Consider the following 144,179-nt stretch of genomic DNA (forward strand, 5'->3'; position numbering starts at 1 on the left):
GCCTACGCTCCTGCTCTTATGTCCCTCACCTCATCACTTGGTCTCTTGTATACACAATATGTCTACCTTTCTCCTCTCCTTCATATCAGCCAGCTTTCTCCCTTTGCCAGTCATACTGCCAACATTCAAAGTCTCGACTTTCACTTCCACCATTCTAGTTTTCCTCTTCTCCCAATGTTTGTGGACACATTTTCCTCCTCTTCTTCACTCAGCAGTAGCCCAACTATGGCCAGAACCATGTTGGGCAACGGCACCGGTGGCGGTCATTGTTATCCAGTGCCTCGACCGATCCAGTATGGAAAATTGATTTTTAGTCTGCATGGTTGGGTTGTCTTGTTTTACGCTGGATGCCCTTCCTGACACAACCCTACTCATTTATCTGGGCTTGGGACTGGCACTCAGAGTGTACTGGCTGCACACCCCATATATCTGAGCTCTTCAAAGGATACAGGTGAGGTGAGTGTTTAAAAATTCCATAAATATCTGGCACATCAACAAATAATGGACCATAAAATTTTAAAACAGACAGCAGTAATAAAGGAAGGCCTCACCTCATCCTTGAGTCAATAGAAACATCAGTGACTTAATGGTGAGAACTTTCACGTGAGAATGAAGGAAGCCTATGACTTTTGGCATGACAACAACAAAACTTATACCCCTGTCAAACATACGATGATTGAGGCCAAATTGTGTCAGAATGTCACATCCGGCCACAGTCGGGAAGTATTGAGATGCGGTCTGAAGATGGATGGATGGCAGTCTCTGAGCAGTCTACATACATTGGTCCCATTTGCTTAGCTGTCCCGAATGTGTTACACAGTTCAAATCACTCTTTGCACTGTCGAGATGAGACGCACATCTGACAGCGATCTACATTTGTGCTTAAATGTTTACATATCCTGGCAGAATTTTTGCTTTTTTGGCCATTTTTAAGAGAATATGAATGACAACACAAAAACTTTTTTTTTTTTCACTCATGGTTAGTGGTTGGGTGAAGCCATTTATTGTCAAACAACTGTGTTTCCTCTTTTTAAATCAAAATGACAAGAGAACTACCCAAATGACCCTGATCAAAATTTACATATCCCTTTTCTTAATACCGTGTGTTGCCCCCTTTGACATCACTGACAGCTTGGAGTCTTTTGTGGTAGTTGTGGACGAGGCTCTCTGATGGTAAAGCTGCCACTGAATATGTCTTGGACTTTATTTACATCAATTACAAAGAAATACAACTGAGTGACTGTGCAAGAAGGAGAAGAGTGAGGGAAGCCACCCAGACAGTGGCGGCTGGCCCATAGGGGGCGCTCGGGCGCTGCCCTCCTAGATGTGGAGGGGAAAAGTCATTTTATATATATATATATATATATAAATATATATATATATATATATATATATATATATATATATATATACACTCAACAAAAATATGAACGCAACACTTTTGGTTTTGCTCCCATTTTGTATGAGATGAACTCAAAGATCTAAAACGTTTTCCACATACACAATATCACCATTTCCCTCAAATATTGTTCACAAACCAGTCTAAATCTGTGATAGTGAGCACTTCTGCTTTGCTGAGATAATCCATCCCACCTCACAGGTGTGCCATATCAAGATGCTGATTAGACACCATGATTAGTGCACAGGTGTGCCTTAGACTGCCCACAATAAAAGGCCACTCTGAAAGGTGCAGTTTTATCACACAGCACAATGCCACAGACGTCGCAAGATTTGAGGGAGCGTGCAATTGGCATGCTGACAGCAGGAATGTCAACCAGAGCTGTTGCTCGTGTATTGAATGTTCATTTCTCTACCATAAGCCGTCTCCAAAGGCGTTTCAGAGAATTTGGCAGTACATCCAACCAGCCTCACAACCGCAGACCATGTGTAACCACACCAATCCAGGACCTCCACATCCAGCATGTTCACCTCCAAGATCGTCTGAGACCAGCCACTCAGACAGCTGCTGAAACAATCGGTTTGCATAACCAAAGAATTTCTGCACAAACTGTCAGAAACCGTCTCAGGGAAGCTCATTTGCATGCTCTGCGTCCTCATCGGGGTCTCGAACTGACTCCAGTTCGTCGTCGCAACTTCGCACAGCCATTGAAGAGGAGTGGACCAACATTCCACAGGCCACAATTGACAACCTGATCAACTCTATGCGAAGGAGATGTGTTGCACTGCATGAGGCAAATGGTGGTCACACCAGATACTGACTGGTATCCCCCCCCAATAAAACAAAACTGCACCTTTCAGAGTGGCCTTTTATTGTGGGCAGTCTAAGGCACACCTGTGCACTAATCATGGTGTCTAATCAGCATCTTGATATGGCACACCTGTGAGGTGGGATGGATTATCTCAGCAAAGGAGAAGTGCTCACTATCACAGATTTAGACTGGTTTGTGAACAATATTTGAGGGAAATGGTGATATTGTGTATGTGGAAAAAGTTTTAGATCTTTGAGTTCATCTCATACAAAATGGGAGCAAAACCAAAACTCATACAAAATGGGAGGAAAACCAAAAGTGTTGCATTTATATTTTTGTTGAGTGTATATATATTTAAAAAGTATTATGTGTCACTTTTACTTAATAGTATGTGCCTACATGTAATATGAATGATTAAAACAACACTTCCTCCAACTAATTCTCATTCAACAGTGCATTTCCACCGACAGAACGTATCATTTCTCTTCTTGGGCGCTCATTCAAAGCGCCCTTGAAGTGCAGCGAAATAACCAATTGTATGTAGTTGCTAGGAAAAATTAATAAATATTTGGCAAATCAGCATTGCCAAAATTAATGGCTTTGGGGCACCAGAATTTTAGCCCCTGCTACAAAAATGCGGGAACGTTAGATTGCTACAGTCAGTGATATACGTGACGCTGCAGCTGCTGCTGTTTTTGGCGGAAACAGAAACCCCACTGACGTTTGGGTTATATTTATTTATTTTGTCTCCGTGTGTTTTGCTGGAGTAAGTTGAAGAACTCCTCCTGCTCGTTATGTCTTCGGAGGTTTTCAGCTGACTCCTCTGGATCCACTTCAGATCAGGTGAGCTGACGAGCTGCTCGGATTTATTCCTGAATGTTGCTCCTGGTGTGGAGACGAGGATGAAAATTTAAGATAAAATGAATGTGTTTTTTGTTTGTTTTAGGGGGTCAAAGCTGTGATCTTTATTGGGACAGCAGACCAGTTATAATGGTAATAGGCAAGGCCAGGGCTGTTTGTAACAGTGTTCAAAGCTGCAACCGTGCTGGTATTTTGATTTCACTTTACACGCTATGAGGATCAGTCTCTCTCTCTCTCTCTCTCTCTCTCTCTCTCTCTCTCTCTCTCTCTCTCTCTGAAGGTGGTCCTTCCCACTGTAGCCAAGTGCTTGCTCACAGGGGGTCGTTTTGACCGTTGGGGTTTTACATAATTATTGTATGGCCTTGCCTTACAATATAAAGCGCTTTGGGGCAACTGTTTGTTGTGATTTGGCGCTATATAAAAAAATTGATTGAAATTGATTGATTGGTGTGAACATTGTAGTATGTACATAATGTTCTTTTGTCAATTGAAGAATTTTTCCATATTTTGAAAGAGTGTAAATTTGGTGATATTTTCTATTTTGTTAAGGGGGTGTCATTGTGAACCCCAGGATCTGTTTGTCTGAAGATAATGGCAGTGCAGTACAGTTTGGTGTACTATGTGTGTAATTGGAGTCAAATGGTGAAATGTTCTTTGCTCAAGAACTTGAGTGTTGTATTGTATTTGATACTGTTCCTTTCCAAAGCAGAAATGGGGCCTAATATAGGTGTAAATGGTTAACTTTATCTGTAAAACTGCTGATTTTGAGGACATGAAATGATTATTGTGGAATTGTAGTAATTTTCCAACTGTTCACTTGAATGCCTGTACTGGACAAGGCAAGGGAATCTATTGGCACAGCAGCCCCACCAAGACTGTTTTTCACCAGCCACCACTGCACCCAGACAACCCAGGAGAAGTTATGGGCTTATGTGGCTGTGATTGGAGAAATTGTGCACAGTGCAAGCTTTGCATTTTGCATCACTACTCTCAGCTTCATAGTTGAGTAGAGCAGAGAAGGATTTTCTTTCACCAAAACAGATCAAATCCAGGCTTGCATCTCAGATGTACCTTCTGGCAATTTGTAGCTAAACTTTCAGGTCTTCTTTTTAAGAAAATCCTCCTCTGTACCACTTCATCATGAAGATGGATAACTGGTGATACAAAATGCAAAGCTTGCACTGTGCATAATTTCTCCAATCACAGCCACGTAAGCCTATAACTTCTGCTGGGTTGTCTGGGTTTCTTGGGGGCTTTCCTCACTCTTCTACTTCTTGCACAGTCACTCAGTTTTTGAGAACTGTCTTCTCCATGCAGATTTACCATAGAGTGACATATTGTTTGTATTTCTTTGTAATTGATGTAAATAAAGTCTGACACATTTTCAGTGGCAGCTTTACCATCAGAGAGCCTCATCCACATCTACCACAAAAGACTCCAAGCTGTCATTGATGTTAAAGGGGGCAATACACAGTATTAAGAACGGGGGTATGTAAACTTTTGATCAGGTTCATTTGGGTAGTTCTCTTGTCATTTCGATTTAAAAAGAGGAACAGTTGTTTGACAATAAATGGCTTCACCCAACCACTAACCATGAGTGAAAAAAAGTTTTTGTGCTGTCATTCATATTCTCTTAAAAATGGCCAAAAAAGCAAAAATTCTGCCAGGGTATGTAAACTTTGAGCACAACTGTATGTGCAGTTTGTGGTCGATGTGATCGCAATCTACATATTCTGATGGCATCATAACAGCATTTGAAAGGATCTGATTGCGGTTGATTGAGCTCTGAGATGGAGTGGCCACGGCAAAGCCTGCCGCCATAACGGCAAAGCCTGCCGTAATAACATGTATGTGGCACGCATTCATCATGTGCAGTAGGTGTGAACAAAGTGCAATCAAACCAAAAGCACCTTGTGTCACTGTAGGTCAATGCATCGCACAGTGCATGCCACCGCAGATCTGAACAGGCTGTTATATCCATAATCAACATTACAGTACAGATATATTTTCATTCCTTCCCATGGGTGACATAAATAATGTGAAATATTGTCCCCATCATATCTGTGCTACCATGGACAGGTGGGAATCTCTGTGGTCTCATGCATAGTTATGTGTAATTGCATTCATCACAGGCTCTATGCTGAATGAATTTCACCACTGTAATATACATATTACTTTATCACCATCTCACTCTGTAGGAGGTATTACGTGGAACTGTATTGCCAGCACATAACAACATTATTAAACATGAATCTCACCTCCGGCACAGAACCAGGAGTGTTTCACAGTGTAGGGCAGACAGGAGCCAGGACCACAGTGTGTGATGAAAAGCCTCTTACCCAGTCAACAACCACTGCATAACTAAATCCCATGCGATAGTCCAACCGGACATCACAGTGTACAGAGTTGCACTGTGCTGAAGTGAGCAAAAAAAAAACTAAAACAAAACAAAATTAAAGTTTGCTGGAGAGGCTGTACCTGACGAATGGTGTGAAAGCTTGGCCCCCTGCCATCAAACTTTCAGCAAAGGTGTCCAGTGGTTGACAGCGGCATGCACGTACGTCTTGCACACTTCAAGAACAAAAACGCATGCATAGCGGCTCATTCGGCTCTTATGAACACATATACACTGAGCGATCATTTCATCATTTCAGCAGCTGTTCTACCCACACACATGCATGTGAGGTCAGTAAGCGCTGGGAAGGGGAGGACAAGCGTAGATGGGTGATTCTTTAACTACGGGCACTATTGGCCTTGTAAATGTAATTTCCACCACACCATTGCCTTACAATATGAAGCGCCTTGTAGCAACTGTTTGTTGTGATTTGGCACTATATACATGTGCTCTGATGTCACTGTTTATCTCCATAGAAACTACCCAAACAATCTTTCATACAAACTGTTTAAAGGGACATTACAGTGTTGTGGTGGAAATTACGGCAATAGTGTGGGACAACTATATTTTGTTTAAAAAAATCAAAACAGTTGTATGACATTGAATACCCCAATTATGTTTTGATTATTTTACTGATATTTTATTCAGCGATATTTTAAAACATTAGAAAAAATGTTTCTTTACCATTCATTTTTATCATTGAAGATCAAAAGTCTGGGTGTGGGACAAGCACAAAACGGCAATATTTGCATATAATGATGCTGAAAAAAGGTGAAAAAGTCATCATAGACTACTAAAACAAATTTCTTAACACACTTTCATTGTAAAGATAACTATAAAAGTGTGAAATTTCCCCTTTTTTCTGTTTTTCTTTCAATATGATCAAAGGACATAATAAGTGCCTGTAGTCTAAGAATCACCCAGATGTGATTGTATGAGTGAGTGAGTGACCGCGCCGTTGCTGGCTTGGACACATATGGTATGAGTCTGGGCCATACGTTGGTTGGATTCTGATGTCCAGTACCGACAGGTCCTGTGCAAAGGGAAGACATGACGCTGCCTTCCACTCTGGTCCCATGTTTGCCATCCAGATGTTTGGACATCGGGCAGTCTTCAGTGCCGTTCAGCAGTCTGTGTCATCTAACTGCTGTCTAAATACGCTTTGTATGCGATCATGCAGGTGTGGATGAGATAGTTTGGACGGGATCTGCCCACAGTCTACATGCCTTTCCCTCCTAACTGCATATAGATTATGGCAATTTTTGCCGTGTCGGCCTGGTTCCTGTACATTCTTGCTATGTGTGATGGGGCTTTAGTGAGAGTGAGGTCTGGTAAAGTCTGGTAAATGTGTTCTTCCCTCTCCACATTTGATGAGCACTGCATGCAATGAACCTGTGGAATAAATATTGTAACCAAATTATGAAAAACTCAAGTCATACAGGGCTTTTCTGAACTGGGTAGTGAATAGTGAACCTTCTTACTTTTGGCGTGCACCCTTTTATACCAAAGTCAAATGAAAACTGTGAACTTAGTCTCTGATACCTCCAGAACATGTACTACAAATCATTTTTCATGTAATTTAGAACAAACACATTAATAAAATGAATATAAAATACTATATTGAAATAATTGGATTATTATTTCAATAAAACTTCTACAAGTTCTGAAAGGTATTTAAAAGGGCTTGTTATAATCTCTGTACATGTTGATTAAATATCATTCATTTGTATCAAGTGGCTTACTAGACCAAAAATTATATTATTTGTGCCTCAAATGTTATAATTAAGTGGTCAGGCCACTGCTCACACATGCATTTTACTTTTCAAAAACAAACAAAAGTTATTCTTTTGCAAAATTAATGTAATGGGTTAGGTTATACTCAAATATCTGGTGATTGCATGTTAATGAAAAATAGGACAGGATAGGAGATAGGACATCCACAGAATTTAGCTTAGGACCCAGAGACGTTAGAGCCAGTTTTGCACATAAATCACTTTATCTCTTCACTCATCTTCAACCATGAATCACTTTATATATTTATTTATTAATGTGCTGATGCAGTACCATAGTGGAGTGTACATGTATTTATTTGTGCAATGCGGTGGTTGTTGATCCTTCATTTAAATCAGTTTTTTCCCCCGTTTGCTCAGAAGTCCTGAGCTGGAGGCTGCGTCTATTGCCAACAGAGCGGTAATGAGATCCAGAGCTCCATTAAAGTAGAAGCAGTTAAACTCTTTTCACTGTTATGCACCTCAGAGCTTATTTCATTCATCTTCCTGCAGAACTACTGTTTGGGCCACGTTTGCATTTGCCCAGGTTTTGACATTCTTTTCAATTTGAAATTCTCTGATTTAAAAGCACTCTCAAACTACCATTCTTCTCCGCTTCTCCCCTCCCCTTCTGCGTCTTCTTTACTGGTTTGTTCTGTGCCACATCTGACAAGCACATGCTCCAGAAACTTTCCTCTCTCCTGTGCCCCTTCAGAAAGCCACACAAAAACTAAGGCAGAGCAAAGCATGTGCCTAACGTCAGAGGGAAGAACAACAGAAAGAAAGGAAGGGCAGTAAAAGACATCGGTTCTGTCAGAAGTAGGTTAATATTTTAAATAATGAAGCAATGTGTTTTGGAGAAAAAACAGGGAGGAGAAAGGCGAGGGATTGATAGATGTCGGAAAAGTGAGGGGAAGGAAGGGAGGGATTAGAGCCAAGCGGCACAGTTTGAGTTATTCTCAAGCTGCCCAGATTCTAAACCGCACAGACCGAGGTCCTCTCTGGACTTTGTAAAACTGCAAGAGATACAGCTTGCTGAAGGACTTGGAGAGGCTGACTCTCTTATAAATGCAGTGTTAATTTCTCGCACTTGGTGCTTCATGGATCCTTTGTAGGATGGAATTTTGTTCATAATATAAACTGCCAGATCTATTGTACAATGGATACACAGAATGGAGAACAGTATTGATTACTATAAACATTTCAGCTGGCTTAGAAAGGTAAGCAAACTTCAATTTACATATCAACTGCTGATATCAACACAACACAGGAAAGCATAATTACACGAATGCTGTGTTTGTTCATTCTATGACTGTGGTTATCACTGTTGAGCAGAGAGGTGTGCTGCAGAAATTTCAGCGTAATAATTCAGTACAACTTCACTTCTTTATTCACTTCTTTATTAGCCAGACAAAAGCAGATCTTTGCAGAAGTATTTTTCAGTTTATTGAACAGTATTGTGGATTTACTTTCTTCAGTTTGCATGTTGTGAGATTTTGAACCATTTTGTCTGTCTATGTCTGTGAGTGGATTCACTTTTCCTTCAACTTTGCAGAACACTGTAAAGTGTGGCATGTACTCTAATCGACAAGCTGTGGTGGACCAGAAAAAGCCGCAGCTAAATATTAAACATTAGGCATGTGAATCTCATCACTGACAACGATTTGATATGCACATCGATACATTACCAGCAATACGATACATGACGATTCAGACAAATGCGGTTTGATATGTGTTTGATGACGATTCAATTCCTCACAATACGATTTGGTGCGATACAATAAGGGATGGGTATTGATAAGATTTTATAGATATCGATGCCATTATCGATTTCCTTTATCAGTCCGATTCTTTATTGATTCCCTTAGCAATACCTCTTTTGAATTTTCTGTGTACTAAAAGTAGCCTTTACAGGTTTTCTGTGTCAACAACATTTTACTGAGTGTTTAAGTAAATATGAAATTGGTCACTGTATCCTTGATCTCTGGACATAAATCAAAATCAGTACTGGCATCCTTGATGTATATGATGGATCCTTGATATCTGGACAGAAATAGAAATATACCAAATTTATGTCAAAAGCATTTCTTTTCTGATATAAATGACACAAATGTAACTCCATAGACTCTGAGCTGAGCTCTTCAGCCAGCACTGCACATCAGGATGTAATTCATAAGAAATGGAGGATGTCTCATTTTGGAAGAAAAAAAAATATTTAGGTTGGTTATAGTTTATTGTTTGTATTATAAGGTTTGAAAAGAGGTGTCATTTGATTTAAAATGGCAATTGGCTCTGAAGTTATTAATTCAGACTGAAATCTGTGCAGCTCAAAACAGAGGATATTATTATTATTATTATTATTATTATTATTATTATTATTATTTCCATTACCTGATGGACAACTTCAGTTTACGCACTGGCTGGTGCTGACGCCAGAGAACCATCGCGTAAAGCTCCGGTGTGGATTGGAGGACGATTCTCCTTTCTTGCCCACAACAAGACAAGAGTCCCAGTTCATGAATTTAATCCACACAACTCATGATTGACATTTTTAAATGGCTTTGAGAGGGGTTAATGAAGAAATTGCGGACCTCCCGCTGGAAGCAAAGCAGAGAGCCAGTGAACAGCGGGTCAAAGCATTGCTTCATTGGTTCAAGCAGACCTGCTGCAGTTTGCGATCAACGTAGAGAAATAATAATTTCCCGCTAAACACCCTGAAAAACAACAGCCGCTCCGGTGTGCTGAACTGAAGGACAGATAAGGGAATTGTTAAGCATAAAATATCATCATTTTTGTTGTGGTTGAAATGTGCTTTCTGGCTTCCGTCTGTGGTGCGTTCAATGTGCACTGGAAAAAAAAAATCGATACAAGCAGGCATCGACTGATCCATCGCAACTTCACCGGACAATAGAATCGAATGCATTGATGCACTCTCTTCGCGCACGTTTGTATCTAGATACCGATTCGTATTGATTAATCTCCACACACACACACACCCACACACATATACATACATACATACATACATACATATATATATATATTACGAGGTCTATTAGAAAACTAACCGGCAGTTTTATAAAAAAAAAAAAAAACTATATGGATTTGAATCACGTGCGATTACACCAGACATGCTTGAACGCTCGTGCGCATGCGTGAGTTTTTTCACGCGTGTCAGTGACGTCATTCGCCTGTGGGCAGGCTTTGAGTGAGCACTGGTCCAGCCCTCTCGGCTGAAATCCTTTGTCTGTGACGCTGCTGGAGACGGCGCGCGTTGCTTTATCAAAATTTTTTCAGGACCTGTGAGGGATATCCGAGTGGACACTATTCGAGAAATTCAGCTGGTTCTCGGTGAAAAGTTTAACGGCTGATGAGAGATTGTGGAGTTTCTTTCGCTTTAAGGACAGCTCACAAAGCGGATCGGCACGGCGCGGTCGGAGGTGGCGTCCGTCTGGCTGTTTCGAGCTGAAAACATCCTAATTTAAGGCTCTGTTCACCCAGGTCATCGTCAGAGAACAGAGAAGTTTCAGAAGAAGTCGGCATGAGGAGTTTATGCAGACATTCCACTGTTAAAGGAGATTTTGTAATGAAAGAACGTGCGGGCAAATTCGCCGAGTCGGTTCCGTGATGACGCCGTAAATCCGTCTGTGCCGTGACAGGAAAAACACCTCCATGTTGAAAACCATTTGTAAAATTCAGGCGGCTTTTGATGGCTTTCAACAAGTGAGTATCTGAGAAATTGTTTAACAGCTTGGGCATGTTTCAACTTGTCCGTTAAGGTTTCCAACGGAGGTGTTTTTCCTGTGGCGACCCCCCGCGGTCGGGTCCGGCCCGACATGCGAATCTGCCCGCACGTTCTTTCATTACAAAATCTCCTTTAACAGTGGAATGTCTGCATAAACTCCTCATGCCAACCTCTTCTGAAACTTCTCTGTTCTCTGACGACGACCTGGGTGAACAGAGCCTGAAATGTGGAAGTTTTCAGCTTGAAACAGCGAGACGACGACGCCTCGGAGCGCAGATCGCCATAAGGCGCCATGGGCCGTCCTTAAAGCGACACTAACAGACCAAAATCTCTCATCAGCCATTAAGATTTTCACCGAAAACCACCTGAATTTATCGAATGGTGTCCACTCAGTTGTGCCTTACAGTTTTTGAAAAAAAATTTATCAAACAAAGCAGCAGTCTCTGAGACATTCCTAAACAATGAAAAAATGACGAGAGGGTGGGCCACTCCTCACTCAAAGACTGCCCACAGGTGAATGACGTAACCGACAGGCATGAAAAAACTCTCGCATGCCCACGAGGGTTCAGGCATGTCTGATGTAATCACACGTGATTCAAATCCACATGGTTTTTGAAAAAAATAATAAGGTCAGATACTTTTCTAACAGACCTCGTGTATATATATATATATATATATATATATATATATATATATATATATATATATATATATATATATATATATATATATATATATATATATATATATATACACACACAGTGGTGGGCACAGCTAATCAAAAAGTTAGCTTCAATAACTGGTAATCAGCTAATTGAAAAGTTATCTTTTATAATGCTAAACCCATAAACTGCCTAAAAACCTATCAGAAGCTACAGCTGATAACTTCCAATTTTGTCTCCTGTACACTCTCAGCTATTAACAAGCCACTTTTCAGTTTAAACACCGCCAAAGCTTCAAATAGAATCAAAACAAACCACAAACCCAAATACACCCAATGAGCCAGTGCTTCTGTCTTTGTGTTCACTGGTGTAAGGAAGCATCATTTATCTTGACAGCATACAGTGGTCCAGCCATGAGGCAGAGGTCTTGAAATGGAAAGCAGGTTTGACTTGTGGTTTTCATTTAAAAATCAAATTAATCTGGATAGAATAACTACATTAATGTAAACTCTTAAAATGTACAAAGAGATATATAACACATATCTGTTAATTTTAAAATATGCACTAATTCTGAAGATTGAACATTAACACACAGATGCCCAAAGGGATTATGGGTAAACTTAGCCTCCACTCACACTGATTGGTTGACTAATTCATTATGTGTAAAAACCAATACAAGTGAATCAATGTAATGTGTGTTTTTTTTACAAATAAATCTGCTTTTGTAAAATATGTCATTTTTGATATAAATTAATTAAAATATAAAAGCCAAGATGATGGGTTGCATAAGTATTCAGTACCTGTAAATAATAATCAGTTTAGCTGGCAGCTTTTTTCAGACAAGTCAGGGGATGGATATATGAACATTTCCAAGTCACTGAATATGTAAATGAAATGCCATGAACTTTATTTACATCGGTTATGAAGAAATACAAACAGTATGGCACTCTATGGTAAATCTGTGTGGAGTAGACAGTTCTCAAAAACTGAGTGACTATGCAAGAAGGAGAAGAGTGAGGAAAGCCACCAAGACACCCAGACAACCCATATTCAGCTGCACAAAATATACATGAATCTGTTGGTTCGTGATATTGTCACATAAAGTGCAAAATGTTTGTACGTGGAGCACAAATTTATTCTAATACATTCCGTGATGGCTGCACAAAATTAAAAGTGATGCAGGTAGTCTGGGAGGTTCTAGTTAGGGTTAGGGGAAGGAGTAGGGTTAGGTTATGGTTAAGGTTAGGGTTAGGTGTGGGGATGGGGTTAGTAATAGTAAGTTTAAAAAAAACCCGTCACAAAACGTTTTTATCATTTCGTGACGGGAACACAAAAAAACTTGAGACTGGGCTGGTCTGAAAATAGTTCCTTGTGAGGGGCTGAAGAAATGGAGCATTTTCAGAGAAGTCTATCTGTGTTTTCAGCCTGAACCAGAGAATGCCAGTGTTTTGTTCCACAACAAGAAAATTAAGAGTCAGAGCAATTCATAAAGTCATGTCAGCATTTATCACAGCCATCAGTTGCCTCTTCCCACAATGACAAAACATCCCATTATACACCAAGACCAAAAAAAAAAAAATCTAAAATATGTTAAATTACTCTGTTTGGCGTCCTTGTAAGAAGTGCAAGAGGTGCCGAGTTTATGGCTTGTCCCACGCAGTTACACCACACATCTTGTTTGAATTGCAACACCTCTAGTGATGAGTTAATTGTAGCGATTTTGTTTAGTGCAATAATTATTACTAGAAAATGCAAATTTTGAAAATAACTGTAAAAATATATTTTATTTAACATTTACAGTGGGTTGCAAAAGTATTCAGTCCCTTGGGATTTCACGCATTTTAATTTGTTTATGGCATTTCAAATACAAAACGTAGATCAGGCTTCTCAATATAAAAAAATTCTAAAATTATCTTCCTTCGACTCAAACTGAAAGTAAATCTCTGAAAATGTATATAAATTAATTAAAAATATAAAAGCCAAGATGATGGGTTGCATAAGTAATCAGTACCTGTAAATAATAATCAGTTTAATTGCCAGTTTTCTTCAGACAAGTCAGGGGATGGTTACATGAACATTTTCAAGTCACTGAATATGTCTTGAACTTTATTTACATCAGTTATGAAGAAATACAATCAGTATGGCACTCTATGATAAATCTGTGTGGAGTAGGCAGTTCTCAAAAACTGAGTGACTGTGCACGAAGGAGAAGAGTGAGGAAAGCCACAAGACACCCAGACAACCCAGAATAAGTTACAGGCTTCTGTGGCTGTGATTGGAGAAATTGTGCATACTGCATGTTTTGCATTTTGTATCTCCAGTTATACTGCTTCCTGATGAAGTGGTACAGAGGAGGGTTTTATTAAAAAGAAGACCTGAAAGTTCAGCTACAATTTGCAAGAAGGTACATATGAGATGCAAGACTATATTTAATGTTTTGGTGAGATTTTAATGTTTTGCAGAGTCACTCAGTCTAGCCACCTCGCGCACGTGTTCAGTCGGCCCTGCACGCGTGTCCACTGAGCGGTGCGCTGAAGGAGATACACCATGTCTTGTGGACCAGAGCTGACATGGTTGATGTGACATTCAGATCGCCAGCTGAGTCTTCACATGATCAAAAGGTCATTTTCTCCTAGCAAAGCCTGCTGCTGTGCGCGCTGTGCGGCTGCTGCAGCCCGTGGCAAAGGCGATATATGTTTTTATGTATTTCCATGTGAGGACAGCAGTCACACCCACACACCTCACGGTGGACAGTTGTAAGGTCATGTCCTTCAAAACACGATATGTATTCTCCAGCTGTGACGTCCAGGTCACAACCAGGGGGGAGCTATACACACACAGGGAGCACGATACACACACATTCCACGTGTGTTGAGGGTGGAGCGGACACACTGGCACGTCACTTGTGTTGGGGGGGTGGGGGAGTTCGCCACAGTCACACCCATGTGTGTTGCTCAGTTACACCACACTCATGGGGCACTTAGACAATTTTCAGACAGCTCAAATGTAGTCGCCTGCTCTCTCTTCTCATGCCAGGAGTGTGATTAGCCCCGCCTTTTCCAAGTGTCCAGCAAGAGGTGTTGGATGTTCATGTGTGACACCTGGAATTTGGCTGACACCTGTTGAGAGGGGGATTGAACGAGCATGTGCAGGGCACTCGCTGTCTTTGCCACTGATGTGCGAAAATGGTTGTGGCGACAGCTGTACGAGGTGTTTGAGCTGGCTCCGATTTTTCACAAGTGGCATGTAATTCCTCTTTCGTGGGCTCGACTGCTTCAATCAAGTTATGTGTGAAGGGGCCCTAATGGAGCTTGAGAGATCCTACAAAGAGAAATGGGCAAAATTGCCCAACGATAGGTGCGCCAAGCTTGTGGCATCATATTCAAGAGGACGTGACGCTGTAATTGCTGCCAAAGGTGCCAAAGTATTGAACAAAGGATGTGAATACATGTGATTTCTTAGTTTTTTATTTTTTATTTTTATTTGTAGTAAATTTGCAGAAGTCTCAAAAATGCTTTTTCACATTGTCATGGTGGGGTATTGTGTGTAGACGTTTCAGGAAAAAATATAATTTCATCCATTTTGGAATAAGGGTGTAACATAACAAAATGTGGAAAAAATTAAGTGCTGTTGATATACTTTCAGGTTGCACCATATACAGTAAATTTTGACAACAACAGCATGATGACTTAGTGGTTAGCACTACTGCCTCACACCAAGAGGGTTGTGGGATTGCTTCCCACCTGTGTCTTTTCTGTGTGGAGTTTGCATGTTCTCCCAGTGTCTGGGTGGGTTCCTTCCGGGTGCTCCAGCTCCATCCCACATCCAAAGGCATGAAGGTTAGGTGGATTGGAAACTTATGAATTGGAATGTGTTTGTCCTTCTGCATATGACCCTGCGGTAGACTGGTGTCCTGTCTAGGGTGTACCCTGCCTAACTCCCCATGACTGCTGCGACAGGCTCCAGCCCCCCGAACTGTAATTAGAGTAAGCAGGTATAGAAAATGAATGAATGCATGAATGTAAGAATTTTATTTGTGGAGATGTTTCAGGAAAACACTGATGAAAAGAAAAATATAAAATCAAACTTTCTGTTTAAAAGCATCACCATTTGCATTAATATTTCTGACACAATTAAAAGCAATTCAGAAATATGTTGTATTATTTGCAGGACTCATTCCACTCATGAATCTACATTTAAATGTTATTTATAAAGCAGTTACTGATCAGGTTCAGCAATAGTGTATTTTATTTTGCTGCAGTGATATTAATAATTTTTTTGCAGTCCATGGTTCAAGCATGTTTTCTCTGCTACTGAGGTAAATAACAGAAAGATTACATGCATGTCTGTGTGTTAAAATATGTTTCTCCTTCAAAAGGGATTGAAAAAAAAAAACAGCTTTCATCAAATAATTAAGCCTCAAGAATTAATGAAACTTTACACAATTTAAAATAAGCCAAGGGCCATTAGCATGAAATACTGAACAAAGTAAGTATCAAGGGACTGGAGAAGGTATTTCAAACAAAGTAAACAAAATGCCACAGAATTCATATTGTGCAATTATCCTTACTAATGGTCTTGTGAACAATGGTGCACTGTTAATACGGTTTGCTGCAGAATGGGGAGACTATTAAAAGCTTAAAGCTTTTAAAAATGATTTCAAACCACCTGAGTTCCTTAGTTCAAGCTGATTAATGTTGGACTGTATAATATTTCCAAGACTGCAGTCTGCACTCTGACGAAGTAAAGTTCATTTCTCCTTCACACTGCTGTAGCTGTGTCAGTTCTCCATTGTAGGCAGCTCTAATTCAATGATATGTATTCATTTTATTTTTAAGGAATCATCCCAGAATAAAATGTTACACAATGTCAGTGCTTTGTTACAACAGAAACAGTTGCATATGTGCCGTAGACTGAGAGTTTTACTGCAGCTGACCTTTACTTTGAAGGTAAACCTCCATTCAGCTGGCAACCCTGAGACCTACCAGGAGCAGTTATCACGACTGGAGCGGGACAAAGAGTCACTAATTGTGCAGGTGAGCTCAGTCACTGTGTATGCATTGTCTTTATCTTATGAAGAAAAAAAAGCCATGTCTCCTTATGTAAGATCATCCATAAGATCTAAAATAGGTGTTGCAGTCATGATTAAGGGCCCTGTCACACATAGCACGAATGGGTAAGAATCACAGCCCAAATGAGCAAACCCTGAAAACATCGAGCCAATGACAGCAGGGAGACAAGGTTAGACAGGTGTGCACGATACACCGGCGACGGTTTTGTGCATGCTCGTGCACGTTCATGAACACAGTGCGAGCAGCTGGAACATGCTGCACTGCATTGTGCCACTACTGTGGAGAAAAAAAAAACACCATAAAAAATCACTGCAGTTTATTTTATCCCTCTTAGCGAGTGGACAATGCAAGTATGAACCTTTTGTTCCTCTGTAGATGACCCATGGTCACAGACGTACAGTCATGAAATGACATGAATGAAGCAGTGCGCACTTATCATGTCCACATCTGCCGGCCACACGTGTGCAGCGAGCGGCACGCCAGAGGAGAGACACCACGACATGTGGACCAGAGCTGATGTGGGTGACGTGACTTTCAGATCACCAGCTGAGTGTTCACATGATCTGTCTGTCCTTTTCAAATGGAGCAGCCTGCCAATGTGCACTCTGAGCAGCCGTACAGCCTGTGGCAAAGGCAATATATATTTTATGTATTTCTACGTGAGGACAGCAAGCACATGCACAGGCCTCACAGTGTCAAGTTTAATGTCATGTCCTTCAAAACATGGTATGTGTTCTCCAGGTATGAGCTCCAGGTTCAGAGATTCCAACAGCAGCGGCTCACGTGGACACACCCAGTTTTTCAATCATCTCACAGAACAATGTGTCACTCTCCTTTTCTTTGCTCTGTGATTGATTTTTTAGTTATTTGTTATGTAATTGTGTATGTAGTTATTGTAGTAATTATTTATATACCTGTCCTGGCTGCCGTCTCTGTGTTTGTAATGTTTTACATCACTTCCACTGAGCCATCATTTCCAGCTGTCAGTGTGTGGCGATCAGCTGAGAGGCACCTTGCTGTTCTGTTTCCGTTCAGACATGGCTGGCCGGCCCCCATGTGATCATGTCTGTATATACATATCAACACATGTGCCCCCTCCCCACACACCACATGTGTTGGGGGAGTGCAAAACACAAGTGTTGTGTTGCGGGGGGAGCAAGAGGGGCACGACACATGCACAAATGTGTGATACACATGCACACCACGTGTTGACGGGGGAGCCGACACTATGGCATCCCACGTGTGTTGCTTGCCGACACCACACTCATGGGGCACTTGGACAAATTTCACAGCCAGCTTGAAAGTAGTCACCTGCTCTCTATTATCGTGCTGACTGCGCGAATGGCACCACGTTTTCTAAATGCTCCGAAAGTGGTATTAGATGTTCATGTACCTGGAATTTGGCTGACACCTGCCGAGAGAGGGAACAAATGGGCTCTCACAGGGCACTCTCTGTCTTTCGGCCGTTGGTGTGTACAAATGGTTGTAGCAACAGATGTACAAGACGTTTGAGGCGGCTCTGATTTTTCACAAATGGCATGCAATTCCTCCTTCGTGCGCTAGTCAGCTTCAATAGTGTTATGTGTGAAGTGGCCCTAAAGGTTAATCTCATTTGTTATGCAATTGTTGTCACAATAAATTAAAACAGGAATGAATGAATCTGCTGTTCTCACTTGTGATGATTTCTTTGTTTGCAACAAATCCTATTTAAGAAGAAGAAGAAAATGAAGAAAATTTGTGCAGCCATCACTGGTGCAAAAAACACCCACTGTAAGCTGACAATAGCAACAAAATTAAAAACAGAAATTTGTTACAGTATATGTTGTCAGTAATCACAAGCAACAGTGGTCTTAGTGGCCATCTGGACCCTGTGATTCACAACAAGGATTTACAAGCAACTCAATATGCCTGTCTTCATTTTATCTTATGGTCATTGTGCATGACATCATGGCCCAAAATAGCCTCTTCACTGGTGTTGACTTGTATCAATCAGAAGTCAGGGATGTGGTGGTCCTGAGGTTAAAGTGAGCTCAAGACAAGAAGATCCTCGGTATGGTTCCCTGTCAGACTGTAAAATTACAGGTACCTTGGGTGAGGTTCTCATTCTCCAATTTATTCCAGGTGTGCAGATAAGGTCCTTGAATGACAGCGCAATGGCATTGGTGTGTTAATGTGAGGCATCATTGTAAAGCATTTTGAGCTTTCCTATTTTCATTCATTCATATGACACAGTTGTCAGAAGTAAGCATTTCACTCTGAGAATTAATTGATAACCATACTTTAATGTGACAAACGTTAACTGTGAACCCTGGTGCCAGACGTCAAGCCCTCATGTGCCTTTACATATATGTCAAAGTTATTCAATAGATACAGTGAGGCAAATAATTATCTAATCCACTGTCATTTTTGCAACTTTTTCCATCTATAAAGAATGGATAGGTCTGTAAGTTTTATCATAGGTACACTTCAACTGTGGCAGACCGAATCTAACAAAATAAATAAATCAGAAAATCACATTGAATTATTTTAAATAATTAATTTGCATTTTATTGCATGAAATATGTATTTGATACAATAGAAAAATAGGCCTTAATATTTGGTACAGAAAACTTTGGTTGCAATTACAGAGGTCAGACATTTCCTGTAGTATTTGACCAAGTTTACACACTGCAGCAGGGATTTTAGTCTCCAGATTTTTCAGGGTTCGAATTTCAGCTCCCTTCAAAGATTTTCTATTGAGTTCAAGTCTGGAGACTGGCAAGGCCACTCCAGGACCTTGAAATGCTTCTTACAGAGCCACTACTTAATTGCCGTGGCTGTGTGTTTGGGGTCATTGTCATGCTGGAAGACCCAGCCATTACCCATCTTCAATGCTCTTACTGAGGGAAGGAGATTGTTTGCCAAAATCTTGCAATACATGACCCCATCCATCCTCCCTTCAATACGGTGCAGTCGTCTTGCCCCCTTTGCAGAAAAGCACTCCCAAAAATGATGTTTCCACCCCCATGGTTTATGGTTAGGATGGTGATCTTGGGGTTGTTCTCATCCACCAAACACTGCGAGTTGAGTTGATACCAAAAAGCTCAATTTTGGTCTCATCTGACCACATGACCTTTTCACATAGCTCCTCTGGATCATCCAGATGGTCATTTGTGAACTTCAAACAGACCTGGACATGTGCTGGCTTGAGCAGGGGGACCTTGCTGCCCTGCAGGATTTTAAACCATGAAAGCATCATGTGTTACAAATGTAATCTTTGCGACTGTGGTCCAAGCTCTCTTCAGGTCATTGACCAGGTCCTCCTGTGTAGGTCTGGGCTTTCTCAGAATCATCCTTCCTCACGAGGTGAGATCTTGCATGGAGCCCCATACCGAAGTAGATTGACAGTCATGTTGTGTTTCTTCCATTTTCTAATAATTACACCAACAGTTGTTTCCTTCTCACCAAGCCGCTTGCCTGTTGTCCTGTAGCTCATTCCAGCCTTGTGCAGGTCTACAATTTTGTCCCTGGTGTCCTTAGACAGCTTTTTGGTCTTGGCTATGGTGGATAGGTTGGAGTATGATTGATTTAGTGTGTGGACAGGTGTCTTTTGTACAGGTAATGAGTTCAAACAGGTGCAATGAATACAGGTAAAGAGTGCAGAATAAGAGGGCTTCTTAAAGAACAATTAACAGGTCTGTGAGAGCCAGAAATCTTGCTGGTTTGTAGGTGATGAAAGATTCTGTCTCTCACAGTTGAAGTGTACCTACAATAAAAAATTACAGACCTCTCCATTCTTTGTTGGTGGGAAAACTTGCAAAATACTTATTTGCCTCACTGTATGACCACACAGTGTAAGTAGGAATTGATTCCAAGAAATGGCCATACAATAACACACAAAAAGGAAGTAAAAACATTGAAGGGCTGAAGTGTGAGCGTTGCTTTCAGTTCTGTCTTTTAGCAGGATGACTGACACAGCAGATATAAGGTAAGCTTGGTGCCGTTACAACACTAGATTGTCCTGTTTTGTGTGTATTATTTTGTGGATTATTAACTACACACCCGTGTGTGTAGGCGTGTGTACACAGCTGAAACTCAAACAGGTTCAGACTGACCCCAGTGCCTGCTGCAGCATGTAGGTGTATTTGACAACAGGTAGCCTGGTTGTTTGTGTTTTTAGGTTTCACAGCTTTGGAAAATCTGATCCACTTGGTTGGTGGGGCCACCTTGTTATCAGGTGCTTAGTGGTTGTGTGCACTTAATAATTTCTCTGTTGGTTTACACTCAACCTTTGTTCCACTAATGTTGTTTTGAGCCAAGAAAGTGGCATAAAAACCTTCAAAGGTACAAAGGATCATTCATGTTATTTTCTGTAGGTTGCGTGTGTGTGTGTGTGAGAGAGAGAGAGAGAGATAGTTTACTCTGGTACAGGCTGAGATTTGTCACTGAAATAAGTACAACAAAAATAAATGAATTATTCAAAGCTTATGTTTTAATAATACAAGTGGCTGTATTACTAAAAGAATGACTATAATCTATGAGAACAGTGTTACATTTTTATTTCAGTGATGTCAGACTGAAATTCACTATTTTGGGTGCAGAAAAAGTTTCTTCATATGGCTGTAAGCCAGACATTAGGGAAGTGCAACAATCTTGTATGTAATGTGCTCGCAACCATAACTCTGGGCCAAGTGTATGCATATTGTGTGGAATAACCTGCATAATCCACCGGTAGGTGTGGAAATATAATCCTGCTGCAGAATGAAAATAAGAACTCTATTTACTTGAACACAGGTGATTGTACACGTCCTGATGGGTGGTTCTGGTACCAGGTGTTTTTTGGACTTTAAATGGCAGTTTGTTGGATTGGTGTTCTGTACTCTTGCCTGGATAAACTTTGTGCAGCCAGGAAACTTCTCAAAGCGTCGTAATGACCTCTTCGAAGGAGGTTATGTTTTTCATTGTCATTTGTCTGTTTATTACTTATGTCATGACATGAACATATTCAATAAAATGAAAGAAGATGTTACAGTTTTGTCAGAGGATTTTCATAAAAAGCTGGATCAAATGGTGGATATTGACTTTTATCTTGAATCTTTGAGTTTTAATTTTGAATACTTTGATCGTAAAGCTGTCTTTGATCTAATTTAATTCACTGATATACAACCAAATAGTGAAATAAGCTGTCTGAAAGCACTAGCTCAGAGACAGCATGATCTCTCTCAGTACAGCAAGGGGTCATTCCAAACATTTGATCATGGTTCCTTTGATCCTGTCATAGGGATTACTGATACTTCAGCAGTCAAGATCAAAGAGCTGGATCCACTTCTTGTGGTACTCAACCTGGAAATGTCTGCTCAGGATACAATGTCTACCTTTGTTGCTCATTGTTATTTTGGCTAGAAACAATTTAATGACATTTCCGCCTGACAGAGTTTGAGAGAGAGGCTCACAATGTATTTTATGTTGTATCCCTGGGATTTTGGTTGTATTTGATGGTTTATTATACTTCAATATGTTATACATCAATATGTTATCTATAAAGTATAAAAAACTGACAGTAGACAACTTGTGAGACTGATAAATGGTTGATATAAAGCAATGTATTATGGTGAAGTCACAATGTCATGGACTGAGTAAACTAATTAGTAATGGATGGAAGTAATTTGTCCAGTGGCAAAAACTGCCTAATCAGTCAGTCTCTGGTGGATTTGGTATGAGTGGACAATCACTGAATGCATGTGTAGAGATCCTCTTGATCCAACCAGAACGTGATCAGAAAATAACCAAAATAAAACAAACGTCTACTACGTAGATGTCCACTGGCAAAGCTACAAACAAGTACAGAACAAAACAGTAAACAAACATGCAACCCTCTCTGCCCCATGTCCATACAAAGTTTTGACCATGCACATCATCTGACAAGGAATGCAATTATTGAATGGGAAAAGTATTTGTACAGCACAAAAATAGACAAACGAGGTCTGTGAGAAAAGTATTGTACCTTTTTATTTTTTTCAAAAACTATATGGATTTGATTCATATGTTTTTACGTCAGCCAAGCTTGAACCTTTGTGCGCATGCGTGAGTTTGGTGACAAGTTGGGACATGCCCAGCTCTCCACAATTTCTCTTATACTCACTGGGCTGGTAAGCATTGAAAGCCAAGATAGGCATGTCCCAACTTGTCCCCTGGCACTCCGAAACGGAGGTGTTCCTTTGTCTCACTCGATCAGCGAATCCGTCCTGACACGCGAAGTGTCCGCGCGTCGTTCCATGACAAAATCTCTTGTTAAAAATGAAATCTGCCGGAAAATGGCTGATGTCCAGCTCTTGTGATAACCAGAGAAATTGCACACGATGGTCCCAGCTCCACACAGCCATCCGTTTAGAAATGATGTGGTGTTTTCTGCCTCTCGATGGCGGCTCGGAGCGCGGCGCGCCGTGCGCCATTGTGGGGCGTCCTTAAAGCTGTAGTAACAGTCCTTATTCTCTGCGAAGCCCGTAAAATTTTCACCGAAAGCCAGATAAATTTTTTGAATGGTTTCCAGCTGCTTGTCTCTAACAGTTTCTGAAAAAATTCTGATGGAAAAAAAGCCCAAATCATTCCGCCATTTCCTGACAATGAAAATCCGACGAGGGGGCTGGACCACTCCTCCCACAAGGCGTGCTCACAGGCGAATGACGCAACCGACAGGCATGGAAAAACTCACGCATGCGCACGAAGGTTCAAGCTTGGCTGACGTAAAAACATATGAATCAAATCTATATATTTTTTGAAAAAAATAAAAAGGTACGATACTTTTCTCACAGACCTCGTAAACAGATAGCCCAGGCTTTGTCCAGGCTGGGTCACATTTCCTCTACCTTGTTTTTTCATGGTGTCTTGTGAACCATTCTGAGTCTGGCCCCTCACCTGAGACCAAATTACCATGGGAAACCCTACCAGGAGCACAAAAGCTCCAGAAAACACAGCGCTCAGGTTTATAGTAGCACACAAACCTCTCCACCACGATAAGGTTGGTTCCCAGAGAGGCTGTGTGTATTTCTGTAGTTTTGTGCATACTGTTTGCATTTCTTCATTATTGATGTAAATAAATAACAAGACATATTCATTGACTTGGAAATGTTCATGTATCCATCCCCTGATTTGTTTGAAGAAAACTGGTAATAAAACTGATAATTTACAGGTATTATACCAAAATGGCCCATTACTTAAGCAACCCATCATCTTGGCGTTTAGATTTTTAAGGAGCGCATTGCCCGTGGGGATCCACGGGCTCTAGATTGGGATACTGTTTATAAAATAATAGCTGACATTTTTCAAGGGTGATATTAAATTATGTAAAAAGTTTCTGTAATGAGTTGGAATGGCATGTGAGTCCAGAATGCTTTTAGAACCGTAGACCTCAACAGTATTTTAGGCAAAGAACTCAGATTTTTTATATCAAGAAGCCTGATTTACTTTTTGTATTTCAAATAGCATATACAAATTAAAATGTGTGAAATATCGAGCAGCCCATTACTTTTGGAGGGCACTGTATGTGTAGGAACCAGTCTTGTCCTACAAATTTCTCCTGAATTGCACATATCTCAGTAGTACATGTATTATATCATCTTATAACAACACCCTTGTGTAACTTTAACACACACAGGTGGGTGTGCTGACAGACCAGGTGGAAGCACAGGGAGCAAAGATCAGAAACCTGCAGAGTTCTTTAGTTGAGCACCAGCACAAACTGAACTACACAGAGGAGATGCTGCAGCAGGTATGGATCAGCTTGTTTCAATACTTCCTCTTGGCACAATGTTATTAACAAATATTTGATGTATTACTCAATAAAAGGTCAGGAATCACCAACAGGCATTTGGAGATTTGATGTTAATATTATTCTTCAATTTAATGAGTTGTGACAAGGCCCCAGAGAGTCCATCTGCTCTTCAAATGTGACTACTCCACTCTAGCTGAAAGCTCACAGTGTGCATCACAGGATGAATTCTCCTTCCAGGGAGGAAATTCCTGACGAGGATTCTAGTTTTTTTTTTTTTTTTTTTTGCTGCAGATTGCCTTGACAACCAAAATATTTAGGACGCTCAGACTCATTCCAGGACAGTGTCTCAGTGTTTGTGCCTGGTCTGTCTGAGCAGGTGATTGCGGGACAGCAGTCACGTCCCAGGTCACGGCTGAGTCAGACACACCCCTGCATGCTCAGGAAGAACAGATGATAGGAGAGGAAAAGTAAGCAGGGGCGGGATACATGACAAGGTGGAGAAATGGGAGGGACAAAGGGTATTGGGTAATGTTCCTTTAAGTATCAGAAGTGTAGAAAACTTGCAGTTCTTTTCTTGAGGCATTAAAACCGCAGTGGAGACAACTACTGGATAACACGTTAAGCTGAGGTTTAAAAATAACTACTACGAAGAAATATTTGTGACTTTACTCAACTGCAGCTAGAGTCTGGAGTGCACTGGAGAAGGTATTACACAGAATATTGTCAGCTAAAAAATATGTGTGCCATACTCATGACATTGAGCTTAATAATTTCCCTGTGGGATAGCGGGAAGCAGAGACAGCAAAGTGTTCTTTTTCCTAGTTTGTGTACAACACAACTAAAAATGGCTAAAAAGGACTTCAAGCAAACCTGGTCAGAATATTACTTGGATTTTGGAGTAGTTTGCTCATAGGTCAATGTCAAGGAAAACATGGTCCAACAAACACCTTTTTATTGTACGTCACAAAAACCAACAAGCTTCGATGAACCAAATTTAGTGGAAAACTTGGTTGGAGTGTTATTGAGCTGTGATTCAGTTTTTGATTAGCTTGTTTAAAGGTCAAGGAAAACATTTGACAACTACATTTGTTGTTTATCTCAACAACCAACAAGCTTAAATGGATCATGGAGCATATATTGATCATCAAAATATTTGTGATTGATTGGGATGAATAATTTCATAATAAAGTGATAGTTAAACAAAAACAGCATGACAGACATTACTTGTACATTAATGTTGTGGTGTGGAAAGCATAGGGTATGCAGCAGCCTTATGATGCTTTTCATGTTCCATTGTAATTATAATACTTCAGCGTATGCTAATTGAGTTCATGTGCAAGAATGTGTCCTTCAGTTTTCAGACAAGCTGCAAACATGTGCTCAATGCTCAAAGTCTAATTCTCTGAGCAGTGTTGCATCAAAGGCCAGCCAATCCTCGTTTCTTGGAGACCTGGTCATTATGAGGCTTTGGCTCTGGACCGTAAATGTCTTCCTGGTGACAAACCTCTAATATTTTCCATGTGGACTCCAGAAGAAAGCCAGAGAGTTTCCAAAACCAAAGTTTTAAATGGACGTGTCCACATGTTGTTTGATGCTCATTTCTGGATTTTAAGTGATTTAGCACATGCTTAACTTCAACAAAATTTGTAATACATGTGTCTGCATAGTCTGGTATTACTCTTAAGGCTTACACATATACTGCAGAAAGCAAGTAGCCAAGGATTAAAGTGGTCACATCGTGCAGAATCATTTTTATCTGTGGGGACAGTTTGTTTCTAGCAATCTGAGGCATGCACCCTGTAAAATGTAGTGAGTAAATGGATAACTTAATGGAGTTCATCCCTTCTACTTTAACAAGGTAACTCCAAAACACTTCAAGGAATCTGAGGAGTGATCCATACACTCTGCATGCAAAGAATACTGCACACTTTGCCTTTTGGGTCACAGGGGGTTTCAACTTCAGACCCCCTTGCCCAAGTGATCTGACCAAGAGTGATCCATTCCTGTCTGTGTCCAAGCCTCATTCATCCACTTCTTGCCCCACATGATCCACAACCATCTTGAGACCTTTTCTGCAGCCTCGGAGGCCTCAATGTTTGCTTTCCTTTTGCATGCACCAGTGATGCCCAGGATGCTGTAGGTCTTGCATAATGATCTTCCCACAAAGCGCCTCCTCTCCACTTCAATGGGCATACATTGTGCACGCCACTCCTGACTGCGGCAGTCCTCCAACAAATCTGCATATTTCTCCATCTTCCTTCCACTAGCCTCCTCCACCCTCTTCCCATTGCACTGTGAGATCAAGCATGACCACTTGTTTGGATGTCTCAGAAAGCAGCACAATGTCTGGTCTGCAACTTGACTTTGTGATGGTTTCTGGAAATTTGAGTTGCTTCCCAAGGTCCACTCTCATCTGCTATTCACGAGCTGTTCCCTGGAGGCCTGCTTGGGCTTTTGCTTTTGAGGTTCTCCTTCTCAGAGATGAATGCTACCCAGTGTCTTGCTAGTTGGAGGTGTTTACTCTGGTCAGTGGTGCTGCAGATGGTTTCAGCAGTCACCTTCAGCACCTGGTCATGGCTCCAACAGTAGTGGCCTACTCCAGGTGCTTTGGGGCAGTCACTGGGTATATGTCCCAGAGCTCCTCTTCCTTGGCACAAGGCACATGCTGGTGTCTTTGTCTTGCCAAAACAGAAGAGATGGGTTTGGCAGCCCTTCATATACCGACTGGATGAGAAATCTAATGTGGTAAGGGTCAGCTTTCCACAACTGAGCCCATGAGATCTTTCCGAGAATCCATCTGCTTCCCGGGACTGATGAAGTTGTTACTGTCAGATTACCCATAAAAAGCTCTAATGGGAGGTTGCCATACTCCAGACTTGGTTTTGGGGTCTCTGCATTCTACTTCAGTTGACTCCACTAGCATATTGATGGCCAGTCGCAACCAGAGTTACTGAAATTGTGCATCCAGTGATTATGCCTTTCCCTGGCTGGTGCAGGTCAGATGTTACTGTCCCAGAAGTGAACCTCAGATTAAAGTTGCTGTAATAATCCATGATGAGATTCTTGATGTTACTCGGAACATTATGGTGTTCCAGTGTGTCTATAAGCTTGTGCGCTATGAAGTCATAAATACTGGCTAGGTCAAGCCATATTACAGGTAGGTCTCCTTTCCCTTCTTGGGCCTCCCAAAGTAGCTAGGTTACCACTCCACTGTGTTCTAGGCAGCCTGAGACCCCTAGGATTCCACCCTTTTGCATTGAGGAGTTGATGCATTTGTTATTTAGGATATAGTCTTCAGAAATGAAATAATCTTGAAGAATATCTTCCCCTCAACATTGAGCAGTAAGATGGTCCTGAACTGCTCAGTACTGATTGCCTTCTCTTCCTTTAGAACCCACACTTCTCCTGTGAGTATCCAATGTTGGGCAACCTTTCCCCTCCTCCAGATCACCCTTAGGATTTTCCACAGACAGTGTGTGAACTTGGGCTGCCTCCTGTACATCAGGTAAGGCACACCATTGGGTCCTGGTGCTGAGTTGGTTCTGGCAGCCTTGATCACAATTTGGATTTCCTCCCAACTAGGTTCCATGATGTTAAAATCTGTGGTAGATACCGGTGGGTTGATCAAGGCTCTACATTGTACTAAGTCTTCCTCCCATGCTGTATCACTGTAAGTGAGATGGAGATGATTGGCCATCTCCTCTCTTGAGCTTGTGAGGTGGCAGCTGTGCTTCAGGCATAGTAGTTGCTTGGTGAACCCAAAGGGGTTGGCTAGGAAGGCAGCACACTTCTTAACTCTTTCCTTGAGTTTCTTGCTCAGGATGGTGCACAGCAGTTCTAGCCCAGGTTTCTCATCCTCTCTTGCCCCCTTGAATTGTTTCCTCCAGAGTCATAGTTTTTGTCACAACTGTGTGATCTTATTTGTCCTGCAGTTCTTGGAGTACTGACTTCTGGTCTGCTTCTTCTCTACCACACCAAACCATGCTGTGGCCATGTTGACAGTCACATTTGGCATTGTTTGGAGTTTCCCATCTGCCCTGCCCTTCATGGTGACTTCCAGGATACTGCCCATATCATTGTCAAATAGGCACCATTCATCCCCTTGGCTGGCTGGAGGGCAATTAACCCACTGTTGATGTTTTGGAATATCTAGTTCTTGTGCCTCCAAAGTTGGGAGATTCGGGGATCAATGGGATGACTCCTGGCCCACCTCCTCCTGCATTTCACCAAGGTTAGTGTACACCACATTATTTGCCTGATCTTAGATTCCAAAAACAGTATAGTTGGGCTCTTACGTTATTCAGTAATAGTATCAAAACAGTATTAGTTGAACTTAAGTGCAAGTTAAAAAAGTTCTACTCTTATGTATGTTGACCTCTATGAGTCATTGTGTCACACCTCTAGCATTTGTTTAAGTGATGGGCAGCTCTGATTGTAATTTAAAGTTTTTCATCCATCAGAGGCCCCCAAGCAGATGTCTACCTTTCCTTTTGGCAAGCAGCGCCTCTGTCAGGGACTGAATGCTATCAGGTTATGGGGTAAAAACACCAACAATGGTGACAAAGGTTAATTTAAGTTTGTAGTAGGTCAAAAGTTGAAGTTGCTGCAATTTTGGTAAAAAAAAAAAATGCAATGCAAATTATTGGCTAAGGCAGTATAGTTTAAAAAAAGAATAGTCTGCACCATGTATTATACTTAGTCACATGACACAGGGGAGTGTCTGTCATGTGTCATAGAACCCATTGGGTGTGGACCTTGTTTGAGCATTACTTTGGAGATCAAACATTCAAACAGTCAAAACTATTCCATTTATTAATCCTATTAAAACTGACATTGAATGTGCATTTTAAAAAGTTTAACTCAAATTTTAAGAAACTTTAAATGAGAAAAGTCTTGTTTTAGATTTCCATAACATAGGTCACAGACAACTATTTACTCTGCAAGATACATCGACTGAGCTCGTGTGTGGTATGCGACACACACATGGTCTGTAGGAGAGACTGCATAGAAATGGTAAATGGACTGCATTTATATAGCGCTTTTCCATCTGCATCAGACGCTCAAAGCGCTTTACAATTATGCCTCACATTCACCCCGATGTCAGGGTGCTGCCATACAGGGCGCTCACTACACACCGGGAGCAATAGGGGATTAAAGGCCTTGCCCAAGGGCCCTTAGTGATTTTCCAGTCAGGCGGGGATTTGAACCCATGATCTTCTGGACTCAAGCCGAACACCCTAAGGGAGGTGATGGTCATAGCTGTCGAAAATGGCATTGCTGATGGTGATGCAACACCTGCTGCTGGAAAAGAAGATATCATAGCACCCACTATCATTTTACAAATATATAATTATAAAATAAACATGTTCAAACATTTAAAAATGTTTTCCCTGTTATTTACACATAAATCTAAATATGATGACGTTCTTGAGAATAATAAGCAATTCTGAGTAACTGTTCTACAATAATGCTGCCTATAACTGAATCTGGTAATGCTAATTGCAAAACTTGGAACACTTTTTCTAGTATCTGTTGATGTGTTGATGCTGATGATGTATGGCCTGTCACACAGTATGTGGTTTAAATGATATAAATTTTGTGTGATTCAAATATTACTTGTAGCCTTTTGGGATGTGTTCTTTTTGTGTTAGATGGACATCCCACTACAACACGCCAAACCAAATCCTCTTCCCAGAGCCATGGGAGAGAGTGATGACCCCTTTTGGCCAACAGCAGCTCCTCTCCATTTAAAAAAAAAACAGACACAGAAACAGATAATCTCTTTGAAACCTGACCATGTTTTCTTTAAGAGTGGACCACTTCACTGTGTGTGGGATACACACACTTGGCTGCAAAGTTTAATATCTGTTTTCGGTCACTTGATGACTTATATTAGCTTGCTGAAATGATGTATATAATATGACCCCTTTAAGCTCCCTAAATAAGCACCAGAAGTTTAAATAAAAACACACCTGTCAAACTTATTTAAATGTCCTTTCTACGGGTCTTTAGCTTTAGCACTCTCTCTCTCTCTCTCTCTCTCTCTCTCTCTCCCTCCCTCCTCTGCTGTGTTCTCTGAATGAGTTGAGAAATGGTCCTTATAAATAGTACTCATGGCTTGTGTATATTTAGCCACTCAAACAGTGCCTGAAACTGGCGCGCTTGTCTGAGGGGACTGTCATTACAGAACTTGTAGGCTGTTGTCTGCGTCCTGGATGTAGCCTTTGTTCAGTAAGTGCTGACTTTTGTTCTCTGTGTGTGTCCGTTTCTCTCGCTGTATGATGACAGGAGCTCCTGCATAGGACGTCCCTAGAGAGCCAGAAGCTGAGTCTTAGGGGGGAAGTGTCCTACCTGAAACTTAAACTCGCAGACATGGACAGTAAACACAGCCACGAGACTGAAAGGCAACACAAAGCTGAGGTAAGCAGACAAATGTGACAGTCAGGGCATTCAAACTGGATTTTCTATTCATTTAATGCAGGAAAAAAGGGTGTGTTAGTCAAAGCTTTGGCTTATCTGTCCAAACACATTCGTGTGGCTTGGTGGTACCTGCTGAACTTGAATTTTTTGACATCACAGTTCAGTTGTGTAATTGCTTGTTTTGCTGAGTGATGTTCACAGAGATTCTGGAGTGCTTTGTTGGAAATACTGCTTGGAATCCTGAACTTAACTTAGCCAGGTTCCCTGGCAAACCCTTAAGGAAACTCAATGTGATGGAGTTCAAACATCTATATTTTACTTTTTTTAACATTACAACCTGAGTCATGTGCTTTCTAAAGGCTGATGTATTACCAGCGCACATGCTGGGCATTGCTGATGGTGTGAAGTGAGAGAAGGCCTCTGTGCAGCGCTCGAAGCAGACAGGATACTGTAATGTATGTAGTTACAGTCAAAACAGTGCTGGTCAAAGAGCTTTTGTGTCCTCAGGTTAAAGCAGTTCAGACTCAGCAGAACTGGTGTGATGGATGGCACGCCAAATACCAGTGTGTGCTGGACTCAACACAGACACTTTAATTCCTTTTTAATTCAAAAAGGATTTCCTGTGCAAATCTGAAAAAAAAGGTCTCCATTTAAAGACACAATACTTTGCAAAAAAATGCAAAGACCAGAGAAATTTGACAAAAATGTGTTGTTTGACTTTTTTTCCTCCTTTTATTAAAAAAAATAAAAATAAAATAAAATATCAGTGTCGACCGCACACCACCACACACACACTTCATCCGAAGCGTCATATTGTAAAACTTTATAGCAGGTTAACTGGTAGTAATTGTCTTAAAACACACACATTAAAGCTCGCTGCCAAAAACAATCAGTGAAGTGACATATTAAAAAAAATATCTATTTGTGGATCAAATGGTACATGCAAAGCAGTTTCTCCTGTCATAGGCAATGAAGCTTGTGGTTCCTTTAGGGTTGTCAGGGGTGTCTTGGTTGCTTCAAGCACTCAGCTCATTTTTGCATGGACGCAATTTTTGAACACAGTCTGATCTAGTTATATTAAATGTACAATACTATAGTTTTTTTCTATTTATTAATATATGATTAAAGTAAACATCAAGAGATTTGTTTCACGTTGGGCAACATTATGCTGATGCATCACTGACCCATGTTGAAGTCTGACATTGAATCAGCATCCTACAAAATACATTGGATTTGAAAAATGGATGAACATAGAAATTGTAACATTGGCTCAATAGGTACAGTGTATCTCAAAAGTATTGACAGCGCTTCAGTTTTTCTACATTTTTTTATTACAGCCTTATTCCAAAATTCATATTTCCATCAAAATTCTACTCACAGCACCCCATAATGACAACATGAAAAAGTTTTTTTGAATTCTTTGCAAATTTATAAAAAAAGAAAAACAAAAACACACGTCGTATTGAGCAAGGTATTCGCACACTTTGCTCAGTACTTTGTTGATGCATCTTTGGCAGCAGTTACAGCCTCACATCTTTGTGAACATGTTGCCACAACCTTGGTGCACCTATCTTTGGGCAGTTTTGTCCATTCCTCCATTCTCAAGCTCCTTTAGGTTGGATGGGGAATGCCAGCCATCTTCAGATCTCTCAAGAGATGTTCAATTGGAATGAGGTCTGGGCTCTGGCTGGGCCACTCAAGGACATTTCCAGAGCTGCCCTGAAGCCACTCCTTTGATATCTTGGCTGTGTACTTAGGGTCATTGTTCTGCTGAAAGATGAACCGTCACCCCAGTCTGAGGTCAAGAGCGCTCTGGAGCAGTTTTTCATCCAGGATGTCACTGTACATTGCTGCATTTATCTTTCCCTCAATCCTGACTTGTCTCCCAGTTCCTATCACTGAAAAACATCTCTACTGCATGATGCTGCCACCATCATGCTTCACTGTAGGGGTGGTGCCTGGTTTCCTCCAAACATGACAACTGGCATTCACGCCAAACAGTTCCATCTTTGTCTCATCAGATCAGAGAATTTTGATTCTCATGGTCTGAGAGTCCTTTGGGTGCCTTTTGTCAAACTCCAGGTGGGCTGCCATGTGCCTTTTACTAAGGAGTGGCTTATGTCTGGCCACTCTACCATATAGGCCTGATTGGTGGAATGCTGTAGAGATAGTTGTCCTTCTAGAAAGTTATTTCCCCACAGAGGAATGCTGGAGATCTAACAAACTGACCATTAGGTTCTTGGTCACCACCGTGACTAAGGCCCTTCCCTCCAAATTGCTCAGTTTAGACGGGTGGCCAGCTCTAAGAAGAGTCCTGATGGATCCAAACTTCTTAAATTTATGGATAATGGAGGGCACTGTGCTCATTTAAACCTTCACAGCAGCAGAAATGTTTCTGCACCTTTCCCCAGATTTGTGCATGGAGACAATCTTGTCTTGGAGGTCTACAGACAATTGCTTTGTAATCCCTGCTATCAGCTGTGGAAGCTTGTTATGGTTTTTGGCAAAGTCTGATTGAACTCAATATGCAGTGTAGAATCCAGGACAGGATGTTGAATGGGAAAAAAAAAAAAAGTTATTTATTTCTCCCATACAAAAATGAAAGCACTGTTCAAGATGAATGGTGCAAGTCCGCAATCAAAGTACAAACTAAAAAACTTCCAGAGGTACACAAACTAACTGGAGATTAGCAGGAGGGAGCAGGTGGCAGAACACATGAAGGTAACTCACACAAAAGGAAATACTAACTCACTATGAAACAGGTTAAACATGGGGTAGTTCTGGAACAACCATAAATGCAAACCAAATACAGTGAGGCAACACAAGAGAACGAATGAACCCGCAAAAGGTGGGGAACAAGTGAGGGCTTAAATAACAAACACTTAACTCAGCACAGGAGTGCATAACTAAGGAGGCAGGACCGACAGGTGCATGTGGAAAACAACAGGAACCAGGGTGGCTCAACTAAACAGACCTCAAAAGCTGAGTGGAGGAAATAAAACATAATAACAAAAGAAAAACACAGAGAAAGTGTATTCAAAACCATTAATGGGTGATTCTTAGACTACGGGCACTTATTATGTCCTTTGATCATATTGTATGAAAAACAGAAAAAAGGGGAAATTTCACACTTTTATAGTTATCTTTACAGTGAAAGTGTGTTAAGAAATTTGTTCTAGTAGTCTATGATGACTTTTTCACCTTTTTTCAGCATCATTATATGCAAATATTGCTGTTTTGTGCTTGTCCCACACCCAGACTTTTGATCTTCAATGATAAAAATGAATGGTAAAGAAACATTTTTTTCTAATGTTTTAAAATATCTCTGAATAAAATATCAGTAAACTAATCAAAACATAATTGGGGTATTCAATGTCATACAACTGTTGTGATTTTTTTAAACAAAATGTAGTTGTCCCACACTATTGACGTAATTTCCACCACTGTAATGTCCCTTTAAACAGTTTGTATGAAAGATTGTTTGGGTAGTTTCTATGGAGATAAACAGTGACATCAGGGCACATGTATATAGTGCCAAATCACAACAAACAGTTGCTCCAAGGCGCTTTATATTGTAAGGCAATGGTGTGGTGGAAATTACTTTTACAAGGCCAATAGTGCCCGTAGTTAAAGAATCACACTAATACAAGCTGCAAAAATGAAACTCAATTGTGTACCAAAATGAAATGGTGGAAAACAAACAATTCACAAACTACAGCAAGAACTAAGTAATGATCAAAAGCTATACAAAAACAAAAGCAGAAAACTAGTGTGGGACTCAAACAATGTGACAGAGTGCAACAGAAAGACACAACAGGACTGACAGGTGAGGATGCAGGAGTGGAACACGGGGACCCAGACTACCAGGACACAGACAGGGATCAGAACATAACAGATAAAACTATACAGAAATTAATATCACCAACAGAGAAAACTATCAAAATAAGACATCCAGAACATAATGACACTCAAAGGGGCACTGGTAGGGGTAAACCACAAAAGGATCTTATACGAGGTCTATTAGAAAAGAAACCGACCTTTTTATTTGAATCACGTGTGATTGCGTCAGACAAGCTTGAACCCTCATGCGCATGCGTGAGTTTTTCCACGCCTGTCGGTTGCGTCATTCGCCTGTGAGCAGGCCTTGAGTGAGGAGTGGTCCAGCCCCCTCGGCGGATTTTCATTGTCAGGAAATGGCGGAATGATTTGGGCTTTTTTCCATCAGAATTTTTTCAGAAACTGTTAGAGACTGGCAGCTGGAAACCATTCGAAAAATTTATCTGGCTTTCGGTGAAAATTTTACGGGCTTCACAGAGAATAAGGACTGTTACTACAGCTTTAAGGAGAGCTTTAAGGACGTTGGGCGCGCCGCGCTCCGTGCCACCATCGAGAGCCACAAACCAGCGGATCATTTTCTAAACGGATGGAATTCCTCCGCACGTCTGTCTCAATGTGCCAAAAAAGTGCTGATGTCCAAGTCTTTTCACAATTCCTGTGCTAGTCAGACGATGTCCCGGATAAAACACAGCGTCCAGTTTGGAAATGAATGGCACATTCCACTGTTACAGGAGTTTTTGTCATGGAAAGAGGAGCGGAGGCTTCGCACATCCCGGCGGTGCCGCATGGCGCACAGCAACGCCGTGATGAAGCCTCACGGGACATGTTCTGGCATGTCCAGGCACATCCACAATTTCTCGGATAATCACTCGATGGAAAAACCACCGACAGCTGTCTGAACGCCATCTCAAAGCCGTCCTGTGAGACCAAAACGGAGGTGTTCCTTTGTCTCGCTCCATCAGCAAATCGGTCGCGACGCGCCACGCCTCCGCTCAGCTTTCCATGACAAAATCTCTTGTTAAAAGTGAAATCTGCCGGAAAATGGTTGATGTCCAGCTCTTGTGATAACCAGAGAAAGTGCACACGACGGTCCCGGCTCCACAGAGCCATCCGTTTAGAAATGATCCGGTGGTTTGTGGCTCTCGATGGCTGCACAGAGCGCGGTGTGCCGAGCGTCCTTAAAGCTGTCCTTAAAGCTGTCCTTAAAGCCGTCCTTAAAGATGTAGTAACAGTCCTTATTCTCTGTGAAGCCCGTAAAATTTTCACCGAAAGCCAGATACATTTTTCTAATGGTTTCCAGCTGCCTGTCTCTAACAGTTTCTGAAAAAATTCTGATGGAAAAAAATCCCAAATCATTCCGCCATTTGCTGACAATGAAAATCCGCCGAGGGGGTGGACCACTCCTCACTCAAAGCCTGCTCACAGGCGAATGACGCAACCGACAGGCGTGGAAAAACTCACGCATGCGCACGAGGGTTCAATCTTGTCTGACGCAATCACACGTGATTCAAATCCATATGGTTTTTGAAAAAAATAATAAGGTCTGTTTCTTTTCTAATAGACCTCGTATGTAGACAGGAGTGCACCTTTCCAGATCATGTTCAATCAACTGAATTTACCTCAGGTGGACTCCAATTAAGCTGCAGAAACATCTCAAGGATAATCAGTGGAAACAGGAAGCACCTGAGCTCAATTTTGAACTTCATACCAAAGACTGTGAATACTTATGGGCACGTGATTTATCTTTTTTATTATTATTATTATTTTATTTTTAGTAAATTTCCAAAAATCCCAAAAAAAAAAAAAAAATCACATTGTCATTATGGAGTATTGTGTGTAGAAATGTGAGGGGAAAAAATAATTTCATCCATGTAACATAAAATGTGGAAAAAAGTGAAGCAGTGTGAATACAGTCTGGATGCTCTGTAACATAGATATATTTTGGTCAGAGGTGGGATCAAATCTCTGTCGAGTCACTTCCAAGTCTTGGCATTTCATGTCCCAGGTCAGCTTGAACTGAGAGCTGAGTTGGGACGAGGGCTGGTTTTTAGCACATAGAATTGATTCAGTGCTTTCACAGTGTGCACAAACCAACTTTCCCTGTAACAGCTGCGTGGACGTAAGGAGAATTGCAAAAATCTGCTTTGAACCCTGTACCGGCCTCCCACATGCTGCCTCCACTACATAAACATGTGCACATGCACAGACACACACAAAGTATGAAAGCTCCTTACTGTGGAGCCAGTAAGCTCCCAGTTAAATTTAGCTATGAACATGTTTCATATCGTCTGTGATCTCCACCATACTGGACCCCAAGTGAGACTTCCTCGTCCGCAGTCTGAACATAACTCAGCTGCTGTTTACACGCTCTCTGTAGACACATGGAGACAAACTGCCTCTGATTGATTTTAAAGCTCTTCAGCTTTTGTTACAGTTAATTACTGCAAACTATCTGTTTGATGTTCAGAACATGCATGATTCTTAAAATATGGCTACAATACACAACATATAAAGAATTGTGATGGTTACTTTGATGGATGATCCAAAATTACAGGTGTCATAGATGTTGCTGGCAACTTTATTTCAAATAAATAAATAAATAAATAACTCTAAAATAAGAGGCATTTAAAGCATGTGTAGCTGCTTTTTCATGGTGCAATTGGGTACAGCACACTACTATTGTTCATGGTTTCAGTAAAGCCCTGGTCCCACCGAATAATGAACGACGAATATTGAGCCACATAGCATTTTTTTTTTTTTTTTGGTACGAGTTTTGGGAGAATAGTGGCTCTTAGAGGCAGAATATTTGGCTAACGAGGCTCATCTCTGAGCGTGGTGCTAATTTCAGCGTGGGTACTATGAGGACAAACAAGGATGTTACAGGCATGTTAGTGGCGAGCACGAGGCTGTTAGAAGCCCATTTTCCAAGTACCTGGTGGCTACGAGGATAGGACAGACTATTTTTGACAGGCTATTTTGGCCCCGCACTCTCGCACACTTCGTCGTGACTGTCCCACTCCCTTTGCACGCTGGACGCTGTATATAAAATAATTATTTTGTAGCGGATTCATTATCATCATCATCATTCTGAATCACAGAGGATCGTTTCAGCTGCCGCTTTCTCTCTCTCTCTGTCTCTCTCTGTCTCTGTCTCTCTCTCTCTCCTGTGCTTCAGGAGGTGGAGAACGTATTTGGAACTGTCTAAAAGGTAATTATATGTAATGTTAATATTGTAATGGCTTGCTAAAACAGTTGCATGTTCATTGTTGGGAAGGTGCCGTAGCACGGACCCACAACAGGGGGCGCAAATGAACGGACAATGAATAAGCCAAAAAGGTAACAATTTAATGTTGTGATAATACACAACGAAACGTACAGTAATTTGCACAGTTAATGTAAATCCAGGTGACGTGTGGGCAGGCTCGAAGATAGGAGACCCCCGACGAGAGAGAAGCCGCGTCCCACACGGCTTCCACCACCAACGGTCTGAAGAACACCGGAGCCAGCTGGTGCAGAGGATGAGTGACAGCTGTCACTTCTTCTGGGTCTGGCGCCCTCTCGTGCTTGGAGCCCGCACTCCAAGCAGGGCGCCCTCTGGTGGTGGTGGGCCAGCAGTACCTCCTCTTCAGCGGCCCACACAACATTCATTCCTTCTTACATGTATGAGCAGCTGTAAAAGTATGTTTATGATAGATTTAACATCTCATTATAATTGATCAGATGAGCTGTGCTGTGTGCGCTGACGCAATCACTCGCACTCAGTGTTTTTAATTTCAATGTTCATATACGTGGCTCTTTATTCAAATAATCACTGAAATTTCTGACAAATCCATTTGTGGCTCATTATTCATGGCTTTATTATTCAGCATGACCATGGCTAGTAATGGTTACTAGGAGCCTTCAAACTGATGTAACAATTTGTAGCCAACAAACATGAAGTCATGTTGTATAAACACACAAAAAATCAAGGAATAAAATCAAAGAAAAGGAAACAACACAATAAAATACTGTGCTTCTGATACGGACTCGGTGGGTGAAGATGTGGAATTGGTTAACTGACATATTTGCTTTTATGCTCATTGTCACAAGTTTGTGTCTGGTGTGTTTGATTGTTAAATGTATATAAGCTTGTTGAAAATTTAAAAGTTGTATCATATGATCCTTTTAAGTATGCAATTCCTATAGATGTAAACAGATGTTCAGATGGGAAGAATGTTGATTTTCAAGGTCATCACTGACACACAGTACCTGCACATACATATTCTATTTCCTGCTCTCTTTCTAAACATATATCTTCACTTCCCTTCTTCCTCACCACATCTGCCAGAGTGTTGTGAATTTCATTAGTGAGCTTCAGGAGCAGATGTGTAGGTTTCAGAAGGAGATCAACAGCAAGATCACGGAGAAAAAGATCCTGGAGGTCCCAGAAGACAACAACACTCTGGTGGTGTGCCACAATGGTTCCACTGAGGACCCAACATCAGACCCGGAGCTTTCTGGCCTCATAGCCCCAGAGACTTCAGATGGGCCTGATTGGAGCGACTCAGGACAGAATAGTTCAGAAGCAGAATATGGAGAAGAAAATGTAGGCACAGTCTATGTGCATGCTCTCTGACCTTTCACACAGCATGGGTTGCTTCACTCCAGGTGCAGATGCAAATGAATCATGCACTCATTTCACCATGTTCACCATGGAACAGCTGATCCAATTTGTAACTTTTCCAACAATAAGCTAATTGATGTGATTCATGTTATCTTATTTAAATCTGGTGTGTTTAAAAAGTGTGCTGTTTAACTAACCTCTAGGGGTGGAATGATACACTAGCTCCACGATATGCTATATATCGGGATACACATATCGCAAGTTGATATATATATAACAATTTGATACATATCATAATACAGTTATTACAATTTGATACATACCACGATACACCTATTGTAATTTGATACATATCGTGATACACCGATCACAGTTTGATACCACAATACACCTTTCGCCATTTGATACTTGTCATGATGCATCTATCACAATTCATTACATTTCATGATACACCTAAACAACACCCATCATGACACATAATTACATCACTGTTCACACAAATTATTTTGTTCAAAAATTCGGAACAAAACAGAATACAATGATTTGCAAAACCTCTTCAACCTATATTCAATTGAATGAACCACAAAGACAAGATATTTAATGTTGAAATGGATAAACTTTATTTGTTTTTGTGCAAATATTTGCACATTTTGAAATGGATGCCTGCAACACCACAGGGTGGTGGACTGACCATGAGATGCCATGCCTAAAGCTGACGCAGGGTACTGGATGACCCCCTGTCTGTGGTGCAATTGCTGTGTGGTCATCTAAATATTGCACTTTGTTTTTGATGTTACTCTGGCTTTGTTTTCTTTTTCTTCAGCTTTGTAAAAACTTTGTAAAAACCTTATAACTATTGGAATGGCCTAAGCAGTGGACCACCCCTCTGAGTCTGGTCTGCTTGAGGTTTCTTCCTCAACATCATCAAAGGGAGTTTTTCCTCACCACTGTCACCTGTGTGCTTGCTCAAGGGGTTGGTAAGGTTAGACCTTACAAATGACCTTCTTATGGCCTCAGACAGTGGACTCATCTCTGTGCTTGTTCTGTTAGACCTCAGTGCTGCTTTTGATACTGTTGACCATAAAATTTTATTACAGAGATTAGAGCATGCCATAGGTATTAAAGGCACTGCACTGCGGTAGTTTGAATCATATTTATCTAATAGATTACAATTTGTTCATGTAAATGGGGAATCTTCTTCACAGACTAAGGTTAATTATGGAGTTCCACAAGGTTCTGTGCTAGGACCAATTTTATTCACTTTATACATGCTTCCCTTAGGCAGTATTATTAGACGGTATTGCTTAAATTTTCATTGCTACGCAGATGATACCCAGCTTTATCTATCCATGAAGCCAGAGGACACACACCAATTAGCTAAACTGCAGGATTGTCTTACAGACATAAAGACATGGATGACCTCTAATTTCCTGCTTTTAAACTCAGATAAAACTGAAGTTACTGTACTTGGCCCCACAAATCTTAGAAACATGGTGTCTAACCAGATCCTTACTCTGGATGGCATTACCCTGACCTCTAGTAATACTGTGAGAAATCTTGGAGTCATTTTTGATCAGGATATGTCATTCAATGCGCATATTAAACAAATATGTAGAACTGCTTTTTTGTATTTGCGCAATGTCTCTAAAATTAGAAAGGTCTTGTCTCAGAGTGATGCTGAAAAACTAATTCATGCATTTATTTCCTCTAGGCTGGACTATTGTAATTCATTATTATCAGGTTGTCCTAAAAGTTCCCTGAAAAGCCTTCAGTTAATTCAAAATGCTGCAGCTAGAGTACTGACAGGGACTAGAAGGAGAGAGCATATCTCACCCATATTGGCCTCTCGTCATTGGCTTCCTGTTAATTCTAGAATAGAATTTAAAATTCTTCTTCTTACTTATAAGGTTTTGAATAATCAGGTCCCATCTTATCTTAGGGACCTCATAGTACCATATCACCCCAATAGAGCGCTTCGCTCTCAGACTGCAGGCTTACTTGTAGTTCCTAGGGTTTGTAAGAGTAGAATGGGAGGCAGAGCCTTCAGCTTTCAGGCTCCTCTCCTGTGGAACCAGCTCCCAATTCGGATCAGGGAGACAGACACCCTCTCTACTTTTAAGATTAGGCTTAAAACTTTCCTTTTTGCTAAAGCTTATAGTTAGGGCTGGATCAGGTGACCCTGAACCATCCCTTAGTTATGCTGCTATAGACTTAGACTGCTGGGGGGTTCCCATGATGCACTGAGTGTTTCTTTCTCTTTTTGCTCTGTATGCACCACTCTGCATTTAATCATAAGTGATTGATCTCTGCTCCCCTCCACAGCATGTCTTTTTCCTGGTTCTCTCCCTCAGCCCCAACCAGTCCCAGCAGAAGACTGCCCCTCCCTGAGCCTGGTTCTGCTGGAGGTTTCTTCCTGTTAAAAGGGAGTTATTCCTTCCCACTGTCGCCAAGTGCTTGCTCACAGGGGGTCGTTTTGACCGTTGGGGTTTTTCCGTAATTATTGTATGGCCTTGCCTTACAATATAAAGCGCCTTGGGGCAACTGTTTGTCGTGATTTGGCGCTATATAAATAAAATTGATTTGATTTGATAAATTAGATAAATTGAAATTGATGTTGAATTGGTCATTATTTTTTGCATGCAGTTGTTGACTTTTCATAGCATCATGATACTAATTAAAAAAAGATATGATTGAATCAGACCCCACAATATGGTTATTATAGTACACAATGTACCGTTCCACCAGGACTAACCTCACATTTATAGTCAAGTATTTAATCTTAATTCTTCTTTTAAGGTTTTTTAATGGTGTCATTTTATCAAATGTTCTATTCTAGGCCCTCAAAAAGGAGCTGAGGGTCCTGAGAGATAAGGTGGACCACTTGGAAGATCAGAAGTTACTGTATGAGAGGAAACTCAAAGCAACAAAGGTAAAAAAAAAAATGTGGATGTCCATTGTGTCTTGACTTTGCAGTACACCATCACTGGTAAAATTCCATTACTAACTGTCCATTCAAGCAAGACTCGCTACGTTGTCAAAGTCAGCGGTCCAGTCAGTTAAATGAACCGTTCTTTTATTCACAGGCACCTGTTTTTTTCAAGAAGTCTGAGAGCTATTTTATTTTAAGTATCCTTTTGCAGAAATAGATTTAATGACAGTTTCCTTCTTCAGTGCGGTGACTGTGTACTTTGGCACTAACTCACGGTAATAGCTCCTCAGGTTTTCTCTTGCAATTTGTTCTCACTCTCATTGCTTTACTACTATAAAGCATTATCCCCTCATTAGTCCATCATTTTTCTCTGAGAATGTCTCCTTATCTTTTCTCTTGTGTGTAGCTGATGTGTTTTTCTGTGTACTAAAGGTTAATGCTATTCTTCTACCTGCCTGTGTTCAATATAATCACTTCAATAGTTGATTCATGGCACTCATAGCTGCTACTTCCATTGTATTTATTTAAGTGAAGGTTGAATCCCATTTCTCTCTAATATTATTGGTCAGGTCACATGAGAAGATATGTCAAAATGTTAAAATTGTCTGCATATTGTACGTCAGTCATGTTATGACAGGTGGTTCTACAAACAGATGTACATGGGCAGCTGTAGCATATGTTCAAAGTCCTTAAAGAGGTCATATTGTGAAAAATTAGTTTCATCTGAAAATTATTTTGATCTTGAAAATATGACATTTCTATTCCTGTTCATCGAGAAAAAATTCCATATTTTCAGGAATATAAGTCACACCTGTCAAAAAATGGCTCTTGAAGAGGAAAAAAAACATAACTAATTGAAGTGGGAGTATACAGTACATCTCGAAAGTATTCACAGCGTTTAATTTTTGGTTTTGTAGATCTGGAGAAGGCATTTGACGCTGGCTCACAGATCTGGCAACTTGTTTCCGACGGATTGTTTGTTGTTGTAACGCTATTCTGAACTTCACACGGTTGTATACGTTTCTTTTATTTCTGTTTAGCACTCTTCTGGTTATTAATTGTATCTACTCTGAACGTTATTTAACTATAGTCCTGTTGTAATTCGCTAGCAGTTAGCATTCATTAGCATTTAGCTTTCGCTAGCTAGGTTGACTCCTCCCTTCCCACCCCTTGTTATTTTATAGCTGGTTGTTTTTACCTGTTTAATACTTCTGTTAGTTTTTCAGTGGAACTGCTGTGAATTTTAAGTAATTATTTTACTCCTTTGTAAATCTTAGGAGCGGCTAGCATTTTCGCTAGCGGTTAGCTTGCGTTAGCGACTTCGGACCCTCATTTTCATTTTTTCATTTAGTTTTTTTATATACTTCTGTTAGTTAACTGTTAGTGTAACTGTTGTGAACTTTAGCTTAGTACTTTACTCTTGTGTTAATCTTAGGAGTGGTATATATATATATATATATTTATTGTTCCTACATTTCTAATACTTCTGCTACTCTTTCAGTGTAACTGCTGTGAACTTTAATTCATTTATTTGCGTCTGTGTGAGCCTTAGGAGTGGTTAGCTTATCCATTATTGGTTAGCTTGTGCTTGCTTGGCTATACTCTTAAATTTCCTAGTGCACAAAATACACTACTTTACCTACTTTACATCCTCCATAAATCCTACGTGATGTTCGAAGAAAGGGTGGCTCTCTTAGACAGCCGTGTCCATAAGTTAGAGCAGCTTCTTAGCGCAGTGGAGTTAGATGTTACGGACACTCCAGATGAGGTTAGTGCTGGGCCGGCTAGCGAGCCCATTCGCATCAGCCTAGAAACGCCGGCTGTGGAGGACGGTTTTCGGACTGTGGCGAGGCGGAGCAAGCCCCGTAGGGCTTGGTGCCCGTTTGTGGCACCCCGATCACACTCATCACTGCGAACTGTGAATCGGTTCTCCCTCTTGAATAAGCCTTCTGATCCCCTCTGCAAATCATTTATGGAAATTGTGGATGCATTAGGATTTCAGCAATGCATTCGGGATTCGACGCACATTAGTGGAAATACCCTGGATCTGGTTCTCGCACGTGGTATTGCTGTCATGAATATTGACATCATGCCTCTTACATCAGTGGTCTCTGATCACTCACTTATTAAGTTTACAGTTTCGCTGCCGTGTTTAGTGGAACAACAACCTTATTTATCACTGCAGCGATGCATCAACTCCTCAACTAAGACTGAACTAGAAGCTAGACTGCCTGATGTCTTAGCCTCACTTTTGACAAATACCCAGTCAGTAGACAGACTTGTGGATAGTTTAAACTCAGTGCTCAAAACGACACTCGACATGATTGCACCACCTGTGTTGAAACCAAATCACAGTCACCTTGGTTCCATGATTACCTGCGTGACCTCAAGCATAAAGCAAGAGGTCTAGAACGGAAATGGCGTCGTTCAAAATTAGAAGTATTCCACCTTGCGTGGCATGACATGGAAACACATAAAACATATATTGCTTTTGCGACAGGCTGCAGTGAGCAAGCGCACAGCACGCACATTGACAGGCTTTCCCATGAGAAATGGACCGCCAGATCATGTGAACATGCAGCAGGCGATCTGAATGTCACATCACCCACATGAGCTCTGTTCCACATGACGCGGTATCTGTCCTGCCGCGCGCCGCCCACAGGACATGCGTAGGTCGACTGGACACACCGGGCCAGCAGATGTGGACATGATAAGAGCGCACTGCTTCATTCATGTCATGACTGTACGTCTATGACCATGGGTCATCTAAAGAGGAACAGACAGCTCATACTTGTATTGTCTGCTCGATAAGGGGGATTCAATAAATTGTAGTATTTTTTTATGGTGTGTGGTTTTTATTTTATTTTTTTCTCCACAACAGAGGCGTGATGTGGTGAAACTCATTCCAGCTGCTCACACTGTGAAACTGTTGCCAGTGTATCACACACGCCTGTGCAACCATGCGTCCCTCATGACAGCAGGTGGAATGTTTCATGGTTCCCCATTGTGTTTGGTTCGCAGATTTTCTTAGTTTTTTTGCATCTTTTATGATATGTGTAAAGGGACGCAAACATTCTTACAAACACTACTCATTCGAAATTGTTTGTCTAACAAATTTACATTCAACTGTTAATAACTGCACTCTGTTATTCATAAATAAGTAAATATTGTAGATATTATTTATTTATGAATCTACTCCTGGAAACAAGAACTAATCTGAAATAAAAAAGGAATGTCTTGTTTGAAAATGTGTTATTCATTTAGTTTGCAACAAGAGATATACACCCAACTGATATGTTTTGGAATATTTGATGTGCTTCATACTTATAACAGTGTGATTATTAAAATTATCCTATATGCTAGTGTTTCCTTTCTGGCCGAAGACCACTTAACCAATGAAAAACATCTTACTGACCACATACAGTAACTCCACAAATATCCAACCAACAGTACATTGCCAATTCCAACCAATTATTGTACCTTACAAATATCTTTGTTTACTTAGTGACATATATGCAACTCTGTTCAACTTTGTAGTCAGTTTTAAACAGTTTGAGAAACACTTTTATCTTAGAAAATGAAAATTGCAATATTTACCAATACACTTACAAACAACAAAGGGTTTCTCATGGACCATGTGTGTTCCACAGACCACTCTTTGAGAAATGCTGTTATATACAAAGCTAAAGAAGGCCATGTTTTAATGGCAGTTACATGTCACATTTACAGATCATATTATGAAAGTGAGATGACAGATTACAAGACCAAATCAGAAAACAATGGGATAGTATGGAACATGTAACAAACAAAAAACTAAAAAAAAAAACAAAACAAAAAAAAAAACTGATTCTTACATTTACATTGACTTTTATTTCATTACAAACAAAATGAACCCAAATGATCTGTGATTCATGATCTGTGAGGTCAACATGTCATTTGTTAATAACCATCCATTTCTGCATGTAAATCTGCAACATATTTGAAAAAAGTTGGGATGGGGGCAATTTTGGGCTCATAATAAATAGTAAAAAATAAAATGAAAACAAGAGCAATCCAAGATTGCTCAAGTTGCCAATTCTGATCCAGATCACCTCCAAAATTCAGTGGAGTCTTCCATGCCCTAATATCTATCTGTGGTGCACATTTGGTGAGAATCCTTGAGGTCATTTTGACGTAATCCTTCAAAGCCTATATAAAGAGAAAACTGGATTCAGAATCCGGATCTAGATCTGGATCACATTCAAAGTTCACTGGAGTCTTCTATGCCCTAATATCTATTTAGGGTTCAAATTTGGTTAGAATCCTTGAAGTAGTTTTGACATAATCTTTCAAAGCCTGTACAGTGAAAGTGAAATCTTGATCCAGAATCGAGATCCGGATCACGTCCAAAATTTAATGGATTCTTCCATGGCCTGATATGTATCTGTAGTGAAAGGTTTATCAAAATTTGTGCAGTAGTTTTGATGTAATCCTGCTAACAGACAGATATTAAATGTTGATGATTTGATTGTCATTGGCGTATGTAATAATAATAATAATAATAATAATAATAATAATGTTATTTCAAACAGGTGATTGGAATAATAAATTTGTACAAAGGCAGTATACTCAATTTTACTGATTTATTTATGTATTTATTGATTTACTTTATGCCATCTACCTGCTGCTCAGGTCATTGTCACATCTGGAGAGCACTGGGTGCATTGTGAGAGTCATGTTCTTTGACTTCTCCAGTGTCTTCAACACAATTCAGTCAATCACTTCTCAGGGGTAAGCTGGAAGGAGCTGGAATTGACGGTCACCTGGCAACATGGACCACTGACTACCTCACCAACAGACCACAGTATGCGAGGCTTCACGACTGTGTGTCTGATGTGGTAGTATGTAGCACGGAGCTAATGCTGTGTCCTTTCCTCTTCACGCTGTACACGTCAGACTTCAGGTACAACAGTTAGAGCCCTTCACAGATTATGTCCACATCAGTATATATATATATATATATATATATATATACACACACACACACACACTCACTTATATTCCATTTTTCACATAATCTGTCCACATCAGTATTGATGCACCCGCCAGCAAACATTGCAATATACTTTAGTCACCTTTATTTAATGTAATTTTTCTTTTTTTTTACTGCTGTATGAATTTTGCTGCTGCAACAAGTGATTTTCCCTGCTGTGGGATCAATAAAGTTTATCTTATCTTATCTTAAAAGGAGTAGATACACAGCTTGTAATCAAACACTCCATTCAAAATTTAACAATATGTACTCCAACACAAAAGGAAAATCAAAAGATTGAAGATGACATCATGTTCCAAACCACTTCAAAGTGCTTCATTTGTCAGAAACACGAGTGAAGAGCCATTTATTCAGTGCAGGAAATTAATGGAGAATATTGTCTACTCTGTTTAAGAGCACAGAATTATTTGCTTGTGGCTTACCAAAACAACAAGATTAACTGAATGTCTTTTGTTACAGTGCAGTGTGCCAGCTTTCATGTTTTTCCCTGCCATATGATACAAACATGCTCTTATCAGTTAGTTAATATTTTTATAACAATTTCATAACTTGAATCCTATGTTAACTTTAACTTTCATTTTAATGTTTAATTTTTGACACTCAAATAATAGACTAGCATTTCTAATGGATCAAAAATTATGAGAAAATGGTAAACTTTGTGATGGGCACAATTTGGGTGATGAATACATTTTTGAGATTTGTACGGCTGTGTCACTAGTTTCTTTCTTCACAATCTCACTGTTTTTGATAACTGGCTACTCCAGACAGATTTACTCCACAGTATCACACTGTTTGTATTTCTTATTGATGGATGAAAATGAAGTCTGAAACGTGTTCACTGACTTGGAAATGTTCGTGTATCCATTCCAGCATATTTCTAAAGAAATATGCCACAAACGTATTGATTTGTTTCACAATAATTCTTATATTTAAGTTGTCCGATTACATCATCTTAAGATGACACTAAATTTTCCAATTTCAATTTAATTCATTTTCATTTATATAGTGCCAAATCACAACAACGTTGCCTCAAGGTGCTTCACACAAGTAAGGTCTAACCTTACCAACCCCTAGAGCAAGCACACAAGTGACAGTGGTAAGGGCCCTGTCCTACTGGTGTTTAGCAGGATTTGCATATGGATTGCGCACAAAATTGGCCCATATTTGCCAAACATCCGCAATATCCGTGTAACATGCCTGTATGAGTCGGCCGTCATCCGAACACTCCCGTGATCATCCGCAGAGGCACGCATGTCCGCAGCCAGGATTTTTGAGCTGTTCAAAAATCTGAATGCGGATGACATCTGCCTTACATACTCCATACATACTCAATTCATACACAATACATACTCACTCTATGCGCTGTATATCTGCCCTTAACCGCTGATATCCGCAACTGACGGGGATTTGCGGCTTGGCAGCGGACCGGGACAGTGTGTAAAACAGATATATTGCATGCCCATCATGTCCACATCACAAACTAAAATATGTTGTAGCGAATGCATACAAATTGGCCACAAATAAAGCGTTGTCATTACATCTGCTTTGCAGCTGATTTGCGGACAATCTGTGAATGCATAACAAACACGTCACGTAAACCCAAAGTACTATATGTGGCAGAAAGCAACATACCTGCCAGTCAGTGCCGGTCCAGCTGTGTAAATCCACAAAGACGTAATAGCTGCTGCAATCCAGGACTTTGATTTAACACCAACAAAAGGAAGAGTTGCTGTTTTAGCCACAACTCACGCTGAAGTCTGTTTTCTGTGACACTCTCAAAAATAAAAAAAACACCATCTCACATCCCGAGTGGCTTCCCCCCTCCTGCTCCCCAAACTCATGAACAGTTAACCCTCGCATGACAAAATGAACATTGACTCTGTGATCAACTTGTCCAAGTCCAGCAAATGCTCCAGAGCCTGTATTGTTGGTGTGAATAGTGATGCCGAAAGGAGCGAGTGCGCTTCTTTTATGACCGCAATGCAGATGCCGTGCACGCGCAACACGTGCGCGATGCATTCATAATACACCCGTAATACGTAATACTGCTGTGATAATCTCAATGTGTTGGATCAGTTTCCTCACTACATGCGTTATATAACCGTGATTGTTCATCATATATTTGCTATATATTATTAATATATCCATAATTAATACTGGGACATTTGTCATTTTTGGCCATTTTTGTTGTGGACGACAACGAACCCCCACAATTTGTATACTCAATTCATGCACAATTAATCCTCTCCCCAGTGGGACAGGGCCCTCAGGAAAAACTCCCTCTGATGATTTGAGGAAGAAATCTCAAGCAGACCAGACTCAAAGGAATGACCCTCTGCTAGGGCCATGCTACAGACACAGTTTACAAAATGAATATACAGGAAATTTTGGGCGTCCATGACGGTGCACAGCATGGGAGGCTTGCAGAAGAAGACCCCAAAACTGAGAGAAAAAAAAAACAGAATCAGGCATCAGAAAAGCAACAAATACAGTGTAATTTGTCAGCATTAAGATACTCATTACATCATAAATTCTTAGAAAATGTCAATGTTGTTGTTGCCCATTCGGCTGCTCCCGTTTTTTTTTTTTGGGGGGGGGGGGGGGGGGTCGCCACAGCGGATACAGTCAGATCCACACCGGTATTTGGCACAAGTTTTACGCCGGATGCCCTTCCTGATGCAACAGCGTTACCTGGAGAAACACAGACAGCCGCTGCTGTTCCAAAGAGGTCTCCCATCCACGTACTAACCAGATCCTCCACTACTTAGCTTCTGAGATCTGACAGGATCAGGCTGACACAGAGCAGACCAGCTGTGTTCTTATAAAATGTCAATAATAATGGATTTTTAACCTGTCAAAATATAAATTGGCTATGAATTTGTGTGCATGTGTGTTTATTTTATTTTTTGCCCCTCTACTGGAATTTACACTTGTCTTCCTCTTCTGTTCAAATTAGAGTCAATTTTAAGAGAAATGATGCTGAATCTTCTGCATGAGAGAAAGTGCTATAGGAGTCTTAAGTGAACTTACTGCCTTTACTGCCATTTAGTTTTTGGTCACAGTCTGTAAAGTGCTTCAAAGAAAGTCACTGGCCTAATAACCACTCACCAAAAAAATTCAGAGCAGCAAAATATCTTTTCTGTGACTGTTTTAAGACAGGCGACTTACAAATTTTGATTCTATTTGAGGACATGTGCAGACAACACTCGTTTAATTAAAACGTCTTTTGCCTTTGCAGATACGTTATGAGTGAGCTGTTATCTGAGTGTGTACACAGACATGTGTGGACACGCATACTGGTGTGTGTGTGTGTATCGTTTTGCAGCACTGCATGTCCTTCACGCTCACTTTTAACACTTTGTCCTGTCTCTCATCGACAGGCCGAGATCACCAGCCTGCAGCAGCTCCTACTCAGTAAGAATGCTGAGATTGAGAGCTTACACCTCCAGCTGCTGGCCAGACCTGCTCTTTGTGCCGAGAGCTTGGAGAGAGGTAAGAAAGGCTACCCGCCTAAAGCCCTCTGCCAACCTGGCAACAGGCTGGCTGACAGAGTTACCCAGCCTGATAGGCCACATGGTTAATGAGTCACTTAAGCGTTGCAATAACTGCTTTGGGAACAGTCTGTTTTAGCCGTTAATAAAGCGTCTTATCATACTTGTCTGTCTCTGCCTTCTCTCTCAGAGGAGATGTACAGGAGGAGGTTAAGCACAAAATGTAAGCTTTAATCAAATTTAATGAAAACTATTTAACCCCCATTTGGGTCATGGCTATGTTTGATCTTTTGTTTAATGACTTTCTTCCTCCATGTCTCTTTACTTTATGAATTTTTTGGGTCCTTTCACTCTGAGGTGTATCTTTAAGGGCCCCTAAACACATGGTGCGAAGTTTTTTTTCCTGGTTCTTTCCCTCAGCCCTCAGCAGAAGACTGCCCCTCCCTGAGCCTGGTTCTGCTGGAGGTTTCTTCCTGTTAAAAGGGAGTTTTTCCTTCCCACTGTAGCCAAGTGCTTGCTCACAGGGGGTCGTTTTGACCGTTGGGGTTTTTCATAATTATTGTATGGCCTTGCCTTACAATATAAAGCGCCTTGGGGCAACTGTTTGTTGTGATTTGGCGCTATATAAAAAAAAAGTTGATTGATTGATTGATTGATTTAGTCAATTTGCACATAAAGTGCGCATGAAGCAGGAGTTGTGTGCAAAACATGTAAAATCGCAGCTGCCTCGTACACCTGTTGCTACAACTATTTACGCACACCAGCAGCCGGCCAAATTCCAGGTGACCCGAACGAACATCTAACACCGCTCGCATGGCACTTAGAAAATGTGTAGCCATTCGCACTATTAATACGACAACACTCAGCAGACAATCACTGTTGTGCTGGCAGTGAAATTTGTCTAAGTACCGCACAACTGTGGCCTTGGTCTGTGTGCTGAACTGACAGGAGGTGTGGCCGCTGACAAGCAGCTGTGGAGATCTGTCGATCTGAACATCCCAGCTGGACAACTCGTACTGTGTTTGGACGGACAGGGACTAATAACTGCCCACTGTAGCGCATGTGTGTCTGCTTGCTATCATCAGGTGGACATAAATAAAAACATATATCGCTGTGGCGATGGGCTGTGGCGCGCACACTGCAGCCCATTGACAGGCTACCCCCAGGTTGAAATGGACCATCAAATCATAATACACAGCGGGCGAGCTGACTGTCATGTCACCCACATGAGCTCTCTTCCACATGACACAGTGTCAGTTCTGCGGCATGTCATCCACAAGACATGCGTGTCGGGCAGGACACTTGCGTAGGTTGGCTGGACATGCTCCAGCAGATGTGGACATGATGAGACAAGTGAACTGCTTCTCATTCATATCATTTCATGACTGTACATCTGTGACCATGGTTCATCTACAAAGGAACAGACAGCTCATACTTGTATTGCCCTCTTGATAAGAGGGATTCAATATAATGTGATGTTTTTATATGGTGTGTGGTTTTATTTTATTTTTTTAAATACATCCATGTCCTTCCTGATATCAGGCAGTTTCCCACACCTTTCACAGGACAGTGATGGAGGATCAGTGGTAAAGTTTCTGATTGGCAACCAGAACTTTTGGAAAGCGCGGGTTCGAATCCCGTGGGTGACATATTTTTTATTTTTTTTATTTTCACAGCAGCTATGCAGTGTGGTTGCACATCGCACTGCTGTTCGCACTGTGTTCCAGCGTGCATGAACCATCGCACCAGCATCGTGCATATCTGCCCATCGGCACGATGTTTCGTGGTGCGCTCATACGAGCTGTTACAACGAGAGTTGCCCTGAGTTGTACATATTTGCCATAGAAGTAGAGAGACTGGAATGCCAACTCAAGATGTCCTTCCACTGAGTTCTGTTTGTGAGCTTGCGACCCCGAGATTTCACCCACTCAGGCGCAAGAGTTGGGGTAATTCACTTCTGCTGTAAAGGACACTTTCTGCTTGTTTTCTTGCGTTTTCTGCCATGGCTTCAGCAAGTTCCCCTCTAGAAGTATGTTCAAAGTGCAGCTTGAATGAAGTTCTTGTTGATTTTAAATCGTATTCAGGACAAAACTTGTTAATATTATTTTTAAGAGCATGCAGACTCTCAGCAACTATGGCGGGAAATCACAGTCAGTAATCATTAATTATTCATAAAACATGTATAAAAATACAATAAAAGTATACATCATTCATCATTTAAAAAAGCATCATAGTAAAACAAATATAACTGTATAAAACTCATAAATATAACCGTATAAAATTCACAAATATAACTGTATAAAACTCATGAATATAACCATATAAAACTCATAAATATAACCATACAAAACTCAAAAATAGCACAGTAAAAGTCATCAAACACCATAATAAAACTGTCAGTATTCTCAGAGCAAACATTGCACCTGTAGTGCTCTTTCTCAGCATGAAACCATATTGCTGCTCACAGATCTTCACCTGTTTTCTAAGCCTAGCTTCTACTACTCTTTCCCATACCTTCATGCTGTGGCTGATCAACTTTTTGCCTTTGTAGTTACTGCAGCTCTGCACATCACCCTTGTTCTTGAAAATAGGAACCAACACACTTCGTCTCCACTCCTCAGGCATCCTCTCACTTTCCAAATTTTATTAAACAATCTGGTTAGAAACTCCACTGCCATCTCTCCTAGACATTTCCATGCCTCCACTGGAATGTCATCTGGACCAACTGCCTTTCCACTCTTCATCCTCTTCATAGCAGCCCTCACTTCTTCCTTACTAATCTCTTGTACTTCCTGATTTACTCTCACCACATCATCCAGCCTTTTCTCTCACTCATTTTCTTCATTCATCAGCTCTTCAAAATATTCGCTCCACCTTCTCAGCATACACTCCTCACGTGTCAGCACATTACCATGTGCATCTTTTACCACCCTAACCTGCTGCACATCCTTCCCAGCTCTGTCCTTTAGTCTGGCCAATCGGTACAAGTCCTTTTCTCCTTCCTTTCTTGTATTCAACTTCTTGTACAGCTCACAATATGCCTTTTCCTTCGCTTTTGCCACTTCTCTTTTCACCTTATGCCGCATCTCCTTGTACTCCTGTCTACTTTCTTCATCTCGCCGACTATCCCAAAACTTTTTTGCCAACCTCTTTCTCCCTATGCTTCCCTGGACCTCTTCACTCCACCACCAAGTCTCCTTGTCTTCCTTCCACTGTCCAGATGTCATACCCTCACCACATCTGCAGTACTTTTCCAGTTGTCCAAAATTGCTTCCCCTCCAACCAGTGCTTCTCTCACCTGCTTGCTAAATTTCACACAACAGTTTTCCTCCTTCAGCTTCCACCATCTGATCCTTTGTAGAGCTCTCACTCTCTTCTTCTTCTTTACCTCTAAAGTCATCCTACAAACAACCATCCTATGCTGTCTAACGACACTCTCTCCTGCCACCACCTTACAGTCTCTGATTTCTTTTAGCTTGCATCTCCTATAAAGAATGTAGTCCACCTGTGTGCACCTTCCTCCACTCTTATATGTTACCCTGTGCTCCTCCCTTTTCATAAAGTAGGTGTTCACCACAGCCAATTCATCGTTTTGGCATTTTGGACATTTGAGATGAAAGCCTAGATTTGATGTTTTGATGTTTCCGCGCGTCGTGGTGGAGCCGCATGGCGCAAAGCAACGCCATGATGAAGCCTCACAGGACATGTTCTAGCATGTCCAGGTCATCCACAATTTCTCGGATAGTCACACGACTGAAAAGCCACTGAAAGCCATCTGAAAGCCGTCCTGTGAGACCAACACGGAGGTGGTTTTGTGCCGCACCATGAGCGGCACGGTGGCGCATCCCTCCGCTCCTCTTTCCATGAAAAAAAACTCCTGTAACAGTGGAATGTGCCGAAAAAGTGCTGATGTCCATGCCTTCCGCCTTTTTTGTGGAAGTCAGACGACGTCCCGGATCAACAAAGTTTCATGTTGGAAATGATCTGGTTGTTTGAGCGGGGTTTCAGCCTGTCGATCGGCGCTCGGAGTGCGCCGCGCTCTCAGCCGCTGTGGGCGATCTTTAAACCGGCTGGAGCACTCCTTAATCTGTGTAATCCCCATAAAATCGTCCCTGAAAGCCATTTGAATTTTCCGAATGGTGTCCACCTGGAGGTCTCTCACAGTTTCTGGAAAAATTTGATGCAGCAAAGCTTCAAATCGTTCAGACATTTATTCGCAATAAAAATCCAACGAGAGGGGTGGACCACTGCTCACACAAAGCCTGCTCACAGGCGAATGATGCAACCGACAGGTGTGAAAAAACTCACGCATGCGCACGAAGGTTCAAGCTTGGCTGATGCAATCACACGTGATTCAAATCCATATGGTTTTTGCAAAAAATAAAAAGGTCGGATACTTTTCAAACAGACTTCGTATTGTTTAAAATGTGCATTTGTGTTTATTGTTTGAACTTTTTGTTGTACAGTCTTTCACACAAGACCTCAAATTACCTTTATAAAGTGTCAAAACAGTTGTTTATTATAGTTTGCTGTGTGTTTTGAATAAATGTGTGGAAAATTATTTTTCGCTTTATTTTTTCCTTGCCTATTTTTGTTAGTAAACCTTTATTACACTTCTAAAACACAACAAAAACATATATATATTGAAAGCACAGGTTGTCCTGAAAAAAAGAGACATAAAACTTGATTGTGGGATGCAGGGAGAGCTGTTAACAGCTATAATAAAACATTTATGCCAGGCGAGTGAACTGTCCAAAATTGATTAATTGATCAAAACTTTAACCTTATTTTGTGATGTTTGATATCGTTGATTCCCAGTAGATTATTGGAGTTTATAATACCTGTGAACGAAGCGCTGGCTGCAGAGCAAAAGACTGGAACCCAAACTCCTCTCACGCATGCGTGGCACAACCTCAGCCCTCGAGATCAGGAGTTGGCATTCCATCTCTCTACTTCTATGGTATTCACACTGTGTGTGAAGGGGCCCTAACCGTCATCAACTAAAATCAAACTTGTTTTTTTCTTATTTCTGGTAGCTTTGTGTATTTGCTTGGTTGAGGTATTTCTTACTCAGAATATACAGTCGAGTTAATAGATTATGAAGCAAAACATGCTGAGCAAAATTCCAACTTCACAATAAAAATGCACTCACCATCCACTTCAGTAGGTACACATTGATAGAACTGGGTTGGATCCACTTTTCTCTGCTGAACTCCTTTAACGGCATTAATTCTTGGCAGATTAGATTCAATAAGGTGGTGGAAGCATTCCTCTGAGATTTCAGTTTGTATTGACATAACAGTACAGTTGTCACACTCTGAAACCACCGCTCGTCTCTTGATATCAGGCAGGATGAATCCATGCTTTCCTGTTGTTTACAACAAATTCCATCCTCAAAATCCGAATATGGTCGAAGAAATCTATACTCATCAGACCAGGATTCTCATTTATAAAACAGTCTGCAGGATTGTTAAAAGTATATGGACACACTAAAAGCCTAAAATGGTGTGTGTATGGGGGGGTGGGAGAAAATCAGATTTACAGTGTATCCAGAAAGTATTCACAGCACTTCACTTTTTCTACACTTTATGTAAATTCAGTTGATTGGACATGATTTGGAAAGGCACACAACTGTCTACATATAAGGTCTCACAGTTAGTGCATGTCAGAGCACAAACCACACATGAAGTCAAAGGAATTGTCTGAAGACCTCCAAAATAGGATCGTCTTCACATATAAATTTGGGGAAGGGTACACAAACCTTTCTGCTGCTTCGAAGGTCTCAATGAGCACCGCGGCCTCCATCATCTGTAAATGGAGGAAATTGGGATCCACCAGGACTCTTCCTGGAACTGGCCATCTGTCGAAACTGAGCAATTGGGGGAGAAGGGCATTAGTCAGGGAACTGACCAAGAAGCCAGTGGTCACTTTGTCAGAGCTTCAGCATTCCTCTGTGGAGAGGAGAACCTTCCAGAAGAACAGCCATCTCTGCAGCAATCCACTAATCAGGCCTGTATGGTCGAGAGGGCAGATGGAAACCATTCCTTCATAACAGGCACATGCCAGCCCACCTGGAGTTTGCCAAGAGGCACCTGAAGGACTCTCAGATGATGAGAAACAAAATTCTGTGGTTTGATGATACAAAGATGGAAATGTTTGGCGTGAATGCCAGGCACCATGTTTGGAAGAAACCAGGCACTATCACTACAGTGAAGCATGGTGGTGGCAGCATCATGCTGTAGGTAAGATTTCAGTGGCAGGAACTGGGAGACTAGTCAGGACTGAGGGAAAGATGAATGCAGCATTGTACAGAGGCATCCTGATTTAAAATCTGCTCCAGAGCGCTCTTGATTTTAGTGTGTCAATGTCAGTGTGTTCCAGTCATGCATAAATCTGATATACTTATTGTAAAAACAAACAAACAAACAAAACAACAACAACAAAACGCATTGTTCACTGTTTCTGTACTCTGGCAAAATAATTTCCTTCAGGATTAATAAAGCTGATCTTATCTTAACATGGAAAAAAGTGATGCGCTCTGAATCCTTTCCGGATGCACCGTATTAAACATTCATACATACATACTGTACCTGAATTTTGCACATGTGACCTGAGTTTTGCACACTGCCTCATATGCTGCCCTCTACACACCTACATTCAACCACAAATGGTCCATGCAAGCACCTCATGAATATTTAAGCCTACAAACAAAGCCTGATAAATGTTTCCTTACCATGGCAACCAAGAGGTAGTGCAAGGCAAGAAACCTTTCTTAAGAAATCAAGATGCTTGTTGGTGAGGTGGACACTATAAAACCATTTTGTTTACTGGTCACAGCAGTGGGATGATAAGCAATAACAAATGTCGTGAGTGACATTATGTTTCAGATGCTATTTAGTGCAGTCGGCCTGATTGCTTCACACATTGTCTAAATGAAGGCAATAATCCTGTCACATCCACCACAATATATTTACATTTCAACAGCTGCAGGGTGTGACAGTGTTGACGAAATATTAAAAGGGTAGCTTAGGTTCTGAGTTGACTTGTATATTTTATCATTGAAAAGTCCTTCTGGAATAATTATGGCTCACTATTACAAATAAGGACAGCATGGTGGCTTAAGCCGTGGTCACAACCCGCTGTACTTGCACGTGCGTGCAGTCTACTTGCAAAAACGTGGACTAAATTTGGAGATCCATACGTCGTAAGTACTGCCTCAGTACGAATTTAGGAGCACGCAGACACGCAGACATGCCGTAGAGGTTTTAGTGCATGCAGAACTTTCGCTGCGGTCAGGCTGCGGATTCACCAGCAGTACAGATGACGCACGTTGTGAGTATTGCCTCAGTACGGATTCAAAGCGGCACATTTTCATTCAATTACTATTGAATTAACCAAATCCGTACGTAGGCAGTACGGATTACGGCACTCACCACATACTATGGAGGCCGACAGACTTGCATGCATGACGCAGCTTCTCACTTGAACTTGGACTTTATTTCCAAATGTCAGCAACACAGACACTCCACAGCTTCAGTCTGTTAACTAGCTGTAACTTTTCGAGGCAAGTAAACACTCGTACAACTGACTGCTGCAGGCTGGACATGCTCATGCATCGCCGATGGCGAAAAACACCTGCCGCTCCGGTCCCACTCAAAAAAGAAAAGCAACCCCACACACACACACACACACTGCTTTATTGTCAACTCTCTTTATCATTACACTCCTAGAGATGTGCGTTGAACGTACTCCCTCCCTCCTGTTGCTACTGCCTCCGTACGTTTTCACAAAAACGTAGTGGCCGTAGCATCCGCAGAAAACGTACGGCGAAAAAAAAGCATGGTGGGTTGTGACCGGGGCTTTAGTGGTTAGCACTGTTGCCTCACAGCAAAAAGGTTCTGGGATTCCCTTTCTACCTGGTCCTTTCTGTGTGGTGTTTGCATGGGTTCCCTCAGGGTGCTCCAGCTTCCTCACACTTCCAAAGACATGCAGGTTAGGCAGATTTCAAACTTTAAACTGGCCATTGGTATGTGTGAATGTGTTTGTCTGTCTATATGTGGCCTTGCGATAGTACCCGGCCTCTCTATTCCATTTCTGTGCATATTAAGCCCCAATCACACAACACTAATGAAGGACACCGAAGCCCAAACAAAACAAGAAATCTGGTCTTACATTGACTTTCGGAGGCATTTGTTTAAAGCATCAAGGTCGACTTTTCCTTCATTTTTCTTTTGTTAGGTTTGGTTTTGTTTCATTCCTTTATACTCTCTTGATTTGTAGGCATTTTGCTGATGGGAAAGTTGCAGGATCATTCATCCACCTTTTCTCGATGATTTGTGACATTTTGACTTTTTATCCTTCATTCATCTATCGCCATGTGCCCGGGCCATTTGTGGTGTCACAATACATGAATTTGTGTTGAACCGTACAGTACGTACGCAACGGTTCGGTGCACAGAACTGCATGCAGAATGATTAGTATGATTAGACATATACCATATATATGCATATGCATATATGTTTCCATAAGTCACCGACATTTCATGTCATGTCCTCAGGCTTTGTCCCTCCAGTTTCATGATCTGTGCAGCAAGGTGGGGTCTTTCAGTGCAGGAGGCATGGCCACATCCCCCAGCCTGCTGTGTCTAAATGGAACCAAGGAAAACAGCCAGTTCAAGCCACTTAAATATTGACAAGCACATCATTGAGTGCGCGTACGCTGTCGCAGGGCATCTCTTCTCCACATGGGGGCTATTTTATTTTGTTTTTGTCTTGGTGGATCATGGGATTTATTTTCATCGAGTGCAGACTGTTGAAGAATTGACTGAGGTCTGTAGTACAACCCCTGGCAAAAACTATGGAATCACCGGCCTCGGAGGATGTTCATTCAGTTGTTTAATTTTGTAGAAAAAAAGCAGATCACAGACATGACACAAACCTAAAGTCATTTCAAATGGCAACTTTCTGGCTTTAAGAAACACTATAAGAAATCAGGAAAAAAAATTGTGGCAGTCAGTAACGGTTACTTTTTTAGACCAAGCAGAGGGAAAAAAATATGGAATCACTCAATTCTGAGGAAAAAATTATGGAATCATGAAAATCAAAAGAACGCTCCAACACATCACTAGTATTTTGTTGCACCACCTCTGGCTTTTATTATAGCTTGCAGTCTCTGAGGCATGGACTTAATGAGTGACAAACAGTACTCTTCATCAATCTGGCTCCAACTTTCTCTGATTGCTGTTGCCAGATCAGCTTTGCAGGTTGGAGCCTTGTCATGGACCATTTTCTTCAACTTCCACCAAAGATTTTCAGTTGTGAAAATTTTGTCTGCATATTTTTATGCAAGATAACTGTGGATCATTCAATTTCAATTTCAATTTTCAATTCCCCGGGCACCTAATGGCGACTTCTGCTCCTAATTGGCAATTAGGATGGGTTAAATGCAGTAGACACATTTCATTGTGCAGGGAACATGTTCTTTTGTGAATATGGCAATAAAATCCTTTGAATCCTTTGAATTGGATTAAGATCCGGACTATTTGCAGGCCATGACATTGACCCTATGTGTCTTTTTGCAAGGAATGTTTTCACAGTTTTTGCTCTATGGCAAGATGCATTATCATCTTGAAAAATGATTTCATCATCCCCAAACATCCTTTCAATTGATGGGATAAGAAAAGTGTCCAAAATATCAATGTAAACTTGTGCATTTATTGATGATGTAATGACAGCCATCTCCCCAGTGCCTTTACCCGACATGCAGCCCCAAATCATCAATGACTGTGGAAATTTACATGTTCTCTTCAGGCAGTCATCTTTATAAATCTCATTGGAAGGGCACCAAACAAAAGTTCCAGCATCATCACCTTGCCCAATGCAGATTCGAGATTCATCACTGAATATGACTTTCATCCAGTCATCCACAGTCCACGATTGCTTTTCCTTAGCCCATTGTAACCTTGTTTTTTTTCTGTTTAGGTGTTAATGATGGCTTTCGTTTAGCTTTTCTGTATGTAAATCCCATTTCCTTTAGGCGGTTTCTTACAGTTCGGTCACAGACGTTCACTCCAGTTTCCTCCCATTTGTTCCTCATTTGTTTTGTTGTGCATTTTCGATTTTTGAGACATTTTGCTTTAAGTTTTCTGTCTTGATGCTTTGATGTCTTCCTTGGTCTACCAGTATGTTTGCCTTTAACAAGTTTCCCATGTTGTTTGTATTTGGTCCAGAGTTTAGACACAGCTGACTGTGAACAACCAACATCTTTTGCAACATTGCGTGATGATTTACCCTCTTTTAAGAGTTTGATAATCCTCTCCTTTGTTTCAATTGACATCTCTCGTGTTGGAGCCATGATTCATGTCAGTCCACTTGGTGCAACAGCTCTCCAAGGTGTGATCACTCCTTTTTAGATGCAGACTAACGAGCAGATCTGATTTGATGCAGGTGTTAGTTTTGGGGATGAAAATTTACAGGGTGATTCCATAATTTATTCCTCAGAATTGAGTGATTCCATATTTTTTTCTTTCTGCTTGGTCTAAAAAAGTAACCGTTACTGACTGCCACAATTATTTTTCCTGATTTCTTATAGTGTTTCTTAAAGCCAGAAAGTTGCTATTTGAAATGACTTTAGTTTTGTGTCATGTCTGTGATCTGCTTTTTTTTTTCTACAAAATTAAACTGAATGAACATCCTCCGAGGCCGGTGTTTCCATAATTATTGCCAGGGGTTGTAAATGCTAAACATGAATGAGTCAGGAGCAGTGACTCTTTCAACTTTTAAAATAAGTTAATTTCTCTTTTTGTGACGCAAAGAATGGGCATCCTCTGGTTCAGGGTGAGAAATGCACAAGTCACAGAGGGACTTCTTTAAAAATGTTGTGTTTCTTCAGCCACAACAACGAATTAAAGCATTTTCAGATGTTGTTTTCCAAAATCAGGATGCTTTAGGTGGACACATTTTAGTCAGGATGTGATGATGAATCCGACTGAAATGAACAGGTAAGATTACGATTTTAGATTTACTCCATGTCTCCATTTCTGCATGAGGACTGCAGCTTTCAGCTGCACGTCTGCCTCTGGTTGGCTTACCATGAAATTTTATTCTTCCTTAGCCAATCGCCATCACTTATGGGGTTGTTCTGTCCCTCCCCCTCATCAAAGAAAAGAAAACAAAAACTTTGCAGTGAGCTCAGCTACAGCTGAGAGATGAAAATGGCTTCAATGAGCTTAATTATAGAGAGTGTGCACGTGATGTAGTTAAACCTGGAAGTCAGCATGCTGAATGGTAAAGCAACAACAGCTGTGTTCGTTCGTCCATAAACTGCGTTGTCAGCTCTCACAAGGTGGACAATGGAATAGTCCATATTGTGAGAAAATGAACATGAGAACAGCTTTAGACGCATACAGAAAAAAAAAACCCATAATGAATCAAATTGCTTTAATACTGTTTTAAGCCTGTCAGAGCTCCATTTTCCTAACAATCCTTAAAGCCGATCCAGCAGCTTAGTCGGATCTTACAAGGTGGACAACGGGACAGTGCACATGTAACATGAATCAAACAGTTTTAGGCTAAAAAAAAATCATGAATCAAATGGATTCATTACTGTTTTATGCCTGTCAGGGCTCCAGTCTTATTAACGATCATTTAAGCTGAACCAGCAGGTTGTTGGATCTCACAAGGTGAACAACAGGATAGTCCATATGTGAGAAGATGAATCAAACAGTTTTAGGCTAAAAAAAACAGTCATGTATGAAACAGTTTTAGACTGTTTTCAGCCTGTTGGAGCTCCGTGAGGCTGTTTAAGCCTAAAGCTACCTTGACACTTGGACGACTTTGATCCATGCTCTTGCACGCACTCTGCCATGCAGGAGAGTAAACCTATCGGAAACCTTTGTAAACCATTGTAAACTGTGCAAGTGTGCAAAGAAAATTTTGAAATGTTCAAAATTTCTGTCACGCATTAATTACATTAACTTCACATGAACATTGCGCAAACAATTGAAAAACAGCGTGTGAGTGCAAGTGATTGTGTCAGCACACTGCATCACAGTGCAGCTCATCTGATCGGTTATAACGAGATGTTAAACCTATCGTAAACATACTTTTATAGCTGCTCATAACAAGGAATGAATATGCAACAGTTTTACCAAGCTATTACAATATAAACATTACAAATAAACTACTTTTCAGATGGTTCCAAATGCTTTCTCTGCCTCAGAAAAGAGAGAGAGAAAAAAGCTGCAGATGAAATGGTCCTCTGTGATTCCGGAAGAGATTAGAGGTGTTTTCAACAGCCAAACTCTGAGAGAAAATAATTAATCCACTATGAAATAATTATTTTATATACGAAGAGTCCAGCGCACAAAGCCATCAAGCTGGGAACACAGCAAGTAGTCCAGCGCACAAAGCCATCAAGCTGGGAACACAGCAAGTGGCATCATCACGACGAAGTGCGTGAGTGCAGAGCCAAAATGCAAACAAGTGTCAAGGCACCTTGACCAGCATTTTGTGAATGCTGGTAATTGCACAAAATGCTGGTAAATCCACAAACTCCCACATTTGTGACAAAACAATGACAATCATTAAAGTAAGTAGCAAGAGGAACAACATAATCTAACCTGTCCGCTGTTGTGGGTCCTGTCAGCTATGTCTCTGCTTGTATGTGTCTCCATGCCCTGTTAGTTGTGTCTGCACCCGTGGTCCCAGTCTGAGTATTGTCTGTGTGTTATGTGTATGTTCTCCCGTGTGTGTGCATCTGTGGTCTCTGTCTGTGTCCTTTGCGTTTCTGTGGCTTGTCGCTGGGCCTTACATGTGTATGTTTGTACTCTGTTGTTGCCACTCTCCCGTATCTGTGTTCAGTTCCGCTGTCTGTCATCTATATGTGTCTCTGTTGTATCTATGCTGTGTGTGTGTGTGGGTTTGCTGTTTGTGGTGTCCGCTCCCTTGCATATATGTGTCTACCTGTGTGTCCTTATTACTCATGCTTTGCTGGTAGTCATTTGTGTTTGCACTCTGTTCTATTTTGAGTTATATATTTGTTGTTTTGCATTTGTCTCACAGGTTGATTGTTTCATGTTTGAATGTTTATCATTTTTCAGGTCGTCTTTGTTCCACGTTGGTTTTGCATTTGGTGTACTTTATGTTTTGGCTTTTTGTTTCTGGATTTGATTTCATTTCCATGTTCTGTCAAATGTTTTTGTCTTCCCGTGTTCTCATGTGGTTCCTTGTTTCCATTTCCATTTGATTCTTCGCACCTGCTGTCAATTAGTTCAGTTATTTACACCACATTTTTTCCATTGTTGAGTTGCTGGTTGATTGCCACTGTTATGCATCGGTCATGTTAGTATGTCTCTCTCATGTTCTCCATGTTTAAGTATTTTTTGTGTCACCATACTCTGCTGGCTGCTTACTTTTAGTTAGTCTGTTCAATCCTGGAACATCCCTGTTGTTCACCTGGCTCGTACCCTTTTGCATGCTCACCTGTCCCCAGAATGTTGAATTGTTTGTCACTTGTGGATCATTAAAGCACCTTGGTTTTTGCCATCACTTCTGTGTCCTGGCTGCCTGCTTCTGGGGTTCTATTTGACTCTGCTTCAGCCCAAATTGTAGCAGGGCACTGTGGATGTGCATGATTTTCCTTGATGCCATTCAAACAACAAAATGGTGCACAAAGCAACTCACCTTTGCTGTGATGATCTGAGATACATCTTACGATGATCTTGTTCATAGACCCCGCAACAAAGTATTTGCATCACTGACGAAATAGTTGTAGATGCCTAGGTACTGAATATTGGGGACATATTTGCATGCCAGTAGCTCCGAAAACATTTGCAAAAAAGGCTAGTCATCACACAGTGTTCATCATATACCTATCCTTCACTGACTTTGCCACAAAAAAAAAATATTTTGCTCTTAGGTTTCAGAATTTTGGAATGGCTGGTATAAACAATTTCTTTCAGCCATTTCCCATCCAGCATGAAGGTATACCATATCAGGGCATGGTTTGATGCAGTGGTGAGCATAGTTCAGCTAATCTGATAACAAATAACAGATAATTATCAAAGCTAATGCTTTTGCTAGCGGATTAGCTTTTCAGATAAGTTTTAAAACCAAAGACCAATTACCTTCCAATAAATTTAGTTCTGATAACTTTCAGTCTGATAACATTTTTGCTGGTAAAGTGAGCAAAGTTTTATGGTCAAAAACATTTGTAAACCCTAAAATCCAACATTTTAGTCCATCTGTTGTGTGTTTGTAGCAGACTGGCTTCCTGTCGCTTGCTGATGATGTGATTGGCCAGTCGATGCAGGGAGCATTGTGAGTAGTGTAGTTCAGGTTCACTTTGGACATTACAGTGAGTGATTCCGCTCGACACAAAACAAAAGCGACTAATTTTAACATAATTTTATTTTATTTCTTTGTGGCTCTAATTTAATCGCCAAGATTCCGTGCAGGAGAGGAGCTCTCACGGTGCAGCTGTGTGTACAGAGGGACTTTTCTTCACATTTAAACACTGTTTGGGATTTAAAAATAAGGATGCGTTATGTGGATTATTTATTCAGATGAATCCCACTGAAACTAACAGGTAAGAATTTATATTTACTATGTGTATTTTACTCTGCCAATCAACGCATTAATGGACATTTTTTGGTTGTTTTAGCCGCAGGGTTCAAAGTGTGTGAAAAAAGCAGCAGCTTTTTAGTTCATGAATGACGGCGTATCTAATACAGAGAAAAATTGTGACTTCTAATACTGCGTTTTACTGCTTTTGAAAGATGATGACAGTGTTTGGGGTTTTATTTTTTTATTCATGCATTCTTATGTATTTGTGATCTTTGAATTTACCCAGCAGTGAAAAGTGAAAGTGAAACTGGTTTATCAGAAGCTGACAGTGTAATCTGATGTGACCGTGTCCCAATCAATACTAAAAGTTATCAGTTATCTGTAATAAAGATACATTTTTTTTTAGCAGTTTATTGGTTTAGCATCATAAAAGATAACTTTTCCATTATCAGATTAATGTTATCAAAGCTGACTTTTTGGTTAGCTGTGCCCACCACTGGTTTGATGACATCAGTGCATACCCTGTATAGTAACTTGACACATTTTGTTGTCAGTAATGATAATGGCATTGCAACAACAGAAAAAGTAATTAGTTAGATTGCCCATTACTGATAAAAAAAGAAACGCCATTTGTAACAGCATTTATTTGAATGCCGTTATTTCCATCAGTTGCAATGGCTATAGTAAATTAAATCCCAAGTAGTGCTTTACAATAATACCTCACTTTCATCCCGATGTCAGGTTACTGTGCTCACTACACATCAGGAGTAGCTAGGGGATTAAGGACCTTGCCCAAAGGCCCTTAGTGATTTTCTGGTCAGGCTGGGATTTGAATCAAGGATCCTCTGGTCTCAAGCTCAATGTTTAACTACTAGACCATCACCTCCTAAGTTGTGTTTTTCTGGGTTCTGTTGTCCAGTTTTGGTGACCCTGTGCCCACTGTAGCCTGTTTTTTCTTCTATATGGGCTGTTATGGATGCACTTCCTGAAAAATATAAAAAAAAAAACAAGCAAAAAAAACAAAACAAAACAAAACAAAACAAAAAAAAAACAAGCAAAAAAAAAAAAAAAAATCTGAAACAGGAATTGGGGTACTTGTGTGTTGTCCCAGCACTGGGATGACAAAACACTCATGGCTGTGAGTGACAACACCAGGTAGCAGCAATTTCCCCACAACTAGTTTTGAACCCAACCATTTGTTATGACCAGTCAATTATGGTACTGTATGTTTTATTCTGAATTTTCACATCACACTCACCACAACAACCAGCATGAAACAGTTCAAACACGGTAAAATCACTAGTGTAAAACTAACACTATTAGAGTTAAATTAACACTGCCAGTGTACATATGGTCCTACTCTGGTCAGAGTGGGCCCATATGTTCACTTTCAGTGTTAATTTAACCTGGTGATTTTACTGTGAACAACAGAATTAATAGACAATTGTTTATCATTATAGTTCTCCCAGAATCCTTTGTGCTGCTGTGACATTACCATGCTACTGTTTTTATTAAGATAAAATCTTGCCTAATAAAACTTGAATAATGAAAATAATGTGGGCCAGTACATGAAGCAGGACCTTTTCTAAATGATGGCGATAATACAGTCATATGTTTGTTTGTAAATTCTTTATTCACAACATGTTGTACAATAAAAATAAAACATATTTAAAACAAAATTTAAAAAAAAAAATCATAAAACAGCACAGGCTGTCACCCTGTACATAAAAAGCAATAATCAAGTGACATTCATGTTCATGCAGAAAGCCAACTTCACAGCTGTCTCTCATTTTACAAAGGTCCTTAATTTGCAGTGCAAGTCTTAATAAGTGACTATCAAAATTAAGCTGCCAAAAGGTACACACATTATTTGTGTCACAATTAAATTTGTACATGAGCTATCTCTTATTAGCACCTATAACAGAATGGGTACCTAACAGTCCCATATTGGTAATGGTACTGACAACATTGTTATCACTATTACACAACTTATCAATAAATTTATTACATCGCTGTGCAAGCAAGAGATAAATGCTCATAGTATTTGCAAGCTAAGGTAAAATGTTACAATGAATAGTATATGGCACACGCCAGACCTTCCAAATAGCTTTCCTCCATGCACAGTAAATGATTTCTAATTCATTTGAGTACAAAGGGAGAATTTGGTTACCATAAAATGAAGTACAATACTTGAGAAATAATTCATTTCTAATGAAAGAATTAGCATTCTTTAAAATCAGCAAAAAACATGTTACACTGACAATTGAAATCTGCAACACATTTCTCAGTAGGTAATTTAAAGATATCTTTGTACAAATCATGGCCAGATAAGTAACTTTATCCTTTCTAGGCACTCTGACATTATTCACAAAAATAACATGACACTCTTTTTTCCATTAAACATAATGTCAAATTCTCTGACATTGTTTTCACATGCAGTAATCATGTCCTGCAAGGCACTTACACTTGGTGCCAATAATTTTACATCATCTGCATAGCTAAAAGCACCAGTATAAACACTTCCCATATGACAACCAACTCCTAAATTTTTCAATTTGCTCAACAAACCATCAACATAAATACAAAATAATACTGGGGACATAATCCCACCTTGTTTGACACCATTTGAGATGGAAAAACAGGAAGAGTGTTGGGAAGTGTCCTGACACGGACCCACAACAGGGGGCGTTAATGAACGGACAATGGAATAGCCAAAAAGTAACAATTTAATGTTGTGAAGCGCACAACGAAGTACAGACAATACAAATATTGCAGAATGTCAATTATACACCAGGTGACGTGTGGCAGGCTCGAAGATAGAAGACGTCTGGTGCAAGAAGAGCCGGATCCCACACAGCTTCCACCACCAACGGATCTGAAGAACACCGGAGCCACCAAGCCCTGCGCCCCAGGTGGCCACTGTCTTCAGCAGTCAGACCCAGTACTGCTGGCAGAGAACAGAAACAGTTTTTGATGAGTGTGAGTTCGCACACTCAGTAATCCCACAGTCTGTGTTCAATTAGGAGGGAGAACCTCCACCTCCGATAACACACTCGGACAGCTCCTGAGACAACCACTTATCTGGGTGGGGTGGGAGGCGAAGCCGTCGCAGTCCACACCAAATGCCAACGCAGCAGACAAGGACTCCGTCACAGGAAAATGGCTGCAAAAGAGATCAGACTTTTGTTCGGTTTTAGATTCAGCAGAGAAGTTACCTGTATGGTAGCTGATTTCTCGGCGGGGAGGTGGAGTTGCAGTCCGGCTTTTATGGAGGTTGACGTAGATGAGTGACAGCTGGTGGTGATGATGTGACAGCTGTCGCTCCACTGGTTCCGGCGCCCTCTCGTGCTTGAAGCCCGCACTCCAAGCAGGGCGCCATCTGGTGGTGGTGGGCCAGCAGTACCTCCTCTTCAGCGGCCCACACAACAAAGAGTGTGTATTCTCCCATCTTACTCTCAATTTTTGACTAAGGTACATATTTAACAGAAATCTGCAATATATTGGACACAATCCTTTATCTATTAACTTCCTAAAAAGATGACAATCGTTGATTCAGTCAAACGCCTTGCTTGCGTCCAACAGGAGTCCGTAAACTTGTGAACCACCATTGACATAATATGACACTGTTTCTACAACCATTGCTGTACACATACTAGTTGATAGACCTTCTTTATACCCAAATTGTAAGTTACTGGGACATAGCTTAGTCTTTGACTAAGATGATAACATCAAGTAATTTGCAAACAACACTACCTAAGGTAATGGCACGGAAATGATCTGACACAGTTAAGTTAGACCACTTGCCCTTAAGCTGTGCTCACAACCCGCCGTACTTGCACGTGCGTGCAGTCTACTTGCAAAAACGTGGGCTAAATTTGGAGATCCGTACGTCGTAAGTACTGCCTCAGTACGAATTTAGGAGCACGCAGACACACGCAGACACGCCATAGAGGTTTTAGTGCATGCAGAACTTTCGCTGCGGTCAGGCTGTGGATTCACCAGCAGTACAGATGACGCATGTTGCGAGTACTGCCTCAGTACGGATTCAAAGCGGCAAATTTTCATTCAATTACTACTGAATTAACCAAATCCATACGTAGGCAGTACGGATTACGGCACTCACCACATACTACGGTGGCCGACAGACTTGCATGCACGACGCAGCTTCTCACTTGAACTTGGACTTTATTTCCAAACGTCAGCAACACAGACACTCCACAGCTTCAGTCTGTTAACTAGCTGTAACTTTTCGAGGCAAGTAAACACTCGTACAACTTACCGCTGCAGGCTGGACATGCTCATGCATCGCCGACGGCGAAAAACACCTGCCGCTCCGGTCCCGCTCATAAAAAAGAAAAGCGACCCCACACACACACACACACTGCTTTATTGTCAACTCTCTTTATCGTTACACTCCTAGAGACATGCGTTGAACGTACTCCCTCCCTCCTCTTGCTACTGCCTCTGTACATTTTCACAAAAAACGTAGTGGCCGTGGCATCCGCAGAAAACGTACGGCGAAAAAAAATGCACAGTGGGTTGTGACCGGGGCTATTAGGGATAGGAACCATAGTGCCATCTGACATACCATCAGGTGTGAAACCATGCTTAATCATAACAGTATACAAGATAGACAAAACAACAAATAATTTGTGACTACCATAGCTAATATGGTCAGTAACAAGATCAGAAGTAACATCCTTCTTATTACACTTAAGCCTGTTGATGCCATCAACAATATCTGACACTGCTATTAAATGAACACCATGAACACAAGCACCGTCTGTACTGCTCTCAACCCTTATGAACTCATCAGTCTCAGACTTAAGCTTGCACATCTCGTCCTCATCATAAGGAACACTGTTATAGAGTGTATTAAATTTGCTGGCAACAAAGCATTAAAAGTAACATGCACATCTTATAGGTCCTATGTTGTGTATGCATAGCAGTTAGAAATAAGGACCCTGTACTTTAACCCCTTAACGCCCGAATTTATATAGCTGTATATAAAAAAACGTTTTGTGTGTGTTTTTGCCTTTAAGTAGATGGTAAATAATGTTGAGATTATTAATTTCACTTTTGCACAAAAACTAGATAGTAATATTGGGTATTCTGGTAATGACTTTATGTTATAATGTTATAATAATAATGATGGTATGTTGCAAATTTGCAACAACGGGCATATAGGTCAATTTGGTAAGTTGCATATTTGAGTCAGAGATTGTAGCATATATGCAACGATGGGCGTTAAGGGGTTAAGTTTGAAAGTATGAAAACTGGTTCTGATATGGTATTTCTTGAAACAATATTTGGATTTCCAAGTCCTACCAAATATGTCAGCACATCACGATGGTAAATTTGGTATCACAGTGTTGCGTTGGACTTTTTGCTCAGCATATGTTAAAGTTCACATGGTTAGTGATGTGTGGTTGAGAAAGGGGATAGAAAAAAAAATACAGTTTGGGCTTTTTCGGCATTGCTGTTCCTCTTTCCACATAACCCTCTATCAATGTAAGTATCTTTTACTGAAGGATACTGTCACATGACTGTGTGCTTATACAGATTAATGATCAGAATGTGGTTTCGCTTCATAGACCAGGAACTGCACAGACTTAGGAGTGGAATGAAATTGCTGCTAGCTGCCAATGACGAAAAGGTAAGTGAGCAGAATTCAGGGAAACACACTCTTTCTGACAGCCATCTGTGATTACACTTTGTGAAGTGTAGTGCCTTTTCTCATCATTTTGCGACAATAAAAAAAGTCTTACTGGTGCGTGTACAAGAGTGCAATCATCTGTTGGGAAGGGGAGAAGGTAACTGTTTTTAGATGCTATTTCTCAGTGGCACCTCCCTCAGACATTTATAGCACAGAGGGGCTTTTGTAATCTCCCTTACACAGAGAATTTTAGACTTTAAATACTCACAGACGTGGGTATCCGCACACCCATGAACGCACACCCTGGCAAGCCATTTCAGGCCAAGCCACACTTAAGTAGGACCCGATCTGCCAAGCCTAAGTGAGAAATGCGGCAAAACCTGGCACAGTGCAGATGCTTACCACAATGCATATCTCCAGCTCAGCCCGCATCAGTCCACTCCCTGAGCAGTGCTTGATGTAAAGACCATATGGAGAAGGAGGGGAATGGATGTTTCCTACATAAACATTAGCTTCTCTTGACCTGTTGTAGGACCGACGTATTGAAGAGCTTACTATGCTACTGAATCAGTGCAAGCAGTTCAGAGAGGTCACACCACACAGGCAAGGTAATTCCAGTCATTTAGTAGCATTCATCCTTCCTTCCTGCAGACACAATCCTTTACTTGAAGGTAAAAAATGTTTCTTCCCTTTGTTACTGTAGCACCATCTGCTGTTCATTCATTGTCAAATGGTAGGACTCCATCAAGCAGCAGTGAGGAAGAAGAACAGAGACTGATGAAGAATGCTGACTCCAGCAGTGCAAAATCTGTGGATGTCAAGTCTGATGTGGGTGCAAACAATGAACGCCGCTCTCATCTTTGTTAAAGAGCAACACTCCTGCTCAGACACAGTTTTCATGTCTCAAATTCAAAATCAGTTAGAGCTTGTACAGAAAGCTGCTGCCAGGGTTTTAACTGGAAAGCAAAGTGCTCTCATCACTCTTATGTTTTAGTCGTTACACCCGCTTCCAGTCAATCAGATTTTATCCTGGCTACATGCTGCTGATGGATTTGTCCCTAATTATATCACAGATACAGTATGTCCCAGGGACAGTCTGCAGACTGTTCCTAAATTACTGGACTAAAATGTCTAAAGACAGGTGTTTTGCCCATTAATTAAGGCTTGTCCCTTTGATTCACAGCAGCAAGAACTATATTGTTAAAATTGCAGCGATGATGTTTCCATTTAAAATGACCTTTTAATACTGGGCACCTTATCTGGATGATCTGTGGCACACGGTTAAAAGTGCATAGTGCAGTTGTATGGTTCAAGGTGCAAAGGGTGGGTATTCAGTCATATGTTTTTACCCTCTGCAAACAAAAATATGGGGCATTATATAGAGATCACCCTATTCATCCATCATTCTGTCAATAAATCCTGTCTGCTTACTCCCACCAAAACATTAGGTGGATTTAAAAAAAAAACTCCACACAATTGTAACACAACATATGAGCATACGTATATATGCCGGAACTTAACTCAGTCTGACGTCTACAAGGAGAAATAATTGGGATTTTTTTGTTGTTGTTTTGTCCAAAAATTATATTTATAGATGCTGACCAGTGTGATAATTTAGGTGTTTCATCACAACACATATAACACACACTTCATGGGAGAGGCGGGGATGGGATCTAAATTAAAGATGGATTTGATTAGTTTAACCAACCTATTCAAAGTTTGCTAGTTCAGACATGGGCAAGATCCATAAGTTAAAGCATCAATGGAAAAAGAACAAACTTCAGATTTCCTGTTTTGTATCTTTTGAAATCATGTTTTGAAATATTTCATTTGAAGTCCATTTAACCAGAGCTCAATAAAACTAAAAATCCTTCCATATATTTCATACATCTTCCAAAAAATAACAGTTATAATTAAAATTTTGTGTTATGTTGGGAAGAGTGACAGATATTGAAACTGTTTACATGCTACATTGGATTTCCTTTGTTCTGTGAAAAATGGGAAAGACTTGTTACGTAAAATAAAAATTCTGAAAATGACATTGTTTAATGGAAAAAAAAGCTGAATAATTCTATAAAATGCAGTAAAATATAGAAATACTTTGACAGAAAATACTGTCCATTTAAAATATAAAACCATTGTAAACTGAACAAAAATGAAGAAGAATGGGTCTCATGGTCTCTGTTGGGGAAGTAAGCACACTACCTGCTTGTGCCACCACTCTGTCACATGGTATGAAGTAGTTTGAAAATGTAATGAACTGTAGAAAACTGCTGTGGTGTCCCTGGGGATAAAGAGAAAAGCCAAAAAGATTTACTTTTTTCTTATTATGTGAATGAACAGTGGTGCAAACAGCAAATATGCCTCTTTCCCAAGTGAAACATCCCAGGTTGAAGGCTGCCTGAACGTCATTCTCCTTTTACAGTTGGGCCAGCGTTAGAAAAATCTGATCAATCTGTGGATCCTAGTCTAGGTCTCCTGTGGTAACTGAAAGCAAAATGGAAGCAGCACAACAAAATCTCATTAAATAGGGAAATAATTAGTTTAAAAACAGCATGATGTTAAGTTAGAAAAAAAATGCTGCTGTATTTACTGGTTTAACACACACCCATCCACCGTAAATACACAACAACTTACTGTAAAATTTACAGGTTCTTCTGCCAAGGAATTTGCATATTTTTACTGTATTTTTTATACAATTATTCTGCCACCAATTGACTGCTAGATTTCTACCGTAAAAAATAACTGACTTTTTTTTTTTTTTACATTGTATCTTTTTCCCCCTTATCTATTCCAGGTTTCCACAAGCAGCTCCTCCTCCCAACAAAAAAGGGACCCTGATTTCAGGTATATGAACTCTATTTAACTTCGTAATTGACTAACTATGTTAGACATGTTTTCATCAAAATAATTACTGCTGTATCATGTCAGGCAAGAACAACGCACTTCATTCAGCAGCATGCACAACTTGACAAATGGTTCTTCGCAAAAGGTACTTATTTTATTCAGCACATGCTAAAAAGTGAAAACTGAAGCTTCACTTGCACTTAGTGCATGTGCAGTATCGTGTCAAGCTCATCATCACTGTGTGTGGTTGATCCAGAGCCGTTTGAGTGACAGCAGGAGTCAGACACTCCCTGTGACGTCTTCGCCGTCAGACCAGAACGGCACTGGAGACAGCAGCAGTGAAATCCAGAGTCAAAGGTCTCCAGATGGGAGTGAGGACGGAGACTCCCAACAAAGTAAATCCAGATTTATTAACTCAAACTATAAATTATATTATTTGTTGTATGAATTGCAGCCCACAGTAAGAGTCTGTGATATATTTTAGAACATTCTCTGGCTGTGGCATTGTACTGAGTCTATAATTTCAGATATTCACGTATGTAGGAAACCACTTTCTTTTCACCAGACGACCAGTGTACCTTTAATCAGCACTAATTGCAGTGGCCCCTGCAGAGACTTTCTTACTCACATCTCCCTGTATTTTGCTTTGATTGGCCACATTCTCCCAGCTCCACCCTACCTCGGCTTCACTGGCTACTTTTAAGTTGAGCCAAACCCACATCACTGGCTTCTGCTGCAGAACGGAGCTTATATTTCAAACGTCACACCTTCTTAAACTGAGCTCAGACGTCTTCATTCATGGTGCATTAGTTGTTGAGTTTTTGTAGTGTTTGTGAATAGATTTCTGTCTTAATGCTCTGCTCAGATTCAGTTTGTTTTCAAACCAGTGTTATATTTATGACTTTTTTTTGTAACCACCTGAAGGTAAACTTGAGAAAGTTAATGACTGCTCGACAAGTGATAATTCACCTGCACATTCTGAGACAAGTACTCAGCATGGCCAGCGAGTTGTGGGTTCACCAGAATACATGAAGAATAACAGGAGCTTCAAGAGACTTTGGGGAAAGTGAGTGTGAAACACGACACATTAATTACATTATGTTCACATTCTCAGCAAGATGGACTTTTAAAAACAGATGTAAAATTTGCAGCTAAAACATAAGGGTGTCCTAATTTGATTGAAATGATCAGAATCAGCGATCAAGGCATATTTTTGTGATTGCATCAGATAAATTAAACCCTCGTCACCCAAGCCCAAGACCATGCAATATACCAGGAAAAAAACAAAAACTACTGTCTCTGTATAAGAGTGCACTATGCACTCTTGGCATGACAACAGACTGCAGACAATCACTGTCGTACTCGCAATGAAATTTGTCTAAGTGCCCCTCGAATGTGGCTTTGGTGTGTGTGCTGAACTGACAGGAGGTGTGCCTATGACAGAAGCGGCAGTTGGGATCTCTCAATCTGGACATCCCAGCTGGACAGTACTGTGTTTGGATAGACATGGCCTAACAACTGACCACTGTGAGACATGTGTGTCTGTTTGCTGTCATCAAGTGGACATAAATAAAAATATATCACTGTGGTGATGGTCAGCAAGCAAGCGTGCACACGGTGCGCACATGGACAGGCTGCTCCTACGTTGAAAAGGACTATCAGATCATAACATGCAGCATGCGATCTCACTGTCACGTCACCCATGTGAGCTCTGTTCCACATGATGCGGTGTCCTGTGGCGCGCCATCCACGAGACACGCATGTCGGCAGGACACGCATGCAGGCTGGCTGGATGTCGCCAGCAGATGTGGACATGAATAAGATAAGCAAACTGCTTCTCATTCATGTCATTTCATGACTGTACATCAGTGACCGTGGGTCATCTACAGAGGAACAGATGATCATATTTGTATTGTTCGTTTGATAAGAAGGATTTAATACAATGCGATGTTTTTATATGGTGCGTCATTTTTTTTTAATACGTACATGTGCTTCCTGATATGAGGCAGTTTTCAGCACCTTTTACAGGACAGTGATGATAGCTCACTTGGTAAAGTTTCTGACTGACAGTCAGAGCTTTTTGGAAGGCACTGGTTTGAATCCCGTGGTTGACATGTATTTTTTGTTATTTTTTTCTTCAGCAGCTGCGTGATGTGGTTACAAATCATGCCACTGCTGGGGAAAAGCTGCTGTGTTCCCACATGCACGAATCGTCACACCAGCATCATGCACACCTGCCCGTTGGCGCGATGTTTCGTGGTGCTCACATACCCTCACAGGTGTCACCCTGGAGTTGCACATATTCACACTATGTGTGAAGGGGCCTTTAAATTTTATTTTCTATAGGAATACAAACTTCCTATGCCACTGCACTAGGTTTGAATAAAAATCATCAAATTTACAGCCAGCTTTCTTTTGATGAGTTGGGAGATGGAGACATGAACATTTGCAAGTCACTGAATATGTCTTGGACTTCATATACATCAGTGAGGATGAAATACAAACACTGTAGTTTTGTACATTAATCTGTGTGGAGTAGGTGGTTCTGAGATACTGAGTGTGCAAGAATGAAACTAATGAGTAAAACCACAGAGACCCACAGACAACTACAGAGTTGTTACTCATTAACTTCAGTCACATCTGTGAGAAAACATCGATAACAAAGAAAAACATTTCGCATTCCTTTGATTTCTATAATTGTTACTGGATAGTAGGGTTGGGTACTGAGAACTAGTTCTTTTTGGGTATCGTTAAGAAATGATTCGATTCACTGACATCAACAGCCTTTTTGCTTAATGATTCCCTTATCGGTCCTTCAGAGCAGCCATTGTTTTTGGGGGTGTTTGTTGGGAAAATGATCATGTCTCGTTGATTACAGAACCCCTGAAGGATCTGTAATCAACCATTTCTGCAGCTTTCTTTGAAACTTGACGCAGTGAAGCATTGATCCGACTCGCTGCTTTGTTGCTTAATTGTTTTATTTTGCTTTATCTTAATTTTTACCCGCTAACACTACAAAGAGCATATGTCTGTGAATAATATTTACCTTTTTATGTTAAACCAGCCTGTTATGGTCTTCTGAAACAGTTGATAGATGTATTTTATAACTTAAAAACAGGACCGATGCTAAATCGTTAGCATGTCTATGGTGTTTTCAATGTTAAAGTTAGCATTAAGCTGTTCACATCTCAGCATATTTGTGTGCATTTGTTTTCTGTATAATAATTAATGGCTCAGCATTTATTGCATTTATTGCACAGCATTTATTTATATATTATTATTATATAAACAAAAATACATTTTAAAAATATTACAATTTTAATAATAATAGCAGGGGTGGTGGCCAAGTGGTTAATGCGCTTGGTTTCAGTTCGGAAGGTTCTGGGTTCAAATCCCACTCCTGCCACATTTCTCCATGTAATGTGGAGTTGCGTCAGGAAGAGCATCCGGCGTAAAACCTGTGCCAAATCAACATGCAGATCCACCTTGGATTTGCTGTGGCGACCCCGAGTGCAAACAAGGGAGCAGCCGAAGGGACTTACTATAATAATAATAATAATAATAATAATGATAATAATAATAATAATATGGGGCGGTTTGCAGCCGAGTGTGAAGCGTCCGGGATGAAAATCAGCACCTCCAAATCCGAGGCCATGGTTCTCGACCGGAAAAAGGTGCTTTGCCCTCTTCAGGTCGGTGGAGTGTCCTTGCCTCAAGTGGAGGAGTTTAAGTATCTCGGGGTCTTGTTCATGAGTGAGGGACGGATGGAGCGTGAGATCGATAGACGGATCGGTGCAGCATCTGCAGTGATGCGGTCGCTGTATCGGACCGTCGTGGTGAAGAGAGAGCTGAGTAGCGGGGCAAAGCTCTCGATTTACCGATCGATCTACGTTCCGATCCTCACCTATGGTCATGAGATTTGGCTCATGACCGAAAGAACGAGATCGCGAGTACAAGCGGCCGAGATGAGTTTCCTCCGCAGGGTGGCTGGGCGCTCCCATAGAGATAGGGTGAGGAGCTCGGTCACTCGGGAGGAGCTCGGAGTCGAGTCGCTGCTCCTCCACGTCGAAAGGAGTCAGTTGGGGTGGCTCGGGCATCTTTTCCGGATGCCCCCTGGACGCTTCGCTGGAGAGGTGTTCCGGGCACGTCCCACTGGGAGGAGGCCCCGGGGAAGACCCAGGACACGCTGGAGGGACTACATCTCTCGGCTAGCTTGGGAACGCCTTGGGGTTCCCCTGGAGGAGGTGTGTGTGGATCGGGAGGTCTGGGCAGCTTTGCTTGAACTGCTGCTCCCGCGACCGACTCCGGATAAAGCGGAAGAAAATGGATGGATGGATGGATAATAATAATAATAATAATAATAATAGCCGCAACAACAATAACAGTAATAATAATTAATAATGCTACAATACAATTTTAGAGAAAGAGACAAAAAGAACCTGATTCAAAACACAATAGAAAATATAAAACCAACTAACAATGAACATAAATAAATAAATAAATAAATCTAGAAATAAATAACTATTTCCTGTGAACAGCTAGTGACTCTTACACCTCCACTCCATCCCTGTTTTATTTAAGTTTAATGACAATTTGTTTCGGTCAAACCATATTTTCAGTTTGTTAATTTCTTCAGTGATTTCCTCCAGAACTATCTGCCAAGCTAGAAAACTGCTGCATCCTAGTAAGAGCAGAATACTACTGGAATGAATTTGAATAAGGAAAGTTGGGTTTTTTTCTCACCAAAATGGATGCTGCACTCACTGCAGTTTATTGTCTGGAATAGTCCCAGACTGCATTTCAGAGATTCTATAATTCAAACATTTTCATGTGGGTGGTATTGGGGGGTAATTTTGGGTTACAGCTTTTTTTTTGTTTTGTTTTTCACCACTTTCATCCCTGAATATGTCAATTCAATAGTGAGTCACTTTTGTGTGGATTAAAGTCACTAACTGGGACTCCTGTGTTGTTGTGAGAAAGAAACAAGATTCATCCTCCATTCTGTTCACACAGCTCCAAACGCTGCGCGGCTCTCTGCTGAGTCAAGTTACAATGATAGAGTCCAGTCAGAATTAATAAATTCAAAGTGAAACGCAGTTTAAATCAATTGACACCTCTTTCCAAACATTGTAATACAAACAAACTGCAATCAATCAAAACATTTTTTTCCTCACAAAATGAAATGTCCTGCTCTGACGTGCTGCAGCCAGCTGAGCTCAGCTCAGAGGTATGGAGAGACATTCATGCCAAAATGTCTGAAAGGAAATGCTTTTGACAAAAACAACAGATTTTGTTTATTTTTATTTATGTCCAGAGATCAAGGATCCAGTGACCAATTTCATATTTATTTACTTTAAGACTCAATAAAATGTTGTTGACATAGAAAACCGAGAAAGCCTACTTTTAGTACACAGAAAATTCACAAGAGGTATCGATAAGGGAATCCATAAGGAATAAGATCGATAAGCAGAATCGATAATGGCGTCGATATCGATAAAATCTTATCAATACCCATCCTACTGGATAGCGTCATAAGAATATGCAACGTGAAACAATTCTGAAATCTCAAAACAATTCTGAAATCTCAATATAACTCAAATATTTTCATCTGAATGTAAAGGTGAGAAAGCCATAAAGTGTTGTATTTATTTATTAATCTTATTTTAAGTAAAATCTTTTCAAGTGATTTACAAATTTTACTCCCCCCTCCAAAAAAAGTGATACATTCAAGATGATCATATTTTAATGTAACACAACTTCAGTAGATAAAATTAATATTTTCCTTCTTTTTCAATATTTAACCATGTCCATGTATAGACTTCGAAGAACCCAGTCTGGAGGAATCCAGGCAGTAGATCCAGATACAAATCAGTTCAAAAGAGGAGGACTGCGAGCTACAGCAGGACCCAGATTGATCCAGACCCCCGACTCTCATGACTCTGCACGGTAAGACTGCACACTGTCCTGATCACCTGCAACTGTGACATTTATGTCATAATTAAAATGCTGCAGATGTACAGTGAAGCAACATGGTTTTGTACAAATTCTCTATTAGCCCAATTTAAAAGTCTGAAACTGAAAGTTTGTGTATGTTTGACTGTTTTATGTATTTTACTGGCCATTAAATAATGATCTTTTAAAATATGTGTGAGAATAATTTTATTTACTGTTCCTCTTTCTCTCAGTGACATGAACACTCCCTTCAGCCAGTGGACCAAGAATCAGGTGTGCGGCTGGCTGGAGGACTATGGCCTGGGACAGTATGTCAACCTCACCAGACAGTGGGTTGAAAACGGACAAATGCTGCTATCTGCCACACCTCAAGACTTTGAGAAGGTCAGATAATTAAACAGGGAGGGCGGGTACATTGTACACGTATTTAGATCTATGCACCTTTCTGGGCATATAAAATTATGATTACAACATGGCAGCTGCAGCCTGCATCCATTCCAGAGGTGATGTCTCCAAGACTGCAACTACAGTTGTGTTAATATGTCAATGATTACAAATGCGTTAGGACACATTCATCTTGAAGACGAGTTTGTTCAGAATCACAAATCGACTGACTCGATTTTGTTAACTGATTTTGTCCATGGTCATTGAATAAATGCTATGATTTTGTCCCGTCCCTGGATGCTCGGCATCTCTGGGGGTGAATCGAGCTGTGGCCTGGATGCTGAACATTCACATGATGATTGGATATACACTGTCACTTAATCATTTGGAGCTCAGTCACATCATGGATTTTGAAAGTAAAGTCGAAAGAAAAAAATGCAACCCATTTCTTGGTATTTGCTTAGTGAAATTACTTAACCATTTCCATTGTTTATTTCTCACACTGTAAATAAAACACACTCATAGTATTTCCTTGTTTCACTTTAACATAATTTCATCACATATTGCAACATGCACAGCACTGTTATATCATTGTATCTAACTGGCATTTTTAAGGTGACTTTTATTTTTTATGTTTTTTTTTTGTTTTTTTTTCTGAGCCTTGTGTTGGAGGGGATATTTGATAAAAAGAAGTACAATAGTTGAAAAAATATCTCCACCAGCACTAAATAAATGAACAAGATCATATAAGTAGAAGAAGGTTATATAGTCAGGCTTCTTATAATTTAATAACAGAGATATACACTTAGTTTTTCACACACAAATGTACATACAAAACAGGTGCATTTGCAGCCATAACTGTTTAAGAAATCATGGTAGAGCTCAGATAATTGCCATAATTATCTATGTGGGCCTGATGTATGAGAAAGTAATATTACTGAAATAAACAAAATAATCTTATCACAATTTTACTATTAATGCCCATTTTTCACTATGTATCCTTTAATGTGAAAGTGTCCACATTAAAAAAAAGAAAAAAAATCAATAAGGACTGGTAAACAGAATTAATAATGTTATCAATATCAATAAAACCTTTCCATTCTCATCCCTCGTCATATGTTGTTTGTAACAATCTGTGCAAAAGACTTGTTTTTGAGTCAATTAATTTTCTTCTGGGTATGAGTAGATCTTTGACATTTGCTCTCTGCATTCATGAATGAGCTGAACACGTTTATTCTCATGCAGTTGATTTAGTAAGCTTTTAGTTTTTCTGCTCCCTCTGATTAGAACGTCCTCCAATCTGAATTGAAACTGTCTGGGTTGATTTCTTTGAATGTCTTCCACTTTATTTTAAGAGATTGTGAATCAGATTATTTTGGACAGTGCAGTGTTTTTAAATTCTAAGTTGTTTTATCTTATACATTGTTACAATTTACAATGACCAAGATTATTGTATTTGATGATGTTAACATGTCTGTTATGCTGTTATGTCTATTATCTTGGCCAGGCCTTATAAAAGAGATTCCATTCGCAATCGCAATGTGCTTTCTGGTTAAATAATCTGGTTAAATAAAGGTTATTATTATTATAATGACCCTGCTTCAAAACAATAATGTCACAGGCAACAAGAAAAACAGCTCAAACCCCCCAACAGCATGTGTGCGCATGCTGTTAGGCCAGTGGAAAAATGCTCTCTGAACCAACACTGTTTGCTATTCTTGCAGGGTGAAAATGACAAAAAAAGTTTAAAAAAGTGTCAAAGCAATGAATTCTGTCAGTCTTCTTTTACTTCTTATCTAGTGTTATTTAGCCAGTTGATTGTGCACTTATTTAGTTATGTTGTTAAAATAATAATAATAATAATAATAATAATAATAATAATAATAATAATAATAATAATAATAATAATAATAATGTGTGAATTTAAGTTTAACAAAAGTAATTGAAAATTAGACACTTTCAGTTCCTGACATCAAAATAAATAATTGTAACTTTTTTATTATGTGACACAGTATAACATGTTCTCTGACTTCAGGAGATGGGCATGAAGAACCCACTGCACAGGAAGAAGCTGCAGCTTGCTATGAAGTCATTCAGCACCAGAGTTATTGAGAAGTCTTCAGAATTGGACCATATCTGGGTCACGTGTAAGACTTTATGATACTAGAAGTTTACTTCTTATGTGACATGTTCACCTTGAATCATATCTACAATTACAGACTGTACTTCTCAGATCCATGAATTACAAATAAACAATTAATCATATTTTGAAAGCTGTTTGGTGATGAAGTGTTATAAAAGTGTATATTCATGTCCAGTTTACATGTGTTTCAGGTTGGTTGGATGACATCGGGTTGCCTCAGTATAAGGACCAGTTCCATGAGGCTCGAGTGGATGGTCGGATGATTCAGTACCTCACAGTGGTAAGACTCAACCCTGCCTGTTTTACAACAAAATTATTTTTAGGGCAAGAAAGATAAGTATACAGTATTTGTATGAACCTAAAACAACAGGATGTCTCATTGATAAGTACTGTGATTTTTTCTTTTCCAACAGAATGACCTCTTGACTCTAAAAGTGACCAGTCAGCTCCATCATCTCAGTATTAAGTGTGCCATCCACGTCCTCCATGCTAACAAGTTCAACCCCAACTGTCTTCGACGCAGGCCAGGTGAAGAGGTATGATAAGATTTAGAGAAAAGGACAGAAATTTAGAAAGTTATTGCATTTAATTAATGTTCCAAAATGTCACCAAAGTAACCATGTAACTTCATGTTTATTTCAACCAGCCACCAGTCCAAAGCTAGCTAGTGTTTGACTTGCACGGTTAACATCTGCGGTTTTCTTATTTCATTTTGCTATTTTTTTTGTTGTTGTTTTGTTTTTGTTTTTTTTTCCCCGAGCGGGTATTGCAAAGACTTGGTGTCTGTCTGTCTGTCCGTCTGTCTATCTGTGCTCCACATAAGTCAAGTCCTATTATTGCAAGGGTCTTCAAATTTATAGGGAACATTCTTGGGACACAGACCTTGGGCAAGTTCAAAGATGGCTAACCTTGACCTATTTTAAGAGGTCAAAAGGTCACATTGTTTCCTATTTTTATGCTCATACAGCATAAGCCCATTCCTACTACTGCCAGGGTCTTCAAATTCACAAGGGACCATTCTTGGAACACAGAACTTGGACAAGTTCAAAGATGGCTAACCTTGACCTATTTTAAGAGGTCAAAAGCTCTCACATTCTGTTTCCTACAGCTGAGGGAATTTTAGCATTGTGTTATGCGAGAAGGAGGAAGTTAATGATGTAGAGAGAGGGAATCAGGAAGTATGATGGAAAAGTGGACCACCTTACTGAGAATAAACTTTTTGAGCCACTGCAGTCTGCTTTTAGAAAATGTCATTCAACAGAGACAGCGCTCACTAAATTGGAACATGATCTCCTTGCAATGGACTCTGATGCCACAACGGTTCTGGTGCTGTTAGATCTTAGTGCTGTGTTTTATACCTTGGATCACCATATTCTACTCAATAGGCTGGAGAATCATTTTGGGATTACTGGGAATGCCCTTGCATGGTTGACATCATAGCTGGCCAGTCGTTCTCACTGTGTTTTGTAGAACAACACTATCTCTAACCTTTGTGACATGAAATTTGGGGTTCCATGGGGGTCGGTCTTAGGCCCCCTGCTTTTCTCCCTTTATATAGCACCTCTTGGGCACATATTGTGGCATTTTGGGATTAGTTTTCATTGCTATGCTGAAGATACTCAGTTATACATACTGATAACTGATGGTAATGTCACCCACATAAAATCCTTAGAGGATTGCCTTGCATCAGTGAAAAACTGGATGTCTGGCAATTTCTTTCTTTTAAACTCTGACATGACTGAAATTATGGTTCTTGGTCCAGTGAGACATCGGCATCAATTTGACCAGCTAACAATTAACCTAGGCTCGTGTGACGTACATCACACTGACAAAGTGAGGAACCTTGTGGTAATTTTTCATCCTACGTTGTCTTTTGACCTCCACATTAGAGATATTACGAGGACTGCTTTCTTCCACCTGTGAAATATAGCGAAGATTCCTCCCATCCTGTCTGTGGCTGATTTTGAGACCCTGATTCTTGCATTTGTTTCTTCTAGATTGGACTACTGCAATGTTCTATATTTCTGGTTTACAGCAGTCCAGCATTAGGGGTCTCCAGTTGGTACAAAATGCTGCTGCCAGACATTTGACAGGAAGCAGAAAGTTTGACCACATTACAACCATTTTGACATCTCTTCACTGGCTTCCTGTCCCTGTGAGATCAGACTTTAAGGTTCTGCTTTTAACCTATAAATTTGTTCATGGACTAGCACCTCCCTACTTAGCTGACCGAATTAAACCCTACGTACCAGCCAGGTCTCTGCATTCTCAGGGCACAGGACTACTTTGTGTCCCTAGGGTGAATAACAAAAATCTGTGGGTCACAGAGCTTTGTCTGATTGTGCACCTGCTTTGTAGAATGAGCTCCCTGTATCAATAAAACAGTCAGAATTTGTAGGGACTTTCACGTCCAGACTTAAGACGCACTTATTTTCCCTTTCGTATGGCTAGCATGCTAGCATAGTTTGTTACTATGGTTTTTACCCTTTTAAATTCATTTTATGAGTACAACCCAAATTCCAATGAAGTTGAGACATTGTGTAAAATGTAAATAAAAACAGAATACAATGATTTGCAAATCCAGTTCAACCTATATTCAGTTGAATAGAGCACAAAGACAAGATATTTAATGTTCAAACTGATAAACTTTACTGTTTTGTGCAAATATTTGGTCATTTTGAAATGGATGCCTGCAACATAAAATTAATAGGTCTGTGACAGCCAGAATTCTTGCTGGTTGGTAGGGGGTCAAATACTTATTTTATGCAATAAAATGCAAATTAATTATTTAAAAATCATACAATGTGATTTTCTGTTTTTTTGGATTCTGTGGGTCAAATACTTATTTTCTCCACTGTGTTTGTGTGTGTGTATATATATATATATATATAATATTTATTTGTGTGTGTTTGTGTGTATTAAAAACAATACAGCCCTCAACATGTGGTCAAATCATTTATTTTTGTGTCATTGCAAGTTTCCCAAAACCCCTAAAAGGTCCACTTTTGTAGCCATTTTAAATACATTTTTTTGCATATAATAATGATGCGATAATGATAAATCAGATTCTAATTCTTTTAAAAATAAGATCAGATCAAATCAATTTTATTTATATAGCGCCAAATCACAACAAACAGTTGCCCCTAAGGTGCTGTATATTGTAAGGCAAAAGCCATACAATAATTACAGAAAAACCCCAATGGTCAAAACGACCCCCTATGAGCAAGCACTTGGCGACAGTGGGAAGGAAAAACTCCCTTGTAACAGGAAGAAACCTCCAGCAGAACCAAGCTCAGGGAGGGGCAGTCTTCTGCTCAGACTGGTTGGGGCTGAGGGGAGAGAATCAGGAAAAAGACATGCTGTCTTATAGATAGACAAGATATATAATAATACATTATCATTGGCTTATTATTTGTAACATTTAAAAATAATTTAGCTTAAAACCCAGGAGCTTCATACACTAAATATCATAAGTATGTAGTGTATTATTTTAAAAATGGCTCTTTAAATTTAAGATACATATAGACGCAAAATCATACTCAAATATTGAGATTTCATTTGCGGTAACTGTTCATAGTGGAGCAGCACAGTACCATGATGGGCCACCTCACGGTTGTTATAAGGCAGACAGGTAGACAGTTCAAATTTTAGTGTTACATTATAGTTTAATGTTATCTTGTTTGCACATTCTGCTTCTCAAGAACTGTTGTTACCAAACACAATCACTAGGTATTCACTGGCCACAGCACATATACATTTCTGTTACTGAAAAAAAGAAAAGGAAAAAAAAAAATTGTTTTCACTGGGACTGACTTTCAGTTAAACCATTACTGCAACTTTTGTATTCTGTTTTTATATTTTATTGTACTGCTTTGTATTGTTTGAACATAGCACCTTTTCATTATTAATATTGTCAGGGGGTTTGGGGGGTCCCAAACCAAAATCTTGCCTTGGGCACTAAAATGGCTATAGAGTTTTGTTATAGAGCTCTGCTTTGAATACTCTTTTAACATAATTACAGCAGTTGACCACAAGGTGGCAATATTACACAGCTTGCCATTGGTTTGGAGTCATAGAAATGCAGATTAAAAGTCTTTTGTTTTGTCACTTTTGTTTCTCAGAAGCAGCCATCTCCATCAGAGGTGGTGCAGTGGTCGAACCACTGTGTAATGGAGTGGCTGCGGGCAGTGGACCTGGCTGAATATGCTCCAAACCTACGGGGCAGCGGTGTTCATGGTGGGCTGATTGTAAGTATGAGTCATGTTAGCACTAAGCGCTGAGTGTGTTTGATGATCTGTTGCTGCCTTTGCTGATTGTTGTCATTGTGCTCTTTCAGATCCTGGAACCTCGATTCAGTTCAGAGACTTTGGCCCTGCTGTTAAATATCCCTCCACAGAAGACTTTGCTTCGCCGTCACCTCGCCACCGCCTTCTCTGCTCTCGTAGGGCCTCAGGCCACACAGGAGAAGCGGGAGTATGGCAATGCCACAGGTCACATTCCTCTCACCACCACCGCCAAAGTTAAGGTAAAAGTACACTCTGAAAGTTTGAAAGAAATCATTTGGATTAAAGTAAAATTACTGATTTTTTTATGTATTTTTTTACAGCCAAAGAAACTGGGCTTTACTCAGTTCAGCCACCTGAGAAAGAGGAAACCCGATGAGTCTGATTATATCTGTCCAATAGACAGCGGAGCACTGATAGTCAATGGGGTTTCCCGTTTTAGTACTGTCTCACATCGGGGCCTCAGCCCCAACTTGGACAATCAAGCTGAGAGGCGGGAGCAGTTTGGAGAAAAAAACTGAGACTTTTCCATTCAAAAGTCTCTTGTTTGCACTCATGGTCACCACAGCAAATCCTAGGTGGATCTGCATGGTAAATTGGTACAAGTTTTACACCGCATACCCTTCCTAACTCTGCATTACATGGAGAGATGTGGAAGGGGTGGGGTTTGAACCAGGAACCTTCCACAGTGCAACCAACTGCATTAACGACTTGGCCACCACTTTCCCTTCAAACAGCTATTAAAAGAATAACTCCTTACAAATCCATCTTCAATAACTTCTTTTCCATCCGTATAGCTCACTAGTTGTGACGGAGCGGTGATTACATAATCCAGAATCTGATTGGCATGATGATTTGCTGGATGGGTGACACAGATGCTGTAATTATCCAGGGCAAAATTGTTAACCTGACATGCTCAAAATCACATAAATCAACATGGGAAATGAACAATGGTGTTGTATGATAGGTTTTTAACTGGTGACAACAGAACCGGTGACAAACCGGTCACCGGTTCTGTTCATTACCTTTATGGACAGAATTTGTAAGCACAGCCAGGGTGTAGAGGGGGTCCAGTTTGGGAACCACAGAATCTCATCACTGCTGTTTGCAGACGATGTGGTTCTGTTGGCTACATCAAATCAGGACCTTCAGCATGCACTGGGGCGGTTTGCTGCCGAGTGTGAAGCATCCGGGATGAAAATCAGCACCTCCAAAACCGAGGCCATGGTTCTCAACCGGAAAAAGGTGCCTTGTCCTCTTCAGGTCAGTGGAGTGTCTTTCCTCAAGTGGAGGAGTTTAAGTATCTCGGGGTCTTGTTCACGAGCAGATGGAGCATGAGATCGACAGACGGATCGGTGCAGCGTCTGCAGTGATGCGGTCACTGTATCGGACCATCGTGGTGAAGAGAGAGCTGAGCAGGAGGGCAAAGCTCTCGATTTACCGATCGATCTACGTTCTGACCCTCACCTATGGTCATGAGATTTGGCTCATGACCGAAAGAACGAGATTGTGAGTACAAGCGGCCGAGATGAGTTTCCTCCGCAGGGTGGCTGGGCGCTCCCTTAGAGATAGGGTGAGGAGCTCGGTCACTCGGGAGGAGCTCGGAGTCGAGCCGCTGCTCCTCCACGTCGAAAGGAGCCAACTGAGGTGGCTCGGGCATCTTTTCCGGATGCCCCCTGGACGCCTCGCTGGAGAGGTGTTCCGGGCACGTCCCATTGGAAGGAGACCTCGGGGAAGACCCAGGACACGCTGGAGAGACTACGTCTCTCGGCTGGCTTGGGAATGCCTCGGGGTTCCCCCAGAGGAGCTGGGGGAGGTGTGTGTGGATTGGGAGGTCTGGGCAGCTTTGCTTGAGCTGCTGCCCCCGCGACCCGACTCCGGATAAAGCAGAAGAAAATGGATGGATGGATGGACGGATGATAGATTTTTATAAAAGATATTCTCTGCATTCCTTATTCAGCCCCCCCATCCCCACCCCATCCTCCTTCCCCTCACCCAAGCCCTTGTTTGGATATCAGCAAAATCATGGTCACTTTACTAAATAATGATTTAATATTTATTACGTTGGTAATGATATGGAAAATAGAATAAAAAAAGTAATAAGTATTACAAGCAAAAAGAAGTATTGTTTGAAATATAAAGATTTGAGCATTAACTGTCAATATTTTGTAATACATCATAAAAATTCAACTTTTTTTGGAAATTAAGTGCCTCTGTGGGGTCTATTTTTTATTTTGTTTTTTTTTTTGTTTTTGTTTTTTTGGCATGCAGAATGACATTGATTTAATTTTCCTCCAAGTCATCAGCACCTCCTCTGAAATGAATGTGCATCATCTGCGGGATTTTAATATTTCACACTTTTCTTATTGACTTTTTGTATGTGATGTTATTCATCTATGGCTTTTTTGTCTTTTGTATCAGACTAACTATCTTTATTATATATATGCATTTTGGATGTGATAAAATTGTTAGTTGTTGTGAAATATGTTTTAATAATGTAATGATAAAAAAAACAAACCTTGATCACTGTAAATGATTTAGAATGATATTCAATAAATATCAAGACAACAGCAAAATTGTGTTTTTATGTACGTTTCTTTTCCCCTGTCCATAGACAAACAGTATTATTTGCTTCCATCAAATGTGAAACGTTTTGCTTCTTTCTGGTGATACTGCTCAATAAAATACAGAGAATGGAATAAAAGAAAAAAAAAGTTTCAGGACACAGCTTTATGATCCATCTTAATCAGAATGCCCTAAACATTATTTTTCAGTGCCAGGGCATTTTTTAAATTCTTTATTTTCTTTTACTGTGAATATCAATGTTGCAATTGTAAAGAAGAGTCCCCTTAAGCAAAGAAAAGTACAATATATGAGTGAAATATGTGATTGGTTCTCCAAAAAACATTTATCTTATAGTGCCCTCTATTGGTCGAAGTGTAAAATGCAGTGTATTTGAAATCCCACTATTGTACTCACTTTAAGGTGCGTTTACACATAAGCAAGACACGTTACGAATGTCATTTTTCTGTCATTCGTGACACATTCCTGACATTCTTAACGTGACTTAACGCATCTGAATAGGTTTCTTATATTCTTGATATTTGTGGAGCATGTTTTTGCCTGTCAAAAAATCTTCCACGAATGTCACACACCACCCTCATTTCGTCTCACATCGTGGAGGTCACAACTGAGCGTGTTGATCTGTCTTAATGAGTAGTGATCCTTAATAGAACGTGACAGCGTTCGAAGTGGTTCCTGTGATGGTTCTTGGAGCCCAAACTGTCATGCGTTATTACGAAGTGACACGGAAACTGTAAAGTTTTGACACGACTTGGAACGCGGTGTCACATTTCACTGTGCGCCACGACGAATCAGTTTTCTGTCATGTACACATAATTAAACTCCACAGCGTTCAGTTTGATGCAGTATGTCAAAGAGGAACAGTGACGCGAAGTCAGCCAAGTGTCGTTCCACAGTTCCTGCTGAAGCTCCTCAGGATGCTCCTGCAGGTGTTCCACCTGTTGTTGTAACCAATGAGCAGGAGAATGAGTCTGAGCCAGAGGAGCGAGACGAGCCTGACGTGCAGCCAGACATCTCTGCACCTCCTCCAGTCTGGCAGAGGAAGAAGCGTGTGCACAATTAAACCCTGCTGCACCACATTCAGTTTGATTGCTGACACCACGTCGGATAATAGTCTCATTTCAGTGCCCTTCAGCGCGCTCCTGCAGGTGTTCCACCTGCTGCATGTGCCAGGATGTTTGGGAAAACGTGCGAGACGACAGCCGCATGAAGCCAGACATCTGGCTCTGTCCTCCTCCTCCTCTCTGCACCACTCCATGGCACAGAGCCCAACTATACATGCAGTCACAAAGTTCTTCTGAAAAACTGGAGTGATCTGAATTCGGTTGGATGAATATGGGTGTGTGTGGAGACAATTCACCTTGTTCACAATGTGACAGAACTTACCGATGCGCTGTTACGCGCAATAGCGTGCCATAGCGCGCAACAATGCGGAGCATTATTCTTGACCATGCGTCATGGTTCCTGATAATTCTGCAGCAACATGTGCCATTAATCGTAACATGTGGTAACAGGTTGCAGCAGATCCTGAGGACACCTGACGCCTCTGCCCCGAATCATTACATTCGTGATCAGCGACCAAGAATGTGTACTTCGTGGCATTCGTGACTTGTCGTCGTTATGTGTAAACGCAGCATTAGCTGCAGCTTGGAGTGAAACAGAATCATCTTTACTAAGAGCTCCGTAGCACCAGTGGCAATGGTGGAAAATGTGTAATGTACAACTAAGAATAGTTTCATGCAGTTTGTATTTAAACCCCTGCAACGTGTCTTGAAATAATTTCATAAAGGTCACTAGCATGTGCTGATGTTGTGCTTTGATGGATCCTTCACTTTACAGTCTGTGTCCTGACTTGCAGATAATACCAAAAGAGTATGTTTGTAGTTGCTGGTTAAGGTGGATCCATATTCAAATAATGTTTGAGTTCAATGGTACAAATATTTATGAGGTGAATGCTGGAACATACCATTCAACGAGGCCATTCAACGAGCTGAATGGTATGTTCCAGCTTCCACCAAATTAAATATTCGTTCCATTGAAAGAATATCAAAACATTCATTATTTGCTTTATATAATGGCTAAAATAGATCCATGTCATTTTATATTATATTAATTTACAAACAACAGAAAAGGGACTTACATTTTGGTACCTCCTCAGTGCAGCGACACAAATAACGTCAGAAATTAATCCAGCTTTGGTGCGTCACTGCTGCTTTGATATCAACAATCCAACATGAACTTTAAATAGGAGTCCAAAAATAATTCTGATGGTGAAGTCTATCAATGCCGTGCATCAAATCATTGTCCGTCAGCAAAACAGACTCCGCCATGTTTGTTTTGAAAGCTAAGCAAAGTCAAAATAATGGGTTGCATAAATAAATAATGACTTTCTCAGCCAGCTTTCTTCATACAAGTCAAGGGATGTATCCATGAACATTTCCAAATTACTGATTATGTCTTGGACCCCAGTTATTAAGAAGTACAAACTATAGTGAAGTTTTATGCCTCGTAACGGGGCACCAATATAAAATATATAGCGAAACTCTAAATCGCCCACGGGCATACCAAAATAAACTGTAATGAAAATACATTCATTTAATTATTTGGAATGAATGGCACTTCACCTGGGCACCAATTTAATGTAGTGAATAATAGTTAAGCCTCGCAATGTGTTACTGGCCTCACAGAGAGCACCAAAATATGTAGTGAAAGTATTGTTAAACTCCCAAATTGAATTAGATTGGCCAAGACCTCATTTAATGGGTCACCAAAATAATTAACAATTTTAGGGTTTAATAATTATTTATATATCCTCAGGGCACCACCTATTTAAAGCATAGGTAATTTAATTTAAACATTCATTAATTTATCAGTTTCAAATTACTCAGTCTCAATTTGAATTAGTCTCGGGTCTGAACTTCTTAATTCTGCGATATGATTGACCAAGGGTTTTCTTCTGAACACAAAATGAACCACAGCAGAAATATTTACATTTTATTTACAAATAAACAAGAAATGAACAGTTTACTGTCATTTTGAGTGGACCGTGATTAAATAAGCTCATTTATGGAAACAATTTGCTTACTCATGAGAGACTGAAAGAAAGCAGAGAGATAAAGCTTAAAGACTTTAAGTAAATAAATATGATTAGAATTTATTGATGGAATTTGAAGCCAATCATTATTAAGAAAATTATTAAACAAATATATGAATATGTTTAAAAAGAAGCCACTTTGCATCCATTGACAACAAAACTCTTTTTCTGGAACCTTTAACTGGGTCACTTAACTGATCTTGTGGAAGAGATGGTTCAGATGAGCAGTCCGTCTGTGAGCACTTCTCCTTTACTGAGATAATCCATCCCACCTCACAGGTGTGCCATATCAAGATGCTGATTAGACACCATGATTAGTGCACAGGTGTGCCTTAGACTGCCCACAATAAAAGGCCACTCTGAAAGGTGCAGTTTTGTTTTATTGGGGGGGATACCAGTCAGTATCTGGTGTGACCACCATTTGCCTCATGCAGTGTAACACATCTCCTTGGCATCATCTGTGAAGAGAACCCCTCTCCAACGTGCCAAACACCAGCGAATGTGAGCATTTGCCCACTCAAGTCGGTTACGACGACGAACTGGAGTCAAGTCGAGACCCCGATTAGGATGATGAGCATGCAGATGAGCTTCCCTGAGACGGTTTCTGACGGTTTGTGCAGAAATTCTTTGGTTATGCAAACCGATTGTTTCAGCAGCTGTCCGAGTGGCTGGTCTCAGACGATCGTGGAGGTGAACATGCTGGATGTGGAGGTCCTGGGCTGGTGTGGTTGCACGTGGTCTGCGGTTGTGAGGCTGGTTGGATGTACTGCCAAATTCTCTGAAACGCCTCTGGAGACGGTTTATGGTAGAGAAATGAACATTCAATACATGAGCAACAGCTCTGGTTGACATTCCTGCTGTCAGCATGCCAATTGCACGCTCCCTCAAATCTTGAGACATCTGTGGCATTGTGCTGTGTGATAAAACTGCACATTTCAGAGTGGCCTTTTATTGTGGGCAGTCTAAGGCACACCTGTGCACTAATCATGGTGTCTAATCAGCATCTTGATATGGCACACCTGTGAGGTGGGATGGATTATCTCAGCAAAGGAGAAGTGCTCACTATCACAGATTTAGACTGGTTTGTGAACAATATTTGAGGGAAATGGTGATATTGTGTATGTGGAAAAAGTTTTAGATCTTTGAGTTCATCTCATACAAAATGGGAGCAAAACCAAAAGTGTTGCGTTTATATTTTTGTTGAGTATATATACATGTATACATACAAATATATACATATACATACATATATTCATGTTTTAGAGAGACAAAAATATGATTCAACTATTTAAACACATTAACTAATTTGGCATACTATTTGTTCTAAGACATTTTTGGGATGAATATAACATTATTAAAGGCTTAAACACATCCTACACACACCACTTGGTTAACAGAATATTCCATTATCAAAACATGGATAAGTCAGAAACATCACATTCAACATACATCAATTACAAGGAACACAGGTAATTTAAATGAAGTGATTATATGCAAAGCATTTTCTTGAATAAGCAACACAGACAACATTATAAGTTTATATATATGAATAAAATAATACTGATACAATTTTTCATTTTAAGCAAAGGTCTTTTGCTTCATTTTGACCTAGAGATAATAGCTGGTTTTATGGCATGTCTTATCGTGGAAGAGATCTTCTTGCAGTGTCTGGAGAGGTTCTGGCCTTGGCATGAAGCCATAAAATTTGCATTCTCCTGGCCTAGGGAAGCTCAGATTCTGATGTGAAGCCATTATAATGTCATGTAATTCATAGTGACCGAAATGTAACCAATAAACAAGCAAGGGCTCCTTTAAAGAACTCTGAGTTACCATTCTGTTTTGATGTGGAGCAAGGGCTGGGGCCCACGTAAGTGTCTCACAGAGATTATCTCCAGAGGGGCTCAGGAATTTCAGCGTTAGGAGTGAAAACTACAGTCTCTGTCCTCAGTTCAAACCTCAGGTTTTTGTTGAGAAAGCATTAATGTATTTATTTAATTAGGGTGAGTCAAGGCCATGCACTACAAAACAGTATAGTACAGTATGGGGCCGATACCGTCGTATTTGAAGGCTGAGACCAAGCTTTACTAAATTATAAATAACTTTTTTTATGATATGAGATAGAAACTTTTTTGCTGAAAAGTTAACTCCACAGACTTTCGAGCCAGTCATTGGGCATCTTTGTACTCCTCATAGAAGCTGTGTGATGACTTGCGCAATGTGAGTGTCCAATTGGAATTGGTTCACCGTCACATGGTTTTCCAAAATCCAATCGTAGGGCAGATTTACCTCACGTGATAAACCAAAGATCGTTTTTAGGAGTGATGTGTTACTAGTTGGCCCGTTTGAATAGCCATCTGGCTGCTAGCTCCAATGCACCCTGCGCCATTACACACAGCAATCAGTGAAAGTAAGCAGACAGAAGGCCTCTGATGACAATCTCACGTGCTCAAACTCAGAGTGTGTGAGTTTTAGAGATGCTCCACTCCTCATTACCTGTGAATGTTATTGAATAAGCCTGTAGCAAGCTGTCTTGCTCCGGCGTAAAGCACTGTTTACCATATCAATGGAGCGGGGGGGCTCCTCAGAGTGTGAATGGGCCAAAGTGTCAAAGTTGCTTTCAGAGCAGGACAGAACACTCCAAAACACAGTAGAAGCAGACGTTTGTGACCTTTGTGTAATAGCAGACAGAAATTGTTTTGAGATGAAGACAAACAAAATGCTTAGACTATTTTGTATATATTGTTCAAAATGTGCATTTGTGTTTATTGTTTGAACCTTTTCGTTGTGCAGTCTTTCACACAGGAGCCCAAATTACCTTTATAAAGTGTCAAAACAGTTGTTTATTATAGTTTACTGTCTGTTTTGAATAAATGTGTGTGTAAAATTATTTTCTGCTTTACTTTTCCTTTCTTATTTTTGATTGTAAACGTTTATTACACTTATAAAACACAACTATAGCATATATATTCTGAAAGGACAGGTTGTCCTGAAAAAAAGAGACATAAAACTTGATTGTGGGATGCAGGGAGAGCTGTTAACAGCAATAATAAAACATTTATGCCAGGCGAATGAACTGACCAAAAAATGCCCTCAGACCCCAGAGGGTTAAATCTGCTTAAGTAGGTGTTCCATATTGTTTTACACTAATACTGATCACTCCAATGTGCTGCAATAAAAAGGATTACTACTGAAATATGGCAGAAAGAACATTTGGTGAGAATATCCCCCTTGTTGTCACATGCTGTTTATCATTGCTATAGTTGTGGCTAGGGCTTCACAAAATGTCATTTCAGCATGGTCATACACTATCATCAGCAGTGACATGAGCCGGACATGCAATAGCAAGTGAAGCAACCAAAATCAACTTTTTTGTTGCTTGATTTAAATAAACACATATATTTTAAAAACCCTCCACAGTTTTCATCATGTAATTTTGCTACATTTTAATGATTCTTGCTTTCACTGAAATTTTTCTTGTATTTTCTGCACTTAAGCAGCTTGCAGATGTGTCTTGGAAAACAATGTGCAATAACTCATGGAATTGTTTGGGTTGTGAAACCTCTTCACCTGATGTATTCTTCATTTTTGGAGGAAAGAAGGCTGTGTATGTCAGCTGCTTCACAAGCAGCCTTTGAAATGGGACAACCTAGTCGCGCCATTTATGATGTAAACGTCCAATAAATACAGCTTTAGAGGCGTGCAGCTGCTGAATGACAGTTTTTTGCAGTTGTTTGCACACTAAAATGAAAATTTTCACACAATTAACAGACATTTACACCCAAGAAGCAAAACACCTGTCCAAAGTTGCACAGCAATAAGCACAGACTCAGCTTCACACTTTCTGCAAAACATTCCAGACAGTGATTTGCAAAACTCGACACACATTTTCACACCTTAGACACAGATAATGATTGTGAGGTTACTACTTCCTTCTCATTGCAAAGCCCCGGCTTGTCAGTGACCACACTAATGCAAAAATTGTATAATCACATCCACCAGGCGTGGAAGCTCACATGTGCTTAGTTTTTTTCCAACTGCTTACACCCAAAAAGCGAATGTGTAGACTAAAACTTCAAATCCAAAACTTCTTGTAACAATAGTTAAAACACAACGTGACAAAACCTTAAACACATTTTATGCTCTGCACTTTTCTTGCAATTCTTCAACACAGTTGTTGCAGAATTTTAAACAGTTTCCTACAGTAGACACTTAAACATAAAATACCTTGTTTTTGGGAAAAACACTTTTAATAAAAACGCAAAACACATCTGGTAATTCGAAACACTTATGCACACATCTGAAAACACTCACACACAAAACTCACCAGTCTGACCTTTGGCACTACAAATAGAGCTCAGGTAAGACATTTAGTCAAATTTGCAATCATGGAGGCGATAAACCCTAAAGAAAAAGGCAGAGGAAGAGGACAAGGAAGACAAAGAGAGATACATAGACAAAGACAAAGAAGAGCAAGAAGAAGAAATATTTCAGATGAAATTCGAGCAATTTTGGTGGACCATGTGATCAAACACGGCCTCACACTGAGGGAACCTGGACAAAGGGTCCACCCAAACCTCAGCCACCACAGAATGGGTAGTACTGTCAAGTACAATATATTCTGATGTTACTGTACAATGTATGTAAACTACAGTACTATAAAAAAAACTTGTTTTCATTGTTTTGATTTGTGTTTTGAATTTGAACTGTACAATACTGGCCATAAGATGGACCCAACGGGAGATTCCATCCAGCAGGCACTCAGTCATCAAGGACAATTCCTGGGAAAGATTCAACAAACCATGGATGACATGGGAACCCAAGTCCAGACTCTTTCAGCTCAGGCCTCGCACTCTGACACTCCGGTATCTCAGCTTGCTGCTCAGGTCACACAGGCAGACACACGTATCACTCAGCTCACACAGCTAGCCGCACAGGTCATGCACACCAACATTCAGATATCTCAGCTTGCTGCCCAGCTCACACAGCTAGCCGCACAATGCACCGATTCTTCGACAGTAGATTCTTCTACGTGCGTGGTTTCGGCTCCAGAGCCATTTATTTGTCATCCAGAACCATTCGCGAGCTGTGTTGAAACCTGTGCCGCCTTTATGATGCAGTGTTCACGAGTGTTGTCTCAGCAACCCTCGCAGTATGCCTTCGACAGCAGCTGAATCGCTGATGTGATGCTCATGCTTGGGCCACTGCTCTGTGGAGCAACAAATCTCCAGTTTTTGAAAATTTCTTTGAATTCTCTCATGAGTTCTGTCTCATATTTGACCATCCCACCAAAGCTTATACCGTGACCCAGCGTTTATTATCTCTTCGTCAGGAACACCAGAGCAAGGCTGAGTTTGCAGTCGACTTCCGCATCCGCAGAGGTGGGCTGGGACTCGGCTGCTCTTCAGAGTATTTTTGTTAGGGGGCTCTCGGATCCTCTCAAAGATGAATTAGCCATGATACTGATGATACTGAGGATCTCGACAAATTAATTTCCTTGGTAATCCGTTTGGATACACGTTGAGGGTGAGTCAAGCAAAATTCATGGGTGGGTTATATGGTCACACCCAACTCCCGGCGATGATCCTGTTTGGGACCTTGTCTGTTTCTTTTCCTGCACTTGTGGACACCTGGGCCGAAGGAAACTTCCTTAGTGATAAAGTCATTGCTAAGACCCATGTCCCCAGTGTTCCTCTGTCAGAACCTTAGCCTGTCTCATCTCTCGACGGAACCCTACTTCTGTTCATCACTCATCACACCGAACCAGTTACCCTGATTGTATCTGGTAACCATCAAGAAAAGATCCAGTTCTTTGTAATTCCTTCCACCTCACCTGTGGTACTGGGACACCCATGGATAGTCGAGCACAATCCCTGGATTGACTGGCCGTCTGGATCAGTTACTCAATGGAACGAAGCATGCTCCCACGGGTGTCTACATTCATTGTTCCACCCAGTGTTTCTGCCAGCGGGGTGGTCCATAGTCCTCCAGACCTGTCTTTGGTTCCACCTGAGTATAAGAAAAATACACTGTATAGAGAATTCATAAAACTAAAGACTAAAGAGGCAGAAAATAGATATAAGAAATACAAAAATAGATTAACTAATATTATACGGGTATGTAGGAAGGAATATTATAGTAACATATTATATAATAACAAAAACAATATTAAAGGAATATGGGATATATTAAATAGCATTATCAAAAATGGTAATAAAAAACAGAGTTACCCTCAGTATTTCATTGATAATAATGTCAAGAAGGAAAATAAGGATGAGGTAGTCAACGGTTTTAATAATTTTTTTGTAAATATTGGACCAAGCTTGGCAGAAAAAATTCCCGATTCCCAACCTGAGGATTGGGATAATAATCTCATAGAAAGAAATCCCTGTTCAATGTTCCTCACAGCAGTGGATGGAAATGAAATTATAGACATTGTGAATAATTGTAAATATAAAACATCTACCGATTTAAATGAAATTGATATGGTGGTGGTAAAACAGGTCATTGAATGGATTGTAGAACCATTAACATACATCTGTAACTTATCATTTCAAACCGGTAAATTTCCCAATCAAATGAAAATAGCTAAGGTTGTGCCGCTGTATAAGACTGGGGATAGACACCACTTCACAAATTATAGACCTGTTTCTTTGCTTCCACAATTTTCCAAATTATTAGAAAAGTTATTCAATAATAGATTAGACAAATTCATAAATAAACATAAATTACTTACTGATAGTCAATATGGATTCAGAGCACATAGTTCAACATCACTTGCATTAATAGAATCAGTTGAGGAGATTACAAACGCCATAGACCACAAATTACATTCAGTTGGAATATTTATAGACCTTAAAAAGGCTTTTGATACAATTAATCATGACATATTAATCAATAAACTTGAACAGTATGGGATTAGGGGGTTGGTGTTGCACTGGGTGAGAAGCTACTTAAGTAACAGAAAACAGTTTGTGAAGTTGGGGGAATATACATCATCATGCTTGGACAATGCTTGTGGCGTCCCACAGGGGTCAGTATTGGGTCCAAAACTGTTTCTAATTTATATAAATGATATTGTCAATGTTTCCAAAATATTAAAATTAGTATTATTTGCAGATGACACAAGCATTTTTTGTTCAGGGGGGGATTTGCAGGAGTTACTGAGGAGGATCAGTATAGAAATGGGAAAATTGAAAATATGGTTTGACAGAAATAAATTATCATTAAACTTAAGTAAAACAAAATACATGTTATTTGGCTATTGTAATACAGACATACAGGTTCAGTTACAAGTCGAGGGGGTCGATATTGAAAGGGTACATGAAAATAAGTTTCTGGGGGTGATAATAGATGATAAGATAAACTGGAAGACTCATATAAAACATATACAAAGTAAACTGTCAAGAAGCATTTCAGTTCTAAACAAAGCGAAACATATTCTGGACCACAACTCACTCCGCATTCTTTACTGCTCACTGGTTTTACCATATTTACAGTACTGTGCAGAGGTATGGGGTAATACTTATAAAGGTACAACACAATCACTATCAGTAATGCAGAAAAGAGCTATAAGAATTATTCATAATACTGGCTATAGAGATCATACAAATCCACTATTTTTACAATCCAAATTCTTAAAATTCACAGACTTGGTTCATTTTCAAACAGTACAAATTGTGTATAAGCAATAAACAATTTACTTCCAGCAAATATTAAAAATATGTTTTTTAACAGATCAGGGGATTACAGTCTGAGGGGGAAATTTAATTTAAAGCATCAGTGGGCACGAACAACATTAAAGGTTTCTGTATTTCTGTCTGTGGGGTGAGGATGTGGAACAGATTGGGAGTGGGGCTCAAGCAATGTCCAAGCATGAACCAGTTCAAACAGCGGTACAAAAATATGGTTTTTTCTGGGTATAGGGAGGAGGAAGGGTAATGAGGGTTAGGGTGTTTTTGTTTTTTGCTTCGGCTTGTAAATATATAGTATTTTGTATGTAAGTAGGTATGTGTAGGTGTATATTTATGTTTGTGTATATATATGTGTATATATGTATATGTGTATGTATGTTGATGTGTATATGTATGTGTATGTGTATATATATGTATATATATATATATATTGATATCGGTTTAGGTGTGTAGGAATTTATGTGTATATGTGGCAAAGGGTATTACTGGTTGTGGGGAAGAAGGGGTAGGGATAAATAAGCTGATGCTTCACCCTACCCCTTTTCGGACATGTTGGGTACACAGTAGGAACTTTTTTGTTGTTGTCTTTACTGATCTATCTTGTAATTGCTGTTGTATCAAATGTTCGAAATAAACAGTTTTCATTCGTTTTCATTCATTCATTCAGTATCACGATCTAGCTGAAGTGTTCAGCAAAGACCGTGCTCTCTCGCTTCCTCCTCACTGTCCTTATGATATAGCCATAGATCTCCTTCCGGGCACTGAGATACCTTCCAGTCATCCGTATAATCTCTCATGCTCGGAACGAGAGGCTATGGAGACCTATATCTGGGACTCACTGGCCTCTGGGTTGATCCAGACCTTGTCGTCGTCCGCTTCCCTTCCTTGATTTGGCGTACGGTTCCCTACACGGAGCCACTAATTCCACTAAATTGGATTGAAGAAACACCTACCATCTGGTCCTAGTGGGGGATGAGTGGAAAACGGCATTCAACACTCCTATCAGCCATTTTGAATACCTGGTGATGCCATTCGGTCTGACAAACGCCCCTGCGACATTCTAGACCCTTGTTAATGATGTTCTTCGGGACTTCCTAAACTGATTCATGTTCATCTATCTAGATGACATATTGATCTTCTTGTTTGAGAAAAAGTAAATAAAAATATATTGACTTCAGTGTTCTGTGTAAAACACATCATTGTGTTGCTGTTGATTTGAAAGTGTTTCAAAATATTGCACCTGTGTACCATTTTGTTGCTAGAATGACATTTTTAGAAGGGATTGTTAGGTTTTGATTGTAGGGTTTCATTTTGACGGCGCTGTGAGGTGTTTTACAACAAGTGTGTCTTATCTTGCTTATATGTAGAGTTTTGACACAGTGAGTAGAGGCTGACATTTTTTCAGGAATCCCATGGGTCACGGGATTTCCGTGGGATTCCCACAGGATGGGAGTCAACTTTACTATTTATCACATGATTGGGACGGTACAGGGTAAAAAAGTAACGGGAGCGGGAACCAACTAATAGGACAAAAAACGAAAACAAAGGACAGGTGCGGCCATTCTGTAGTTTTCTTTCAGTAAGCCTACACTGTAAAGCAAGTCAAAAGAACTACATGGCCCAGAAGCCAACAGTGTTTCCGGCCACTGCTTTCCACCGGAATTCAAAGAAGAGCAATGGAGGGAGCAAATACCAGCAGGGAAATCAGTGTGTTAAAAAGTGATTTGCAATGCAAAGTCAGAAATAATGCCTCATCTATTAAGCTCACATAATTGGCAGGGAAGTCGCTGAATTTCAGGAGAGTTGAGTGTGACGGTGTTAACACGTAGTATGCTGCTTGTAAAACTTCAGAAGAGGTGCGCCACCCTCCAACCAGAAAATGTAGATGCACTTTTTTCTACATAGCAACATTTAAGGCAAGAATGTGTTAGCTGAATGTGATGATTCTGACAGTTAGCCCTAATTAGTTTCTGGGCAGTGTTTTCTTGCAAACAGACAAATATTCAAGTGTGCTGAAGAGTGAGAAAGTAAACTGATATGGAAGTTCTATTTTTTTTACTTTTTTTTTCTTTTTCTAAAACTCAGGTACAGTATGTGAATTGTGAAGGTAATGATACCTTCATGCACGTTTGTTGTTCATTGAGGACAGTTCTCTTGCTTGGCACAGTATTTTGTTGTTTTAGCAATTTAAAGCATAAAACTAATGTCACTGTTTTAAGGGAAACAATTGGTCAGTAAATTAGTAAAATGCAACATTATATGTTATGTTTGTTATGTTCAACTAAGGTTGTCACGGTGTGACCCGTGTTTTCTTTTATTATTATTATTATTATTATTATTATTATTATTTTGCTGTAACTGACCTCCAAAAGAAACAGGACTTAGCAGCTGGTCCTCTGTTGAAAAACTAAAAGACCACAGGCCATGCATAATTTATGGTTTGTGCCTTTTAGTGAAGTTTTTTTATTTGGATTTAGGCAATGAGTGCCTCCCTGTATTACCACAGATGAACTGTTCCTGTTGCCATATCTTCTGAAATAATACTACAGAACACAAAGTAATCTAAAAAATAATGGGAGGATCAAATTAAATTTGGTGTATTGCCTAAAACTAAAACGAGGAAAAAAATGGGAGCGGTACAAGAGCGGGAGTCATTCTGAATGGGACCGGGATGGGAGTGAGAGTCACTTTACCAGGAGTGGGATGGGACAGTATTTTTTATTTTTTTTACTCTGGCCCGGGATTAGGATGGAACAGGAATTTTTCTGTGGGAGCGGGGTGGGACAGGAGTGAAAGTTACACCTGTCACCCTCTAACAGTGAGCCAAATCTTGCAAAATGTGTGTAAGCAATCAGCAAACACTGTAATTTAAAATACAGCACTCAGGTAGGTGCTATGAAAGGCAGCACCTACCTGAGTTCACCTGTCCTCAACAAAAATGGAAAGAGATAGAAGAAGAGTGAGAATGAGAGGGGTGGCACAAATAGAAGAAGGAGGTAAAGGAAAAGGAGAAGGAGGTAGAGCAGAGGCAGAGAGAGGCCTGAAGAAGTGATAGAACCTGAAGAAAGAAGACAAGAACCAAATTATCCCTTACATAAAAATGTCTGGCAAAAAAGTCTTGCACGTGTTATTTCATAAAATAGTTTTTTGTTTTTTGGGTTTTTTTTTTTTTTGCAAATGTGTTTTGTATTGATCAGAGCAGTGTGTAACTGACTGCAATAGTGTCTGATCATTTGAAGACTGTGTTAGTGAGATGAAAACAAAACAGCATTTTTATAAATATGTGCATATGTTTTGATCGAAGTGTGTCATTTTGCAAACAATCTAGGAGTTATGCAAATTTAGTGCGGTGTTTGGATAATTGTGTGAATATTTTGAAAAAAATGAGCCCTGTTTTCAAAACTGCATGTTCACAATTAAAAAAAAAAAAAAAACCTGCAAGACAGCCTGTAAAAGAAGCTCTTGAGCAGACCTTAGCCACCTGTACAGTACAGTAGGTGGCGGTATGCACCAATACAATATAGTGTGATCTGCCACTGTCACAAAGAACAAAATAAAAAAAGAAAAAAAAGAAAAGAAAAAGAAAAATAATCTTTGCTTTGCTTCGCTGTTTGGGCAAAACTGTGCTAATACTGAGTGCAACAGGAGAAAACCAGAAATTTCTGCAAAAAAAACAAAATCTACATCATTTGTATGGAATGAGTTTGGGTACAGAAAGAGTGATGCTGACCAAAACCAGGTAATTTGTTACAGAGTTTTTCAACTTTATTATTATTTTTTTTTTTTACCCCCACAGGGCTGACTAACAGTAAAAAGGATCATAGCTGAGCCGTGGTCCATACATGATCCACTGCTTTGGAAAATAATGAGTATTCTCCGCTTTTTCTAAATGTCTCCTCAGCAGGAGCACTGATCTGAATGAATTTGACTCGAACAGAGGATTTTGTGATCCCTGACACCACTACTCTCTACATATATTCATGAATTTTGGCAGTCACGTTAGCTACAAACAACAGTGACAGCGGCAAAGCGACGAGTTGCTGTTCATTTTTAATCAGAGTGGGTGTGTTGCAGCTACAAGAGACCACGGTCACTATGCTGCCAACTAAATGGGGCCAAAATAGATGAGATGTCTATTTTATGTAAATGCTGAGCACTGCAACATGGTGACTGCCAATCCAAGTAAAAAGGCAGCGTGACATTAGCTTGCTTGAATAAAATAAACAAAGATGGCGGAAAACACATCGAAGCATCTTAAAAATAATATTGAAATTTTTTTCACATATGTTGTCAAGGTTGCTGTGAAATAAACACTTCTAATAATAAACATTGTTTTTGTAACCAGATAACACATCTAAACAAGACATCTTATGGCAGTGTTAGCATGCTAACTAGTGATACAAGAACATCACTGTGAATGATGTTGGACTCCAAATCAAGCTAACTTTGGTTCTGTTAAGCAGTCAAGCATGAAGTAAAACCTGATGATGGCAGTGTTGGGTTTTTCTGTCCTTTATTATTCTGCTCTGGGTGTGAAATGTTTAGTTATTCCTCGGCCTCCTTTAGCAGTAATGGTACTTGTAATAAGTGTAGCTTTTTCGTAGCTTTGGAGGCCAGGCTGGGCGAATTGGAGACTCGGCTCCGCACCGTGGAAAATTCTACAGCTAGCCAGGCCCCTGTAGTCGGTGCGGACCAAGGTAGCTTAGCCGCCATTAATTTCCCTCTGGCAGACCCCGAGCAGCCGGGAAAGCAGGCCGACTGGGTGACAGTGAGGAGCAAGCGTAGTTCTAAACAGAAGCCCTGTGTACACCGCCAACCCGTTCACATTTCTAACCGTTTTTCCCCACTCGACGACATACCCGCCGAGGATCAAACTCTGGTTATTGGCGACTCTGTTTTGAGAAATGTGAAGTTAGCGACACCAGCAACCATAGTCAATTGTCTTCTGGGGGCCAGAGCAGGCGACATTGAAGGAAATTTGAAACTGTTGGCTAAGGCTAAGCGTAAATTTGGTAAGATTGTAATTCACGTCGGCAGTAATGACACCCGGTTACGCCAATCGGAGGTCACTAAAATTAACATTGAATCGGTGTGTAACTTTGCAAAAACAATGTCGGACTCTGTAGTTTTCTCTGGGCCCCTCCCCAATCGGACCGGGAGTGACATGTTTAGCTGCATGTTCTCCTTGAATTGCTGGCTGTCTGAGTGGTGTCCAAAAAATGAGGTGGGCTTCATAGATAATTGGCAAAGCTTCTGGGGAAAACCTGGTCTTGTTAGGAGAGACGGCATCCATCCCACTTTGGATGGAGCAGCTCTCATTTCTAGAAATCTGGCCAATTTTCTTAAATCCTGCAAACCGTGACTATCCAGGGTTGGGACCAGGAAGCAGAGTTGTAGTCTTACACACCTCTCTGCAGCTTCTCTCCCCCTGCCATCTCCTCATTACCCCATCCCCGTAGAGATGGCTCCCAGACCACCAATAACCAGCAAAAATCTATTTAAGCATAAAAATTCAAAAAGAAAAAATAATATAGCACCTTCAACTGCACCACAGACTAAAACAGTTAAATGTGGTCTATTAAACATTAGGTCTCTCTCTCTTCTAAGTCCCTGTTAGTAAATGATATAATAATTGATCAACATATTGATTTATTCTGCCTTACAGAAACCTGGTTACAGCAGGATGAATATGTTAGTTTAAATGAGTCAACACCCCCGAGTCACACTAACTGCCAGAATGCTCGTAGCACGGGCCGAGGTGGAGGATTAGCAGCAATCTTCCATTCCAGCTTATTAATTAATCAAAAACCCAGACAGAGCTTTAATTCATTTGAAAGTTTGACTCTTAGTCTTGTCCATCCAAATTGGAAGTCCCAAAAACCAGTTTTGTTATTATCTATCGTCCACCTGGTCGTTACTGTGAGTTGCTCTGTGAATTTTCAGACCTTTTGTCTGACTTAGTGCTTAGCTCAGATAAGATAATTATAGTGGGCGATTTTAACATCCACACAGATGCTGAGAATGACAGCCTCAACACTGCATTTAATCTATTATTAGACTCAATTGGCTTTGCTCAAAATGTAAATGAGTCCACCCACCACTTTAATCATATCTTAGATCTTGTTCTGACTTATGGTATGGAAATTGAAGACTTAACAGTATTCCCTGAAAACTCCCTTCTGTCTGATCATTTCTTAATAACATTTACATTTACTCTGATGGACTACCCAGCAGTTTCATTACACTAGAAGTCTTTCAGAAAGCGCTGTAACTAGGTTTAAGGATATGATTCCTTCTTTATGTTCTCTAATGCCGTATACCAACACAGTGCAGAGTAGCTACCTAAACTCTGTAAGTGAGATAGAGTATCTCGTCAGTAGTTTTACATCCTCATTGAAGACAACTTTGGATGCTGTAGCTCCTCTGAAAAAGAGAGCTTTCAATCAGAAGTGCCTGACTCCATGGTATAACTCACAAACTCGCAGCTTAAAGCAGATAATCCGTAAGTTGGAGAGGAAATGGTGTCTCACTAATTTAGAAGATCTTCACTTAGCCTGGAAAAAGAGTCTGTTGCTCTATAAAAAAGCCCTCCATAAAGGTAGGACATCTTACTACTCATCACTAATTGAAGAAAATAAGAACAACCCCAGGTTTCTTTTCAGCACTGTAGCCAGGCTGACAAAGAGTCAGAGCTCTATTGAGCTGAGTATTCCTTTAACTTTAACTAGTAATGACTTCATGACTTTCTTTGCTAATAAAATTTTAACTATTAGAGAAAAAATTACTCATAACCATCCCAAAGACATATCGTTATCTTTGGCTGCTTTCAGTGATGCCGGTATTTGGTTAGACTCTTTCTCTCAGATTGTTCTGTCTGAGTTATTTTCATTAGTTACTTCATCCAAACCATCAACATGTCTATTAGACCCCATTCCTACCAGGCTGCTCAAGGAAGCCCTACCATTATTTAATGGTTCGATCTTAAATATGATCAATCTATCTTTATTAGTTGGCTATGTACCACAGGCTTTTAAGGTGGCAGTAATTAAACCATTACTTAAAAAGCCATCACTTGACCCAGCTATCTTAGCTAATTATAGGCCAATCTCCAACCTTCCTTTTCTCTCAAAAATTCTTGAAAGGGTAGTTGTAAAACAGCTAACTGATCATCTGCAGAGGAATGGTCTATTTGAAGAGTTTCAGTCAGGTTTTAGAATTCATCATAGTACAGAAACTGCATTAGTGAAGGTTGAGTGAATGTTACTGGATAACTCTGTTGCTTTCTTGGCGTAAAGCACTTGTTTACCATATCAATGAAGTGAGGAGGAGGGCCGCTCCTCAGACTGTAAGGAGCCAAAATGGGCCAAAATGTGAATGAAAGCTGCTTTAGGAGAAGCACAGAACAGCCCAAAACACAGTAGAAGTAGAAGTTTGTGTTGTAACCTTTGTGTAATAGCAGACAGAAATTGCTTAGAGATGAAGACAAAAAAACATAGACCATTTTATATATATATTGTTCAAAATGTGCATTTGTGTTTATTGTTTGAACCTTTTTGTTATACAGTCTGTTTCACACAAGACCTCAAATTACCTTTATAACGTGTCAAAACAGTTGTTTATTATAGTTTGCTGTGTGTTTTCAATAAATGTGTGTGAAAATTTGCCGCTTTACTTTTTTCTTTCTTATTTTTGATTGTAAACCTTTATTACACTTATAAAACACAACAAAAGCATATATGTATATATATATATATATATATATATATATATATATATATATATATATATATATATATATATATATATATATATATATATATATATTATGAAAGCACAGGTTGTCCTGAAAAACTTGATTGTGTGATGAAGGGAGAGCTGTTAACAGCAATAATAAAACATTTATGCCAGGCAAGTGAACTGTTCAAAAAATGCCCTCGGACCCCAGAGGGTTAACACCAAGTAACCACAAGCTGGCCACGCCTTGGGAACACCCATAAAGTGACAAACGGCAACTGCTTGTCAGGGTTCTGAGCAAAAAAATTCCACGGAAAGAAGATGGCCCAAATAACATCCTATGCTATGCTCCCAGGGTTTGCTCATCAGAGATAGCTGGTGTGTTTGCTGACATATTCAATCTGTCCCTTGCACAAACCTCTGTACACACCTGTTTTAACCCTCTGGGGTCCGAAGGCATTTTTTGGACAGTTCACTCGCCTGGCATAAATGTTTTATTATTGCTGTTAACAGCTCTCTTTTTTTCTGGACAACCTGTGCTTTCAGAATATATATGTTTTTGTTGTGTTTTATAAGTGTAAGAAAGGTTTACAATCAAAAATAGGCAAGGAAAAAATAAAGCGAAAAATAATTTTCCACACACATTTATTCAAAACACAGAGCAAACTATAATAAATAACTGTTTTGACACTTTATAAAGGTAATTTGAGGTCTTGTGTGAAAGATTGCACAACAAAAAGGTTCAAACAATAAACACAAATGCACATTTTGAACAATATATCTAAAATGGTCTATGCGTTGGTAAACAGTGCTTTATGCCAAGAAAGCAACAGAGTTATCCAGTAACATTCACATGCACTAGTGGAGCAATCCTGATAGTTACACACTCTTTGTTTGAGGACGTGAGATTGTCATCAGAGGCTCTCCGTCTGCTCCTTTCACTGATCGCTGTGCATAATGGCGCAGGGCACACTGAGTATGTACTCATTGGAGCACCCAGGGGGCTATTCAAATGGGCCAACTAGTAACATATCACTCCTGAAAACGATCTTTGGCTTTTCACGTGAGGTAAATCTGCCCTACGATTGGATTTTGGAAAACCATGTGATGGTGAACCAATTCCGATTGGACACTCACATTGCGCACATCATCACACAGCTTCTATGAGGAGTACAAAGATGGCCAATGGCTGGCTCGAAAGTCCGCGGTGTTCAGCAAAAAAAAAAGTAAGTTTCTATCTTATATCATTCAAAAGTTATTTATAATTTAGTAAAGCTTGGTCTTAGCGTCGACCCCAGAGGGTTAAGTCTGCCACCATAGTGCCCTTCCCCAAGAGAAGCACTCTCACCTGCTTAAATGAGTATTGTCCCATAGCACTCACTCCAATCATAATGAAGTGCTTTGAAAGGATAGTCATGACCCACATTAAAAAAGACCATCCCAGACAAAGTAGACCCCTATAGTTTGCAAATTGCCAGAACCAGTCCACTGATGATGCAATTAACACCGCTATCACACAATCCTCACACAGTTACAGGGCTACAGCTCAGCATTCAACACCATCATCCCCCGTGAACTCATAGATAAGATCCTCACACTCGGGCTGACACCCTCCCTCTGTAACTGAGTACTGAATTTTCTAACAGGCAGGCCCCAGTCAGTTAAAGTTCATAACCGCACACCTAGCATAAGAACTGTGAGCAAGGGGACTCCCCAGGGCTGTGTGCTGAGCCCTCTGCTCTCTTCACATCACGTATGAATGTATACCTGTCACACAATGATAAAAGGTTAAATTTTCACCAGCATAGAAATCTTTCTTCCACTTAAAAAAGCTAAAAGGCCATGTGGTCAGTTAAAAGTAAAAAAAAAAAAAAAAAAAGGACAATAAAAATGCGCTTTTGCTAAAACTAAAAAAAAGATCCAGTGTTATTTAAAAAAAAAAAAAAAAGTTTTTCAAAAGTCCTTGTGGGCGCTATGCCGTCACCCTCTAGGACTCCGCAGCAGCTTGTCCCTGTGGTTGCCTCTCTGCTGCTCCTCCGACACCCAGCTGTGCTGTAGAGGAGAGAAACTGTCTCAGCACCACACAAAGCACAAAACACCCCATACACACTTAAAGATGAGGTGGCTTGATTTCTTTCCTTCACTTAGCTGTTGTTGGGCGTTGTATCCGGCATTCACTGTGTCTCGGCGCTCCCCGTGGTCCTCAGCACAGTCGCGGCCTGGCTCCAGTACGTCTCTGGTCCTCAGCACGCACGCTGGTAGTTAGCTCAAGTAGTGCGTTGTCACTGTCTTTGCCCTCCAGCGACACGTACTGCATTTGGCTCCTTTTGTCCTCCGTGTCGGCCCCAATCGGTCTGCTCTCCTGTGCTCCTTCTGCTCCTCCGTACTCTCTGCCCCTCTGTGTTCTCCCTGATCCTGCCTGCCTCCAGACTCTCCTGTGTCCTCCCTTTTATCTGTTACACCTGTGTGTCTTCTCCAATCGGCACAGTGTCCTCATGCCCAAGCAGTGGCGGGTGCACAGTACAATCAGTCCCAGCTGGGTTAATTACCTGTGTCTAATTAAGAGTCCATACTAAAACCAATAAACTAAAAACACACTCATTAAAATGGTAGATAGAATCACTCAAATAAAACCACACAAATTCATGCAAATAAAATTAGACACAGTTTAAATAGTGCTTTGGATATAGTGTCCTTAGAGTCATTGGCCTGCTGAAAGTTGAACCATCACCCCAGTCTGAGGTCAAGAGCGCTCTGGAGCAGGTTTTCATCCAGGATGTCTCTGTACATTGCTGCATTCATCTTTCGCTCAATCCTGACTCGTCTCCCTGTTCCTGCCACTAGAAAACATTCTCACAGAATGATGCTGCCATCGCCATGCTTCACTGTAGGGATGGTGCCTGGTTTCCTCTAAATATGATGCCTGACATTGACGCTAAAGAGTTCATTATTTTTCTCATTAGACCACAGAATTCTGCTTCTCATGGTGTGAGATCCCTTCAGGTACTTTTAGGCAAACTCCAGGCTGGTTGCCATGTGTACCATTTACAAAGGAGTGCCTTCTGTCTGGCCACTCTACCATACAGGCCTGATTGGTGGATTGCTGCAGAGATGGTTATCCTTCTGGAAGGTTTTCCTCTCTCCACAGAGGAATGCTGGAGCTCTGACAGATTGACCATCGGGTTCTTGGTCCCCCCTGTGATTAAGGCCCTTCTCCCCGATCACTGAGTTTTGATCGGCAACCAGCCCTAGGAAGAGTCCTGGTGGATCCTATCTTCTTCCATTTACGGATGATGGAGGACACTGTGCTCACTGGGACCTTCACAGCAGCAGCAATGTTTCTGTACCCTTCCCCAGATTTGTGCCTTGAGACAAGCTTGTCTCAGAGGTCTACAGACAATTCCTTTTACTTTATACTTGTCTTGTACTCCAACCTGCACTGTCAGCAGTGGGACCTTATATGTAGACAGGTCTGTGGCTTTCCAAATCATTGCCAATCAACTGAATGTACCCCAGGTGGACTCCAGTTAATCTGTAGAAACATCTTAATGATGATCAGTGGAAACAGGATGCACCTGAGCTCCACCTTGAACTTTGTGGGACATGTTGTGAATGCTTATGAACATGTGATTTATTATTATTACTTTTTAAATTTTAATATATTAGCAAAAATCTAAAAAAAACAACATTTTTTTCACATCATCATTATGAGGTATTGTGTGTAGAATTTTGGGGAAAAAAATGAAGAGTTCAGATGCAAAACCCAGTATGTCCAAACCCATAAATTTTTGTTGAAGCCAACATGTACTAGGCTGTCAAGGGGTCCATCAGTGTGCAAAAAAATGAAAGAATTTGAACAAACTGTTTTCATTTTATTGATGAAAGTCTGTGCATTTCAGCATATGGTTTCCTTTAAATCTCCATTTTCTCCATTTAAAAAAAGTACTTAACTGGGCTTTGCATCTGAACTCTTCAAATGAATTTCATTCATACTTTCTTGATGCACCAGGCGTACAATATCAGGTTGTTCAAATGGGAAATGCACATAGTAACAAATTGCTATAATTAACTGTATATTATATTTCCTGTTTAAACAAACAAGATTTGTGGGACCGGTCGATTAATTATATATAGCATTTAATTTTTTAGAGTGTACTCCTGCAGGAGCACTCAAACTAAACACAGTAATTAGGGGATCTTCTACCTCTGCATATCATTAGTCCTGTAATGTGCAACATCCTGATCAATGATTGCAAATGACAGGTACATGAATAAAATGAGCATGCATATAAGTCTGTAACACTACTCAATTGATCCATGACAAAGGGAAATCACTGAGGACGGTGTAGACTGTGTGTTTTGCAAATTTGAAGGTTGTAAATATATGTTTTTCTTCACAATTGGATCGGATGTTTACTACAGGGAGTAAATGATTGTGTATGGTTTAAAATTATGTTCAGGGAAAGCTTTTTGGAAATGTTTGAATAAAACAGCAGATGTCACTGTTGCCTATGGGTAGCTTTTCCTGAAGCGGTGCACAATATAGTGGATGTGTGATGTTGTTTCACATGTGTTTCACTACAAAATCCCTTTTTTGTGCATGCATTTGCTGGAGATAAGATGTTGGGACAGTATTTTTATTCATGCCTTCTCTTACACGAACTAAGACAAGTATTAGATAACAAATTAAGTACAACCCCAATTCCAATGAAGTTGGGACATTGTGTAAAATGTAAATAAAAACAGAATACGATTTGTAAATCCTTTTCAACCTATATTCATTGAATACACCACAAAGACAAGATATTTAATGTTCAGACTGATAAACTTTATTGTTTTTGTGTAAATATTTGTTCATTTTGAAATGGATTCCTGCAACACATTTCAAAAAAGCTGGGACAGTGGTATTTTTACCACTGTGTTACATCACCTTAACTTCTAACAACACTCAATAAGCATTTGGGAACTGAGGACACTAATTGTTGAAGCTTTGTAGGTGGAATTCTTCCCCATTCTTGCTTGATGTATGACTTCAGTTGTTCAACAGTCCGGGGTCTCCATTGTCGTATTTTGCGCTTCATAATGCACCACACATTTTCAATGGGCGACAGGTCTGGACTGCAGGTAGGCCCGTCTAGTACCCGCACTCTTTTATTTCGAAGACACTCTGTTGTAACATGTGCAGAATGTGACTTGGCATTGTCTTGCTGAAATAAGCAGGGACGTCCCTGAAAAAGACATTGCTTGGATGGCAGCACATGTGTTGCTCCAAAACCCGGATGTGCCTTTCAGCATTGATGGTGCCATCACAGATGTGTAAGTTGCCCATGCCATGGGCACTAACACACCCCCATACCATCACAGATACTGGCTTTTGAACTTTGCACTGGTAACACTCTAGATGGTCTTTTTCTTCTTTTGTCTGGAGGACACAACGTCCATGATTTCCAAAAACAATTTGAAATGTGGACTCATCAGACCACAGCACACTTTTCCACTTTGAGTCTGTCTATTTCAAATGAGCTCGGGCCCAGAGAAGGTGGTGGCGTTTCTGGATGTTGTTGATGTATGGTTTTCGCTTTGCATGGTAGAGTTTTAACTTGCACTTGTAGATGTAGCGATGAACTGTGTTAACTGGCAATGGTTTTCTGAAGTGTTCCTGAACCCACACGGCAAGATCCTTTACACAATGATGTCAGTTTTTAATGCAGTGCCACCTGAGGGATCGAAGGTCACAGGCATTCAATGTTGGTTTTCAGCCTTGCTGCTTACGTGTAGAAAGTTCTCCAGATTCTCTGAATCTTCTGATTATATTATGGACTGTAGATGATGGAATCCCTAAATGCCTTGCAATTGAACGCTGAGAAACACTGTTCTTAAACTGCTGGACTTTTGGGAATGCTCCTTTATATCCAGTCATGACACTCACAATTTGTGTCCTCAGTTCCCAAATGCTTATTGTTTTTAGAAGGAACAGTGATGTAACACAGTGGTAAACATACCACTGTCCCAGCTTTTTTGAAACGTGTTGCAAGCATCCATTTCAAAATGAGCAACTATTTGCACAAAAACAAAATGTTTATCAGTTTGAACATTAAATATCTTGTCTTTGTGGTGTATTCAATTGAATATAGGTTGAAAAGGATTTGCAAATCATTGTATTCTGTTTTTATTTACATTTCACACAACGTCCCAACTTCACTGGAATTGGGGTTGTAAAGCGTGAAACAGCAACACACAGGAGAGAGCTGTGGAGGTTGTGATCACCACTCAGTGGCAGATGACTATTTTTTTCATACAGTTTGCAGAAAGCTTGGTGGAACAATCAGTTGTTATTTAAACATAGCATTGATCTGGAGGTGGATAGTGGGTCATTTCTGAATCTGATGAATCTTAAAATGGGACTTTTCAGTGTTGCTAACAATTCCTCAAACACTTTTATATTGATGTTATTTAAATGACAGACAATGAACAAGTGAATTTTGTGTGAATCTGAATAATGATCTGAACTTGTGAAATAAACATTGACACAGGCAGGGCTCTTGTTACATGACTTACTCTGTGAAATATGTTTTTCGCCACCTGTTACAGGTTCACACTTTTGGGGTTTCTTGTTCAAAATCCCTGAAATCCCACTTTTTTTTTAACCATTTCTTTCTTTCTTTTAAAGGTTAAATAAAAAAAATAACCACGTTAGTCCAGTTGAGATCTGTTTTACAAGGGACACCTGGAGAATTTTTAAGTTTCCAATTCACCTAACCTGCATGTCTTCAGATGTGGGAGGAAACGGGAGCAAACCCATACATAATGGGCCAAACCATAAGGTGGAGCACCTCATCTGATTGCCCTGGATCCCATTGGCTTGGTTTAGAGGCATCATGGTTAAAACAGTTAAAATCTGGCAAAACCGGTGATATCACAAAATTCTTCAAGTTGAAAAACATATATATGAAATTGGACAAAAGGTCAAATAATCATGTAAGAATATTGAAATGGCATGCCATTCTGTGACAAGCATGGTAATGTTCAACAGCACAGCTACACCTGAAACAATTGTATGGGATATATGGGAATTCTATCCTATATGTGACAAAATATAATTGTGGAAAAGCTTATTAAATTGTCCAGATGTCTTGTCTGTAAGTTTCTCACAAGTCCTTCAAAAGAGGTGGCAAAAACTCATCTTTGTGTTCAGGGAGGCTATTTTAAGAGGTGTGAAACACCAAATTGGTCTCTAATTTTTACTTTGACACCTACTTCAAAAGAGGTGTGATCTTTTGGTCTAGGTATAAACATGGCCTAATTTAACAACAAAAATCTGTTTTACCTAGTTATACAGAGCAGACACATCTGTTGTCACACAATTAGTGATTTCTTTCTTACTCATACTCAGTGGTGGGCACAGCTAACCAACCAACCAACCAAAAAGTTTGCTTCAATAACCATTAATCTGATAACTGAAAAGTTATGACGCTAAACCAATAAACTGCTAAAAAATGTATCTCTATTACAGATAGCCGATAACTTTTAGTATTGATTTGGACGCGGCCACATCAGATTAAACTGTCGGCTTCTGACAAACCAGTTTCACTTTCACTTTTCACTGTTGAGTAAATTCAAGGATCACAAACACTTAACCCTATAACGCCAAGTGTATCATATTTGATACATGATTTTCTGAGATGTCTGCTTCATCGGTGTGATATTTTCTCCCCAAAAAACCCATCGTATACAATGAGGTACTTGTAGTGCACAGACAAACCACCAGATGTCAGTATCTTATGCATCAGAGGGCCTTCAGATGAGACATTCATAATGGCTGCCTGAAACAAGTGATCCACAGTAATTTCCCTACGAAAATGCAGCATTTTATAGGTTTGAAATGTTATGTTTGCTCTGGATTTAAAATGGATGTTTTTATGCTAGAATGCCCAATGTAGCAAATATGATACAAATAAAAACTCATATATGCAAAAAGGTTTTTTTTTTTTTTTTTTTTTTTTTGGTGGGTTTGTTAAAAGGTCCAATAAAGACTCTTGTTTAAAAAAAAATGAATTTTCTGACAATTATTTCACAGGGTGGGCTTTATAGGGATAAGAATGCACAAAAAATGAATGAATAAAAAAATAAAACCCCAAACACTGTCATCATCTTTCAAAAGCAGTAAAACACAGTATTACAAGCACGAACTAAAACATTGCTGCTTTTTTCACACGGTTTGAACCCTGCGGCTTAAACAACTGAAATATGTCCATTAATGCATTGATTGGTAGCGTAAAAGACACGTAAAAAATATAAATTCTTACTTGTTAGTTTCAGTGGGATTCATCTGAAGAAATAATCCACAGCATCCTTTTTTAATCCAAAACAGTGTCTAAATGGTGAAGAAAACTCCCTCTGTACACAGCTGCGCTGTGACAGCTCCTCTCCCCCACCTAGTCTTGGTGATTAAATTATACCATCAGCCACATAGAAATAAAATAATGTTAAAATTAGTCCATTTTGTTTTTGTGTTGAGTGGACGATAACACTCACTGTAACGTCCAAAGTGAACCTGAACTACACCACCCACAATGCTCCCTGCGTCATCCAGCCAATCATGTTTTGCGCCTAATGATGATGTCATCAGCAAGCGACAGGCAGCCAGTCTGCCACAAACACACAACAGACAGACTAAAATGTTTGATTTTAGGGTTTACACACGTTTTTGACCATTAAACTTTGCTCACTTTACCAGCAAAAAAGTTATCAGAGTGAAAGGGAACTAAATTTAATTGGTCCGATGATGGTTTTAAAACTTATCTGAAAAGCTAATCCACGGGCAAAAACATTAGCTTCGATAATTATCTGTTATCGGATTAGCTGAACTGTGCCCACCACTGCTCATACTGGTTATCAATCACTTTGGAATATTAGAAATTATAAAATGATTGCATGACTTTTGTAAAAAGGATTCAACAAAACATCCTAAAACAAGTGTGATCAATCAGTTTGCACCTTGTTAATACTGTGGCTATTTGCCCCCTACCCATAACCCAAATTCTCCATACTTTAATACTGACCTAATGTTTTTGCCACATTATGCCACACTATCTTGCCTCTTAACCAGTCTACAGTTAATAAGCAACAGGTGCAGATGGTAGTACATCAAACAAGGGGTGCACAGTGAGCATATGACATTTAAATGTAAGTTTATACCAGGACTCCATAGGTTTTCACCAAGGCTTTTATAGGTTGTTGCCAGTTTTAGATGTGGTAAACTGACTAAAACTGATTTTAGACAGGTTTTTGTCAGCCTCCCAGCAGAAATAGTTTTTGGATGGCTTAAAACACAACACTGCCCTGAGCACCAAATGCCTGGACAATTTTGGCCTCCCTAGCAGGCACAAAACATGTAAAAAGTTGTTTTTTGTTGTTGTTGTTGTTTTGCCAGAGCTCAGTGGGTCTCAGAGAACCTGTCCTCACCCAAAGCAATCAATTCCTGATACCTCAGGGTGACTCTTTCTGTGACTGGCATGACAATTGGATGGAAATGTGCATCAAACATGTACCAAACTGAATGCAAGGAGCAAGATGGGACTTTGAGAAAGCTCCATAAAGTTTTGAACATGTTCAAAATGTGACCATGATGCAACTAGTTTTCTGCACTGAGGAACATGCTGACGTCCCCCCAGGACATACACAAGCTGTGCCAAGGCACAACTCAGGAAACTCAACAAGGTATGAGAAAGAGCTGCTTTTGGAATAACCATATGTAAGCATGCTGTCCGTCAGAAGTGTGAGCAAATACTAATATCACAGCTGTGGCTAACCTGAACTGGTTTCCCAAATTTCTTTTTTTTTTCTTCTTAATGTGACACTGTACCTCTGGTGAAAACTATTTGACTGTTCTCCAAATATATGTCACTTTATGCATTGCTTTATAAGGCATTCACAACCTATGCAAAGTGGTGTTTGTATGAAGAATAAATAAAATATATTAATCACTGTACTCGTCCATTGGGTTCATTTGCATTCTCACTATTCTGTAGAGTTTTTTTGAAACCAGACCGAGGCACCATCTTTCGGGGTCTTGATGTCACTATTCTGGTCTGCACTGAGTGCGACTGTGTTCACACCTGGTCATATGAATCAAATCAAGGAGAAAATGGACCAGAATTTGTTTTAACCACACTAAAAAGCACAGGTGTGAAAATGCCTTTAGTCACTACCAAAACAGTTTGAGTAGTTTTCTAATATAAGCTACAAGACCTGCTTTTGAGACATCTAGTGACCTACAGTACATTTGCTTGATGGAAGGGTGTGACTTTGTCGCATGGTTGTGTTATCATGGTCATAAAACAAATTTATGAAAGAACACAATTCCAGGATTGCCTTGAATTGGATTAAACTGCCCTTCTATTTTCAAATGATTTTGTTGGGTTTGGCATATGCATTGTTAGTGTATACAGACAGATCAGGTCAGGCATATGACCATGCGTTGGTGCTGTACACTATCCCTTCATCACAACACAGAATCAGTTTGATCTTAGTTGGCAACCACCCAGGCAGACAACTGGTCCATCCCCACCTCACAAAAGTATCCCGCTGTGTTTCACAGCCAGGTGAAACATATGTTTCCTTTGGGCTTCTCCAGCCACTGGTATAGACACTAAGACTCCTGTTTGCTGGATCATGCATAGAGAAATGTTTCATATGGCCAAAATGTTGTAGCTGTGCTGCTGTAGCTGTGATACAAGTGATAGTGGTCATCTGAGTCTTAATAAGACACAGTCATTCTAGCAATATCCAAAGATCCTCCAAAGAGACCTGGTACCATAGTCATGTCATAATTGCCTTACGTTAGCAACTACACATTATAGCCCCTTTTCACATTGGCGATGAGCAGCTCTACACCCACTTTTAGCAGCTCTATGTTGAGGTTTTCTCCCTGCACAGTAGTATGTTGAGGGCTACGCGCGTAGGATGGAAGAAATGAACCATGTTTAATTTTCTTCGGCGTAGAGCGCCGGACACAGGTCTGCACAGGAAGCAGGTCTGCGCAGCACAGTGTTACTGCATGCAAGTCTGTGCAACACTGCGCTTCTGTAAACAACCAAAAACTGAGTGCTGCATCCAGCTGGAGAACATGATCACATGATCACACAGCCCACAGCACCTGTGTGCTCAGAACAGGGAATCGAACCTCAACTCAGAAATCCAGAAACAGCAGGTCGCTTGCTCGCTCTCTCTCCCTCTGCCGTGCTCTTGCTCACTCTGTCTCTTTGTTGCGCTCTCTCTCGCTCTGTGTGTGTGTCTGATCAAACCTGTGACTCTTTAAAATAAAAGCCTCGTCGCTGCTCGTCGGTGTGCTCATCAAATGCCCTGATCGATCAGGTCTGATCAAAACTGAAATGAGCTGTGACACTGCACCACACGATGCAGTAGAGAACGCACTTCCACAGAGGCAGAAAATAGCAGCTTTGGCTACAACTGTAAAAAACCTCCTGATACAGTCCACTGTTTTCCAAGTGCAGTGATGTGTTCTGCACAGCCAGCAGGAGTGAACTGGTTTTAAATAGCGTCATGGTACACGCAACTGTGTGCACACATTAAAAAGCGAACACACACAGCTGCAAGTATGAAACAAACATGAGTACGCGCGCATTTCAGGAGTATTTAAATGAAACACAATGCCACAATCCGCAGCTCTACGAATACACCAATGTGAAAGGGGCTTAGGACTGGAAGCACCAGTATCGTAAAGGCTTGGACCTTCATTGTCCTGCAAAGGTATTGTTATCTGGAAATACCTCTGTCCATTTACCTCATTAATGCACAAGCAGAGGATTCAGAGACATGATTACCACTGCCGAAATAAGTAAGTCTCCAGTACATGACCGTTTTACTGTACAAATAAACAGAAAATTTATAAATGTTTAAATGTAGCTTAATTTAGATGGTATTTTTTAGCAAAGTTAAAGAAAAATAACCTTCCCTTTATGTGTTTGGATGTGAGACTATGTGTGTGCACATGTGTTTAAGTCAGGAAAGCATTGCATCTAATAGCGCATCTCGGCTAATTTCAGTAATGTGATCCAGCGTGTACTGGCTGACAGTTTAATAGCTATTATTTGTGTCGCCCTTTCTCATAATGCTCTGGCTACAAATTGCTCTGTACGTGACACTGTGGTATGACTGGCGTCTTACCTTGCAATACTGTATCTATTGTTTTAATTAACTGAAAGTGATTGTGACATTTATTGGTTTCAAAGTTACTTGTTAATAGCAGTTAAAAAACACACACACAAGTAAATGATCATGGTTTACATTACATAAATAATTTGCAAACCCTTTGTTAATGACTGTACATTATTCTCCTGCTGTCACTGCTGTCATTGTTGAATAGTTGAATGCTGTATATCACAAATTAGATGGTCTGTTGAGCATACGCACCACCACTGACTGGATTAGTTAGTCCAGATTACTCCTATCCTGGATTCCAGATAACTGTTGGGGCCTGACTAAAGCTGCATCAAGAAGAGACAGGTGCTGCTGCTGCTACTACTACTACTACTACTACTACTACTACACTACAGCTACTGCTAAATGGACAAATGAAGAGGTAAAAAGTTCAATGGAAAAAGAAAAGAATTGAAAAGTATCACACCAACCTTTTCGCACACTTGCCAATGATGATGCAGCAAGTGTCTCTCTCCTTAACTACTACTACGACAGTTACTACTAATACTACTACTACTAAAGTGCTCAATAGCCTATGTCAATCTTTGTTAGTCAAAGTACGTGTGCTAAGATTGGCTCAATTCTAAGGTACCGTTTGGTGGATAGACACAGACATACACACACAGTTGTGTGTATATATATCAGGGTTCTAGCTAGAGCCATTTTAGTGCCCGGTAAATTACACAATTGCGACTCACTACTGGGTGTCTGCGGGCCCCAGCAGGGGTGAAAGGGGCAGAGCCCCCTGAAGCTACAGGGTTTTACGAGGTCTGTTAGAAAAGTATCCGACCTTTTTATTTTTTTCAAAAACCTGATGGATTTGAATCACCTGTGCTTGCATGAGCCAACCTTGAACCTTCGTTCCTCCGTGATGAAGAACACGAAGGCGTTTTTGCTGCGCCATCAGTTTCATGTCATTTCAGCATGTTGATGGCCGCCCGGAGCGTGGCTCGCTCTCCAACGTTGTGCGGCCGTCTTCAAACCGGTTGTACCACTCCTTAATCTGTGTGATGCCCATAGGATCGTCACCGAAAGCCGTCTGAATAATCCAAATGGCTTCCACCTGGCTGTCGCCCAGTTTCTGGCAAAATTTGATGCAGTCACGCTGCTCCAGTCGAGAGACTACACCCATCCTCACACAATGGCTGCTTACAAGCAAATCAATCAATCAATCAATCAATTTTTTTATATAGCGCCAAATCACAACAAACAGTTGCCCCAAGGCGCTTTATATTGTAAGGCAAGGCCATACAATAATTATGTAAAACCCCAACGGTCAAAACGACCCCCTGTGAGCAAGCACTTGGCTACAGTGGGAAGGAAAAACTCCCTTTTAACAGGAAGAAACCTCCAGCAGAACCAGGCTCAGGGAGGGGCAGTCTTCTGCTGGGACTGGTTGGGGCTGAGGGAGAGAACCAGGAAAAAGACATGCTGTGGAGGGGAGCAGAGATCGATCACTAATGATTAAATGCAGAGTGGTGCATACAGAGCAAAAAGAGAAAGAAACAGTGCATCATGGGAACCCCCAGCAGTCTACGTCTATAGCAGCATAACTAAGGGATGGTTCAGGGTCACCTGATCCAGCCCTAACTATAAGCTTTAGCAAAAAGGAAAGTTTTAAGCCTAATCTTAAAAGTAGAGAGGGTGTCTGTCTCCCTGATCTGAATTGGGAGCTGGTTCCACAGGAGAGGAGCCTGAAAGCTGAAGGCTCTGCCTCCCATTCTACTCTTACAAACCCTAGGAACTACAAGTAAGCCTGCAGTCTGAGAGTGAAGCGCTCTATTGGGGTGATATGGTACTACGAGGTCCCTAAGATAAGATGGGACCTGATTATTCAAAACCTTATAAGTAAGAAGAAGAATTTTAAATTCTATTCTAGAATTAACAGGAAGCCAATGAAGAGAGGCCAATATGGGTGAGATATGCTCTCTCCTTCTAGTCCCCGTCAGTACTCTAGCTGCAGCATTTTGAATTAACTGAAGGCTTTTTAGGGAACTTTTAGGACAACCTGATAATAATGAATTACAATAGTCCAGCCTAGAGGAAATAAATGCATGAATTAGTTTTTCAGCATCACTCTGAGACAAGACCTTTCTGATTTTAGAGATATTGCGTAAATGCAAAAAAGCAGTCCTACATATTTGTTTAATATGCGCTTTGAATGACATATCCTGATCAAAAATGACTCCAAGATTTCTCACAGTATTACTAGAGGTCAGGGTAATGCCATCCAGAGTAAGGATCTGGTTAGACACCATGTTTCTAAGATTTGTGGGGCCAAGTACAATAACTTCAGTTTTATCTGAGTTTAAAAGCAGGAAATTAGAGGTCATCCATGTCTTTATGTCTGTAAGACAATCCTGCAGTTTAGCTAATTGGTGTGTGTCCTCTGGCTTCATGGATAGATAAAGCTGGGTATCATCTGCGTAACAATGAAAATTTAAGCAATACCGTCTAATAATACTGCCTAAGGGAAGCATGTATAAAGTGAATAAAATTGGTCCTAGCACAGAACCTTGTGGAACTCCATAATTAACCTTAGTCTGTGAAGAAGATTCCCCATTTACATGAACAAATTGTAATCTATTAGACAAATATGATTCAAACCACCGCAGCGCAGTGCCTTTAATACCTATGGCATGCTCTAATCTCTGTAATAAAATTTTATGGTCAACAGTATCAAAAGCAGCACTGAGGTCTAACAGAACAAGCACAGAGATGAGTCCACTGTCCGAGGCCATAAGAAGATCATTTGTAACCTTCACTAATGCTGTTTCTGTACTATGATGAATTCTAAAACCTGACTGAAACTCTTCAAATAGACCATTCCTCTGCAGATGATCAGTTAGCTGTTTTACAACTACCCTTTCAAGAATTTTTGAGAGAAAAGGAAGGTTGGAGATTGGCCTATAATTAGCTAAGATAGCTGGGTCAAGTGATGGCTTTTTAAGTAATGGTTTAATTACTGCCACCTTAAAAGCCTGTGGTACATAGCCAACTAACAAAGATAGATTGATCATATTTAAGATCGAAGCATTAAATAATGGTAGGGCTTCCTTGAGCAGCCTGGTAGGAATGGGGTCTAATAAACATGTTGATGGTTTGGATGAAGTAACTAATGAAAATAACTCAGACAGAACAATCGGAGAGAAAGAGTCTAACCAAATACCGGCATCACTGAAAGCAGCCAAAGATAACGATACGTCTTTGGGATGGTTATGAGTAATTTTTTCTCTAATAGTTAAAATTTTGTTAGCAAAGAAAGTCATGAAGTCATTACTAGTTAAAGTTAATGGAATACTCAGCTCAATAGAGCTCTGACTCTTTGTCAGCCTGGCTACAGTGCTGAAAAGAAACCTGGGGTTGTTCTTATTTTCTTCAATTAGTGATGAGTAGAAAGATGTCCTAGCTTTACGGAGGGCTTTTTTATAGAGCAACAGACTCTTTTTCCAGGCTAAGTGAAGATCTTCTAAATTAGTGAGACGCCATTTCCTCTCCAACTTACGGGTTATCTGCTTTAAGCTACGAGTTTGTGAGTTATACCACGGAGTCAGGCACTTCTGATTTAAAGCTCTCTTTTTTAGAGGAGCTACAGCATCCAAAGTTGTCTTCAATGAGGATGTAAAACTATTGACGAGATACTCTATCTCACTTACAGAGTTTAGGTAGCTACTCTGCACTGTGTTGGTATATGGCATTAGAGAACATAAAGAAGGAATCATATCCTTAAACCTAGTTACAGCGCTTTCTGAAAGACTTCTAGTGTAATGAAACTTATTCCCCACTGCTGGGTAGTCCATCAGAGTAAATGTAAATGTTATTAAGAAATGATCAGACAGAAGGGAGTTTTCAGGGAATACTGTTAAGTCTTCTATTTCCATACCATAAGTCAGAACAAGATCTAAGATATGATTAAAGTGGTGGGTGGACTCATTTACTTTTTGAGCAAAGCCAATAGAGTCTAATAATAGATTAAACGCAGTGTTGAGGCTGTCATTCTCAGCATGACGCAACCGACAGGCGTGAAAAAAATCACGCATGCGCACGAAGGTTCAAGGTTGGCTCATGCAAGCACACGTGATTCAAATCCATCAGGTTTTTGAAAAAAATAAAAAGGTCGGATACTTTTCTAACAGACCTCATATATGTCTAAAACATTCTCGGCAAGCCCTATTTTAACTAATTCTGAGAGGGTTTAGATGCATTGAAAGTATAACAGACCAAAAAAATGACATTTATGTTGCAATATGTAGAATACCAAAGTTCTTTTGTAAATGTTTCTGTCAAAGTCTAAGTCAATAAAATAAATAACATTGAAAAGGTTAAAAATACATTAATATTTGATGGGCATGTAGCATTTACTCTCTTCTTCAAAAATCACACACTGTACCTTTTAATCCTGTGAAGCAGGATGAGTTTTTCTGTCGTGACAGTCTATGCTGCCCCCACACAGATGTACTGGGCTATGCTAGAGAACAAAAAAGACCTCAGGCTGTTGAAGATGCATTCATCATTTATGTAAAACTGAAAAATAAAGAAGAACATGTATGTCAAAGTACACCTTGTGAATACATAAAGCATTCAAAATAAATACAAAAATTATACAAAAATGCATGAAGGGGGTGTCAATTTAACCAAGACGTAGCATTTTTAACTTATAGATCTGCATTTCTGTTCATGCAGGCAATAGGAACATATTGACCTCAATGTATTTTAATTGTGATAACCTAGAGAGCTAGCAGAAAGCTAGCAACATGCACAAGTTAAGTTGCAACTAATATGACAACGTCCATAAATCGCTGCCAAAGAAAAATTCAGATATTTCTCATCAAAACAACGTTACACCACCATAACATTTGGTAACTTACGGACAAAGATACTCCAAGGCTTAAAAATGCAGATAAAACTGTTTGCACAACACTGTGGAATGGCCATGTTTGACTGACTGACTGACTCTTTTTGAGAGAGAAAAAGAACTCACTAGGTCACTAGGGGGCAGCAACAGAATAAACAGAAACAAACAGTCTTTTCTGGATGCACATGTCTTTGTGTAACAGTACACTCCCCGCCTGGTATATTAATAAATATACCACTCTTATTTAAACATTTTTATCAATCTGAGACAGAAGTACTATTACATCAGTAACAGATCTAAGGTAGGCTTTAGCAGTACCTTGTTTCACAACCTTAACCTCAATGTTTTCACTCTGTTATCCTCACTGGGAATGTCTTTGACTACCATACCAATAGGCCAGTCATGACACTTTGCTTGATTGTCTTTTAACAGAATAATATCACCCTGTTTAACATTTGGTTTCTCTCCCTTCCACTTTCGCCTTGTCTGCAGTGTGGCAAGATACTCTTGTTTCCAGCTCTTCCAAAACCAATCCGCAAGACCCTGAACTTGCCGCCACTGGGCCTTGTAAAGGTCTTTGAGTTCAAAGTCTCCAGGTGGTGTTGAAACAGCACTGGCTGTCTGTGTTAGAAGCATTGTGGGTGAGAGAACCCCAGATGTTTCAGGATCGGTGCAAACAGGGACTAAGGGCCTGCCGTTCATTATGGCCATAACCTTAGCCATAAGGGTGACCAATACCTTGTGTGTGAGCTGGGTGGTTGAGGTTTTTAATAGCAAGCCATCAAGGATGTGTTGGAAGAGTCCAGTTATTCTCTCCCACACACCTCCCATGTGGGATGAATGCGGGGCATTGAATGTCCAGGTGCAGCCTGTAAGTAGTCTTTGATCTCTGGATCTTCAACATGGATTTGTAACTCTTTACAGGCAACAATGAAGTTTGTGCCTTGGTCTGATCATAGGTGTTTGACAGGTCATCTGATTGACAGGAATCGATGCAAGGCATTGATGAAACTTGAAGCTGACATTGACGCTATGACTTCTATATGCACGGCCCTGGTACTCATGCAGGTAAACAGTACAGCCCACCTTTTACTGTTAGCACTATTAGCTCTTGTGTGGTGGGTTGTGACATTCCAAGGCCTAAAAATGTCCAGGCCTACATGAGTTAATGGTGGGTCAACTGCAAGTCTGTCTGCAGGCAAGCTGGCAATTTTTTGTTCTTCTAGGTGGCCTCTCAGTTTCCTACATGTGATACATTTGTGGAGTGTGCTAGAAATTAGTCTCTTGCCCCCAACAACCCATAGTCCTGCTGTGCGCAGAGCCCCTTCAGTGAACTGTCGACCTTGGTGAGCTACTTGGTTGTGGTAATGTCTAACTAAAGGAACGGCTATGTGATGAGTACCTGGGATTACCAAGGGGTGTTTCTCCATATCTTACCAAGGGGTGTTTCTCCTTAGCAAACCCTCACTATCAATGAAGGGGTCAAGTTTTTCAAGTGGACTGCGGGAGGGGATCTCTTTTCCTTTCTTAAGGCTCTCAACTTCCTCTTTGTAAGTCTGTGTTTGAATGCACTGAATGATGGCTGTTTTTGCTTGTGAGAGTTCTGTAGTATTTGTAAGACTGCAACAGTGCCAACCTTTACATGTACTTAACACTTTAGAGAATGACTTAGCAATGTGTATAAGAGTTTTCATTGCTCTTACCAGGGACTTCCAGCTTGAGAAACGTGCAAACCTGTGGGACCCAAGCCCCCTTTCCTCTAGTTTTGTTGCCAGGGAAGTCGCTTGGTGTTGAATGTCAACATTGGGTGATGGGTCCACAAGGTCAAAAGTCTCTTTGTCCTGTACTATGTCTCTTTGGTCAGTGTTAGCCTGTGACAGGAACTGTGGGCCAGAGAGCCAGGTGGTATGCTGCAGGTGAGCTGCTAGAACAGGTCTAGTACCATGGTCTGCAGAGTTTTGGTCTGTAGCAATGTGATGCCATTGCGAATCTGAGCAACCATATTTGCAACATACACGTAAAATTTGCGAGTGGTGTTGTGAATGTAGCCTTGAACTATTCGGCTGTCTGTGTAGAAGTTGACTGCATGTAACGCAATGTCATTTTCATCTATAATCAGTTGAGCCAATTCCACAACTAATACAGCTACACATAATTCTAAATGTGGGATAGTGTGGGCAGAAGATGGGGTTAACTTCGCTTTACCCATGATAAACCCAACATGACATTGGCTTTCAGTGTCAATGACACTAAGGTATGCTACAAATGGACATTTATATAGCACTTTTCCATCTCCATCAGAGTCCATCGCCATCACTAGTCCATCTCCTACAGCTGCTATTGCCATTTTTGAAGCATCTGAGAAGATGCACAACTCCCTTCTTTGAGTGTGTGACAATGAAACGGCAACAAAGGGTCTGTGGAATTGGAGATGTTCAAGAGCAGTAAGTGAGTCAGTCCACCTTACCCACTCTGCCTCCCGTCTACGGGTACAAACACAGTCTTTTCTGGATGTACATCTCTCTGTGTAACAGTCCACCTTGTTTGAGCAAGAGCTGAACCTGGACTGACTTGATTGTCATTCGACCTTTTTGGAAATAGGGAGCCTTTAACCTGTAAAATAAACTGGAAACGTATGAGTATATTATCAGCATCTGCTGACACAGAAGCAACTCTGGATTATGAAATTTTTTTCTGGAGGATTTTTTATTCCTTTGAGTCAGAGCAGAGTGCATTGCTATCTGCTCTGATCTCTGCTTTCAGCATTCTGTGGCTTTACAGAGCACTGAAAGCAGCTGACTGCTGTTCTCTCTGCTGTTTGCGCTTAGATACAAAGAAAATATTTAAATAAAACATATTTCTATAAAATAAATATTTATTACACACACATCAGGGATTTTGGTCCACTCCTCCATACAGATCTTCTCTAGATCTTTCAGGTTTGGAGTTTCAGCTCCCTCCAAAGATTTTCTATTACGTAAGTTCAGGTTTGGAGACTGGCCAGGCCACTCCAGAACCTTGAAATGCTTCTTACAGAGCCCTTCCTTAGTTGCCCTAGCTGTGTGTTTGGGGTCATTGTCATGCTGGAAGACCCAGCCATGACCCATCTTCAATGCTCTTACTGAGGGAAGGAGGTTGTTTGCCAAAATCTCGCAATACATGACCCCATCCATCCTCCCTTCAATACGGTGCAGTCGTCCTGTCACCTTTGCAGAAGAGCACCCCCAGAGTATGATGTTTCCACCCCCATGCTTCACGGCTAGGATGGTTTTCTTGGGGTTGTTCTCATCCTTTAAACATAGTAAGTGGAGTTGATTCCAAAAAGCTCTATTCTGGTCTCATCTGTCCACATGACCTTCTCCCATGCCTCCTCTGGATCATCCAGATGGCCTGGACGTGTGCTGGCTTGAGCAGGGGGACCTTGCTGCCCTGCAGGATTTTAAACCATGACAGCATCATGTGTTACTAATGTAATCTTTGTGACTGTGGTCCCAGCTCTCTTCAGGTCATTGACCAGGTCCTCCTGTGTAGTTCTGAGCTTTCCCAGAATCATCCTTACCCCACAAAGTGAGGTCTTGCATGGAATCCCAGCCTGAGGGAGATTGACAGTCATCTTGTGTTTCTTCCACTTTATAATAAATAATCATAACAATTGTTGTCTTCTACCAAGCTGCTTGCCTGTTGTCCTGTAGTCCATCCCAGCCTTGTGCAGGTCTACAGTTTTGTCCCTGGTGTCCTTAGACAGCTCTTTGGTCTTGGCTATGGTGGACAGGTTGGGTTGGAGTGTGATTGATTGAGTGTGTGAACAGGTGTCTTTTATAGAGGTAACAAGTTCAAACAGGTGCAATTAATAGAGGTAAAGAGTGCAGAATAAGAGGGCTTCTTAAAGAAAAATTAACAGGTCTGTGAGAGCCAGAATTCTTGCTCATTGGTAGGTGTTCAAATATTTATTTGCAGCAGTAACGTACAAATAAATTATTAAAAAAAATCATACATTGTGATTTCTGGATTTTTTTTTTTTTTTTTTTTTTTTAGATTATGTGTCTCACAGTGGACATGCACCTAAGATGAAAATTTCAGACCCCTCCATGATTTCTAAGTGGGAGAACAAAATCGCAGGGTGTTCAAATACTTATATTAGTACTTGGTACTTTGGACCACCAGCGGCTGTGTGTGTTTCTCCACGTAAGACTGGAGTTGCGTCAGGAAGGGCATCCGGTGTAAAACTTGTGCCAATTAACAATGCGGATATAGCTGTGTCTGCTGTGGCGACCCCGAACAAAAACCGGGAGCAGCCAAATAACCAACAACAAATGTGTGTGTATATATATATATATATATATATATATATATATACGAGGGCTGTCAATAAAGTTACGGTCCTTTTTATTTTTTTCAAAAACTATATGGATTTCATTCATATGTTTTTACGTCAAAAACACCTCTGTTGAAAGCCTTAAGGACAAGTTGGAACATGTCCTGCCTGTTAAACAATTTCTCATATACTCACTCCACTGAAAGCCATCAAAAGCCGCCTGGATTTTACAAATGGTTATCAACACGGAGGTGTTTTTCCTGTGCCGCCGCACCGCGTCGGCTGCGTCCCGACGCGCGGATCCGTCCGCACGTCTTTCATTAAAAAAATCTCCTTTAACAGTGGAATATCCGGATAAAATGCTGAAACCGACTTCTTCTGAAACTTCTCTGTTCTCTCACGACGTCCTGGATCAATAGAGCCTGAAATGTGGAGGTTTTCAGCTTGAACAGGCTGATGACGCTGCCTGAGAGCGCAGCGCGACGTCTCGCACCGTGAAAAGTCCTTAAAGCGACAGAATCACGTCAAAATCTCTCATCAGCTGTTAAAATTTTCACTGAAAACCAGCTTAATTTTTCGAACCGTGTCCACTTCGATGTGTCTCACAGGTTTAGAAAAAATTTTGATCAAACAACGCGCCAGTCTCTCAGCAACTTCTCAGACAAAGGAATTCCGACGAGGGGCTGGACGACTCCTCCCACAAGGAGTGCTCAAAGGCGAATGACGTCACCGACAGGCGTGGAAAAACTCACGCATGCGCACGAGGGTTCAAGCATGTCTGACGTAAAAACATATGAATGAAATCCATATAGTTTTTGAAAAAAATAAAAAGGACCGTTACTTTATTGACAGCCCTCGTATATATATATACAAACACACACACAAATAGGGCACAACCATAAGCATCATAAGTGTAAGTATCGGTTTTCATGCACTTTGCAAATTATCATTAAACACGCTCTTGTTCTTAAGGTTGATGTGAAAAGTCAGAGTAAGTCCTTTAAATCATCATCATGCCATTTGATGTATGGACTCAGTATGAGAAGGTGAGTGTAATCATGTTTTTAAATTAAGTCAGTGCCCCTTTTCCTGCCACTAACTTGCCACCAGCTTGCCAATTTGGGCAACATATTTGATGTTAGGGTGGTGCATCTGTTGACCACTCCCCATCCAGCCACTAACGCCATATCTGTCTGCGGTGCACCAGTTTGTTCTGACAGGCCTGCCACAATGATGACTGCATCCTCTAAATGTGTCTGTGCAGCTTGCAGGCCAACAATGACACACCATCAAAAGAGCAGCCAGCCGCCTGCGTGAGCCTTCATCTGCCCCATCAAACCTCACAGCCCTTCTCAGCCCACCTTCTCTTTCGTTTCTTTCCAAGCTCACTGCATGTAACATCCAGTGTTTCAGAATGACTGAAGCTCCTTAAATTGTCGGTGGATAATCTGAACTCACCACCCAGCCACTGTGACAGTGGTAGGCCAAAGTATACAGGAGCATAAGAGCTTGGGTTTGATTGGCCCTTTTAGTGCCAAAAGTATTTTTCATGTGGAGCCGAGGCAACTTCTGTCATGTCATCCTGTGCTTAGCTGCTGAAATGGAATTATTTCTTTTGCTGACAAATTCAACCAATCTGCTGATGGACTGGAGAGACATCAGTCACTGAGAGAAAATTAGAGTAATATTTAAGGAGTCACTTACAAAAGCTGCAGCCATATGTCCCTGCTCTGGTCATGGCTCAGTTGTGCAAATGGGTATTTGTCATGAACACACTTTCACATATGTTTAGAAATCTGCCGGCATTTTCCAGCTAAGAGTGACTGTTTATTAAGGCATTTTTTTATGCATAACATTTATTTATTTAGTATATTTTATTAACCTTTATGTTAATAACCATTTAGCTGTTTTCAGGGCTCATAAATGAAGCCAGTCCAAACTGCAAAAATCTGCAGTTCATCTAGTGGTCATTTGAATCAAAAAAGTTATTTTTGTTGCCCATTAACCCTCTGGAGTCCGAGGCCATTTTTTGGACAGTTCACTCGCCTGGCATAAATGTTTTATTATTGCTGTTAACAGCTCTCCCTGCATCCCACAATCAAGTTTTATGTCTCTTTTTTTCAGGACAACCTGTGCTTTCATAATATATATGCTTTTGTTGTGTTTTATAAGTGTAATAAAGTTTTACAATCAAAAATAAGGAAGGAAAAAGTAAAGCGAAAAATAATTTTCTACACACATTTATTCAAAACACACAGCAAACTATAATAAACAACTGTTTTGACACTTTATAAAGGTCAATCAATCAATCAATCAATTTTTTTATATAGCGCCAAATCACAACAAACAGTTGCCCCAAGGCTCTTTATATTGTAAGGCAAGGCCATACAATAATTATGTAAAACCCCAACGGTCAAAACGACCCCCTGTGAGCAAGCACTTGGCTACAGTGGGAAGGAAAAACTCCCTTTTAACAGGAAGAAACCTCCAGCAGAACCAGGCTCAGGGAGGGGCAGTCTTCTGCTGGGACTGGTTGGGGCTGAGGGAGAGAACTAGGAAAAAGACATGCTGTGGAGGGGAGCAGAGATCGATCACTAATGATTAAATGCAGAGTGGTGCATACAGAGCAAAAAGAGAAAGAAACAGTGCATCATGGGAACCCCCCAGCAGTCTACGTCTATAGCAGCATAACTAAGGGATGGTTACCTTTATAAAGGTAATTTGAGGTCTTATGTGAAAGACTGTACAATAAAAAGGTTCAAACAATAAACACAAATGCACATTTTGAACAATATATACAAAATGGTCTATGCATTTTTTTTGTCTTCATGGTAAAAGCAACAAAGTTATCCAGTAACATTCACATGCAAACTAGTTGAGCAATCCTGATAGTTACACACTCTTTGTTTGAGCACTCACATTGCGCACGTCATCACACAACTTCTATGAGGAGTACAAAGATGGCCGATCGTGGATCAGAAATCCGCGGAGTTAACTTTTCAGCAAAAAAGAAAAGTAAGTTTCTATCTCATATCATTAAAAAGTTATTTATAATTTAGTAAAGCTTGGTCTTAGCTGTCGTATACGATGGCATCGGCCCCAGAGGGTTAATGATGTCTGTACCAGGGGTACATTTTTATGTAATTCATTAATTTGTCATTTTAATCCATACATGTATGCCTGATACGTGGCATGGTCAACTTGAATAAAAGGCACTGTCCTGCTGGCAACTCCAGGTAAAACTGAAGTTGTGTCAGGAAGAGCATCAGGCGTAAAACTTGTGCCAATTACCAATGCGGATCTGGCTGTGTCGGCTGTGGCAACCCCGAACAAAAACCAGGAGCAGCTGAATGACCAACAACAACAAATGAAAAAAAAAGACATATTTTACAAAAGCACATTTACGAGGTCTGTCAATAAAGTAACGGTCCTTTTTATTTTTTTCAAAAACTATATGGATTTCATTCATATGTTTTTACGTCAGACATGCTTGAACCCTCGTGCGCATGCGTGAGTTTTTCCACGCCTGTCGGTGACGTCATTCGCCTGTGAGCACTCCTTGTGGGAGGAGTCATCCAGCCCCTCGTCGGAATTCCTTTGTCTGAGAAGTTGCTGAGAGACTGGTGCGTTGTTTGATCAAAATTTTTTCTAAACCTGTGAGACACATCGAAGTGGACACGGTTCGAAAAATTAAGCTGGTTTTCAGTGAAAATTTTAACGGCTGATGAGAGATTTTAAGGTGATTCTGTCGCTTTAAGGACTTTTTCCTGTGGCAACGCTCCGCCACAGGAAAAACACCTCCGTTGGAAGCCTTAAGGACAAGTTGGAACATGTCCTGCTGTTAAACAATTTCTCATATACTCACTCCACTGAAAAAGCCACTCAAAAGCCACCTGGATTTTACAAATGGTTATCAACACGGAGGTGTTTTTCCTGTGCCGCCACACCGCGTCGGCTGCGTCCCGACGCGCGGACCCGTCCGCACGTCTTTCATTAAAAAAATCTCCTTTAACAGTGGAATATCCGGATAAAATGCTGAAACCGACTTCTTCTGAAACTTCTCTGTTCTCTCACGACGTCCTGGATCAATAGAGCCTGAAATGTGGAGGTTTTCAGCTTGAACAGGCTGACGACGGCGGCTGAGAGCGCTGAGCGACGTCTTGCACTGTGGGAAGTCCTTAAAGCGACAGAATCACCTCAAAATCTCTCATCAGCCGTTAAAATTTTCACTGAAAACCAGCTTAATTTTTCGAACCGTGTCCACTTTGATGTGTCTCACAGGTTTAGAAAAAATTTTGATCAAACAACGCGCCAGTCTCTCAGCAACTTCTCAGACAAAGGAATTCCGACGAGGGGCTGGACGACTCCTCCCACAAGGAGTGCTCACAGGCGAATGACGTCACCGACAGGCGTGGAAAAACTCACGCATGCGCACGAGGGTTCAAGCATGTCTGACGTAAAAACATATGAATGAAATCCATATAGTTTTTGAAAAAAATAAAAAGGACCGTTACTTTATTGACAGCCCTCGTATTTGTAAACACCAACATGCACATTACAGTAACTTGTGTTGGTTTTTACATAGAATGAATGAATCAACCAACCAATCAGTGTGAGCGAAGGCTCAGTTTACATAATCCCTTTGGGCATCTCTGTGTGTTAATGTTCAAAAATTCAAAATTAGTGCATTATTTTAAAATTAAAAGATATGTGCTATATTTTCACTTTGTACAAATGACAAATCTATCTGGATTAATTTGTTTCATAAATCAAAATCATAAGTCAAACCAAAGACATCTGACTCATGGCAAACGCGGACCGCTGTATGCTGGAAAGGTTAATGACTCTTCCCTACATCAGTGGGCAGGACACACAAAGAGGGAAGCGCTGACTCATTGGTTGTGGTTGTGTTTGTGATTGTCTTTGATTCTATCAGAAGCGTTGGCGGTGTTTAAACTCAAAATCGGCTTGTCAGTAGCTGAGAGTGTACTGACAATACTGAAAGGTATTAGCAGTAGCTGTAGCTTCCGATATATAAATATATATATATATATATATATATATATATATATATATATATATATATATATATGTGTATATATATATATATATATATATATATATATATATATATGTGTATATATATATATATATATATATATATATATATATATATATATATATATATATATATATATATATATATATATATATTTGTGGTTTATCAGTTTAGTGTAATAAAAGACAACTTTTCAGTTAGCTGATTAGCGGTTACTGAAGCTAACTTTTTGGTTAGCTGTGCCTACCACTGGTAGTTAGTGATAGCTAGACAGCTCACTACACTAACAATTCCTTGGTTATTGAGGCTGTATGTGGCTATAGTTTTTAATATGTGCATCCACGCCACCTGTTATTAGAGCGACCAACCAGTTTGCATTAATCAATGACATGAACACAGGTTCCCATACTTGTTAGCTGTAACTACCTTAATAACCCAGGTGGGTGTGTTCAGGCTTCATTCATCCCACACAGGTCACATTGGTCTTGCCTAGTATCCACATTTTTACACACTCATAGGTTGTCATTTTTTATGTGGAGTCAAGCACTGCAGAGATGATGACTTTCTGCAGGCATCCCACCTTAGCCTCAGACTCGCTCTTCATAAAAGCTGTGGGTGACATCACAGAAGGTTTGTCCATTGTTTTTAATGCTTATGGCTATAATAGGCTCATTCCCATTTTAAACACATAATAAATCAGCAGGACACCAGAATCACAGAACTTCAGACACACAGGACAGGATGAACACAAAGATCACATCTCACACCAGCATGATCCATAACAGTTTATGTGCCACACTTAAGCCCCCGTCACACATAGCAAGAATGTGCAGGAACCATGCCCAACACAGCAAATATTGCTGTAATCCGACACAGTTGGGAGGAAAAGAAGCATGGTCAGCAGTGTCGGAACGCATCCAGATTACCTCGTCCACATCTGCACGATGGCATCAAAAGTGCATACAGACAACAGTTTAGATGACACAGACTGCGGTCAGATAGCCATAAAAGGCACTGAAGACTGCCCGATGTCCAACAGAGTGGGAGGGAGCGCTGTGTTCCTCATGTGCACGCAATTACGCATTGTGCGTGCTGCACATGCGGCCTGTGCACACACATGGGGCTGAAATTATTACTCAGCTATGTGTGTGTGTGTGTGTGTGTGTGTGTGTGTGTGTGTGTGTGTGTGTGTATGCATAACGCTGCATGAGCCACTAAGTGCACGTGGGGTGCATGTGCATGCACACGTGCCACTGGGCAGCTTTGCTGAAAGTTTGCTGGCAGTGGGCCAAGTGTGTTTTGGCTCACTTCAGCAGTACAACACAATTCTGGACACCGCAATGTTGGATTATCACATGGGATTTATTTTTGCAGCACACAGCAGCCGGGTGAGAGGATTTTAACCACAGGCTGCGGTCTGGCTCCATGTCCATGTCCGTGCTGTGAAACAATCCTGGACCACTGTTGAGGGTGAGATTCATGTTTATTAATGCTGTCACGGCCTGGCACAACAGTTCCATGTCATATCTCCTCATATCTCCTACAAAGTTAGAATGTGATCATTTATTACAGAGGTGAGATCCGTTCAGCTCTGAACCTGACACATGCAATGACGTGTTACTGCACACCACGGAGAGGGGTAGCTGCCCATGGTATATAGAGATATGATGGAGACATGAGTTCACATTATTTATGTCACCCATGGGAAGGAATGGACAAATATCAGTACTGTAAGGTCTATTGTGGATATAATAGCCTGTTCAGATTTGCGGTGGCGTGCGCACAGTAGCGCACGGTGCTTTCAGTTTGATAGCTACTGTTCACATTCACTGTACATGATAATAATTCATAATTATTATCATGGTGGTGGGCATTATTATACGTGGCATGTGCAGGTCATACCAGCAGGCTTTGCCATTGCCAGATCCATCTCGAGGTTCCCTTGCATGGGCTCAAATCATTTCAGATCCTGTTTTGCCACCATTGGAATATGTAAATTGCGGTTAGATGGTCCTCAGATTGCACATGGACTGCCGTCGGATAGGTGACCCATCTCAATGGTGCCCAGAGGGTTTTGAACATGTACATCACACTCCGATTTTGACCAAGTGTGTGGACTCTCGCAGATGGCTGTCAGACTGTTGTGGAACTGAAACCTGACACTTTTCGGATGTGCGCCGATTCGTCATTCTGACGCCATTCTGCATGATTCTGGCTATGTGTGACATGGGAATTACTTTGCCATACTTTTCAGATTAAAATAATTGCTAATGCTCAAAGATAACCTCATTTTAAGTGGGCTTCAGATAGTGTCACAAAGTGACCAACACTGTAATTTCTACACCTGAAGACATTGTGGATATGGGAAGCAGAAACAACTGCATGCTGTGACTGTCCTCGATCAGTATCTGAAAGATGAGCTACCAAATTATCAAAAAAGTGATGATGCTCAGAGGGGTGGTGGCAGTTTCTTAACCTAAGGCCATCATCATGACTGATTGAGGCAGACATGTCTCACCAGAGGCTTTCCTGTCCAACAAGGACACATGTCTGACTTTTTGGATGAAAATGGACAGAGAAATGTTGTAATATTTTCTATTTGCCACATAAAATCAGAAAACGTGTTAGTGTTGGCCAACAAAACAAGGTTTAGGATAAAGTGAATGAATATTAACACAGGAGAAATATTGGGAACTGATTTGTGGGTTAAATGCTTTCAATGTGGTACATGACAAAACAAGACTTTTGAGTTATTCAGTGCATCACCTTTCAGAAACTGAATTCCATTTTTTAAAGAAGTATTTGTCTGTTTTGTACATTAAGAAGATTTTGACAAATCAAATTTTGTGCTCTGCATCTCCACTGCTATTTGGTTTTGCTCTGCATCCAAACATGGCAGGCACAGACTTCAATGAACTGTCAGGTCGGCAGGAAAACTCATTGGAGCCAGCCTGCCCTCCATCTGGGACTTATACTCATCCGGGACCAGGAAGTGAGCTGATAACATTTCTGTAGACCCCTCACACCCTGGACACACACTGTTTAAACTCCTCCCCTCTGGTCGATATCACAGAGCTCTGTACGTCAAAATGAGACACAGAAACAGGCCATCATCACACTGATGAACAACTTAACCTACCAAAAACAAAACTCCCAAATTCATATTCCTCATGTACAACTTAAATCTATTTGTCTGTTTCTCCTCTGCATCCATTTTTTACTGCACATTTGCACATTTTTTATTGTGAATTATTTAGTGTTTAGCGTATATTTATACATGCTTGTAAAGAGAGTGTACAGTTCAAACAGGAGTCAAATTCCTTGTATTCTTTGATTCTCATTCTGATTTTGAAATAAGGTCACGGTAAATAAATTGCAAATTAACCATACTGATTATTTGTTTTATACGGGAGACTATACATGTTGTGAAAGTGTCGTGACACGGACCCACAACAGGGGGCGTTAATGAACGGACAATGGATAAGCCAAAAAGTAACAATTTAATGTTGTGAATTGCACAACGAAGTACAGACAAAAACAATATGGTGGAATGTCAATTATACACAAGATAGAAGACGTCTGGCAAGAGAAGAGCCGGATCCCACACAGCTTCCACCACCAACGGACCTGAAGAACACCGGAGCCACCAAGCCCTGCGCCCCAGGTGGCCACTGTCTTCAGCAGTCAGACCCGGTACTGCTGGCAGAGAACAGAAACAGTATTGATGAGTGCGAGTTCGCACACTCAGTAATCCCACAGTCTGTGTTCTTTAAGGAGGGAGCACCTCCACCTCCAATCACACACTCGTGCAGCTCCTGTTTAACCACTTATCTGGTTTGGGGTGTGAGGCGAAGCCGTCGCAGTCCACACCAAACGCCAATCCCACAGATAAGGACACACCACAGGAAAACGGCTGCAAAGAAGTTCAGATTATTACTTAATGTAAGTCAGCAGAGAAGTTACCTGAATGGTAGTTGATTTCTCGATGAGGAGGTGGAGTCGCAGTCCGGCCTTTATGGAGATGGTGATGAGTTGACTGAGTGACAGCTGGTGCTGATGAAGAGTGACAGCTGTCACTCCCAGTGGCTCCGGTGCCCTCTCGTGCTTGAAGCCCGCACTCCAAGCAGGGCACCATCTGGTGGTGGTGGGCCAGCAGTACCTCCTCTTCAGCGGCCCACACAACAATACATGACTAATAATCTAATAATAAATGATTAGATTAAGGATTTGGATGACGGAATGGAGAAGGTATTCCTTTAAAGTTACAAAAAAATGTATAACCTTCTTCCATCCATCCATCGAGTTGACATTTTCTGTATATTGACCAGTCTAAGCTAGGGATACACTGTGGTGATTATTTCTTTTTCTGAGATATATATATATATATATATATATATATATATACATGGCAGCAACTTATTAGCCCCCTACAGAATTTTCCCAAGTGCTTTTTCAACTGAGCAGGGAATTTTTAGCACAGCATTTCTACACATCTTAGTTGTGATTTGGATGCTTACATTATTTTCCTTTGTGCAAAAGCCATGAATTCATTTGTAGCCCCTTCCTCCTCCCATAGCTGGCCTTCTCCTGTCCAAGTCAAGTCTCAAGTCATAATCACCACCAATTGGTCCTTGGTCCTTGCAGATTTATGACATCAGAATTACTTGACAGTGACTTTCTCCTACCTCTGCTTCTTCCTGCTCCTTCTTGTGCATATTTCTTTTTTCTGTTCTCTGTTAATCAAAACTATATATTATTTTTGGACATTTAGTTTTTCATGTCTATTTCACATTGTGTCTGTTCGAGATAAAAACAATAATGGTTCATATGCTCCACGTACCAAACTTCACTTGTATTTTTAGTTTTTTCTAAAGCAAAGCTGGAGATCCTCTAGATGTAGTAATCCATACAGGTTAAGATGAAACAGACTATGGGTAGGGCACCTTTTCTAGCCCCCTCCCTGTTCAAGGTGAACGAGTGGATCTTATATAGGGCTGCTCCTCTTCCAAGGGTCTGATGACTGAATCACACATCTGCAGCTTCCATGCCAGGTCTGAGCTAAGATCATTCAGATTCACAATCCTGCCCCTGTCACTGTATGCTGATAACAGAAAGACTTGTGTATGTGTAGCACAGTGTAAATAATCTACACCCATTGTCTATCTGTGTGGAAATGTAGGAATGTCCTTGCACACCAACAAACACAGGGTCCTTGACAGATCCTTTCTGAGGACCTGCTGCTGCCTTCTACCTTCTCACAGCTGTTGAGTTACAAACCACAGCAGAGGTTATATTTTCTGCGCAGACTCAGGATGTTTGTGGTTGATCGGAACATCTTGTTTTTGTTTTATCAGGCTGTTTTGGAAAGCATTATCCGGTATGTGATGTCATCTTGGTACAGTAATCTCTCTCTGTCCATTTAAAATCTAAGCTTGCTTGTCTGGTGAAGACTGCCATGAAAGTTGTAGGGAGGACTGAAAACTCTTCCCTGCAGTCTATGTAAATGGACTGCATTTATATAGCGTTTTTCCATCTGCATCAGACGCTCAAAGCACTTTACAATTATGCCTCACATTCACCCCGATGTGAGGGTGCTGCCATACAAGGCGCTCACTACACACCAGGAGCAATAGGGGATTAAAGGCCTTGCCCAAGGGCCCTTAGTGATTTTCCAGTCAGGCAGGGATTTGAACCCATGATCTTCTGGACTCAAGCCCAACACCTTAACCACTCGACCATCACCTCCCCTATGTATGAACAGTCTGTTCTCAAACAAACACAATGAGCTTTGTCGGATCCTTCCCACATCCTCTACCCCAAGTATGAACTCCTACCATCTGGTAGGCGATACAGAGCCCCTCAATGTAGACTGAATCACTTTCAGAACTCATTCATGCCCACGTCAAATTAGAGTTTTAAATAATGGTTCCTGGGATAGGTAGTAGGATTGTGCATTAATGTAATGGTGGCATTCCTATTCAGTGTTATTTATTCATTGTCATTCACTACATTCAAATCAAATCAATTCAATTTTATTTATATAGCGCCAAATCACAACAAACAGCTGCCCCAAGGCGCTTTATATTGCAAGGCAAAGCCATACAATAATTACGGAAAAACCCCAACGGTCAAAACGACCCCCTGTGAGCAAGCACTTGGTGACAGTGGGAAGGAAAAACTCCCTTTTAACAGGAAGAAACCTCCAGCAGAACCAGGCTCAGGGAGGGGCAGTCTTCTGGTGGGACTGGTTGGGGCTGAGGGAGAGAATCAGGAAAAAGACATGCTGTGGAGGGGAGCAGAGATCAATCACTAATGATTAAATGCAGAGTGGTGCATACAGAGCAAAAAGAGAAAGAAACACACAGTGCATCATGGGAACCCCCCAGCAGTCTAAGTCTATAGCAGCATAACTAAGGGATGGTTCAGGGTTACCTGATCCAGCCCTAACTATAAGCTTTAGCAAAAAGGAAAGTTTTAAGCCTAATCTTAAAAGTAGAGAGGGTGTCTGTCTCCCTGATCCGAATTGGGAGCTGGTTCCAGAGGAGAGGAGCCTGAAAGCTGAAGGCTCTGCCTCCCATTCTACTCTTAAAAACCCTAGGAACTACAAGTAAGCCTGCAGTCTGAGAGCGAAGTGCTCTATTGGGGTGATATGGTACTATGAGGTCCCTAAGATAAGATGGGACCTGATTATTCAAAACCTTATAAGTAAGAAGAAGAATTTTAAATTCTATTCTAGAATTAACAGGAAGCCAATGAAGAGAAGCCAATATGGGTGAGATATGCTCTCTCCTTCTAGTCCCTGTCAGTACTCTAGCTGCAGCATTTTGAATTAACTGAAGGCTTTTCAGGGAACTTTTAGGACAACCTGATAATAATGAATTACAGTAGTCCAGCCTAGAGGAAATAAATGCATGAATTAGTTTTTCAGCATCACTCTGAGACAGACAAGACCTTTCTAATTTTAGAGATATTGCGCAAATGCAAAAAGGCAGTCCTACATATTTGTTTAATATGCGCTGTGAATGACATATCCTGATCAAAAATGACTCCAAGATTTCTCACAGTATTACTAGAGGTCAGGGTAATGCCATCCAGAGTAGGGATCTGGTTAGACACCATGTTTCTAAGATTTGTGGGTCCAAGTACAATAACTTCAGTTTTATTCAATTCAATTCAATTTTTTTTTTTTATATAGCGCCAAATCACAACAAACAGTTGCCCCAAGGCACCTTATATTGTAAGGCAAGGCCATACAATAATTATGTAAAACCCCAACGGTCAAAACGACCCCCTGTGAGCAAGCACTTGGCTACAGTGGGAAGGAAAAACTCCCTTTTAACAGGAAGAAACCTCCAGCAGAAACAGGCTCAGGGAGGGGCAGTCTTCTGCTGGGACTGGTTGGGGCTGAGGGAGAGAACCAAGAAAAAGACATGCTGTGGAGGGGAGCAGAGATCGATCACTAATGATTAAATGCAGAGTGGTGCATACAGAGCAAAAGAGAAAGAAACAGTGCATCATGGGAACCCCCCAGCAGTCTACGTCTATAGCAGCATAACTAAGGGATGGTTCAGGGTCACCTGATCCAGCCCTAACTATAAGCTTTAGCTTCAGCATTACTCTGAGACAAGACCTTTCTAATTTTAGAGATATTGCGTAAATGCAAAAAAGCAGTCCTACATATTTGTTTAATATGCACCTTGAATGACATATCCTGATCAAAAATGACTCCAAGATTTCTCACAGCATTACTAGAGGTCAGGGCAATGCCATCCAGAGTAAGGATCTGATTAGACACCATGTTTCTAAGATTTGTGGGGCCAAGTACAACAACTTTTATCTGAGTTTAAAAGCAGGAAATTAGAGGTCATCCATGTCTTTATGTCTGTAAGACAATCCTGCAGTTTAGCTAATTGGTGTGTGTCCTCTGGCTTCATGGATAGATAAAGCTGGGTATCATCTGCGTAACAGTGAAAATTTAAGCAATGCTGTCTAATAATACTGCCTAAGGGAAGCATGTATAAAGTGAATAAAATTGGTCCTAGCACAGAACCTTGTGGAACTCCATAATTAACCTTAGTCTGTGAAGAAGAAGAACATTGTCAACATTTTCCTTTTAATCATATGTGGGAGACGGCTGTGCAATAGGGGTATGTACAATAAGAGTATGTGTATTAGGGATATGTGCAATATGCATGAATCATCTGTGTGAGACTCCTGTGCAATAGGGTTATGTGCAATTTGGATATGTGTATTAGGGATATGTGCAATATGCATGAGTCATCTGTGCAAGAATGTTGTGCAAAAGGGGTATGTGCAATATTGGTGTGTGTATTAAGTTATGTGCAATATGCATGAGTTATGTAATTATGCCATGGCAGTTTTATCTGTGCAGCTCTTGCAGTCCAAGACAAATTTCCTGGAGGGGACAATAAAGTGTATCGTATCGTATCGTATCGTATCGTATCGTATCGTAACCATCACCTCCACCACCTGATCCATGGTTGAGAACTATTTGTTGTTGTGTGTTGGGGGGTGTGCCAGCCTTCACTCCACCAGAAAGACGCTGTTTAGTTTGTACACATTGTTATGCACCAAAGAGGGTAAAAAATAAATTGTTTTGTTTTGGAACCGCTTTCAGGTTATTTTCAGCACTGGGTTCTGTCAGACGTAGGTCCGCTCCTCAACCCGCGTCGACACATAACAGTAGTTCCCGGCCATTCCATAATGGACCCAGCGGCAGAAGCGGTTCCTTTTGCCGAAAAACTTCAAGAACACTTGGAGAAAATATGGGAGCAATTACAGCATCTCGTAAACCAAATTAAACAAACAGACGCCCGTGTTACGGAGCTTGCAGCGCAAGCAGTTCCGCTTCCTGCTGCTCCAGCTGCGGCACCATCGATACTGGTGCAGATAACTTCGTCACCCAGAGATTCGGCGTCCGAACCGATTGTTTGTCGTCCGGAGCCTTGTACGGGAGATGTCGAAGCCTGTGCTTTGATGCAATGTTCTCTGGTTTCTGCTCAGTCAGGTTGGAGCGCCGCAGCTTTACGAGGAATGTTTGTAGATGGGTTAAATGAGGCACGGCAGTCCGTGACGAGCCAAACGATTTAGATGAGCTAATATCGTTGGTGATTCGTCTAGATGATCGGATGAAGGAGCGTGGACGCGAAAGAGGGCGGCCTTCAGAGCGGGTTTTTTCGTCTCGGGGCTTTCTTCGACACAGATCTGGGCCGCCTCTTCTTCGCTCCACTGAGGCTCCTCCGACGGGACCTCTGGCTCCTCCTGTTGACGAGCCCATGCAGCTCGGACGAGCAGAGATCACTGTATTGCCCCGACATGTAAGCGTCAAGAGAAATAATGGTGACGTATCTCCAAGTGTTCTGGGACAGCCAAAATAACACACATAACAAAAAAAAAATCTAGTTCGGGTTAATGTTTTGTTTTCTTTAAATAGGGGTTATAATTTGTTTGGGGAGTCAGAGGCGTGTCTGGTGGAGTGAGCACCAAAGAGGGTAAAAAATAAATTGTTTTGTTCTGGAACCGCTTTCTGGTTATTTTTAGCGCTGGGTTCTGTCAGACGCAGGTCCGCTCCTCAACCCGCGTCGACACATAACATTTGTTTCACCACAGCCTCATTACATGTCCCATTTTCATGGTTCCTGGTGGGTCTTCATGATTACTGCAGCAGCCATAGGGCACACAAGGTCCCCACCATATTTTGTCCCAACAGGCAATCTCCTACTAGATCTGTTACCCAACTGACATGACGGAAGAGGGGTTGAATTTCTTCCATGGCAGCCCCACTGAGAAGAATATTGGCTACTATATAACTGGCAATTTTATGAGTAATTATAGATTTAGAAAATCACCCAAACTCACAATGCAGGAATTTTGCATTCATTTGTTTTGTATTTATTTTATCAGATGAAATGATGTTAGTGGTGTAGGGACAGAAATTCCTCAGTGTTAATTCAACTCATATCAGGCTTTGTACTATTCTTGAATTTATATAATTCTCAGC

General features: G+C 40.6%; 1 protein-coding gene across 2 annotated transcripts; it reads left to right on the top strand.

The window, feature by feature from the left end:
• The first annotated feature begins 8,223 nt into the window (after nucleotides 1-8,223).
• On the top strand, nucleotides 8,224-87,694 carry ppfibp2a (PPFIA binding protein 2a). 2 transcript variants are annotated; one of them, XM_034188871.1, is made up of 22 exons: nucleotides 8,224-8,455; nucleotides 16,592-16,678; nucleotides 24,348-24,461; nucleotides 30,753-30,884; nucleotides 42,161-42,253; nucleotides 50,666-50,777; nucleotides 50,967-50,999; nucleotides 70,935-70,996; nucleotides 71,529-71,604; nucleotides 71,700-71,824; nucleotides 73,794-73,843; nucleotides 73,928-73,988; nucleotides 74,100-74,238; nucleotides 74,768-74,909; nucleotides 79,661-79,789; nucleotides 80,029-80,179; nucleotides 82,215-82,326; nucleotides 82,514-82,602; nucleotides 82,736-82,858; nucleotides 86,444-86,569; nucleotides 86,659-86,847; nucleotides 86,929-87,694. In XM_034188871.1, exons 1-22 carry the CDS (start codon nucleotides 8,408-8,410, stop codon nucleotides 87,124-87,126), a joined length of 2,391 nt encoding a protein of 796 aa, XP_034044762.1. In that variant the 5' UTR covers nucleotides 8,224-8,407; the 3' UTR covers nucleotides 87,127-87,694. The 2 variants fall into 2 exon arrangements, with proteins under 2 accessions (XP_034044762.1, XP_034044770.1); XM_034188879.1 differs by lacking the exon at nucleotides 50,967-50,999.
• The last annotated feature ends 56,485 nt before the right edge of the window (nucleotides 87,695-144,179 follow it).

Source organism: Thalassophryne amazonica, chromosome 2 (assembly GCF_902500255.1).
Source record: "Thalassophryne amazonica chromosome 2, fThaAma1.1, whole genome shotgun sequence".
Taxonomy (NCBI): Eukaryota; Metazoa; Chordata; class Actinopteri; order Batrachoidiformes; family Batrachoididae; genus Thalassophryne; species Thalassophryne amazonica.

Coding starts and splice junctions, on each gene's coding strand:
- ppfibp2a (XM_034188871.1), top strand. CDS start 8,408: ATGGAGAACAGTATTGATTACTATAAACATTTCAGCTGGCTTAGAAAG. Junction 74,910..79,660: donor TTCAAGAGACTTTGGGGAAA/GTGAGTGTGAAA, acceptor GTCCATGTATAG/ACTTCGAAGAACCCAGTCTG. Junction 82,603..82,735: donor TGATTCAGTACCTCACAGTG/GTAAGACTCAAC, acceptor CTTTTCCAACAG/AATGACCTCTTGACTCTAAA.